This window comes from Mus musculus, chromosome 16 (assembly GCF_000001635.26).
Source record: "Mus musculus strain C57BL/6J chromosome 16, GRCm38.p6 C57BL/6J".
In the NCBI taxonomy this organism is placed as follows: domain Eukaryota; kingdom Metazoa; phylum Chordata; class Mammalia; order Rodentia; family Muridae; genus Mus; species Mus musculus.
Genome location: NC_000082.6, coordinates 20,330,560 through 20,474,738, shown reverse-complemented (window position 1 = coordinate 20,474,738; position 144,179 = coordinate 20,330,560). Strand labels below are relative to the sequence as shown.

Here is a 144,179-nt window from a genome sequence, read left to right as displayed (position 1 = left end):
TGTAGCCCAATCTTGCTATCAAATTTTTTTTCTTTTTTTTTAGATTTTTTTCGAGACAGGGTTTCTCTGTGTAGTCCTGGTTGTCCTGGAACTCACTCTATAGACCAGGCTGGCCTCGAACTCAGAAATCCACCTGCCTCTGCCTCCCGACTGCTGGGATTGAAGGCGTGCGCCACCACGCCCTGCTCTTGCTATCGACTTTATATTCTACTGCCTCAGCTGTTTGTGAGCTGGTGCCAGTTTTTCTAATCTGTGACTGTCATTGAATAGATAAAAGACCAAGGGAAAGAGAGACTGCCTTGGCCTTGCTAGGCATGGAATGACAAGGTTCCTGTCCCTGGAACAGGGCCAACTGGGCATGGGCCTCCCTCCATGAGTGTTGATGGCTGCGCTTGGTGTAAGGTTTGTTTGTATAATAATGTACATATTTTTATGTTCCTCCTTCAAGAAATGACCTCCCTGTTAACATTAACGACTCTGAGATGATCAGGGACAGCACGAGTCTGGGAGGCCAATGTGTGGCTAAAGTCTCAGCAAAATGGTAAATGCGGGGACCTTCAGGACAGCCCTTAAGGCAGTGGAAAAGAACTATAAAAACATGAGCTTGAAAAGATAAAATTTCTTTTTTCTTTTTTTTTTAGCTATGCAAAATATGAAAATGCAATATGAATTATATGGGGGGGCTTCACAGATCTAAAGGAACAGAGGCAACTATACTATGAGCCAGCTTGTCCGAAAGCTACTGTCAATCAAGGGGCTAAGGTCATGGAATGCTGATTCTTGAGATGGGCATTCATGGAATAAATAACTCAATTGATATGTAAATAAAAGTCTGGGCTGTGGTCTGCTTGAGGTGAGTTAGCACAGAGTGATAGTAGTTCTTCTTTTTTTTTCTTAAGATCTGTTATTTTATTTATTTAATGAATATGACAACAGTGTTGTTGTCTCCAGACACATCAGTTCTCATTACAGATGGTTGTGAGCCACCATGTGGTTGCTGGGAATTGAACTCAGGACCTCTGGAAGAGCAGTCAGTGCTCTTAACCATTGAGCCATCTCTCCAGCCCCAACAGTTCTTTTTTAGAATTTCTTTTTCTATCTAGAGCCAAGCTAGCTGGAGAATGCTGCAGAGATCTTCAAGCATTTTTTTCTAACAAGATTTCTGACTTTGGTCAGAATATCCATGGAGAGTGACATAGGTTTATTGAATTTTTTATAGCTCTTATTCTTTCTTTCTTTTTTTTTTTTTTTTTTTTTTTGAGACAGGGTTTCTCTGTGTAGTCTTGACTGTCCTGGAATTCACTCTGTAGACCAGGCTGTCCTGGAACTCAGAAATCTGCCTGCCTCTGTGAATTTTTTTTTAATAGGATTTCTGACCATGGTTGAAAATCTCAAGAATTACTTAGAGAGCTTACACAGCTCTTTTAGAATGTTTTCTTTTCTTTCTTTCCTTTTTAAAAAAGATTTATTTATTATTATTTGTTAGTACACTGTAGCTGTCATCAGACTCATCAGAAAAGGGTGTCAGATCTCATTATGGGTGGTTGTGAGCCACCATGTGGTTGCTGGGATTTGAACTCAGGACTTCTTCTTCTTCCTCCTCCTCCTCCTCTTCCTCCTCTTCCTCCTCTTCCTCCTCCTCCTCCTCCTCCTTCTTCTTTCTGATTTTGATCAGAAAATCCAAGAATTACTTGTAGAATTTTTTGTAATGGGAGTTCCATCTTGGTTAAAAAAAAAAATCCAAGAATTTTTTTATAGTAGCTTTTCTGAGCTATCCAGAGAGCTTTTAGAATTTTTACTAGCAGAGAGCATTGTATCAACCAGAGAGAGCTGTCTCTGTAAGGGTCAATGATTTGCAAAGAATGATACTCTAGACTCAAATAGTATGCAACAGCAAAGAGCTTTTTATTCTGCACGCAGGGGTCTACCATACATTGGGATAGAAGACAGAGGTGTGGACTTGCAGGATCAATTTAAAGCCTCTTAGGATAGGAGTGGGAGACTTTTACCTTTCCTTCCCTTGATTGGTTGGCTCTATGTACTGGCTGGTTTTGTGTGCCATCTTGACACAAACTGGAGTTATCACAGAGAAAGGAGCTTCCCTCGTGGAAATGCCTCCATGAGATCCAGCTGTAAGGCATTTTCTCAATTAGAGATCAAGGGTGGGAGGGTCCATTGTGCACTGGTAATCTTGGGTTCTATAAGAAAGCAAGCTGAAGCCAGGTGTGGTGGCGCACGCCTTTAATCCCAGCACTCGGGAGGCAGAGGCAGGCGGATTTCTGAGTTTGAGGCCATCCTGGTCTACAAAGTGAGCTCCAGGACAGCCAGGACTATACAGAGAAACCCTGTCTTGAAAAACAAAAAACAAACAACAACAACAACAAAAAAGAAAGCAAGCTGAGCAAGCCAGTAACATCCTTCCCAGACCTCTGCATCAGCTTCTGCTTCTTGACCTGCTTGAGTTCCAGTTCTGACTTCCTTTGGTGATAAACAGCAATGTGGAAGTGTAAGCTGAATAAACCCTTTCCTCCCCAACTTGCTTCTTGGTACTAATGTTTTGTGCAGGAATAGAAACTCTGACTAAGACACTCTATCTCCAGCAATATGGATGGATGCCTTTGTGATTGGTTAAGGCTCTGGGGCATTTCGGGGACATTTACTCATTAATTATATTTGACACAAGCCAGGTGGTGGGGCAGTTTCTACAGCTTCTGATTGGCTGCCTGTGAGGGGTGATGTGATGGTTTTTAGATGCTTGGCCCAGGGAGTGGCCCTGTTGGAGAAGATGTGTCACTGTGGGCATGGGCTTTAACACCCTCATCCTAGCTGCCTAGAAGCCAGAGCAGCCTTCAGGTGAAGATGTAGAACTCTCAGCTCCTCCTGCACCACGCCTGCCTGGATGCTGCCATGGTTCCATGAACAGGGAACACTGAACCTTCAACCCTGTGAGCCAGCCCCAGTTAACTGTTGTCCTTATAAGAGTTGCCTTGGTCATGGTGTCTGTTAACAGAAGTAAAACCCTAACTAAGACAAGTGCTTCCCACCTCCCACCCCACCCCTCGCCTGGAATTGACTTGTTTTATACTTTTCAGTACTAGGAAACAGAAACTTAGTCCTAGACTCCCAAACTGTCAGAACAGCCTGTCATGAGATCAGTCTGGCTCTTGCTGACTCTGCCCTCTCATTTGTAACTGAGTCAAAGAATTGATTCATCAGTTCTTTTCCCCAAGATCAGAATCATTAGCCAAGGGATCAATTGGGACCTAAGAATCATGAATTACTGCCAGAAATAGGGGCCTTTTGATTTAGCATCTCAGCTTGTAAAGTGGGGTACAATGGACATCATATTTTTCTTCTATGATAACTGCTTCCTGCTGAGGTTAGGATGTTGTCTTTTGGGAGCCCAAGAAGGCTGAAATGGTAGTCAAAGGCTGGACAGTGGGCATTTGTTAGAAGCATCTGGTTAGGTGATCCACCTGAAAGACGGAGAACCATCACATCAATTGGACTGGTTAATCATAGACTTTCAACAAGTCAGAAGTCAGGACTTTGCAGTCCTCGGGTGGGCCCTGGATGTCAGACAGGTGAAAATCTGCTGGGACAAATATAAACTAGGACCAAAAGTTAAAATTTGTCTTAGTAATTAGGGAAGGTAAGAGAACCCCAAGACCAAGGGAAAAAAAATCACATTTTCAACAACAGGCAAGCACACTCATCTGAAGTCCATTTGGTCTGTGGTAAGTAGATCCAAATCTTATGGCTTCTTGATTCCCTGAAGCTTATGTGATTTTTAGTTACAAGAGGATATACATTAGTATTTATCAATGCATTGACATTTGTATTTTAGAAAAAACAGTGGGTATCTGTAAGACAATGGAATAGACTCATGTCTTTGAGACCTAGTAAAAGCTATAGTTTTGAGTTAAAAGACATAGAACATTTTTCTTTTAGTGCAGAAATCTAGATACACAGATTGAACAGAGTTGTTTTTATTTTTGTTTTTTGTTTTTTCATGGTGAAAACAGTCTACCTTTAGAACACAACCAAACAGTATTTAAAACCTTGAGCTTGTGACTGAATTGTAAGCAGCCATGCTTCATTTGTTGATCAGAATCCCATTGATCAAATGGCTAAAAATTTGAACTTTTGAAATCTTAGTATAGTAATAGCACAGATGAAGGAAAGAAATCTGAAACATTTTTCATTTATCAGATACCTTAAATCAGACTATTTCATTCTTCCTTATTCTTGTGGAGATCTACAAGTACCAAGGTCAGCAAGGAAATGATCTGCATGAGATAAGAATAAACTTGGAAGCCGGGCATGGTGGCAAACACTTTTAATCCCAGCACTCGGGAGGCAGAGGCAGGCAGATTTCTGAGTTCGAGGCCAGCCTGATCTACAGAGTGAGTTCCAGGACAGCCAGGGCTACACAGAGAAACCCTGTCTCGAAAAAACAAAAAACAAAAACCAACCAAACAAACAAACAAAAAGAATGAACTTGGGTGCAGCATTACTTAGTTAGGCAGTGCTGATCCAAAACTTCTGGAGTCCGTTTTGTTTTTCACATAATTAAACGCAGTTAAACTTTGGGGAAAGTTTCCTCCTGACAGTTATCACAACCAATCTTTAAGCATGGCAACATCAAAACCCTCTTACAAAGTATACTTCTTTAGCAAAGCACCTGTAACCTTTTGTTGTTCTTCTTCTTTTTACAAGGATGGGTTCTATTGACTGAGAACAGTGCTTAGGAATCTGGACCCATGGAACAAGGGTTTGTAATAAGCATAATAACTAACTATTGACTGAGAAACAATATTCATGATTCTGAGGAATTTTCGAGGGCTGGCTTTACAGAATAGCAAAGGTTACCAGGTATTAACACATTCATTCAAGCCTTCTGGATGGAAAATAGGGGTGTCGATTTCTTTCACTGAAGAAAAAGTGTTTAAACATCCTGGTTTCTATAGTGCTTATCTGTAAACATGTCACCCTCCTGTCCCTCTGTCCTCCTCTTCTTCCTCCTCCTCCTTATTTCTGTGCATTTTGCCTTTTTTTGTTTTTGTTTTTGTTTTTGGAGACAGGGTTTCTCTGTGTAGCCCTGGCTGTTCTGGAACTCACTTTGTAGACCAGGCTGGCCTCGAACTCAGAAATCCACCTGCCTCTGCCTCCCAAGTTGTTGGATTAAAGGCGTGTGCCACCACACCCGCTTTACTTGTTTTTGATCTCTGGTTGCTGATTGAACTCAGCTATTCTGGCTTAAACTCTCCTCCAAGCTGATTGATTTGATCTGACTTCTTTCTTGGCTTCTGTCGGAATTGTTTTGCTTGGCCTCATACTACCTTTGGCAATATGTCCTTATCTTCTGGCTCCTTCTCATACTCTGGCTCATTCTGTCTTCATCTGTGTCTAGCGCGTTCTCTCTCTGCAGCTGTCTCTGTACAACTGTCCTGGTAAAACTGCCCCCTTCTTTTCTTTCTCAGCACTGCATCTCTTAAGTAGTCTCTCTTTTCTCTCTGTTCTTATGAGAGTTGGGCATATCTTATTCTGTAAAATATTTCTTTGATGCATCACTTTGTCTGCCACTTAATTAGACATCACTCCAAACATGGGTGTTTCCTTTTGCAAACTAAGTTTATCGGCATTGTTTAGGATTAAAAGTCTATACTAAGGGCATGTCTGTATTCCAGCCAGAGGGATTAAAAGTGTGTGCTAAGGCTGAGCCACACCACAACCAGAAACAGGTTTTTCCAGTAAACCACTCAATCTCTCGGTTTACAGTATACTCGAATGTCCTACATCAAAGAGGCACTAGGTAGTAGAATGGAGCTAAATTCCATGTTCAAGGAAATAAGGAGATTAGAGAAAAGCCTGGTGTTACATGGAATAAAGGGGGTGGTGACTTCAGGGAAAGATACAGTCCAGCTAAACTTCCAACTTATTAAAAGGAATTTTGAAAAAGCTTAGAGCAGATGTGGTGGCACACACCTTTAATCCCAACAGGCAGAGCCTGGCAGATCTCTGAGTTCAAGGCCAGCCTGGTCTACAGATCCAGTTTCAGGACAACCAAACTTAGGCAGTGAAGGAAACCATCAAAACCAGAAAGCCGGTGAAGATATACTTGAGCAAGGGAGCCACGTTCCAGCCCCAGCAAGCGGCTGAACTCGGCAATTTCAGACACGTGGTCCTGGCTTTAGAGTCAAGGTTATAAGAAAGGGTTATGGAATCTCCACCTGTGACTAAGGAAAGCTCCTGTGGTCAGGCATATGTCAGGGGTGTCCCTGCATGGAGGCCCAGAATGGCCATTGTGTGAAACTGTAAAGGTGAGGCCTGGATTGCCTTGGCAACCCCAAGAGGTTAGAGATGCCAGAGTCATAGGATATCTGCTAAGGAGAGCTGCTAACAGTGGTACTAGTCCAAGAGAAAGAAGTGTGTTGCAGTCAACAAAGCTGAAAGGAGTTGGAGATCTGAGGAGCGCTTTGACATCAGTCATGGAGATGCAGAGTTTGGAGTTTGCATAGCTGATTTTTGATATTGCTTTGGTCTAGTATTTCCTAACTCTCCCTGCTTCCCTCCCTTTTAGAATGTGTATATATGCTGTGCCATTATATGTTGAAAGTATGTGATCTGCTTTTTCATTTTGATTTTATAAGGGTTACAGTTGAGAGATTGCTGTGAGTCTTGGAATAGACTTTGGACTTTTAAACAACCTTGAGACTATTATACACTATGGGGACTTTTTAAAGTTGGACAAAATGTATTTTGCATTATGATACTGTGATAAGCCTTTGGGAGCCAGATATAAGAATGTGGTGGTTTGAATAAAAATGGTCTCCATAGGGAGTTAGGAGGTGGAGCCTTGTAGTGTGGTTTTTATTGGAAGAAGTATGTCAGGGGGAGTGGGCTTTGAAGTCTCAGAAGCTCAAGCCAGGCCTAGTGCTCACTTTCTCTTCCTGCTACCTACTGATCCAGATGTAGAACTCTCAGCTCCATCTCCAGCACCATGTCTGCCTGCCATGATGATAATGGACTAAACCTCTGAAGTATAAGTCAGCAGCCATGAAATGTTTTCTTTTATAAGAGTTACTGTGGGGGCTGGTGAGATGGCTCAGCGGTTAAGAGCACTGACCACTCTTCCAAAGGTCCCGAGTTCAAATCCCAGCAACCACATGGTGGCTCACAACCATCTGTAACGAGATCTTACACCCTATTCTGGTGTGTCTGAAGACAACTACAGTGTACTTACATATAATAAATAAATAAATCTTTACAAAAAAAAAGAGTTACTGTGGGGCTGGTGAGATGGCTCAGCAGGTAAGAGTACTGACTGCTCTTCCAAAGGTCATGCGTTCAAATCCTAGCAACCATATGGGGACTCACAACCATCCTTAATGAGATCTGACACCCTTTTCTGGAGAGTCTGAAGTCAGCTACAGTGTACTTACATATAAATAAATAAATAAATAAATAAATAAATAAATAAATAAATAAATAAATAAATAAAAGAGTTACTGTGATCATGGTGTCTCTTCACAGCAATAATAAGCCTAACTAAGACACGGTCAATATGTGATTTTAGCTGTAGTGGTGTTTGTCTTATGAACTTGGGTGCCCTTGTATTTGGAGCTTAAATGTTTAGAATTGCAATATTTAGTTGTAGATTTTTTTCTTCTGTGAATATTTAATATCCTTCCCTATCTCTTCTGATTAGTTTTGGTTTGAAGTCTGTTTTGTCAGATACTAAAATGGTTACACCTGCTTGCTTCTTACGTCCATTTACTTGGAGTACCATTTCTCTCTTTTTACCCCCAGGTGATTTCTCTCCTTGGCGGTTAGGTATGTTTCTTCAGTTCGACAGATAGATGGATCCTGCTTTTGAGTTCAGTCTGTTAGTCTGTTTCTTTTTATTGGGCGATTGAGATCACTGATATTGAGTTAAAAAATGAGCAGTGTTTGTTGATTCCCACTCGTTTCTTTTTATGGTGTGAACCTCCCTCCCCACATACCTTTGAATTACTGGCCTGGGATTATTTATTACTTGTGACTTCTTGAATGTGTTTAACCTCTTAGGACTGAAGTTTTTCATCTAGTATCTTCTTTAGAGGTGGACTGGTAGATACTGTTGGCTTACAGGTGATTCTGCTAGGCTCCTCCCAGGCACCGATTGTGCTTGATCTTCTGAGACTTCAAAGCCCATTCCCAGTCCTGCTGGATACAGTTATCTGGACTGGCATCTGTGGTCTTAGAGTTAGTAGAATACCTGTGTTCAGCCTTTCTTGCTTTTATAGTTTCCTTTGAGACTCAGGTATAATTCTGATAAGTCTGCCTTTATATGTACTTGGTCTTTTTTCTTTGCAACTTTTTTGTTTGTTTGTTTGTTTTTGTTTTTTGAGACAGGGTTTCTCTGTGTAGCCCTGGCTGTCCTGGAATTCACTCTGTAGACCAGGCTGGCCTCGAACTCAGAAATTAGCCTGCCTCTGCCTCCCAAGTGCTGGGATTAAAGGCGTGCGCCACCACGCATGGCTTGTTTCTGAATTTTCTTTCTTTCTTTCTTTTTTTTTTTGGTTTTTTTTTTGACTTAACATTTTCTTTGACTGAGATATATATTCCCTTTTTTTCTACCTTGTCTTCAATGCCTGACATTTTTTTCTTCTATGACTTTGATGAGTCTGTTGTAGGGAGCTCATGATAGTGTTCTGCTCTTTCTAGTGTGCCTTGCATGCTTTAGGTAGGTAAGGAGTTGGGCCGAGACCAGGGGAAAAGCATCCCATTGGGCATCTTTGTGCAAAATAAGCTCAGAGGATGTGGGCAAGATTTGTGAAGGCAGAATATCCAGTGATTTTTTTTTTGGGGGGGGGGGTTTCAAGACAGGGTTTCTCTGTATAGCCCTGGCTGTCCTGGAACTCACTTTGTAGACCAGGCTGGCCTCGAACTCAGAAATCCGCCTGCCTCTGCCTCCTGAGTGCTGGGATTAAAGGCGTGCGCCACCACTCTCGGCTCGCTTGTAGTTTTTGTAAGCCATTGAGATTTCCCCACACCATGTTATAAAGTTTCATACCCTTATTTACTATCTATCTCTTTCCAGAAACTTCTAAATAGATTTTCATTTTCCAGTCACTCCCTTCTAATTCATTCTCCTCCAATCAACATTTTCCATTAAGTTTTTATGCACAATAGAAGTCATGATAGCAAAGATACTTCTCACACTTTCTCTTGTCAGTAATGTTACATACTACCAGTAACTGGTGATGTCAGACCATATTGTGCTATTGGCATGTGTCACTATTGAACCTTATGCCATAAGTTAAATGGGTAAAATGAGTCATTTTTTTATTAATTCACTGTACTGGCTGGTTTTGTGTGTCAACTTGACACAGGCTGGAGTTATCACAGAGAAAGGAACTTCAGTTTGGGAAGTGCCTCCATGAGATCCAGCTGTGGGGCATTTTCTCAGTTGGTGATCAAGGGGGTAGGGTCCATTGTGGGTGGTGACATCCCTGGGCTGGTAGTCTTGGGTTCTGTAAGAGAGCAAGCCAGTAAGAAACATCCCTCCATGGCCTCTGTATCAGCTCCTGTATCTTGACTTGTTTGAGTTCCATTCTTGACTTCCTTTGGTGATGAACAGCAATGTACAAGTATAAGTTGAATAAACCCTTTACTCCCCAACTTGCATCTTGGTCATGATGTTTTGTGTGGGAATAGAAACCCTAAGACACTCACTTATACTTTCTAAATTTCATGCAGTTTTAATTGCTTTTTGCTTATAGAGGGAGAAGAGTCATACCTAGAATGTGAAAGGAACTTGCAGAGTGGAGGAACCATCTTAGAATGTGCTGAAGGGAGTGGGAAGAAATGACTCAGAGGCCCAAGGTAGGAAGCAGAGTAGAGAGAGCTACAGTGGTTCTCAGCCTCCAGGTTTTGACTCCACAGAGGTCACATATCAGATATCCTGCACATCAGATATTTACATTACAATTCATAAGAATAGCAAAATTACAGTTATGAAGTAGCAATGATCATTTTATGGTTGGGGGGGGGGATGTCACCACAACATGAGGAACCGTATTAAAGGGTCATAGCATTAGAAAGTTGAAAACTACTATTTTACAAGTTAATAGATTTGAGGGAAATATAAATTTTGGCATTAACCAAAAGAATTAAATAACACAATTGTTGATTATCTTTGTTGGGAATAAAAAAAGGGGGCTCTCATGGGGCTGGTGAGATGGCTCAGTGGGTAAGAGCACCCGACGGCTCTTCCGAAGGTCAGGAGTTCAAATCCCAGCAACCACATGGTGGCTCACAACCATCCATAATGAGATCTGACTCCCTCTTCTGGAGTGTCTGAGGACAGCTACAGTGTACTTAAATATAATAAATAAATAAATAAAAGGGGGGGCTCTGGGGAAGAGTGGGGAGGAAGAACCCATATCCCTCCAGAGTTTTACCTATTCTCTGGTCTGTCAGGCATGGGAGAGCTGACATACACTTTCCACTCAGACCTGGGTGGGCATTCAAGCCTCTGACCCACTCTTCAGGGGGTGGCCAAGGGGCATCCCTATCTGGGATTTCCAGAGCTACCTTGCTAAAGCCCCAGGGTTATAGGAGAGAGGGATGAGGGAAGAGGTTCCCAACACCTGTCAGAGTGCGTGCAGCAGATCTTGATGAGCAGAGACTCTCTATGGTTTTAGAGGTTTATTATAGAGAGGCAGGGAGAAAGAGAGAAGGGAGAGAAGGGAGAGAGAGAGAGAGAGAGCTAGAGAGAAAGAATAAGAGGAGAGAGGAGAGGAGAAGACAAAGAGAAAGGAAAGAGGAGAGAGGAGTGAGAGAAGTGAGAGGTAAGAGAACAAAGTAGTGAGAGCTAAGAGAGTGAGGTGGGGCTGAACAGCCCTTTTTATGGTCTTTACTGTTACTAGGTAACTGGGGAGGAGTTTACCCTGAAGGTCAGAAGCTTGAGCCATTGCCTAAGTGACTTCTAGCCATGCTTCTCTTGTGGGGGCTGTGGGGGGGGGGGCGGTAACTTAGGAAGCAGCCAGAGTTCCAGGAGCACGAGGGAAAACCATTTAGGTGAATTATGACTTCGGGGTTCAGACCTCAGCTCAACTGGAGACCAGCCTGTCTTTGTATAGCCCAATGCCCCACACATCTTGGCAAGAAAAACATCTGAGATGATGAATTAGAGACTATAAACATGGTAGTGTTTATAATAACTTGAGTTGTAGATATATAACACTTATGAGGGATCAGGATCTTTAGTTGTCAGAGGACACAGCAGAACACACAGGTCCATGGAGTGGAAGAAAATATGTCTGGCTATGAACCTCATAAGGGATGAGGATCAAAACTATCTGAGGAGTTCTTTTAATTCAATAGCAAAAAGTCCCAAGTAATCCAATTTGTGAAACAAGTTACAAATATGATATATAAATGAACAGGCATCTGAGAAATGTGCAGGCTCACTAATTGACCTGGTTTGCAGGTCAGTCAACAGGGTCTGCAAGAGAGAGAGTGGGGACTGAGGGGCAAGAGGAAACAACACAGACTATCAAGGATCAAGTCTCAAGTCTCGTTTATTGGAAGGTAGCTATGGGTATATAAGAACAAGCTGGGAAGTGCAGCTGGAGACATCTAACCACAAGTCCAGGATGTATAGGAGAAAAACAAGATGTTATCAGAGTGTGTTCAGCTGTGGTGGGCTTCTTGCAAGAACATCATGCTAGGAAAAGCAAGTCTCTCATCAGGGTGGAAAAGTACCGCCTGTATGTAAATAGCCCGAGATGGCTGCAGAGATGATAGCCACTTTCTGCTAGGAGTTGGCTTCCAACAGGTCCCCCTTTTTAATTTTTTCAAAAGGGAAGGCTGGTAAAACTTACGGAAACCATGCCTGTCTTAGGTTGGAACAGACCCTAGCTTCCCTTTTCCCATCTCTGGACACTCAACAGCCTTTTGTTGTTGTTGTTGTTGTTGTTGTTGTTGTTGTTGTTGAGCTCCTATCTTAGATTGGTGAGGGCCTCCCAATTAGGGGCAGGGGTCTTAAGGTGTTCTCTTACCCATCATTGGCTATCTGGTTTAGTGTGTAAGTTAGAGGCAGTCTCGATGACAGAGGTTTTATTAGAGTCCCCAACTTCCAGCTTATGATAATGGACCTGTATCGGTTTCATTTGAATATCATCTATCTACTGTCATACAAAAGCCATTAGTTTATTGAACAATATGGGCCTGAGAGAAAAGAGAATAAGTAGTCTGGGTATCTTGGTTGTCCCCCATTACAGGAGTAATATCCCTGAATGGCCACAGAGTTTTCCACACTGATTCTAATTTTGTCTGTGGGTATAGGTGGAGACCACCAAATGTGGCCTATGGATACACAGTGTCAGCCAGCACAGTATGGTTGGCCAGGGCCTCCACATTTTCTCTATACAGTCAAAGAGATGTACCCCACTAAATCATAAGTCAGGGAACCAAGAGTCCAGTGAAGCCACCTTGGAGGCGCTGGTGATGCTGTCTCCTTCAGCGGTGAGGACTTCCCAAGTCAGGTTATATGGTCTGTGCTGGTTGATCTTTTCCAGTTTGAAGAGAATCTTCATTTTTTTTCTGCAAAGAAGAAACAGTGTTCTCGGAGGTTACTGCTCTCTGGATCTGTTATTGTCTATTTGTTTAATCAATCTTTCTGGCAGCCATTGTGCGACATCTGCTGTTTGGGAATATATGCAGACAGAACCTCTTCCCTAGATAAGCACTGGGTCTGGCCCATTCCAGGTTCTGGTTAATGGGTCTTTCCAGAGGACTGTTGCAAAATTCTTTTTGGTATCATAATGCCAAAATCTATCTGCAGCAGATTTTATTTCTGGGGGAATCCCTTGGTACGGATTCCCCCTTTTTAATTTTTTCTTAAGCCTTTCACTGGGGAAAACGCAGAGTTTATTTATAATCCGAGCCATGATTACTTCATTGAGGCTGCACATAATCAATCCCAGCTGCGATAACAGATCTCGGCGATTTATTGGAAAGACTCGGGATGACATATGGTTGTATATTTCCTGTATTTTCATCTTTATCTTTCTACTTCAGTACCTTAGAGTTTTGTTGTGAATTTTGACTTTGGCCAATATCCCTTAGATTTGTCAAGGTTGGGGTCAGAGGCCAGGTGGCTGGCCAATCACTTTGTTTTATAATAGTCACATTAGCCCCTGTATCACCCAAGCCTTGGAATGCCTTTCCATCAAGCTATATGGTCATCATGGGTTTTTGTTTAACTATAGGTTACACCCAGTATGCATCAGAGGAACCAAAGCCTTGATCCCCTCTCTTAGGACTCTTATATTTGTGGTTAGTAGGAAGCAATGGAAGTAACAGTAGCTGAGCTATCCTTCCTGTAGGGATGGCGACTATATTATCTATTGCCTTGGCCATTACCTTGATCTCTCCTTAGTAATCATTGTCTATAACACCAGGAAAAATTTGCAGTCCCTGCATGGTAAACTGCTTCTTGCCACTATCAGACCAAACACATTTGGATATAGTGGTCCGAACACTCCTGTGGGTAGGGCCTGAGGTCCCATTTCTGGGTTTCTGTGTGGGTGGCAGAACTGAGGTCCAGTCCTGCGCTTCCTGGGGTTGCTCTACTAAGTTCTGGAAGGGATTGTTGTTGCTTGCTGGCATGAAGCTGACCACCCAAATGAGCTTGTTTTGGCTTGTGTTGGTTTGGGGCCTGGGGCTGGCCTCTGCTCCTGTTTCCCCAATTAGGGAAAAGAGTATTCCCCTATATATCTGTTTTGGATCTACAGTTCTTAGCCCAGTGTTTTCTGAGTTTGTAATGTGGGCATAGCCCAGGCTGTTTCCCAGGTGGTCTCTGAGTTGACTGCCCTGTAATCTTTTGCCCAGGCTTGCCACACTTAAAACAGGCCTTTTTGTCTCTACTTGCCAAAAAGTCTCTTACTGACTGTCCTTGCATGACAGCCACCATACCTAAGCCCTGTTGGTAGGAGGGCCCTATGTCAGAACAGAGTCTGATGTACCCAGTAAGGTCTGTCTTCTTCCTGTAGCGTCTAATAGCTGCCTGACAGGCAGGATTGGCATTTTCAAACGCAAGCTGTTTCACATAGTCTACACCTGCTTCTGCATTACCAAGAATCCTCTCTGCTGTTGTCATCAGTCGATGAACAAAATCAGAAAATCTTTCATGAGGCCCTTGTCTGACTGCTGTCAAAGATGTACCAGGGTCTCCTTTACTGGAAGTTTACACCAAGCCTTCATAGCTGCGTTGTGAATTTGAGTGAATAAGCCTGGGTCATATTGTATCTGGCCATTACTTGAAGCGAATTGCCCTTCTCCCACTAAGGCATCAAAGGACCAAGTATTGCCTGCCTGAGCATTCCTCCTAGCCATCTGTTTACAATTCTCATGATACTCTGATTTACAAATAAGATGGTCACCACTGCTAAGAACTGCTATCACTAGGGTATTCCAATCCCCAGAGTCAGCCACTCCTCTGCGGCAGATTCCAGGATTGCAAGAGTAAAAGGAGCAGTGGTGCCATACTGTGACACTGCAGTTTTTAATTCTTTTTTTTTTTTAGATTTATTTATTATTATACATAAGTACACTGTAGCTGACTCTGAAGAGTATCATTACAGATGGTTGTGAGCCACCATGTGGTTGCTGGGATTTGAACTCAGGACCTTCAGAAGAGCAGTCAGTGCTCTTACCCACTGAGCCATCTCGCCAGGCCCCACATTTTTTAATTCTTTAATGACTTGGAAATTGAACCCTGTGTGATGTCTCCAAGCAACCCCTTGTGCGTCTGTGGTCTCTGATACAGGGGAAGCCTCAGCCTCTCCCTCCTCTTGGTGATCTGCGGCTGAACTCACGCTAGCAGGCAGGGGCTGTCTTTGGACTCTGCATTGAGGAATGAGAAGACCTGGGGGGATTTTCTTGGGTAGCTTTGCCCTCTGGAGATGTCTTCCTAGTCTTTAATTCTTGTAGCTGACTAGTTAAGTTCTGATACTCTTCCTGTAATTCTATTTGTTGTTTTGGGGCTGAGATTTTATCCTGTAATTCCTTTCTAGGGTCCAAGACAGCCATCCTTAGGACACCATCAGGTGGGGGGTGCAGATGGAGGAGGTCTCTGAAAGGGCCATTCAGGATCGTGATATTTGATCACCTCTTCCTCCAGGTTATCCCTGTCTGACTCAGAGAATGTATAGTGATGGGCAATTGCCATGAAGAACATTTCAATGCAGAGTAGAAACTCTGCAGGCCTATGGCCACAGCTTCTGCACTTTGCCATTACCAGGTACATTTTTCTGAAATAACCAACAAAGCAATAAGTACTGCTTGCCAAAAGGAAACGAAAACCATGAGTTTCACACAGAGAAACTTGCTAACAGGTTGTACAGGGCTAAGCTTTTCTTTTAGGACTTTGTAAAACATCAGCTGGCAGTAGTACATGGCATACGATTATGACAAACTGTTTAATATAACCAGGTATGTCCAAGCATTGGAGAAACTAAAATTTCCCTCATCACTTATTTCTTGGCCCATTTTCGTTACTATGATTCATTGGTCTCAATGAGGCAGGTTCCTGCTTGGTCGATCCTTCTTCCAGTAATGTCCCTCATGGGGTCTCTCGTTCTCTCTGCCCCATGTTGGGTGCCAGGTGACTCGGTCTGCGGGTCAGTCAATGGGGTCTGCAAGAGAGAGAGTGGGGACTGAGGGGCAAGAGGAGACAACACAGGCTATCAAGGATCAAGTCTCAGGTCTCATTTATTGAAAGGCAACTATGAGTATATAAGCACAAGCTGGGGGAGTGCAGCTGGAGACACTTAACCACAAGCCCAGGATGTATAGGAGAAAAACAAGATGTTATCAGAGTGTGTTCAGCTGTGGTGGGCTTCTTGCAAGAACATCATGCTAGGAAAAGCAAGTCTCTCATCAGGGTGGAAAAGTGCCACCTGTAAGTAAATAGCCCGAGATGCCTGCAGAGATGATAGCCGCAGAGATGATAGCCGCTTTCTGCGCCCAACAACTAATCATTAGGAGACATACATGAAAGCCACATGGGATATTGAAAGAAAATGAGATTTTGTATCTTGTGATTCATGTAAAAGAGTTGTCTATGAGTCCGAGGCCTGGGGCTGAGGACAAAGCAGAACAGACAGGGCTGTTGTTAAGACATTACTAAGAACAGCTTGATTGTACAAGCAGGGCTATCTTGTCTGGGTCAACACCACCTGGCTGGAACTTCCCCTCTGTCTACTGCCCCTTGATGCCGGGTAAAGTCATACATCAACTGGTTGCTATGTGAACAAGATAAGCCCCCAGCCCACAGGAACAAAGTCCTGATGCCCGTTTGCTAACATGTAATCTTTCTGTTAATGTTTAAATAAGCCAATAGTGTGCCACTATGCTGAATTCCACACCCCTAAGCCCCTTACCCCATAAAAACCCCTAGCTTTCGAGCCTCGTGGCTCGTTATCTCCTGTGTGGGATGCATGTCAGTCCGGAGCTCCATCATTAAATGTCCTCATGTAATTACATCAAGAGATGGTCCTTCGTGATTTTTTGGGTGCACGCCGAATCGGGAGTTAAGTGGGGGTTTCCCCCCTAGGTTCTAACAATATCACCTTAGACACACTGGATGCTTATCATGAGAAAGAAGGAAAAACAGAAACCAGAACCAGAAAGACAAGTGTTTGTGAAGATGTGAAGCATCCATTCACAGTCTATGGAGAAAACAACAGTGACTCAGTAAAACAGTACAGCAATTCTTTAAAAATACAGCTGGATGATTCAGCAGTTCCTCTTCTAGGCAGACACTCTGGAAAAGAAGTCAAAAGTCTAGAAGATCCACATATTCACTGCAGTATTAATCACGATAGCCTATGGGAACAAAATCACCATCAAAAGATAGTGGATAAAGAAATGGCCATATGCATGCAACAGGTATGGGTAGTCCTTAATAAAGGAAATCTTTGAAAATGTGGGATTTTCTCCCCGCACCCCCCCAGGACAGGGTTTCCGGTTCAGTGTTGTGGAGGTACTTACAGAACTGTAGAGGAACTTGAACTTGTGCTCCGCCTGCTTCCTGAGCTCTGGGATTACAGGTGTGAATCACCAAGCATGAAGTCTGTGACTCTTTGGATTGACCAGGCCCAAAGCTATATTATATTACTGGTCTGGGTGCGGTTTTTTGTTTTTGTTTTTAAGACAGGTCTCCAGCACTCAGGAGGCAGAGGCAGGAGGATCTCTGTGAGTTTGAGGCCAGTCTGGTCTACAGAGAGAGTTTCAGGACAGCCAGGGCTACGTGGAGAAACCATGACTATAACCTCCCTCCCCCAATAAAAACCAAAACCCCCAAACAAACCAAACCAAACCAAACCAAAGAACACACACACACACACACACACACACACACACAAACACACATCTGTCTCACTGTATATTCCTGGCTGACTTGATACTCAAACGTAGACTGGGTAGACTTAAACGCAGAGACCCTCCTCCTGCCTCTGTCTCTGGAGTGGGATTAAAAGGCATACACCATCTTGCTGGCATGGAAGATCTTTTTGAGACACTTGTCTGCTCCATTTTCTTCAAGCATGGACTTTAAAAAATTCTCTTATTTTAATCTCAGACTCCTTGTTTGGAGGAAATTTGTGGATAGTAGAACCTTTGGGTCTGACAGTAGCTTTGGCAAGCAAACCAGGAGCCAGAAACCAAGGCCCTCTGGTGCCAAAGAGTCTCATCGTTTTCACGGGGGGGGGGGGGGGAATCGCAGCTTGCAGGAAGCTATCCTGGAGGTTTCTGATTAGCTCAGCACTGAAAATCAATGGGGGAAGCTGAAGAATGATGTGTGCAATTCATCAGTTTTCTCTCTTATTTTTTATGACTTAATTTCTGCTCTGGCATGTATGTCTCATGATGGTTTTGCTCTTGTCAGTACATAACTTGATTAGGTTTCAGGACTTTGTATGTTTCTCCACATGGTTTATCAGAAGGAATTTTGTTTAAAATTGAAAATAGATTTTTTTTCATACAATATATTCTGAGTAGGTTTTCCTCCCCCCAACTCACCACTCACCCAAATTCACACCCTTTCTTTCTGTCTCTCTTTAGAATACAAACAGGCACAATAAATAAATAAATAAATAAATAAATAAAATAAAATAAAATAAAATAAAAAGCAAATAAATGTTGAGCCAGCCGGGGCACTTGTTCTTTCTTCTTTCTTGTTTGGTTCTTCTTGAGTTAGCAGAGCAGATGGGAAAGACTTGATCTTATGAGATATTTAGGTTGCTGTATAATAATAAAATGCTTACTTGTCTTAAGTCTAAATTCCTATGCTGCAGTAGCCGACCTGTGTCTCTGAGTTCCTCTGAGGGAAGAAACTGTTTAGCACCCCATCATAGAACAGCAGGGGATAGGTGAAAAGATTTATTGCTGGTGCTTTTTTCTCTGGTGAGTCAGCCAAAACCTCTCTGGATAAACTGGTTAACTCTTTGTGAACCAGAGAGGAAGGAAAAGAAAAGAATTAAGATGCTTTGACAGGTGTAGTGGCTATTCCTGGTTGTCAACTTGGCTATATCTGGAATGAACTATAATCCAGAATTGGAAGGCTCACCAGTGATCCTAATCTGGAGGCTGGGAGATAGAAGTTTCTGACCTGGATCTTGGTATGGAGATCTTGAGGCATAGTAGCTCTGAATTCCAGAAGATTAAGACAGGAGTTCAAGGTCATCTGGGATTAAAGGTGTGGTGGCACACACCTTAATCTGGGCTACACCTTCTGCTGGAGACCTACATAAGGGCATTGGAAGAAGGAAGACTCTCTCTCTCCTTTGGCTGCTTGCTGTGTGGGACTGAGCAACTGCTAGATCCTTGGACTTTCATTCACAGCTGCTGCTGACCATTGTTGGGAGTTGGACTTCAGACTGTAAGTCATCAACAAATTCCTTTACTATATAGAGACTACCCTTAAGTTCTGTGACTCTAGAGAACCCTAATACAACAGGCAAATATGTATAGACACATATACATTCAAATATTCATATACCCACACTGTCCGGGCCTGACAGTCTGTCACAAGTATTCACGCATGCTTACATACACATATAACACTATATGTGTCCGGGCCTGCATGCTTACATACATACACATATGGTTACACACAAACATATAAACAAATATATACATTTGAATGGATGAATGAATGGGGCAAACCTCTCTAAGCCAAACCATTCAACCAACCACCAACCACTTTATTTTTTTTCAGTGGTCTTCTTATACTTTTTTTTTTTTTTAGTTTTTCAAGACAGGGTTTCTCTGTATCTCTGTATAGCCCTGGCTGTGCTGGAACTCAGAAGTCCATCTGCCTCTTCCTCCCGAGTGCAGGGATTAAAGGTGTGCGCCACCACGTCCGGCTTTTTTTTTAGATTTATTTTTATATGTATATATATATATACACACACACATATATATATATACATATATAAAATGTATAATACATATATATGTGTATGTATATGTATATACACACATATAAAATGTATTTATTTATATATATATACACACACACATATATACATATATAAAATTTATAATACATATATACACACATATATACATATGTATATACATATACATACATGTATATATGTGTATATACATATATATGTATAATTATAATACATATATACACATATAAAATTTATTTTTATATGTATATATAATAACAACTATATATAATTATATTATATAGTACTATTACATATATATATATTATTATATGTAAGCACACTGTAGCTGTCTTCAGACACTCCAGAAGAGGGCATCAGATCTCCTTATGGATAGTTGTGAACCACCATGTGGTTGCTGGGATTTAAACTCCTTCAGCACGCCTTTAATCCCAGCACTCGGGAGGCAGAGGCAGGTGGATCTCTTGAGTTCTGAGTTCGAGGCCAGCCTGGTCTACAAAGTGAGTTCCAGGACAGCCAGGGCAATACAGAGAAACCCTGTCTTGAAAAAAAACAAAAAAACAAAAAAACAAAACAAAAAAAAAAAAAAAAACTCCTTCAGAAGAGCAATTGGGTGCTCTTACCGGCTGAGCCATCTCACCAGCCCTTCTTAAATCTTCTTAGACAAATATTTCTTTAGATAATTAACTCAGAGATAAAATGTTGTGGGTGGGCCTGGTGCTGTTTGTATGCTAATTCCACTCTCCTGGGAGGGGTTTTGGACAAGGAGTGAGTCACATGTACACAGATGGCTTCTTGTGAACCAATCCCCTAATGAATAAAGGAGCCAATTACTGGGCGAGTAGGAGGGACTTCTGGGTTAGCAGGAGGAAGCAGGAGAAAGTTAGGCCTTTTTGGAATGGGGAAGGCATGAGACTAAGTTGTAGCTGCTAGAGTTTCCCAGAATCATGGCTGATCCACAAGGATTTGCCACTGGAGGAATCAGATTTTAATAAGATTTACAAGATTAGGATTTAGTTGTTGCGCCCAGAGATTGAGTTACCGTCGTTTCTGAACTAAGTTTGTGTTGCGTTTTCCTTCATGTGGTGGCTTGTTTGGGTTCAAAAGAGAAAGGTAGGATGGCAAAGCATGGGTTTGCCTAAGGTACACCACAAAGGCCATGGGGGAGGTGTGGTAGTGACCTGTCAGTGGGTACCTAGCAAGTTGAGTGGAGACCTTTCCGGAGCTCCGGGCCAGAGAGTCTCCATGAGATAAAAACAGGCTGGCCATTGCCTGCCAGTGCCTCTGGGGCAGAGGCACAAGTGTGGGTACGTGCCGGGTTGTTTTTTTTTAATATTTATGGCATCAATAAAATGTTACATAGAATGGGAGTTACAGAAGAACGTTGATATTAAGTTCAATGCTCATTATAAGTTCAAAGCAACTGTTTTTACATGGCCGTGCGTTATCATAGTGCACACTTGTGACCTTTATCCTTAGGTCTAAAAGTTTTTTCCTTGAACACAAAATTGTCCAAAGACTATTTCTCTTTTTAGTGTGATTATGAAAGTTCATTGTATTTCTTATTATGCAGCCTTTACTTACTATTCTGATGAGTGGGCACATTCTATTCTAGATTCTAACTTTATTATATCTTTCTAGCAACTAAGTCCATCTCTAAAAACTTCCTTCCTAAAATTATTTGAATCAAATCAGGAATTCTATAGAATTATTATCTATTTGTCTATATAGCACCACTACAAGATATCTTCATTGTTCTGTAAAGATCTGCTCAAAGGGGTGGGCTAATACTTAGTGATAGTTATATATTTAATAATAATAGGAGAAGCATATTAGTAGCAGGAGTCCTTCCTAAAATGAATTTCTCATGAGCCTTGCCTATCAGAGCAAATCTGTTGTGGATTCTAATCCAAGTTGGACTCATCTCAGGAAAATCACCTGTTAGTTATTAGCTTCTCCTATGATGGCTCTTGACAAACAAACCAGAATAGGGCAAAAACAAACAGAAGAAAAAGAGCCAAAGAAAAAACACAAGAAACACATTTAGACACAAAGACACACATGTTCACACTCACAGAACTCCTATAAAACACAACACTGGAAACCATCATATATATGAAAAAGACATGTAAGGAAGTCTAGACAAAGCATTATGAGACCAGGAACCTCCAAAAATACCAATAAGTTTGTTTTATGTTGGCCATCTGCTGCTGGGACTTCCCTTAAGTGCAGTTTGTGTACCTAATGGGACTCCATTAGAGAAAACTAATTTTTCCTTTGTGAACAGTTAGCTTCTGGGTTAGGAATGAGGTTTGTGTCCATTCTCTCGGCATTGGGGTCTCATCTGTGTCTGACCCATCAGGACCCTATACCACATCCTCTGTGAGTCAGAAGGTATCTTAAGTGTTCAGCCTCATTTTATCTTCTCCTTTCTTATTCATCTCTTCCTTTTTCTCAAATTCTTATCCCTTCTTCATTTAACTATAATATCCCATAGCTCTAATAATTTCTAACATCCGTGGATCCTAAAGTATCCAGACTTCTAGTTACTTTAACCACTTCAATCTTTTTCTTATAAACATTGATAGAGTACTTAGCCCTTATCCTTATCCACCCTATTGTTCTCCCAATCCTAACCTTATTCACTGAGAGCTGAGCACACTCTAACCTAAACAAAAATTCTTTGTTGTTTGTCCTCCAACAATTATTGAAGCTAAATTTACTAACTGGTATGATACTCGAATAGAGATAATACCAAGCACATGGGATGAAACCTTACTCAGAGAATAAATGTGTTTACACCAAGCACCCTAAGCTTTTGGACTGAGGATTCATTCTCTCTCTCTCTCTCTCTCTCTCTCTCTCTCTCTCTCTCTCTCTCTCTCTCATACTTAAAAATTATTTATGTGTATGTGTGTGTATATGCTTACATATTGGTTCATGTTGCAGGCCGACCAGCAGCTCCCGAGGAACGGTACAACTGAGATGGCAGCTCGAGGTGAAAGAGAGGAACTAGACAGACGGAAGAAAGAACGGAGCCAAGTCAAAGTGGACTCTGATCAAAGCTCAATTTTACTATTCCAACACGCAGTTATGAAGGAGGGGAAGGGGGGGCCGATTCCCGCCAAATAATCCTGGAGTCCAGTAGCAGGGTGACCACGTGTATGGCTCCAGAACAGCAAAGCAGCAGGTTCCAGCAGTGGGCGTGGCAGAACGATTGAGGGGCAAGCTCCATCCAGATGTAAACAGTGGAACCATTAAGGCTGGGGGAGGGAAGGCTACAGGTTCAGATACCATAAATGCATAGAGGCCATAAATTCTGATCCAGTAGTGCTGGAGTAAACAGACAGTTGTGAATCACCCAACATGGGTGCTGGGGATTTAACTCAAATGACCTGGAAGAGCAAACTCTTAACTGCTGAGAGCTCTCTCCAGGGCCAATAAGAATTAGTTTTGAACTACATATCCAACTCTACCACGTCCAGGTCTCATGTGAACATTGAAAATACTTAGCCAGGCGTGGTGGCGCACACCTTTAATCCCAGCACTTGGGAGGCAGAGGCAGGTGGATTTCTGAGTTCAAGGCCAGCCTGGTGTACAAAGTGAGTTTAGGATAGCCAGGGCTACACAGAGAAACCCTGTCTCAAAAAACCAAAAAACAAAAAAAACAAAAAAAAAGTATCTTTAAAGAAAATAAGATCGAAAACATGAATGGAAACAGCTGCATAAAATAAAGAAGATTATGCAAGATATAAAAAAACACTAAACAAAGATGGAAATTGAAAAAAATCAATCTGAGATGCTGAAATGAAAAGTTGAAAAGAAATCTCTGTGGAAAGGACAGAATAAATGATCTTGAAAAGGGAACAATCAAAGACAGATAGAAAAATAAGAAAGTCCCTGTATTGGTCAGGGTTCTCTAGAGGAATGGAACAGATTTTATGTATATAACCTATCATATCTATATACATATATAAGTCTATCTATCTATATTTATAATTTAAAATAGCTTTTAAGCTGTTGTCTGGCTCTTTCTACAATGGCTAGAAAGTCCAAGAATCTGATAGTTGTTCAGTCCATGAGGCTGAATATCTCAACTTGATTTCTGTCTATGTTAGAATCCTGAAGAAGGCTCTAACATCAGTGAAGGAACGTGTCAGCAGCAGTGTGGATGAGTTTGTCATCATGAGTGAGGCCAAGCAGGCAAAAAGCTTCAATCTTCCATGTCCCTTTATGTGGACTGCCACCTGAAAGTGTGACACAGACTTAGGGTGGGTCTTCTGAGCACAATTGATACAGATTTAGGGTGGGTTTTCCCACCTCCCATAATCCAATTAGGAAAATCCCCAAAGGTGTGCTCAGATGTTTGGATCTAGTTGGTTCCAGACAAGTTAACCAAGAATAGCATCATAAGTACACACCCTGCCAATTGGATGCACAATCACAACTTCTTCTTCTTTTTGTTTGTTTTTTTTCGAGACAGGGTTTCTCTGTATAGTCCTGGCTGTCCTAGAACTCATTTTTGTAGACCAGGCTGGCCTCAAACTCAGAAATCTGCCTGCCTTTGCCTCCGAGTGCTGGGACAATCACAACTTCTTATGTCAGGCTTAATTTCCAAAGTCAACTTCTCACCTCCACAGGCTCATGCACAGGCAAGTGTGTCTGCACATACACACTTACTGAGTCCACTGTAAGAGGACAGTAGACTAGGCAATGAAAGTATTGCCCTAAAGTAAAAGCCATTCTTACCTGCTCCCTCCCCTGAAAGACCACATCAGGAAAACCAGCCCTGTGAACTTATCAGACACATTAGACCGAGGAGAGAGAAAAAACCATATATACAACATGGAGTAATTTAGGACAGTGCACAACCTGATCTCACACCTTCAAGTGCCACTAGCATTTGCAAGTGTTGTGCAATGACTAGAAAGAACTGTAAAAGGAGAAAGGTGGCACCTACATTCCTGGAAAGAACAAATCACACATTCCAGAGCACACACTAGGATTCAACCCCATTAGCCTACTCCTTCCCCTCAGTTCTTTAACTGTATGTCTATAACCCAAAAGGGCTCAAAGTTGGTTTGCAAACTTATCCCCAATTTCTCCTCTTTTTCTCCCTCTCTTCCTCTTCTTTCCTTCCTTCCTTGCTTTTTTTGAGGCAAGGTCTCACTATGTTGCTCTGGCTAGCCTTGAATTTTCTATATAGATCAGGTGTTGAGACCAGGCTGTTTCCTGTTCTAAATTACTTGATAGAGTATAGCTTGTTTTTCAGACTACTTTGACTTAAGAAACTCCCTTCTACACGCAAATTTTGATTCTATTTGAGGATAGTACCATTTGCTTACCCTTATAACACAGACAAACTGTTTATTCCCAGGAGTAGAAAGGATAACAAACTATAAATTTACTGCTGTTCATTTGGGGCTGTAAGGACACATGGCCATATTTAAAATCATGTCAGGAAAAACAAGATCTGAGAACTTACTGGACACATCAGACCAAGGGCTCTAACTCCCTCACCTGAATCCTATAAAGAAGTAGATGATACCTAGTACCACAATGACAATGGCCCCCCAAACCTGTTATCAGAGCACCTAGTGTGTGCATTCAGAATCAACAGACAGAACACTCAACTGCCGCAGGAGGTTTCAGCTCAGGGTTGTTGATTCAAACTTCTTGGATTGCTGTGTCCGTGTCCTCCTGTCTGCCTGCCTAGGCCTGCATCCATCTGTATGCCTGTTCACTGATTTTGACCCAACCCTGCCTTTGGATCATCTCCAGGTTGCAGCCCTACTCTTGCCATGTAGCTTGACTATGCACCTCTAGCTGAGCCAGATCTGTTACCAATACAGAGACTGCTGCACTCTGAAAGGACCTGAGTCTGCACAACACGCTCCGAGATCAAGTTCTCAGCACAAAGGAGATGTATTTGCCCCATATGGACAAAGGGTAGGGAACAAGAGACAAAGACTGGATACAGAAAATGAGGGAGAAGGGAAAAGAAACAAGGGGGTGGGAGGAAGGGAGATTTGCCCCAAGGGATGAAGGATTGCCTCTGGATAGAGAGAAGACAGATGTGGCCCATAAGCAAAAGGAGGTTTATAAAGAAAAAAGAGGAAAAAAGGTGTTTAATTTTAATTGGGCAATGTTAATTAGGTGAGCCAATGGGAGCTTTTTACTGCTGGACTTCAAAAATTAAATAGTTGGACCTTAGTGGACAGCCTCAGGAGGAGGAAGTGGCTAAGTAAGGAGTTAGACTTTGGTGGCTAGATTTAGGAATGGTTTTCAGCAAGGTGGAAGGGGAAGGACAAGGCCTGCTATAATCGCCTTGCTGGGGCCTGCTAGAGCCTTTTGCTTTGATTTCTCAGGCTTCTTTGAAAGTCTTTTCACCAAGCCAGCTCAGTTAGTCAACTGGTTCTCCAGGGAGAGAGCAAGGATTAGAAAGAAAAAACAAACAAACAAACAAACAAAACCAATTAGACACCACTGTAGCATGACACCAGCCAGTTTTGAGGATGAAGCAGGTTTTTGTTTTGTTTTGTTTTTAATTATTTTTGTTTTTTGTTTTGTTTTTCAAGACAGGGTTTCTCTGTATAGCCCTGGCTGTCCTGGAACTCTGTAGACCAGGCTGGCCTCGAACTCAGAGATCTGCCTGTCTCTGCTTTCCAAGTGCTTAAAGGCATGTGCCACCACATCCCAGCTGAAGCAGGTGTATTTTTTCCCAGTCTGCTTTTATACCATTTTAATTACATGCAAATAATAAGGTCTGTTTTAGGTTAAGGAACAAACTAGGCAATAAAGTCCTGTGATCACAGTTTCTTGGGGCTTATTTGGAAGTCCAAGATAAAAGAAATGTGGTATTCCTTGTCCCTCCAGGTACTTTGAGCTTCGAATTAGCCCAAATGTAAACATTCTTATCTGAGCCTCCCTCCCTGTCCTAGCCCCAAGTCACATTCCTGCCCGAGCTTACTTCCTTATCCTGGCCCAATGTCAAATTCCTGCCAAGTTTCTAGAAGCCCCCTGTCTGTGTTAGGGTTTTACTGCTGTGAACAGACACCATGACCAAGGCAAGTCTTAATAAAACAACATTTAATTGGGGCTGGCTTACAGATTCAGAGGTTCAGTCCATTATCAAGGTGGGAGCATGGCAGTATCCAGGCAGGCATGGCACAGGTAGAGCTGAGAGTTCTATGTCTTCATCCAAAGGCGGCTAGTGGAAGACTGACTTCCAGGCAACTAGGGTAAGGGTCTTATGCCCACACCCACAGTGACACACCCATTCTGACCAGGTCACACCTATTCCAACAAGGCCACACCTCCAGATGGTGCTACTCCCTGGTCCAAGGATATACAAACCATCACACCCCCAAAGCTCTCCATAGTCTTTGATACTGTTACCACCTTAATGAATGAGCCATATCTGTAGTCTGTCTGTCTGTCTGTTCAGCCATCATCCTTCCACCCATCCATCTACACATCTAATAATATATAATGAACAATTCATGACCTGAGTTAATATTAGTAATTATGATTAGAATAAAAAATTGTGTTTGAGTTGGTTAGGGCTATCAAGGAGTGGAAATTACTTGTAATTGCTGCCACTGAAATCACTATACCTTGTGAACTTGTTCTTTAATAAATTCTGACAATGCGGAAAGACACAAACATATTTATCCCTGTTTCTGACATAACACACTTAATGTTAGGCTGGGTTAAACCGTAGCTTAAGCCCTACTGCTCTGCCTCCCAAGTATCAGGTTTTACAGGTGGGTGCTATCAAGCCAGTTTGTTTAATTAATTAATTTAGTGCAGGCTGTCCTAGAACTCACTATGTAGACCAGACTGGCCTGAACTCACAGAGATTCACCTGTCTCTACCTCCCAAGTGCTGTGACTAAAAGTGTGAACCACTACACCCAGCTACTTGGTTTGTTTGTTTGTTTGTTTTTTAAAAGTGAGAATCTCAGGACAGGAGAGATGGCCCAGTGGTTGCCCCTCCAGAGGACATGGGTTCAATTCCCAGCGCGTGCACACACACACACACACACACACACACACACACACACACACACACACACGGCAGCTCACAACTGTCTGTAACTCAGTTCCAGGGAATCTGACCCCCCCCCCCACCAGACATACATGCAGAAAGAAAGAAAGAGAGAAAGAAAGAAAGAAAGAAAGAAAGAAAGAAAGAAAGAAAATTAAAAATCTTGTGAAATGGTCTACCCTGGAACTCACTATGAAGCCAAAGATGACCTTGAACTCCTGACTCTCCTGTCTATGTACCAGGTGCTGGGATAGAAGCATGATCTACCACCACTCCTGGATTCCCTTTTACTATTCTTGACCAAGAATAGAATCTGCTTCACTCTTTAACTGATGCTCAATCTAAGACTCTTAGCAATCAGTCACTTTCACTGGCCTGTCCTCATCGACCTAGCAGCCACTTATGTCATCACCTGCCACCCAGGTGTGCCAGGTTCAGCACATAAAAGGCTCCAGTCACCCACAGGTTTCTTTCTGTCCCTTTCTCTCTTCTCTGTCTGTCTGCCTGTCTATCTCCATCTCTTCCTCATATCCCCACTCCAAGTTGGCCTTTCATTCTTCCTCCTGGCCCAATAAGCCTAGATCTGTTGTGTGCTTTACTTTCTTAGCAGTACACCTTGACATGGCCTGCCAAGCTTACCTACCTCCTATCAAACATCTCAGTTCCAAGAGAGGGTGATGGACCCAGTTTGGGATCCAAAGCCAGTAACATCACTGTCCTTTCTGGTGGCCCAGTTTGTAAAAATCTGTGAGTTTAGGAACTGCCAATATAATAACACATGCAGTAATTTACTTAGTTGCATATTGGAATTCCCCATCTGAGTCCATGTTGTGTGTACAGTCAATTCTCAACATGTTCTGGACATGCCTGGAGAACTGGGGGTGGTGAGAAACTACTTAATAAAATTCTGGAGACTGAAGAGCCAAAGATAAAAATGGGGGGAGAGAAGAGAGTTAGTAGAGAATAATGATCCCAAAAAAAGAACAAAGGGACAGAAATGTAGTTTGAAGACCTGGGGCTAGAGGGAAATGGTTGATTTGGAATGCTGCAGGAATTTGTGACTAATATTCCAGATCCCTACAGACTGCTAAGCCCCAGCAGGAAGCTGCAAGGAAAGAACAGGTCCCCAGTATGTCTTGTTGACTCAGCATCCAGCCCTGCAGTGGCTTTGACTTGTTGGTCAGATCTTTGGCAGCAAACATGGTAGATTCTGGCAACCTCACTACCTCTTGGGCATCGACAGGGCTGGAGGAGTTTGTGGAAGGGCAATGGAGAGGAGAAGTCAGGAAATACTGTTTAAGGAACAATTCTGAGCTCTCTTCTGGATATGACAGCCTGGTTTCTTGAGAGCTTGTTTGGGATGTCTAGCAGGGGAACGTGGCTACTTATAAACACTTGACCGATTATCCTCTCTTCAGGGAAGGTTATCCTGCTCTTTGCAGCTTCAGGAGGGATGCACTTGGAGTGGCTAGGAAGGAAAGAGGCATCTGTCTAGTCAGCTGATCAGTCAAATCTACCCTGTTGATGAATGGGGTGGCAGAATGACCTGTTTTGTTTTGTTTTTTAAGGGAGTAGCAGAAGCTGGGTAAAGTGGTGGGCACCGTGGGCACCATCAGCTGCTGTCCAGAGACAGAGGTGGAAGGATTACTTAAGTCATAGTTTTGAGACCAGTAGGGACAAAACAGAAAATAGGATAAATGAAAAGGAAAATAAATCATTGCTAAAAATACAAGATCATGTTTGAGTTGTATGTGAGTTTCTTTTCTAAATGCCAACAAATCAGCGACCAGTGGAGCCTTGGCTTACCTAAGGCAGCTCATGGGAGACATGGTCCCGTAGAAAAAGATGTTCAAAGTAGTAAGGCCAGCCCCAGGAGGGGGCTCCCCTTCACATGGAGCGTTTGTGTTTCTCCACGCCAAGCAGATGCCATCTCAAATGTCCTTTCTCCGACTTTGTGCTCTTTTCTTAGCATGAATACGAAGCATAGATCAATCCGAATTGCAACACAGACACTGTTAACAATAACATAGGATTATGCTAACACTGTTAAGTGCTTAGTGATGAATGAGGCACATGCCAGGCTGTGACAAAAGGCACAAAGAGGCTTTGTTCTGGAATATTATTAATTTCTGAATCTTAAATTAGGGAATCTGGATTTTTGGACACTAATCTGTATCATAATTCTTTCTAATAGGCTTTGGTGCCTCCTCTCCCACCCCTCCCCCACTTTCACATGCCTAATAAATTAGATAAAAATGAGATTCTCAGGCCAAGATTTTTTTTTTCTTTTCTTTTTGCGAGTGCACTGAACTTTATTGATGACATTCAAAAAAGTGGGGCATCCTAAGGCCACCTCCTTCTTCTGGGGTCTGAGTTGGGACAGTGACTCCTCAGTAGCTGAGGGCCTCAGTTTTCTTCTGGTGTTCTTGAGTGTGGGGTTGGTTATTGGAGGGAACAATAGGCATTTCACCAGAGCTGAAGGCATCCATGGTGACTAGTCATCTCACACAGCCAAATCTGCTCACCTGTGCTGTGGGAGATGATGTAGCTGTCTTTGGAGTAGGAGGGGACAGAGACCCACCCTTAAACTTTTTTTTTTTTAGATTTATTTATGTTATATGTGGGTACAGTTGCTGTCTTCAGACACACCAGAAGAGGGCATCGGATCCCTATAATAGATGGTTGTGAGCCACCATGTGGTTGTTGGGAATTGAACTCAGGACCTCTGGAAGAGCAGTCAGTGCTCTTAACCACTGAGCCATTTCTCTAGCCCCACAATTGGTTTTTGATTAATCAATAAAGAGTCAATGGTCAATGACTGGGCAGGGTGAAGGAGGCATAAGAAGATTCTTGGGCAAGAAACGCAGGGGAAAGGAAGAAAGAATTAAAGAAAAAATAAAGAGGAAAAAAAAATTTTTTTTTTTAAAAAGGAAGAAGGAATTCGACCATGAGAGGGGCATAGAACTGACCATGCCATGAAAGAGAGGAGGGTGAGGTGACTGAAATATAGGTACAAGGGGAAAGCGGCCTCATGGGAGGCCTGCCTAGAAGGAAGGAGAACAGCAAAGATAAAATATAGATTTAGAAAGTGTTAACTCATGAATATCGGAGGGGAGTGTGTGCTAGCCACAGGCAGGTTCAGGCCCAACCATTGAGCTAGTAAGGCATATTAAAAATATCACTGCCTGCACGCTTGTGTGTGTGTGTGTGCGCGAGTGTCTTTCATTTGTGAATGCAGAGATCTTGGGTGGGTGCAGAGGGTCCATGACCCAGAAGCTCAGTGCAGATTAACAATTCATGGATACAGTCCATTATCAGCATGGTGGGAAGCATGGCAGGCGGCATGTAGATGTGGTGCTGGAGAAGCAGCTGAGAGTTCTACATCAGATCAGCAGGCGGTAGTGAGAGAGGGAGAGGGACTTACTTTGGGCTTTCAGAATCTCAATGTTTACCTCCAGGGACACTTCCTCCAACAAAGGCACACCTATTAGTGCCAAGCCTTGGTGTTCATTAAGCATTCAAATCTATGACCCCATGGGGGGGGGTATTTTTATTCAAACCACCACAGTATCTAAGACTTTTTTAAAAATCACTTTTATATCTTTATAAAATAAAACATAAAAATTCCTGCTCTTTAAAAGTTCCAGTAGTATTTAAGGAATGACAGGCTTTGGAGCTTCTGTTTGTCTCTCTAGAGAAGGTTTATCTGATGGGTATTTGCTGAGTACTAGGTACTGTTCTAGAATTGGAGGTCTGTCATTAAAGATTCAACTTCTGGAGCGTGCATCCAGCTCCGTGACCCTGCAGAGAAAATCATAACCGCGGCCTCCGAGTGCACAAAAGTGATTTGGTTCTTGTGGTTGGTGACTACAGTCATGTTCATTGCTGCTAGAGGAGTGCTGGAAACACTGGCTCTCTCTTGTTCCAGGAAGCTTCTATGGTGTATTTGAAGGATGACAAAACATTTCCTTCATGCCCAGTACCATGTTTTCTCCTTCCAAGGAGATCTCAATTCCCCAGCCTTCTCAGGTGCTCCTGAGTCTTCGCTGTCTGCTTGGGTGCCTCAGCACCAGATTCTGGGTCCTTAACCAAGGTTCACTCACTGTTGCCAACTTGCTGACTGACCTCTCACACAAAACTGTCTGCTGTTCTATTTTAAGGAGTATCCCGAGTAGGTGCAAGGGCCAGGGCAAGTGCACAGTTCCCACTCATCAAAGGGCAATGACAAGATCTGCAGGTGGCAGACACCACCAGAGTCAGCTTCCTATTCTTGATGCAGCTTTGACTGAAGACAGCTAGACCTGTTCATTCATTGTCAGGTCTGGTCTTTCTTAGACCATTCCAGCTTTGGTTTCTGTCTTTCTCACAGCATTCTCCCTTCTATTTTCCCCACCAATCTTCAAAACATTATAAGCTATCCAATATAAACTCTCTTTTAAAAACATTTTTATTGAATTTATTTCTTTATTATGTGTGTGTGTATGTGTGTGTACACACCCAAGTGGTATAGTGCTCATGTGTAGAAAAGAGAACAACTTACACATATGAGTTATCTCCTTCCTTCCAGCATGGAGGTCCTGGACATTAAACTCAAGTTGGATTTTAGGCTTGGTAGTGATTTTTGTCTATCTGTCTGTCTGTCTGTCTGTCTATCTATCTATCTTCTGTCCACCTATAATTTTACTATTATTATTGTTGCTGTTGTTTTGACACAGGGTTTCTCTGTGTAACCTTGGTTGTTCTGGAATTCACTCTGTAAACCAGGCTGGCCTTGAACTCAGAGATTTGCCTCTTTTTTTCCCCAAGTGCTGGGATTAAAGGTGTGTGTCACCATACCCATCTTTACCCTCTACATTAATTACTTTTCTACTGCTGTAGCAAAACACTATGGCCAAGGAAACTTATAAAAAAGTATTTGACTTGGGGCTTAAAGCTTTAGAGGATTAGAGCCTGTGAAGGCAGAGCAAAGGCACGGCAGCAAGACAGCTGAGAGCTCACATCTGATCAGCAAGCAGGAGGTAGAGATGGGCTCTGTGGAAGTCTTTTGAAACCCAAAAGCCCATCCCTAGTGACACATGTCCTAAACAGTTCCACCAACTGAGTATTCAAATGTATTAGCCTGTGGGAACCACTCATGTACACCACCACTCCCTCTAAGTCATCTCACCCAGCCTCTAAACTCTGCTCTTTTCTAAAAAAAAAAAAAAAAAAAATCAAATCTTAGACCCTAATAACTACATGGTGTTCTCTCTCTCTCTCTTTCTATCTTTCTTTCTTGATTTATTTATTTAATTTATTTATATGAGTACACTGTAGCTATCTTCAGACACACCAGAAGAGGGCATCAGATCCCATTACAAATAGTTGTGAGCCATTATGTGGTTGCTGGGAATTGAACTCAGGACCTCTAGAAAAGCAGTAAGTGCTCTTAACAGCAGAATTATCTCTCCAGCACATGATTTCTTTCTTGATTCTTTCAGTCCTAATATAGCTTCTTGATGAGGAGATCCTGAATTCATAGGTTCTTGGATGTCATACTGACGTAGCCACATTCATCTGGGCTCCACCTTACAAATGGATTGTATGAGATCTAGAGAAACCATGACATGAGAGAAACATGATGTTGGATCTCCTTTTCCTCATCCCTGCAGTTTTATACCCTGCCCTCCAACCCCCATCCCTCACCTCAGGCCATCACTTCATTATTGAAATGTCACTTACAAAACCTCTACTCTTCCCTGTGCTCTCAGGAGACCTTGAACTTGTGTTCTAGTTTGACATCTGCTGCTGTGACAAATACTATGACCAAAGCAACTTGGCTGTATTTGGCTTACACTTCCAGGTCATAACACATCACTGGGAGACCTCAGAGCTGGAACCTGCAGGCAGGAATCTGGGAGGAGCATTGCTTGCTGGCACTCTCACTGACTTCATCATATAGCTCAGGACCACTCTCCCAGGGATGGTGCCATCCACATTGAGTTGGACCCTGATACATTAATCAATAATCAAGACAGTCCCTCTCAGATGTGTCCAACAGACCAACCTGATAAAGACAATTACTCAATTAAGACCTTTTCCCCCTAGGTGATTTTAGGCTATGTCAAGGTGATAGAGCTAACTGGGCCACCTAGATACAACAATTTAAATATCCGTGTTCATGACCTTGATTTATGTCATATTTTCCTTGTGTTCCAGCTTTTTAATCCTCAACAGGTTGAATTATCAGAAAGTTTCTATTTCTTTTGTTGGTCTTACTGCCTGAATTTGTCTTAACTTAGGGATATGTCCTTCCTAGCTGTAGCTGTCAACAGACTAGAGTCATCTGAAAAGAAAAAAAGCCTCAGTTGAAATTATTACCTTGATCAGATTGACTTAAGGACATGTCTATGAGAGGTTTGTTGATTTTTAATTGATATAGGAGGGTCTAGCCTGATATTGGCAGTACCACCTCTGGACAGTATAAGAAAGCTAGAGAAACATGAGCCTGCATGTAAACATATCTTTTAGTTACCAGATATAAATGTCTTAGAGACTTACTGCTGAATAAACACTGCCTTTCTGTTGGGAACAAAAAAATAAAGGGGGGGGGGCTGGGGAAGAAGAGGGAAGAAATAGCCCATGTCTGGCCAGAGTTCCTGTGCTCTGGGCAGGCAGACATGGGGAGAGCTGCCAGACACTTTCCATTTGGCCCCGGGTGGGCATCTAAGCCTCTGACCCCACTCAGCACGGAGTGGACAAAGGGCAGTCCCTGACCGGGGACCCGAGGTGACACCCTGTCACCCCGGGGTTATAGGAGAGAGGGATGAGGGAAGAGATTCCCAACACTGACCAGAGTGTGCAGCGGATATTGATGGAGCAGAGACTCTTTATGGTTTAAGAGCTTTATTATAGAAAGGCAGGGAGAAAGAGAGAAGGTAGAAGGGAGAGAGAGAGAGAGAGAGAGCTAGAGAGAAAGTGTAAAAGGGAGAGAGGAGAGAAGACAGAGAAAGGAAGAAGGGAGAAGACAAAGAGAGGGGAGAGAGAGGGTGAGAGTGAGGAGTGAGAAGTAAGAGAGTTAGAAGTAAGAGGTAAGAGAGCAAGGTGGGGTCCTAACAGGCCCTTTTATGGTCTTTACTGTTGCTAGGTAACTGGGGAGGAGTTTAGCCTGAAGGTCAGAAGCCTGGGCCATTGTCTATGTGACTACTGATCATGCTTCTCTTTTGGGGGCTATGGGAGGTGGTAACTTAGGCAGAGGCCAGAGTTCCAGGAGCATGAGGGAACCCCTACCGTGTCACGTAGGTGAATTATGACCATCGGGGTTCAGCTGTACTGGAGACCAGCCTGCAATTCCCCACACCTTTCTAGCTCTTTCTGATCTCTGGCTGGCTGATTCAACTTAGCTGTTTTGGCTCAAACTCCTCTCCAAGCTACTGATTCAATCTGGCTTCTCTTGTCTTCTCACTGAATTGCTCTGCTTAGCTTCGAACTAACTCTGGCAATTTGTTCTAATCGTCTGGATCCTTCTTTTTTTTTTGTTGTTTTTGTTTTTTTGAGACAGGGTTTCTCTGTGTAGCCCTGGCTGTCCTGGAACTCACTCTGTAGACCAGGCTGGCCTCGAACTCAGAAATTCTCCTGCCTCTGCCTCCCGAGTGCTGGGATTAAAGCGTCTGGATCCTTCTTATTCTTTAGCTTCACTTGCCTCTGTTGACCTGCACTGCATGAACATCACAGACTGAACAGAACTCACAAAGGAACTCAATTGCTTCCCATGCTCTGACTGACTATCTCTCCCTGCACTGCTCTTTTTTTTTTTTTTTTTTCGAGACAGGGTTTCTCTGTATAGCTCTGGCTGTCCTGGAGCTCACTTTGTAGACCAGAAATCCGCCTGCCTCTGCCTTCCGAGTGCTGGGATTAAAGGCGTGCGCCACCCGGCCCTGCACTGCTCTTAAGTAGCCTCTCTTTAAGTAGCCTGTGCTGTGCTCATGACAGTTGGGCATAGCCGATCTCTGACTCATTCTGTCAAATCCTTCTTTGATTCATCACTTTGCCCTTCAATTAGCTGGCACTTTCAACTATGGCTGCTTCCTTCTAAAAACTTACCTTACCTTCATTATTAGGGATTAAAGTGTGTTCTAAGGGCATGCCTGTATTCCAGCCGGAGGAATTAAAGGTGTGTGGTGTGTCTGCATTCCTGCTGATCACACAGATCTAGACGATCTTGAATATGATCTCTTGCCAAAGCAGCCATTTGCTTTATTAATCTACAGCTGCAAATGAGCAGCAAACAGCTGCCTCCAAGGTTTCTGCTGTATGTACTTGGCTGAGAGTGTGTTCCTTAGCTGAAGATAACGCTGCATGTAGTAGCAGATAGTCTTGCTTTCAGTTCCTCCCTCAGTGATGGAGTGTACGACAGATAAACCTTTCCTCACCTGTTTTCTGTGCATGGTGTTTGTCATATCAACAGAAAGACAACTAGAAAAGGGTACCTTGGCTTAATTGGAAGTTGGGGCCAGGGGGGGAAAAGGGGAGGCAATAGAAAACAAGTGGGTGCATCCCCTCACAATTTATTTATCATGGAATGACAGCTCCTTCAGGGATATTAGGTCCAAGGACAGATTCCCCAAACTCACACTCAAGAATATTCCATGCCGGGCAGTGGTGGCTCACGCCTTTAATCCCAGCACTCTGGAGGCAGAGGCAGGCAGATTTCTGAGTTCGAGGCCAGCCTGGTCTACAGAGTGAGTTCCAGGGCAGCCAGGGCTACATACACAGAGAAACCCTGTCTTGAAAAACCATAAAAAAAAAAAAAGAATATTCCATGAAGGGCTGGAGAGATGGCTCAGCAGTTAAGAGTACTGACTGCTCTTCCAAAGGTCCTGAGTTCAAATGCCAGCAACCACATGGCGGCTCACAACCATGTGTAATGAGATCTGATGCCCTCTTCTGTTGTGTCTGAAGACAGCTACAGCAAGCAGGGGCCAGAGCAAGCAGAGCCAGCAGAGCCAGAGTGAGAGCTGGAGAGTTGGCTCAGTGGTTAAGAGCACTGACTACTCTTCTGGAGGTCCTGAGTTCAAATCCCAGCAACCACACAGATGGCTAACAACCATCTGCCCTCTTCTGGTGTGTCTGAAAAATAGCTACAGTGTAAGTAATAATAAGTCTTTTTTTTTTTTTTTTTAAGAAGATTCCATGAAGCCTTGACTTTTGGAATCATGAGTTCCTGAAAAACAGGTAAGACAATCTAGATGAATTGGAAGTAGCTGAAAACCTAGTTGGAAGACCTATTGGGAAAGTTTCTTACATAGAGTCTGGAAAGGAACAGGCTTTGCCTTCTCTGATGTCATGGCAATGTTCAGGCATGCCTCCTCTCCCTGGAAAATGAAGCTCCAACTGAAAGAAAAAAAAAAGCAAAAACAAAACAAAAACAAAAAACCCTTGAAAAATAATTTTCCAATATAAAACTTGACTTCCTACTCATTCTTGGTGTATGGTTCAGTAGCATTAATAACACCCATCTTGTTGTCCACTACTACTACCACCCATTGCCAGAATGCCACAGACTGCCAAAGTAAAACTCTAACCTATTAAATAATAATTCCCAATTCTTCCTCCCCCAGCCCCTAACTACCACCTTTCTATTTTTTTCCTCTGTGATTTTGACTACTTTTAGTATCCCACATGAATGGAATCATACATTTTCCATCTTTTTTTTTTTTTTTTTTTTTTTTTTTTTTTTGGTTTTTCGAGACAGGGTTTCTCTGTGTAGCCCTGGCTGTCCTGGAACTCACTTTGTAGACCAGGCTGGCCTCAAACTCAGAAATCTGCCTGCCTCTGCCTCCCAAGTATTTTCCATCTTTCTTGCTGGCCTATTTCACGCAGCATAATGTCCTTAAAGTATGCTCATATTGCAACATGTATCACAAGATACTTCCTTTTAAAGGCTGAATAATGTTCCATTGTGTGCATGTATATGTGTGTGTGTGTGTGTGTGTGTGTGTGTGTGTGTGTATACTGCATGGATACACACACACACACACACACACACATTTATATATGTTTGTATCCCCCAAAGAGGCAGATTCTGTAGATCAGGCTAGTCCCAAATTCAAGTTCTGGGATTACAGGTATTCACCTTCAAGCCTACTTGCTTGCATGTCTAGCTCTTGTGAATAATTCTGCTATGAATATCAATCTTTACTCTCTCTCTCTCTCTCATACTCTGCTTTTTGAGATAGGATCCCTATGTCGTCTTGATTGTCCTGGTATTTGCTATATAGACCAGGCTGGCCTTGAATTCACAGAGATTGTCTTGCCTTTGCCCCCTGAGTACACTGCCATTTTCAGCCTTAATTATTAATTAGTTTATTTTATGTGTAGGGTTGCTTTGGCTGTGTGTAGGTGGACTGCTTGTTGGCCTGTGCACCACATGAATGCAGTGTCAGAGGCCAGAAGAGGGTGTCTGATCCCCTGAGACTAGGGTTACAGATGATTGTGAGCCTCTATGTGGGTGCTGGGAATTGAACCCAGGTTCTCTGGAAAAATAGTGCCGTGAACCACAGAGCCATCACTCTAGCCCCTCAGTTCTTTTCAATGTACCACTAGAAGTAAAATTACTGAGATATATGGGAATCCTATTTTTATTTTTAAAAACAGTGTTTTGGTAGAGCAGGCTGGCCTTGAGTTTGCAGAAATCTTGCTCCATCTCTGGAGTGCTGAGATTTCAAGTAGACGCCACCACACCCAGCTTATTTTTGGCTTTCTGAAGAACTGCCAAATTGTTCTATACAGTGCCTGCCGTCTTTACATTTCTACCAACAGCACACAAGACTCTCGACTTCTCTGTGCTTTTCTTTTCTCTGAAGCAGGGTCACTGGTCTCCAGCACATGGTCTCCCTGCTTTGGCTGGGAGTTACAAGAATGAAGTGGGATCTCTCTCTCTTTACTGAGTAGTGTGCCTTACCATTGCAATATTGGTTCAGGATCTACCACTTTCAGAGTGAGAGAGATGTTGGTTGTGAATGGGGTTGGTGGATTTGCTACTTGGCGTGGCATGATTGTTTTGTCAAACACACCAGAATCCTCTCCATGCTGGCCTCGGTCTGAAAACCAATGATGGAAGCAGTACCCCTCCCAATGCAGAGCAGGGATCCTATAAAAGGGGTGCCTGATCTGGGGCCTGGGGCATGTTACCGCACACAGAGAGAGCCAAGAGGGGCTATAGAGGAAAAAGCGCATCAGCTCTACATTCCTGGGTTATGGAGAGGCATGGGGAGTGGGGGTGGAAGGGCAGGCGGTGAGGGAGCAGAGCTGAGGGTGAGCAGAGTTAGGGATTTGCCTTCAATTCTTAATCTGTCCCAGGCCAATTTCCCCCAAACTTTCCCAGGTGTGTCTGTGTTTGCAAACTCAGTCCACCTGCCCTGCTCCACAATACTCTTTCTTTCTTTCTTTCTTTCTTTCTTTCTTTCTTTCTTTCTTTCTTTCTTTCTTTCTTTCTTTCTTTCTTTCTTTCTCTTTCTCTCTCTCTCTCTCTCTCCTTCCTTCCTTCTCTTTCTTTCTTTCTTTCTTTCTTCCTTCCTTCCTTCCTTCCTTTCTTTCTTTCTTTCTCTCTCTCTCTCTCTCTCTCTCTCTCTTTCTTTCTTTCTTTCTTTCTTTCTTTCTTTCTTTCTTTCCTTTCTTAGATTTTATTTATTTTATGTGTATAAGTACACTGCAGTTGTCTTCAGACACACCAGAAGAGGGCATCAGATCCCATTACAGATGGTTGTGAGCCACCATGTGGTTGCTGGGAATTGAACTCAGGACCTCTGGAAGAGCAGCCAGGGCTCTTAACCGCTGAGTTATCTCTCCAGCCCTCCCACAGTATTTTCAGTCTTACCACAAACCTCTCCACTTGCACTGAATGTCCTTGAACAATCTGGTGATATCAGTGACAAATTTTGCAACCAAATTATATTTCTTCTCTTCGCTGTATTAATATTAAGGTACAGGTAGTGACAAGGTGTTGATAAGGGAAATAATGGGTAGGGCTATATGGAACCTTATGAAAATGACTTAATTTTAAAAATTTAACATGTACTTGCTATATTCTCCACTCTGATGCTGCTCTTTCCCCAAACTGGTGCATCCACAGGTTGCCTAAAGATCATTGGGGTACTTGTTCTGGCAGAGTGTACTTTTGTGTAGCTTGTAGTATTCATCATTGGTTTTTCTGTGATGTGAAAGAAAAACATTTTAAAGATTCCCACATCTGTGGCAGGATACTCCACCCACCAGCTCTTCTTTAGCATCTTGTGTGGTACATCTTGACATCACATAATGAAGAATTTCCTTTTCCCTTTTCCTTATGCTCAGAAAAACAGTGTGAATTATATTTTGGAAAGCAAGGAACCTGGGGAAGGGGAAGTCAGAGAGTCAGGGAGTGAGAAGTAGCTAAAGGGACCCTAAGCAATTTTGGAGTTGTAGGGAGAGAGTTGCCTTTCTTAGAGTTTCCATTTCTGTGAAGAGACACCATATCCACTGTATCTCTTATAAAGGACAACATGTAATTGGGGCTGGCTTACAGTTTCAGAGACTCAGTCCATTATCATTATGGCAAGAAGCATGAGAGTGAACAGGCAGATATGGTGCTGGAGGAGCTGAGAATTCTATATCTTGATCTTTTTTTTTTTTTTTTTTAAAGATTTATTTATTTACTTATTATATGTAAGTACACTGTAGCTGTCTTCAGAAACCCCAGAAGAGGGCATCAGATTTCATTACGGATGGTTGTGAGCCACCATGTGGTTGCTGGGATTTGAACTCGGGACCTTCGGAAGAGCAGTCGGCGCTCTTAACCACTGAGCCATCTCGCCAGCCCCCCTATATCTTGATCTTTAGGCAGCAGGAGACTGTGTGCCACACTGGACATAGCTTGAGCAATGAGACCTCAAAGCCCACCCCCATAGTGACACACTTCCTCCAACAAGGCCACAACTACTCCAACAAGGCCACACCTCCTAATAGTGCCACTTCCTATGGACCAAGCATTCAAACACATGAGTCTATGGGGGCCATACCTATTCAAACCACCACAAGGGCAAAGCTGTGTTGTTAAGACTTTCCACGTTTACAACAGGTCATCAAGACAAAAACTAAACAGAGAAATAATGAAACTAAGAGACATTATCATCAATGAAATGGACCTAATAGACATCTCTAGAATATTTCACCTAAACACAAAATAATATACTTTTTCCTCAGCACCTCATGGATCCTTCTTCAAATTGACCATATAGTTGGTCATAAAGCAAGCCTCAACAGATACAAGAAAATTGAAACAATGCCTTGTATTTAATCAGCCTTGTATTTAGTCAGACCACCATGGATTAGAAGTGGACTTCAATAACATCAGAAACACCAGAAAGCTGACACACTGATATGATCTCTGGGTCAGGGAAGAAATAAAGAAATTAAAGACTTTCTAGAATTCAATAAAAATGAAGGCACGGGGTGGGTGGGTATGGGGGACTTTTGGTATAGCATTGGAAATGTAAATGAGCTAAATAGCTAATAAAAAATGGAAAAAAAATGAAGGCACATCATACCCAAATGTATGGGACACAATGAAACATTGCTAAGTTCATAGCATTAAGTGCCTCCGTAAAGAAATTAGAAGGTTCTTATGCCAGCAATTTAAAAGTACACCAGAAAGTTCCAGAACAAAAAGAAGCAGGCATTCCAAAGAGGAGGAAAAGGGCAGGAAATGATCAAAATCAGGGCTGAAATCAATCAGTTATAAACAGAGAAAACAATACAAAGAATCAATGAATCCAAGAGATGGTTCTTTGAGAAAAATCAACAAGATAGACAAACCTTTAGCCAAATTAACCAAAAGACAGAGATTGTATCCAAATAAACATAATCAGAAATGAAATGGGAGACATAACAACAGACCCTGAAGAAATTAAAAGAATCATTAGGTCTTACTTCAAAAGCTTGTATTCCACAAAATTGGAAAATCTTAATGAAATGGACAATTTTCTAGACAGATACCACTTACCAAAGTTAGATCAAGATCAGGTAAACTATTTAAACAGCTCTATAACCCCCAAAGAAATAGAAGCAGTCATTAAACTTCTCCCATCTCACCTAAAGCCCAGGACAGATGATTTCAGTACAGAATTCTACCAGATTTTCAAAGAAGAACTAATACCAACACTCTTCAAACTATTCCACAAAAATAGAAATAGAAGGAACACTGCCAAACTCATTCTATGAAGCCACAGTCACCCTTATACCTAAACCACACAAAGACTCAAAAAAGAAAGAGAACTTCAGATAGATTTTATATGAATATTAATGCAAAAATACTCAATAAAATCTTGAAAACTGAACCCAGGAACACATCAAAGACAACATCCATCATGATCAAGTAGGCTTCATTCCAGGGATGTAGGTATGGTTCAATATATGAAAATCCATCAATTCATCAATGTAATCCACCATATAAATAAACTGGAAGAAAAAATTACATAATCATCTTATGTGATGCTGATAAAGCCTTTGACAAAATCCAACACCCCTTCATGTTAAAATGTTTTAAGAGAAATCAGGGATACAGGATTCATACCTAAACATAATCAAAGCAATATACAGTAAACCAACAGTCAATATCAAAATAAATGGAAAAAAACTTAAAGCATTTCCATCAAAATCAGGGACAAGACAAAGTTGTCCACTCTCTCCCCCTATCTGTTAAATATAGTACTTGAAATTCTAGCCAGAGCAGTAAGACAACTAAAGGAGATCAAGGGGATACAAATTGGGAAAACAATAGGTAAAGTATCACTATTTTGGGGTGATATAGTAGCATACATAAGCAATCCCAAAATATTTTACCATCGAACTCCTACATCTGATAAATAGCTTCAGCAAGGTGGCTAGATACAAAATTAACTCAAAGAAATCAGTAGCCCTCCTTTTTACAAATGATAAACTGGCCAAGAAAGAAATTAGGGAAACAACATCCTTTACACCCTTTATAGCCAAAAATAATATAAAATATTTTGGTATAACTCTAACCAAGCAAGTGAAAGCTCTTCATGACAAAAACTTCCAAGTCCCTGAAGAAAGAAGTTGAAGATATCATAGGATGGAACGATCTCCCATGCTCATGAATATGTAGTAAAAATGGCCATCTTACCAGAAGCAATCTAAAGATTCAATGCAATCCCCAGTAAAATTTCAATGCAATTTTTATCGTCCTTAAAAGAGCAATTCTCAACTTTATATGGAAAAATAATGAACCCATGATAGCCAAAACAATCCTGAACAATAAATTACGGGAGGAATCACCATGTCTGATCTCAAGCTGTACTACAAAGCAACAGTGATAAAAACTGCATGGTATTGGTACAGAAACAGACACAGTGACCAATGGAATTCAATCAAAGACTCAGAAATAAACCCATACACCTATGGACACTTGATTTTTGTTAAAGAGGCCAAAACTATACAATGGATAATGAAAGCATCTTCAACAAATGGTCCTGGACTAACTGGATGTCTACATGTAGAAGAAACTATATCCACACTTATCACCCTGCAAAAAACCGCCAGTCTAAGTGGATTAAGGACCTCAGCATAAAACTGAATACACGAAATCTTATAGAAGAGAAAGAGGGAAACATCTTTGAATGCATTGGCACAAGAGACAATTTTCTGAACAGAACTCCAATGGCTCAGGCTCTATGATCAATTGATAAATGGCACCTCAGGAAACTGCTATAAGGCAAAGGACAATGTCAATAAGACAAAATATCAACCTACTGATTGGGAAAGAATCTTCCCCTATCCTACATCTGAGAGAGGGCTAATATCCAAAATTTACAAAGCACTCAAGAAGTTAGACACCCATAACCCAAATAACCCAATGAAAAGATTGGGTTATTTGGGTTATGGGCACAGAGCTAAACAGACTTTTCAACAGAGGAATCTCAAATGGTGGCGAAACACTTAAGAAATGTTCTAAGTCCTTCACTATCCTGGAGATGCAAATCAAAACAATTCTGAGATAACATCTTATACCAACCAGAATGGCTAAAATAAAAAAAAATTCAAGGGATAGCCTATGCTGGTGAGAATATGGAGCAAGGGGTACACTCCTCCATTGCTGGTGGGAGTGCAAACTTGTACACCCATATTGGAAATAAATTTGGCTGTTTCTCAGAAAACTGGGAATAGATCTACCTGAAGACCTAGCTATACCACTCCTGGGCATATGTCCAAAAGATGTTCCACCATCCCACAAAGACACTTGCTCACCTATGTTCATAGCAGCTTTATTTGTAATAGCCAGAAACTGGGAACAACCTAGACATCCTTCAACTGAAGAATAGATACAGAAAATGTGGTACATCTACACAATGGAATGCTGTTCAGCTATGAAAGACAAAGGCATCATGACATGAATTTTGTAGGCAAATGAATGGGTTTTGAGAATATCATCCTGAGTTAGGCAGCTCAGTCCCAAAAGACATACATGGTATATATTTACTTGTACTTACAAGAAAATATTAGCCATAAAATACAGGATGCCCATGGTATATACTCCATAGACCTAAGGAGGCTGGACAGGAGAAAGGGCACAAGCAAGGATCCTTGAGCCTTACTTGGAAGGAGAAATGGAATGGTGTTGGAAGACGGAGGGAGGGAACAGGGTTGGAGAGAGAATTGGGAGGGGAGAGGGGAAGGATTTGCATTGGGTGTGTGGAGGGAGGATGACCAGATGTCCATGAGAATCCATGGAAATCTGTAACTGTCAGGGGCAGGCATCTTCAGGAAGAGACAGAGACCTGGGATAGAGGAGCCACCCAAGAACCAATGGGATTGTCTCTAGCTGTGACACACAGCATTGGGGGTATGGAGACTGGGGAGGCTGCCTCCTGCGGGCAGGCAGGAACCCCAGAGTGGTAGGGATACCAATCCACCCACAAAACTTTCAACCCAAAACTTACCTGCTGTGGATGGGCCTGGTCCTGTTTGTATGTTGATGCTAATTCTGCTCTCCTCAGAGGGGTTGTGGACAAGGAGTGAGTCATACTCATGTAACTTCTTGTGAACCAATCCCCTAATGAATAAAGGAGCCAGTCCCTGGGTGAATGGGTTGGAGGGACTTCCGGGTTGGACAGAGGAAGAGAGGAAGCAGGAGAGAGTTAGGTCCTTTTGGACAGGGATAGCATTAGGACAAGATGTAATTATGAGTGTCTCCTGGTTTAGTGGTGGATCCATCAGGATTTAGATTTAATAAGGCTTGCAAGTTAGGAATTTAGTTGTGCCCAGCAATTGAGTCACCATTGTTTCTTTTTTCTTTTTTAAAGATTGATTTGTTATTATACATAAGTACACTGTAGCTGTCTTCAGACACACCAAAAGAGAGAGTCTGATCTCATTATGGGTGGTTAAGAGCCACCATGTGGTTGCTAGGATTTGAACTCAGAACCTTTGGAAGAGCAGTCAGTGCTCTTACCCGCTGAGCCATCTCACCAACCCCCTACCATTGTTTCTGAACTAAGTTTGTGTTGTGTTTTACTTCACGCAGTGGCTTGTCTGGGTTCAAGAGAGAAAGGGACTGTGGCAAAGTGTGGGTTTGCCTGAGGTGTACCACAGAGGTTGTGGCATGAGGCTGGCATGGTAACGACCCACCACTGGGAACTTAGTGAGCTGGGTGGAGAGATTTTGGAGTTCTGAGTCAGAGAGTCTCCACAAGATAAAATCAGGCCAGTCATTGCCTGCCAGTGCATGGATGGCCAGGCAGCCGGGGCAGAGAGATGCTGGCACAAGAGCGGAGTGAGCTTGTTCATTTTTAATATTTCCAGCAACACTTACCCTACAAGAAAAACAGGGATTAGAGATGGAGAAGAGACTGAGGGAACAGCCCACCATTGACCAGCCCAACTTGAGACCCATCCCATGGACAAGCACCAATCCCTGACATTATTAATGATACTCTGTTATGCTTGCAGACAGGAGTCCAGTATGGCTGTCCTATGAGAGTCTCCACCCAGCAGCTGACTCAGACAGATATAGACACCCACAGCCAAACAGTGGATGGAGCTTAGGGACTCTTAGGGTAGAATAGGAGAAAGGACTGCAGCCCCTAATGGGATAGGAACTCCATAGGAAAAACCACCAGAATTAACTAACCCGGACCCTTGGGGTTCTCAGAGACCGAACCACCACCCAAAGAACATGTATAGGCTGGACCTAGGCCTCTCTGCACATATGTAGCAGATGTGCAGCTTGGTCTTTGTGTGGGCCCTGAAGAACTGAGCGGGGGCTATCCCAAAAGCTGTTGCCTATATGTGGGATATGTTCTTGTAGCTGGGCTGCCTTGTTTGGCCTCAGTGGGAGAGTAAACACCTATTCTTTCAGAGACTTGATGTACCAGGATTGGGAGACACCATAGGGGACCCCCACCTGCTCAGAGCAGAAGGGGAGGAGGGATGGGGAAGGTTTGTGGGAGGAGGTGACTGGGAAGGAGACAGTGATGGGGATGAAAACTGAATAAATAAATACGAACAAACAAGCAAACAAACAGACCAACACTTACAGAGATGTAATTCAGTTGCCAGAGAGCTTGCCTCTCATGCTGGGCTTAGTCACCAGCACTGTTTATCACCCGTAATTCCAGCACTATGGAGGTAGACAGGAGGACCAAAGGTGCTGGTCACCTTTGCCTACTTGGCAAGTTCAGCTTCTGAAATCCCAGAGATTCTACCTCAATTAAAGAAAGAAAAACCAGTTATAACTTGTGGCTCATCTTTTCAATTAATGACATCTCACATATGTCAAGGCCCGAGTAGCTGCTGCCGGTCCAGCCACTTTATGTTGTTATTACTGTTACAAGGAAACTTTCTCATGCACGAGTTGATTGCATACTCTGTTATGTTTTTTTTTTTTTTTCTTTCGAGACAGGGTTTCTCTGTATAGCCCTGGCTGTCCTGGAGCTCACTCTGTAGACCAGGCTGGCCTAGAACTCAGAAATCTGCCTGTCTCTGCCTCCCAAGTGCTGGGATTAAAGCGTGCGCCACCACGCCCGGCTCATACTCTATTATGTTATGTGCTTTGATGCTCTTGGAAACCAATCACAACAAAGGTCAGTAAGAACTGCTTTGTATAGTTAGCTACAGCAAGCACGTCCCGCACTGGTGAATGAGCCTTTATGGTTTTTGCTTTTATAAGCTTCTCCTGCACCAATGTAAGAAGTTATTTGGAATAAGACTTCCATTTTGAGTAGGGGTTTAATAGTTTTAAATTCCTAAGAACTCTTTGGGGTTTGACATCCTACATGGCAGAAAAAGATATGGACATGGGTAACTGATATCCTGGTTGGCAAGTTAAGGCATGGATGTTAGGCAATGCAAGTTGATCCCCCAACCAATGGGAACAGGATACGTGTACAACAAAGACCTGCTCCAGAGGAAGTCCTTATCCCTAAATCCTGATTGGTGGAAGAACTTGACACAGATGTTTGTGGATTTCAGACTTAAAAAGCTCTGTAGATTCTGGCTCGAGGTTGCAGTCAGCTCCTGAGTCTGGTCTTTGACCCTGATCAGTCAGTCCCAGGACATACGCTCCATAAACTATCCCTGTCTGCCTGAGATCAGTGTTTGGTGGTTTGTCTGGCGACTCCTTGACCCCAACAATATATATCTTAATTTTAAAATAGTGAAACATAATCAGCTTTTTGTTATTATGACAATATGACAAATACCGGAGAAAACATGAACTTAAAGGAGAAAATACTTATTTTGGCTCAGGTTTTTATCCATGGTGAACTGGTTTTGTTAGTGTGTGCTCGGCACAAGGCTGAACATCATGACAGGAAGGGGTAACACACATCTCTCAAAGGTATACTTCCAGGGACCAACTTCCTTTAACAAGCCTCCAAGTCCTCATATTCTACTAGCTTCTAATAGTGACATGGAACAATCAGTCAATATTAAACCGTTCATTAACTCAGAGTCTTCATGATCCAACTTCCTGAAAGCCCAGCTCTGAACACTGCCTATCTTCCTGAGCTTTCTGTGTGTCAAATATACATCCTGTCAATAAGTCCAGCTTTATGACATTAGTGTTCACAGTAGCTAACTAGGTAGTTGTATGATGGACAATCCAGTTTACTTTCTTTTTAAATCCCTTAAATGGGTAACCATAAACAAGCCCCGGGTAGTTTAAAGGTTGGGAGGCATGCAATAGAGTAGTCTTTATATTATGATACTAAAATAGATAAAATAGAAAAAATAAAACGACTAATGCCTCGGGAGCTTTACATTTATTTATAAAAATAGATTGATTAGTTAGTATATCATTTTGACATCCCTTGTCACTTTGGAAATTGCGATTCTGGCATTTCACTACTTAGAAGTCAAGAAGCTGAGATAGATGGGTAAGAGAAAAGATCCAAAGGTACCATTCATGCAGAACGTGGAGGACTCATGCACCCATTAAGTGACACCACAGCTAAGAGTTGGGGCTGGACAGAAGCAGGCTATGATGACCTTCACGATGTTTTCTGGCACGTGGAACCGCCGCATAGATTTGGAAGTTCCTGACTTTGAACCTCTGGCTGTCAGAGAATACAGCGCCACCGGCTACCCCGACCCGCCTGCCCAGCCCCCGTGACTAAGGCAGAGAAGGTTCCAGACTGGGCATCAGAAACCGGGGAAGGATGGGGCAGCACGAGATGCGCGCGGGTACTGTGAGCAGCCTGCACCCCATCCCGGGCACCAGCGGTGCTTCTGGGAAACGTAGTCTTTTGCGGTGTGCGGCGCTGGGGGCTGCCGGATGAGGGACTACGATTCCCTTCGGTCTTGCGCAAGCTTTGTGCATCGCGCTTGCGCGTTGTGGGGGACTATGCCGCTATAAAGGCTTGTTTTGCTCAGGGTCCGATGTTCGCGAGCGTGCCCGGGCTGTTTGCTCTCGTGTGGGGAGGCTGGGGTGCAGGTAGGTGACGGTTCACGCCTTTTTCATGCAGTGTCGGAGGCTGTCACGGGCTCACTTCTTTGGGCTCTCCAAGGCGGGGTGGGCGGTGGGAAGCCTCGGACGGGAGAAACGGGGCCTGTCTCGTTCCGATCTCGCGCGGTCCCCGGCTTGTTGGCGACCTCGCGGGCTGTGCGGAGGTCTAGATGTTAGAAGGCAGGAGGGGAGGTTTGATGGGTGGTCACGGCCGGCTCCACTCTCCGCGCGGCCACCAGGGGGAGCTGCGTTCGCTGTGGGTGGGTCGTGGAGCCTGTGCTCGCAGGCCCGGGGCTGGCATGGGAACGCCCTAGGGCCGGGTGGCGGAGCTGTCCAGAGAGAAGCCCCAACCTCCCTCCGGGACTGGAGGCTGTCAGCCACTTACTACGTAAGTCATTATCTATGTTTTGTTTTGTTTTTTGTTTGTTTGTTTTGCTACTGGTATGTGGAGGTACGTGGCATCAGCACACACAGCGAAGCCGAGGTAGAGATGGGAGCCTAGATCTTCTGTCACCAGTGTCCTTTTCGGTGCTGACACGCAAAGGAGCTAGTGGCTTTGTGTTTATAACACCTGGATTTGGTGTTTTCGTACAGATGTGGGAGTCTCGATGCAGGTGGGCACAGGAATGACCGGGGAAGTCTTGAGTTCCGAAGGGAGAAATGGATGGGTTTTACTGGGGTCTCTGGAGTAAGTGACAGGTGAGGGAGCTTGGAGGCACAGGTGGGCCCTGGGGGAGAGGTGGGGGGGGCGTGATAAGTGGTTCAGCTTCCTTGTAGCTTCCAGTAGCTTCCAGTAGCTGCAGGGCCTGAAGGAGCTTCCTGAGGCGCCTAAAACCTGAGAGATGTTGCGATAACAGAACTTGGAAACACCAACCTGGTTAGTTACAGTTCTCCAGGCCTACACAATGCCCCTCCCCCCTGCAGAATCGTCACATCCACCCCTCTTCACTGGAAAGAGAATTTTAGAGCAAAACCAGGTGGCCCCCAACCCTGTCAGTTTTGAGTCGGGGTACTAATGTGAGAGTCCCCACTTTGTTTATTCTTCTTTCTCCCTTTATAGTGCTGGCTTAAACCAAAATATGCCAGGTTTTCCTAGTCCTGATACACACACCCTTTCCTTTGGATTTGGCAGGGCTGGGGACTGGAAAGAACCTCTGGCCTACATGCTTTTATCACTGAGCCTAAGTTAGCATTAGTTTTATAAAAAGACTTTACATTAGCTGCAAGGGAGTTGTCTAGAAAATGGGAAGTATGAATTGCTCTTTGGGCTGGAGAGGGTCCTGGTGTAGTAATCCTTTCTTAGTTGATTGCTTCATATCCATATTCACCTTAGCCCTACTCTACCGGCTTCTGTGTGTTCTTCTTGTCATATCCCAGACACACAGAAGATGGTGGTCTCCTTGTGTTCAGTGTGAAGAAACAGTAACTTTATGGCTACTCAGGTGTTTGCATACTTTAAGGTGCTGCACCTTTATTTATTTATTTATTGAAAGTGAAGCTATGACATTGGTGAAGATCATGGGGACAACGATTCCCCATACCCCATTCTTATAGAAACTCGCTTTGTCTGGAAGGTTAGGGAAGTTAGAATAGGCCACTGAAGTCCTATCTTATCTCACCATTAGGAAAACAGTTGTTTCTGTCAAAACTGTCTTTGCTACCACAGTCTGTGTGTACACTTTACCGGTTCCGCTTCATAATATATGATTGAACACACACAACTGAGAAAAAACATTGCCTCGTACAGTTCTTCGATAACTTTCCCTGTTGTTCTTGATGTGTTTGGTGTTGTGAATGGGGTCCCTTGGGCTCCTCCCTTTTAAGCTTCCCCAGCCCCCTCTTGCCTATTTTTAAAGTAGCGAGTAATCTTCCTCTTCCAGATGACAATGGCAGATGCCAGATCTGTTTATAGCTTGGCTTTCGGAAGAGCCAGAGCCACAAGCGTTGTTTTTGCTTAGTAAGCTGGTTTTGGTTTTGTTTATAGTGTACACAGTCATTGGGCTAGGTGCTCTTTCTTTCTTCCTTTCTTTCTTTCTTTCTTTCTTTCTTTCTTTCTTTCTTACTTTCTTTCTTTCTTTCTGTCTTAAATAAACAACTTATCTGTATCAACTTCCAGTGCTTGAACCAGAATTCTGATAAGCAAAATGGCCAGTCCAGCCCTCATTGGAGATTTGAGGGTCTTAATTTTTTTTTTAAGATTTATTTATTATATCTAAGTACACTGTAGCTGTCTTAAGACACACCAGAGGAGGGCGTCAGAGCTCATTACGGATGGTTGTGAGCCACCATGTGGTTGCTGGGATTTGAACTCAGGATCTTCGGAAGAGCAGTTGGTGCTCTTAACCACTGAGCCATCTCTCCAGCCCTTTTTTGGTTTTCGAGACAGGGTTTCTCTGTATAGCCCTGGCTGTCCTGGAACTCACTTTGTAGACCAGGCTGGCCTTGAACTCAGAAATCCACCTGCCTCTGCCTCCTGAGTGCTGGGATTAAAGGCATGCGCTACCACTACCCGGCTTAATTTATTATTATTATTTTTTTTTTACTTCAAGGATTAATAAGTATTTTTCTTCTGATGATTTAAAAATGAGTAATAGGAGCTTGGGATGTACCTCTGCTGTCAGAGTGCTTGCCTGAAGTTTGCAAAGCCTTGGGTTCCATCCCCCGCACCAGATAAACTGGGCGTAGTAGTGCAGTTTTGAAATCCCAGCTGTTGTGATGTAGAGTCAGGAGGGTCAGAAGTTCAAGGCCATCCTTCGAAGACCAAGAGTAGGAAGCCAACCTGGGCTACTTACTTGAGATCCTGTGTCAAAAACAGCAATGCCTTACAGTTGTCAAAATTTTGTGCTGCAAGAGACACAGTCCTTACTAGTGTCATCATGGCTGGACTTATGGACTACAGTGTAGCATGGCCATATGTCAGATATCTGTGGTGTTTTCATTATCTGTTGTTCAGGAATTTGAGCTTCTGACAACGGGGGACCTTCTAGAGGGGCAAGTATGTGTTTAGTTTTTAAAAAGTGGCCTGTGCCAAACTGAGGACTGGAGTTCCATCCCCAGAAACCTGGATGGTAGAAAGAGAGAACTGACTCTTGCAAGTTGCAAGTGTACATGATTATCTTTGTTTTCTGTGTGTCCATCTGTCTGTCTCGTACCCACCCCACCCTATAAATAAGATAAATGCAAACTTTTGAAAAAAGTGACCAGAGTTGATACAGAATGTTGACTGGAATTAGCCAGACAGGCAGTGGTGTGGAAACACAGAACAGAGTTTTAGGAGTAGACCAGGTGATGCTTAAAAAGGTAGAACATAGACCCTTTTTCTTTATTCTTTCTTTCTTTCTTTCTTTCTTTCTTTCTTTCTTTCTTTCTTTCTTTCTTTCTTTCTTTCTTTTGAGTCAGGGGTTTCTCAGTGTAGTCCTGCTGTCCTGGAACTCGCTCTGTAGACCAGGCTCATCTTGAACTCAGAGATCTGCCTACCTCTGCCTTCTGAGTGCTGGGATTAAAGTTGTGCACCACTGTGTCTGGCTTGGTAAATTTTCTTGATGCTAGAACCCTTTGTTTGTTTGTTTGTTTGTTTGTTTGTTTGTTTGTTTAAAAAAAAGAAAGAAACTGAAGGGATATTTAAAATAATTTTGTAGCTATATTGGTAAAGAAGTGTCAATACTTTTGTTCCGTTCTGTTTTAAAGCACTTTGGCATATACTTTAAGCATGATTAGGAGGCATCTGCTTTTGTAAATTTTTAATTTCAGAATTTCTGAAGTGAAAGGAGGAGTCTGCACCCTGGTCCTCTGTGTGGTGAAGATGAAAGATATTGACATGGGAAAAGAATATATCATCCCCAGCCCTGGGTACAGAAGTGACAGGGACAGAAGCGCTGTACCAGGGCAACACAGAGACCCCGAGGAACCCAGGTTCCGGAGAACAAGATCGGTGAGTGATTGCCTCCCCAGACTTGGTTCCTACACCATATCTCCTTCTTTTCATATGATACAGATTTTATCATTTTATTTTTCTTTATTGGCTTGAAGTCCATGTTAAGATTCCTTAGGCTGGAGCGTAGCTCAATGGTACGCTTAGCTTTCATGAAGCCCTGGCTTCAGACCAGCTTCACAAGAAGGAGCTGGTTCACGAAGGGATTGAGAAGTTGTCTTGTGCTGCCTGTGTGTGTGTGTGTGTGTGTGTGTGTGTGTGAGAGAGAGAGAGAGAGAGAGAGACAGACAGACAGACAGACAGACAGAGAGACAGGGCCACACTATGTAGTATGTAGCCTGGTTTAGCTTGGAACTCTTAGTGTGGAACATCCGCCTGTTTCTGTCTCAGAGGCACTGAGAGGCTTGTAGCATATACCTGGCTTCTCTCTTTTTCACTGACTCTTATTTTCTTACCTGCTGAAAACCCCTTGATTAAAAAGACGGATGGGTATGTAGCTAAGTGGTAGAGCTCGTGCCTGGCATATATAAAGCCATGTGTGGCTGGGTTCAGTACCCATTACTGAGAAAGGAAAGAGACGGATAGGCTGGGGTGGGGTTGAGGGAGGGAGAACACCAGAGGACAGTGGTAATGCAGACCATTCGGCTTCTTTCATATACTTCAAATGGTTTTCACTTTTGCTTTTTTTCTCCTGTCTTTGCTTTCTGTGCTTAAAATAGGAATTATTTTGCCAGGCCTGACATTGCACACCTTCAGTACCAGCACTAAGAGGCAAAGCAGGAGGGTCTTATAAGTGTGAGGCCAGCCTGCTCTACATAGTAAGTTCCAGAATAGCCAGGGCTATACACAGAGACCCTGTGTCATAATTGGGTTACCATTGCTGAGATAAAACACTATGACCAAAGCAAGGTGGGAAGGAAAGGGTTTGTTTGCCTTATACTTCCATGTCATTCAACCAAGGAAGTCAGGGCAGGGACTCAAACAAGGCAGCTCCTGGAGGCAGGAGCTGATGGAAAGGCCATGGAGGGTGCTGCTGACTGGCTTGCTCTTCATAGCTTGCTCAGCCTGCTTTCTTATAGACCCCAGGATCACCAGACCAGGGACGGCACCACCCACCATGAGCTGTGCCCTTACCCATCACACCCACCATGAGCAGTGCCCTTACCCATCAATCACTAATTAAGACATACCCTAAAGGCTTGTCTGCAGCCTCTTCTTAAGAGTGGCATTTTCTCAATAGATGTTCCCTTTAACGTAGGTCAAGTTGACATAAAACCAGCTAGTATACCCTGCCAACAAAACAAAACAAGAAAAGGAATCATTTTAAGAGACTTTCTCAGATTTCAGAGAATGGGTGGAATAATTATTCTAGATAGTGGTAGGATAATCAGTAAATTTTGCTTGTGAATTTATGAATATAAAGCATTTTTGGTAACAATCTAAATTTCCTCCAATAGGAATACTAAGATACATTTTAATTTTTAAGTTAGTAGATGTGTTTTTTCCTGTTTTGTTTTGTTTTTTGTTTTTTTTAAAGCATTCTATCTTTTCTGGAATTGCAAAAGAAATAAGTAAGGTAGGAAGGCATCTAGGATTAGGAAGTTTCAGGTTTATGCAATGTGAACACTTGTGAAGTGTTTGCTGTGTGAGCAATTGTCTCTTCTTTGCCATGTGAACACTAGTCACGTCTATGCCATGTGAACACTAGTCACGTCTATGCCATGTGAACACTAGTCACGTCTAAGCCATGTGAACACTGTGAAGTCTTTGCATGTGAGCACCTGTCACCTTTGCCATATGAACACTAGTCACGTCTAAGCCATGTGAACACTAGTCACATCTTTGCCATGTGAATACTGTGGAGTCTTTGCCATGTGAGCACTTGAGGCTGTGGCCTTTGGAGCTGAAATTGGTGTCTCAGCCTGACATGGTTTTGCATCTTGGGTGGATGAAAGCCATTGCTTACTCGTCGTCAATCAATAGTTTTTTTTTGTTTGTTTGTTTTGTTTTGTTTTTGTTTTTTTGTTTTTGTTAATGGGCGTCTTTGTCCTCACTGAGAATGCCTCATTTTCAGTGTCCAGTGCTTCTTGGGACCAGTTTTGTAACTACGCGTCCCTATTAGCTAGATCTTGTGTTAACCAAACATTTCTTGAATGTATGTCTAATACTTGTCAGGAAATTGTCTGGTAGTTAGATCTGGGAAAGTTTTAAGGGTCCACTGGAGCAGGGCTTTGAAGGATGATGGGAATTTTCTTAGGCTACAGAGGTAAAGACCTAGATGTATAGAAAAGAACGTGGCGTGTTGGACCTTGACTAAGCAGCTTGTGCCATTGTGCCTTATACAGTAGTGAGATGATACACACACCATTCTAAGAGTGGTGGCTGCATGGGCAGTGCTCAGTAGAGAATTTGCTCTTAGATGAGAGTGGAATGTGTAAAGAGGGTGTGTCAGGGAAGTGTCTGCACGCCATGCTAAGAACTTTTGGGAGCGGAAGCATTGGAAATTAATGAGATTTAAAGATTAGTGATTTGAGATAACTAAATTAATGTGCTGTTATAAAAAATAATAATGAGAATCACTACAGGATTGACAGTGATCCAGGACACTGATTTATTAAAAGTCCAGGAGCTTGGGTTGAGGAGACAAGGCCTTCTTGCAATGCTGTACTATAGTTATGCGAGATGTTAGTTAGTACTGGGGAACCTAAAAATTGCATAAGGAAATTCTCACTGTTATTTTATGTCATCAGATGTAAGTAAATGAATAAATAGAGAATAGAGGACATTACCCAGAGTCCATCTCTACTTTGACCACTCAGGTGTAGGTGGGTTCACCTGCACACAGGTTCTTTCCCAAAGTGGCTGTATTATATTATATCCCCCTTTCATTTGTTTTTTCCTGTTCTTGCCCAGATTGGGGGTGGTTATCATTTTCATTTTAGGCAGTCTGATAGATGCTTTTGAAACCTCTTTGCAGTTTTCATTTGCATTTCCCCAGTGGCTACTGGTGTTGATATAAAAAGGCGATTTAAAATTTTCATTTTGTTTTGTCCCTAGCATTGAGGAATGGTCGTTGAGTTTTTTGCATGCTAGGCAAGCACTCTCTCAATGAGCTATTTTTTTGGCTAAGAACCTGCTCTATATTCCAGGCAGACCTTGAACTGTACCCAAGTACCTGTCGTGTGCCATTAGGCCTTGCTTTCTTACCTATCCATGTAGGAATGACAGTATCCTGTAGTTCTGACTGACATCCAGCTTTTGATCCTCCTGCAGTAGCCTCCTAAATAATGAGTTACAGGTGTGAGACACCACCCTTGCCTCTGAGAAAGAACTTTTGTTTTTGTTTTTAAAGAGGTTCTCATGAAGCCAAGGCCAGCCTTGAACTCCCTCTATAACTGGAGGCTGGCCTTGAGCTTCTGGTATTCTTAGTGCTAGGATGTCAGGCATATGGTCAGCATACCCAGCTGAGAAGAATTTTTTTTTTTTTTGAGACAGGTTCTCTTTGTAGCTCTGGCTGTCCTGGAACTCACTTCGTAGGCCAGACTGGACTTGAACTCACTGCCTGCTGCCTCCTGAATGCAGGTGTGTATCACTATGCCCAGCTGAGAAGAGATTTTTTTAAAAAAAGTATGTCTATATACATATATTTATACATATGCAAATTATTTATCTATCTATCTCTTGGATTTGTCTTGAAGTAATGGAGAAAAACCATAGACAGAGGAGAGACAGGAAATTAATACAAGGAGCATCAGGTGACTGCTATGCAGACCATGTGGGCAAATCTGGGGTCTGCTTTCAGACACAGGTGAGGAAGGAGATACAGGAGGAGATTGGGGTTTCTCTGAAAGCTGATGAGATGTCTGAGATTGGCTAGAATTTAAAATTGAGGAAACAGGAAATCTGGAAGAAAGAAGAGTGATTTTGATTACTTCTGCTCCCCTTGGCTAACATAAGGTGTGAAGAATGAGCGATTTTTACAGGAAATGTTGCAACCCATGATGCTCACATTGAGTCCTATCGAGTTTGTTGAGGTTATTGCCCTGGGTATGCAGGAGCTCTGCCAGGCCTTTCCTCTGTAGACAGAGAGGAACTGTAAATGAAGCCATGTTTACTAAGTCAACCTTGGGCAAGAAGGTTGCTAGTAAGCCTGTTAAATTTCAGGAATTCTTTCTTGTTTCCCAAGGTGTTATGTTTGCTCTTTTCTTCTTTTTCTTAACATTTTTGGCTTAAAATATTTAAGAAATACTTATTTTTAAGAAGTTATTCTTAGCCTTGAACTAAGCAATGAAACCATAGGTTTATTCAACTTATTTTTGTACATAAATTATTACGAATGTATAGCTATTCAGTATTTTGAGAAGTACACATACCTTCTGAAATCTTCAGTATTTCCTTTCAAAACTGTGATTTCTTAGATACACTCATTGCAAGCTTGTAGATGGTGTAAGCTTTATTGCTGAGGAATTAGAACGATTCCAGAAGTTTTCAGGCTTGAAATAATATTCATGTCAATTATTTCAGTTTTTAAGGAAGAGAAAACACACACTTTATTTATTTGTTTGTTTGTCTGTTTGTTTGTTTGTTTTTCGAGACAGGGTTCCTCTGTGTAGCCCTGGCTGTCCTGGAACTCTCTCTGGAGACCAGGCTGGCCTTGAAATCAGAAATTCTCCAGCCTTTGCCTCCCAAGTGCTGGGATTAAAGGCGTGCGCCACCACTGCCCAGCTGAGAATAATATATTTTAAAGAGAAACAAAACAAAACAAACAAACAAGACCCTGAACAGCTGATTGGGTAAAGAGTGATGTTTCTTGCCACACTTCCTGAGTATCTGCTCCATCCTTAGAGAATGGTTCTGCTAGGAGCACTCTCCCTGCTGCTCATTACAAAGGAACTGTATCTGCACCGTAGAAGGCTTTCTAGGCCACCTCTGATCTCCAGTTAACATATAAGCATACAACAGTTGCAAACATGTTAGAATCAAAAAGGACCAAGAAGCCAGTGTGTTAGAAAGGACCTGAAAACACGCTTTGGACAGTTCTTGGTATTGTATGATTTTTTTTTTTTTAATATTCTGGGGAAATTGTGTTAAACAGTTACATTAAGTATCTATAGTCTATTATAAATGCTTGGAGTTAATTAGTGTAAAAAGTAACATTTGTACTCTTTAGAACTGTAAAATTAGTGTGAATTGCCACATATAATCTGAGACTTAGCAGACATGGTTTACTCTCAAGTGCTGATTGCATTTTCTGTGTCTTTTCCTTGATCTAAGAATGAATATTGGTTGGCATTATTTGAGCTTAAGTGTAGACTTCTCTCTTTGGATCACTGCTGAACACTGTCATGTTTCTTGTGTGCATGGTTCTTGCTTGTACCAAAGCCTGCTTTTTGCATTGTGTTTATATGTGCACATGGAGACCGAGTGCATGGTGTGCACACAGAGAGTGTCCAAGTCCAGGAGCTCAGATGAGTTTTGGTTTTGGTGGTGTTGTTGAGCCTGTGGCATTACACACACTAGGCGTGCATGCTACTCCTTCCTAGTCCTTTTTTTTTTTTTTTAAATTGTGTGATGTTTTTATTTGTGTAGCAAATGTGTTGATTTGAATGTAATGACCCTCTTCTGCTCATGTGTTTGAATGCTTGGTCCCCAGTTGTTAGAACTGTTTTTTATTGGAGGAGGTATGTCACTGGGAGTGGGCATTGAAGTTTAAAAAGCCCACACCACTCTCCGTTAGCTCTCTCTGCCTTGTGGTTGTTGTCTCAGAGTGTAAGCTCTCAGCTGCTCTACTGCTCCAGCACCATAGCTGCCTCCTGCCACTCTCCCTACCATGATGGTCAAGGACTCACCCTCTGAAATGTTAAACAAGTCCCCTATTGAATGATTTCTTTTACAAGTTGACATGGTCATGTTATGTCCTCACAGCCAAAGAATGGTGACTAAGTCAGCAAGCGTGTAAGCACACTTTAGTATGTATGCATGTATGATGCTGCACACCACCTATCTGATACAGACACAGTTGAATTGAGGCAGAGCTTGCCTTTCTGTAGAATTTTAACTCAGATATGTACATACATACACACACACATATATACATATATATGTATATAATTTAACAAGGAAAAAGTCCTTCTCTTAGGGAAGACCTTAGGAAAAGATAACATTTAGCTGGAGAACAGAGAATCAGCATTTGGAGAAAGGAGAGACCGTGGAGGTAGAAGGTATAAGTCCTGGACCTATACAGCTAGGTCCTTGGACTTACTGCATGTTTGAGCTAAGTGAGATAAAGCTGTCAGGTGCTTTGTAAAGCTTGACTTATGTGGTCACGTTGGTGATCAGGCTAAAGTTCGGGGTGACTTGTTTTTCATGAGCTTGTTGAATGGAGGACAAGAGGAAGAATGGAAAATAACCAGAAATCAGCTAGAGTTCATGCACCGTTGTGATTGCATTATTTTTTCTCGTTGGTGGAATTTTCCTTCAAGTTAGAATATTTTGCGTCTAGGAAAGTAAGGAATCAGCATTCTGAAAATCCAGGGATCTTTATTAAAGCTTAGATGGACTCTTGGCATTGGTTAGAGTTTTCATAGTTAGCTACTCAAGATATCTTGATGAGTTTGAGTTGTATTTTAGGGATTTAGGATGTAAATCTTATCTCTTCCAGAAATTATTCTAAGACCTTATTAGGAAAGGAATAGGAGCCTATTGCAGAAATGTGTGAAGCACATACGATTATATCAGAAACAGAAATCACCTCTCCCCACCTCTGCAATCATTTCCTGCAATACTTTGTATGACATTACACTTTTAGAGGATTTGACCCTGAAAGCTTTTACAGCTAAAAGGCATGTGATTTTGTTTTAGCTCTTATGTTCTCAGAGTGGAGAACAGTGCCCGGTGAGTCAGCCTGGTTTAGGGAGGAGGGCAGGACAGCAGCTAGTATTTCATATCTCTGCATAAGTGTTTCTGCAGCAACTCAGTGCATCTTCTGGATGCCTCTGCCCCCAGTCCCTTTCCCCCATGTAAGCATCTATCAGCTCTGTGAGGCCCTGGAGTTTCTTAGGCTTGGTGGTATGAAAAGGTAGCTGGCCTCCAGTCAGATGCCAGTCTCAGTGCTGGCCACAGCCCCAGGAGAGATGGCCGTCGTGCTGTTGCTGGTGAGAGCTGCTTGTGTCTACAGCAACAGCTCACTGATTCCCACCTGAAAAGAAAATTGTTAGATGGGGCTTGGGGTAGTTCTTTCTTTTTGTGTGTGTGACGGTCTCATTATGTAGCCCTAGGCGGTGTGGAACTTACTGTGTAGACCAGGCTAGCCTCAAACTCAGATGTGTCTGCTGCCTCTGCCTCTGATGTGCTGGGAACGAAAGGTGTGCGAGCCATGACACTAGCATAGCTTACTGTTTTTAAGGTAGTTCTAAGCACTAGTGTCTATTAAAGTAGTTGGGAGATGACAAATGGCCAGTGAAACTCTTAGTAAAGCTTGGCTCTGTGGCATAGTAAAGACCTGCTGTCCTTCATGCCTTGTGTCTGATCACAAATTAAAGGGCCAGTGCTAAGGAGAGACATCCTCTCTACAAGTCCTTGCAATGACTGAACCTGTGTGTTTCAAACACGGTGACGTGAGGTTCTTCTGGTACACTGAAGCCCGATAGTAGAGTTAAACTTGTCTAGTTCTTCCTTCCTTCCCTTTTAAAGGAAGGAGTTAGCTGTTTAGGTGTTATGTATGCTTTTCCTTATTCAAGACTCTTCTTCTGGCTGGGCCTGGGCCTCTCTAATTCTCATGCTTGGGTGTGGTTGAGGTGGAAGGATAATCCCAAATTTAAGGCCAGCCTGGGCTGTATAGTAAAAACATGTTTCCAAATAGCAGATTATTTTCTTCTGCATCTGTCGTTCAAAGAACTTGTGGAAAAACACGATTGACAAAGTCCATTCATGAACGCCTGAAGCAAGACTGGTTTACAAATGAGTGTCCCTCACAGGGAACCAAGTGTAGGCCAGGCTGTCCTGTGGCCTCACCTCCCCGTGGGTGTGGCACAGTAGAACTTATCAGCAGATCTGATAGGGTACTGTGATCTGCTGATTGTCCCAGTGTGGTATTTCTGGAGTGAGGTGACTCAGAGCAGAGCTATTGGGTTCTCTGAAACATTAATTTCCCCTGCCTATTGTTTTAGCCTAGTGTGTGGGGCCATCAGAAGAACAGTGGGACAGCCAGCCAAAATCAACAGGATTGACTATGCATGGCACCTATCTTTAAGATGCCTTTGTTTCTGGAGCAAACATTGTGAAAACGATTTATGTGCTATGCTGTGTCACAGAAATACTTACATTTGGTTTTGAGAGGTAGGTACACATTCTAAGTACCTATAAAAGCTGAAGTCATGTGACTTTGAAGAAGTCCCTGAAGCAGGGCCTGGGTGTGTGTGGGAAGCTCCATTGGTAAAGTGCTTGATTTGTAGGTGTGAGGTCCTGAGTGTGAGTCCTAGAACCCACGTAAAAGCAGGTACAGCAGCAGTGAGGGAGACAGGCGGGAGAATCCTTGGGGCTGATTGTATAGCCTGGTCCCAGTGAGAGACCCTAGCTCAAAAACGAAAATCGATGGGTCCCGAGAACTGACACCCGGGCTGACCTTGGCATGAGGAAAGTTCTATTTTTGTGTTTTTGTTTTCCAAAGCTAAAAACTGAAAATCTTAAAGGCATTTTCACCAACATTTACAAGTTTTAGTATCTAAATCAGTAATTTAAAAGTCAGACTGTGTATTAAAGTCATATGTAGAGTATTAAAAAGAAATAGGGCCCTATTCTAGATACAAAAGTCTCTGCAATGGAATCAAGTTATTGGTGGAGGTTTAGTTTCCTGGTGTGGCTACACTGGGCCTCCTGAGATCTCATGGAATAAAGGCAGGTCTTACTCCTTAAGCAGGGCTTCTCAACCTGTGGGTCACGAGCCCCTTGGGGGTCATATGAGTCCTTTTCAGTCCTTTTCCCTCACCCAATATCAGATCAGGCTCCCCCCCTCCCCTGCCTGTCCACTTTCTCTCTCATATCCCTCCCTCCCTCTCACTTGAGATAGCTTTCTTCTCTCTCGAAAGTGGGACTGAGGCATCCTCGCTTGGGCTTCAGCTTGTTGACCTGTATGAGTTCTGTGGTATTCTGTGCTATGTTTTTTTTGTTTGTTTTAATTTTATTTTTTGGCTGATATCTACTTATTAGTGAGTACATACTATGCATGTCCTTTTGGGTCTGAGTTACTTCACTCCGGATGATATTTTCTAGTTCCATCCATTTGCCTACAAAACTCAGCACGTCCTTGTTCTTAATAGCTGAGTAGTGCTCCACTGTGTAAATGAACCACATCCTCTGTATCCACTCTTCTGTCGTGGGACATCTGTTTTGTTTTGTTTTTCCAGCTTCTGGCTATCGCAAATAAGGCTGTTATGAACATAGTGGAACACGTGCCCCTGTGGCATGGTGGAGGAACTATATTAAAGGGTTGCAGCATTAGGAAGGCTGAGAACCACTGCCTCAAGCATTGAGCTCCAAGTATTTCCTCATCCCGTGATTCGTTTTCAGCTTAATCATTTGAAACTTAATCATGGTATTGACAAATTTAATCTCAGACCTCCCCCACCGATTGTAATACAAACTTTGAATTAATTGCTTCAGATCAAGCTTATGCAACAACTTAAGTTCTTCCTCATTGTAAGTAATACCAGATTACCGCTGGTAGAAAATACCTATGTTACCATGCTGACACCATATTGTGTTCTTTGGCTTTACGCATTTGCCCTGATTTATGGCTTGTACTAACAGGTGGCATGGGAATGTGAGTTGACATGGGTCGGTTTTCCCAGGGTGGCATGCTTGTCAGGAGGGCTTTGGATTGCTCCCGGGGGAATGATTCCTGGTCCCTGACCATTGCAGGGCAAGCACATTGTGCCCTGTCAGCAGATTGGCAGTCTGGAGGGAGACGGGCAGCCCAGGCATTCAGTGGCTGTGCATGCAGTAGGTGTGTGAACTATGACAAATGCCAAGATGGCAAACGTAAGATGGTAAATGTAGTAAAACAAAGGGAAGAGCTCTGTGTGCTGTGGGTCAGCTGTCTCTTTATCTTTCCAGCTAGGCACGTGAGTGCAGGTCTTTGACCTCTAGCTGTGTTTAGGCAGAATCCGGACTTTTGTTCCTTTTTAGCTCTGCAGTGTCTCTATCCCCTCCTCCTCCTTGCCTCAGTAGTAAGGTGTTCAGTATGTGCGACTCACACAGCTGCAGAGCAGGCAAAACTGGTGGCAGCATCTTCTTATTGGTGTCTTGCCACCTCCCTGTCCCCTTTGGAAAAGCCACTGCTGCAGTACCTGTGCCTGTGGCTGGGCATCTGGCCACTGAGGACCTTTGATACCTGTGGGGAACCCTGGGTTCCTTTCTCAGCACTGCAGAAACCTAGTGTGGTGGTCATGCCTGTAGTCTGAGCACTGGAGGTGGACACAGGAGGATCAAGAGTTTAAGGTCATACGTGGCTGCATATTAGTCATGATCAGCTTTGGCTACTTGAGACCCCATTTAAAAAATTACTTCTGAAAAGGATTTAAAGAATTATAACATTAAAAAAAATGACCTCATAAATCCCTTCTTTCAGAGTAGTGTGTACTGTCTACTACTTACTGCCTCAGCTACCTCAGCTACCTCAGCTACCTCAGTGCTACTGACATTGTGGCATAAAGGATTTTTGTTGTGGGGTGGTCCTGTGCAGTGTAGAATGTCCACCAACTTTCCTGCCTCTGCCTAGAACAGCTAGCAGCACTCTGTACTGGTGACAGCTACGCATGTCTCTAAATATTCTCTGGAAAAACAAAACAAAACCACCCTCACTTGAGAACTGTGTGCATCGCCCAGTTATAGTAGCTGCCAGCCACACGTGGTTCTTAAACATTTGAAATATTTGGAAACTGAGCTTGCCCCAAGAACAAAATACTAAATTTTACCACAGAAAACAGTCCCTCATGAAGAAAATCCCAATAATGTTATAGTGATCGTATGTTAAAAAGGTGGTCCTTTTCATGATGTGTTAAGTAAAAGATGTGAAAATGTTCTCTCTACTCTAAAAGAATTTCAGCTTGCATGAACAGGCGTAGATTGAGGCTTGTGCTGTCTGTCTGTCTGTCTGACAGCACTGAGCTGCAGTGACAGCATGCTGTGATTTAACCGTGATTCTGCCATTCGAGCTCTGGAAGCTGTTGGGTGTGAATGGTTTCCCCTGCTTTGGAAATGTTCCTCTATACAATGAAATTGTGGAGCTGTATATCCAGAGGTATTATTCTTCCGGTGGCTGAGGCTCAGTTAGGCATCTCACAGTGTGCTCTTGTTTAAACCCCCCTGTTGGTATTGGGTTGCTCTCTGTTTTGATTAAGGTAGTTTTTATTACAGTAGTTGTATCTTGAGTTTCAGTTTATGTTTCTTGTTGGTGACAGTGTGTTTCTACTTTCTTATATCCTTATCCTTTACAATACTATTTATACATAGTAGACCCTTAATTAAGAACCTACTCAGTGGATAGACATTTTTTCAGAGAAAGTCTACCGATATAAACGCATTAGCTATCTATATCTCCATTTAACTTTATGCCCTTTAGTGTTAATTTTAATTTAATAACTTTTTTGTTTGTTTGTTTTTTGTTTTTTTGAGACAGGGTTTCTCTGTGTAGCCCTGGCTGTCCTGGAACTCACTCTGTAGACCAGGCTGACCTTGAACTCAGAAATCCACCTGCCTCTGACTCCCGAGCTCTGGGATTAAAGGCGTGTGCCACCACGCCTGGCTCCTGGTTTTTATTTTTATATGTAAACCCATCCATCCATCTTACCTTTGATACATTTTTGACTTTGGGGGGTAAGTGGAAGCTCTCTCCCATTCAGCTTAAGCTACTATTTAATTTTCTTCCATTTACTTAATCATTTTAATGTAACCTGTTAGGCTTAATTCCACATGTGTTACTGTTCTGTGACGAACAGGCCTCTCCCTGGTTCATTTCCATTTCAATCCATTCAACCGCAGACTGTAAAGAATTTACAGCTAATAGAGTCTTCTTCTGCAGTAGTAGTAGGTACGTGTTCTAAATAGTTAGTAATGAAGTTAACTGTGGCAGACTGAGTAGCTGTGCAATTGTTAGGGTTTTCATTCTTTAGTCTTGTCCTACTGATGGAGTGTAGTCTATATAATCAAGAAAGAGCAAAGTGAATAATTATTTATTACATTATTTTCTTAGGGCTCCTATTGCTGTGATAAAACAAAAGCAAAACAAAAGAAACAACAAACAAAAAACAAAATAAAAGCCTATTCTGACCAGAGTCAACTTGGGGAGAAAAAGGGAGAACACTTGTAGTTTGTCATCCAAGGAAGTCAGGGCAGGATCTCAAGGCAGGAGCTTAGAGGCCATGCCTGGTGCTCTGTCTGCTTCCTTATACTAGCCCAGGGGGCACCTCCTGCTGTGGGCTAAGTCCTCACACATACATCAGTCAAGAAAATGTTCCAAGGTTTACCCACAGGACAGTCTGGTGGGAGCATTATCTCAATTGAGGTTCCCCTGATAGAATGACTATATCCTGTGTCAGGTTGACTTAAAAGCTTGCCAGCACTACTGTTAATCGATCATAAGCAAAGTTTTAAGTGACAAGTACAAGTACAAGTGGAGTGGGTAGAAATCTCTCTAGTGATTTACTAGATAGCATTGGATGCTTGGTTGTGCTGCTGGTGAGGCGACCTTTGACTTTCCAATAACAGGTGCCAGGTTCTGTATGCAAACGCTCTGCAGGCATGCCTAGTGGCCGGACCCTGTGTCACACATGCAGTGGTGTAGATGTGCGGGATACTTAGTGGATGGATGACTGAGGGCCAGATAACCTAAGGAAGGAGGAAATAATCGAGGTGTTGCCCTTGATCGAAAGGTAATATATAGATCCTGTGTATTAAATGTCTGCTAAGCACTTACGTAACCTTATCTGCTTTCAGCATGGTGCAGTTCACACACAAGTAAATGTGAGCACTGAAGCTCACAGTGTGGCAGTAACAGGCTAAAGGCTGGTGGCAGGGTCAGCATTCAATCCACACCTGCCTTGCCTTCTAAAACCCATGTTCAAAACCTCTGCATGGTACAGTCGGACCCTTCAAGTCTGTAAGAGAAAATGGTTTTATTATAGTGCAGGAACTCTTTTCTCTGAGTGTTTTGTTCTCTGTCTGTCTGTCTTTCCCTCCCTTCCTTCCTTCCTTCCTTCCTTCCTTCCTTCCTTCCTTCCTTCCTTCCTTCCTTCCTTTTTTTAATGTTAGCATTCTAAAGCTCTTGCCAGAATCTAAGGCTCTGTTGCTCTGTGTTTGGACGAGGTCTGTCTCTGAAGCTCCCTGCTGCCTATGTGCAGCAGGACCCTGAGTCCTTCTATTCCATTCTCCTCCCGTGACATGGGCAGAACATGTAGCATACCAGGGCTGACCCTCTGGAAACTGTCTGTGAAAGAGAATCAGATGTGGAGCAACAGCAGCAAATTTTAAGTTTTTAGATAAAAAATGTGTTGTATAATTTAAGTTTAGGACTCCCTGTTTTCTTATTACATAAGATATTACATACTACTATTATTACATATTACATACCACTATTATTACATACTACTATTATTACATATTAATTATATACTACTATTACACAGGATAAGTCAGCTTATGATGGCTTGCCTTTGTCAGGGCAAGATTTTAGAGAGTCCACGTTCTAAAACCTTAGCCTTCGTGTCATGCATCGGATGCCACTGTGGCACTAGACAACCCTCAGCAAATGGTCTTGCTTGCCAGTTCTCGTTCAAAGTTTTTTTGAGTTTGGTAATCTGCCTGTACAGAAAATAACATAACACTGGAAGATATGGGACATATCATTAAATGTGATCACAGAAACAAAACCCATGCCATCAGGTTTATTTATTTATTTATTAAATTGTTTGGTTTTCTAGTAACAGCTTTTTAAAAAACAAAAAACAAAAAACAAAAATACCTGTCAGTAGGCATTTTACATTTAATTTTAGCCAAAGGCCAGGATGTGATTTATTACTATTTATTATTATGTTATTGTTATTGTTATTATTGTTATTATTTTTGATGAAGCAAATGAAATGAATGGGTTGTAAACATCAGCACTCTCATGCTCTCTTCCCATCATCCAGAACAGTCTTAAATATCAGAAGCGCTCAGGAACTAATTGTTACAAGATGGAGGTAAAAGAGGTGACGGTTCTAGTTTTCTCTTAGTGCTGATGCCTTATGGAAGTGTACTAGTGGATGGCACACTGCATTGCTAGTTTTATGTCAACAAGCTAGAGTCGTTAGGTAACAGGAGGCTCAACTGAGAAAATACCCTTCAACAGCTTGTATTATGGGTGAGCCTGATTAGTGATAGATGTAGAAAGGCCCGGTTCATTGTGGACAGTGTCATGTCTGGACTGGTGGGCCTGGTTGCTGTAAGAAAGTAGGCTGAGCAAGTCATAGGCAAGTTAACAAATTCAAATTACAGAGCGAGCCAATAAACAACACTCCTCTATGGCCTCTGTGTCAGTTTTTACTTCCAGGTTCCTGCTTTTAGTTCCTGTCCTGATTTCCCTGGATGACAGACTATAAGGTTTGTGGTGGTTTGAGTGACGTTGGCCCCATAGGCTCATATATTTGAATATTTGGCTCCCAGTTGGTGGAGTCTTTAGTAAGGACTAGAAAGTATGCTCTTATTAGAAGAGATGTGTGATTGTTTGAATGAAAGTGGCTCCAGTAGGCACATAGGGAGTGACATTACTATGAGGTGGTGTGGCTTTGTTGGAGTTAAGTGTGGTGTTGTTGGAGATGGTGTCTTACTTACTGTGCGTGAGCTTTGAGGGTTCAAACGGTCAAACCAGGCAGAGGGGCTTTCGCCTCAAGCTCTTTCTGTCAGCCTGCAGGCTACCACGATTCCTGCCCTGACAATAATGGACTAAACATCTAAACCAGTAAGGCAGTCCCAATTAAAATGTCTTCCTTTATAGGAGTAGCCATGGTAATAATGTGTCTTCTCAACAATAGAAACCCTAACAAAGGTGCCCTAACTAGGAGTAGACTTTGAGGTTTCAAAAGACTGTCCCAGGCCCAGCTCCCCACGGTCTCTGTTTCCTATTTGTGGATCAGGATGTGAGCTCTCAGTTATTCCCCAGTGCCATGTATACCTGCCATGATGCTCATGGACTCACCCTCTGGAACTCTCAGCAAACTCCTGATTAAATGCTTTTTTATAAGTTGCCTTGGTCATGATGTCTCTTCTCAGCAATAGAACAGTAACTACAATAAGCTGTAAGCTGAAGTAAACACAGCGCTTCTCAAGATGAACCATCTCAGGGACTATATATTTTGGACTGAGAATGTTGGGGTAGTTGGGTGGGCAACCTGCTGAACACCCATGCTGTACTCTTCTTTTGCTGATGAGAGAGGGAGACAGGACATCCCGGCTCTCATGGTTAGTTGGGACTGACTTTGAAATTTTGTAATAGAAAACTAGCAATATAATTTTCAGTTATTGGTGAAAGGATTAACTTTCAGTATATGACTCTCAGGAAAAAGAAGATCAAATATTTGATTTTAAAAATCATTTATCTTTGTGTGTGGCTCCAGGGAATTATTCAGGGCTTTCTGTGCTCTTTCCTCCCTTCTGCTAAAGATCAAACCTAGGGTCTCATGTATTCTAGGGAAGTACTCTACCATTGGACTATATCCCTAGCCCATGATAAAAGATTTGAGTTATAAAAAATTTATGTTTTGAATGTATAACACAAAGAATGAACCTAGTGTAATGTGGATTCCAGTTACTGTGTCAGCACTGGCCTGTCGATGTAACACTTGTACCATCTTATGGGAGATCTAACATAGGAGAAGGAGGTGGAGGTGATGGCACAGATATGAGAACTATACTTTGCACTTCATTCTACAAACCTAAAAAAACCTCGTATGTATGTGTTTGGTTGAATGTTCTTTTTTTTTTAATTTTTATTTATTTATTATAGCTCTCTTCGGCCCCATTCTCTCCAAAGATTGATTGATTGATTATATGTAAGTACACTGTAGCTGTCTTCAGACACACCACAAGAGAGCATCAGATCTCATTATAGATGGTTGTGAGCCACCATGTGGTTGCTGGGATTTGAACTCAGGACCTTCAGAAGAGCAGTCAGTGCTCTTAACCTCTGAGCCATCTCTCAGCACACCCCCCATTTGAATATTCTTTAATGGGTTCTTAGCATGCAGGTTTAGTGTCTAGCCCTGTGTCCTAGGGTTTTCCAGTGCTGATGGAGTGGTTTGCTCCTGGTGTATTTTGAGTTGTAGTCAGCTAGATTTAGCTCTCTTCTCTCTATATTAATTCTCCTTAACTGTTCTCCCCATCACAGTTGGAATGCCAAGATGCTCTCGAAACAGCAGCCCGAGTTGAGGGGCTTTCCCTGGATATCTCTGTGCATTCTCATCTCCAAATTCTGGACGAGGAGCATTCTAAGGGAAAATACCACCATGGTTTAAGTGTCCTGAAGCCCTTCCGGACCACTACCAAGTAAGGCTTTGTTGGCTGATGTTTCATATGCAAAGCACTAAGAGCAGTTTTGAAATCTCAGGCTAAAGCGAGAACAGCTAGTGGGGACCAACATTTGTCAAGAACTGTTTACTAAGGGTGTTTCTCACTTATGCTCAAATCTCTGTGTGTGTTGACACCTCGTGGTTGGACTTCTCCTCTAGGCACCAGCACCCAGTGGACAATGCTGGACTTTTCTCCTACATGACCTTTTCATGGCTCTCTCCTCTGGCCCGAGTGGTTCACAAGAAGGGGGAGCTGTTAATGGAGGATGTGTGGCCTTTGTCCAAGTATGAGTCTTCTGATGTGAACAGCAGAAGGTAGGCGTCTCTGGTCCACCCTATATATACTGGGTGCTAGGCCTGAGCTAGTGGGTGGGCCAGCAGTGTGGAATCTAAAGCTCCACACCCATTAAGAACTTCAGCTGAGGGTGGGCTACCTGTGGACTCTCTTCCCTTTGCCTTATCTCTGTTTCCCTCTAATTGTGTTTTAACCAAGGGCTTTCACTCTCTCAGTCTCTTTCTCAATCTCTCTCTCTCTCTCTCTCTCTCTCTCTCAGCCCCACTTCTAGAACTTTCTGTGCCTCCAGGGAGATATTGTTGCTGCCTTGTGACACAATACATTTTTGGTGGTAGCTGATTGTCTGATTAAAGTCTAGTTTGTAGCTTTGCATTTTATTACAGGATCCTTCAGAAAGGGTTGGTGCCCTTGCCAAAGGAAGTTTTCATCCACAAACTTTATTCAGGGAGAGACCTTTGAGGAGCGGAAGTAAAGGCTCCTGCTCTTCTTGTGTTTTGTATTTCAGATATCCCCTTTTGGGAGTCAATACACATAGGCCAGGAAGGGAGTTTTTCTGTACAAGATGTAGGCTATGTGCATAATTTTGAAGGAGAGATTTGTGTATGCAACAATAGAACCTGCGATGGCAGGAAGGGGGCTAGGATGTGTCCTTTCCCTGGGGAGATGTGTAACACAGGACATGTGCCCTTGTTAAGACTAGAGAGACTGTGGCAAGAAGAGCTGAATGAAGTTGGGCCAGACGCTGCCTCCCTGCGAAGGGTTGTGTGGATCTTTTGCCGCACCAGGCTCATCCTGTCCATCGTGTGCCTGATGATCACGCAGTTGGCTGGCTTCAGTGGACCAGTAAGTTCTGACTATCCTTTCTGAACATCTCCAGACCCGGCCATGGCCAGCTCTAACCTTGTTTTTCGGTTGTAGAGGTAATGATAATTTTTGAGCTAGTTAGCAGCCTTAAATATACTTCTAGGGCTATTGAATAGGGTGAGTGGATTTGGGAGTGAACGGTGGCTTGTCAGCTAGACTGTTAAGAACAAAGAGCTGCAGAAGAAGAAACTGCTGGCTTGTTGTCCTGGGGCTGCACAAATCTGAATGGATCCTGGTTCCACACAGCTCCTGCTTGTTGATTAAGTGCTGCCATGAACAGCCACGTCTTGGCAGTACTGCGAGCGAGTAAGCTGAGCGTTGTGTGGCTCGGGCTAGCAAGCCTATGTTGGTGACGTACCAGATGCCTGGAGGCATAGTTGCTATGTTGACTGACTCTGTAACCAATGATCCCTCAAGAAGCTAGAAGTCTACCAGGGGTTTTGAGAGTCTGTTTCAAGTTTTACATATAGCGTTAACTGTGGCAGATTTGGGGCGACCGCTGTGGTTTCTACCAAGCCTGTGTGGATTCAGTGTAGTAGCTAAGGGAGCTTTGGGCAGGAGGAGTTTTCGGGGCATCCTTTCTTGCATTTCTCTGTGCTGCCTGACACTTGAGATTGTGATTGAATTTATTCTCTACATATTTGCCTTGAGGCATCGGAGCAGTAGTACTGTTTAACTGTGCGTTTTCCGTGTGTGGGTAAGCTGGAGGTTCATGGTGGGTAAGTATGTGTCTAAGATGCATGGTGACTAGGTGACACTAATTTACACTTTGGAGGTTTTTTGTTTTTTATTTTGTTTTTCTTCTTTTTAATGTATGATCTTTAAAGAAAAAAAAGTTTTGGTATTAGGTTTCTTAATTGACCAACTAACACTTTTATATAAGTTTTAAATAAAAGAGACCATGTAACTGAAATGTTATTAGCCAAAATGGCACGTGTTTCATAGAGCCAGCATTCCCCCAAGAAGAGCTTCTGTCATTGTATCACTACAGAGCTGGTGGCTGCTCTGACACTTCGCACAGTTCCTTCATCTGGGTAGTACAGAATTTCTCAATAATATAATGGGCTTTCTTAATTCTTTATTTCCCCATTTCTTTAAAAAAAATCCTGGATTGCAGGGATAAAGTTTTTACTCCACAAAAAGTAATTGCAAAATGCATGCTCACTTTGATGCCTTGAAGGTCATTCCTTTGAGCATCTGTTAAGTTGTTAATCTTTCAATTCTGATGCAGCAACCGGGATGCTAACTTCTAGAGACTGCTTCTAGATGCCCGTGGAGAGCTGGGTGCCTTCCCATAACAGGAACTCAGGCACATCTCCCTCTGCTGCCGTTTTGGGAAGAACCCTGGGGAGTCAATAGGCCTAGAGAGCTGTGGGCTTGTCTGTTGTCTTTTTGTGAAACAGATATGCAAGTATAAACAATGTAGACATCTTTTTTTGGAACCCTAATCCCAATAAATTCTTTTGACTGGAAATTGGAGAATCAGGCTGGTTTTGACAAAAGAAATGAAATTAACATTAGCAGTGAGCAAACCTGTGAGTCCTTCTGAGGAAATCCAATGTTAGATTTTGCACACTTTCTAAATTGGGCATGATTTTCAGATTGGCTCATTCTGTTCTTACCAATATCTTAGCCTAAATTGTACACTCCATACATGGGACATCCCATTAGGTCTTGTTGAGCCTTGGTGGTCATACATAGAACAAATGAAACACAGTCAGGCTGTATTTATGTGCATTATTTTTTAAAAATTTGGTCAGTTGATACTGACCCCAGAACAGTGTGGCAACCAACACTCCTGCTTTATGTCAGGTGCCTCAGGTTCAGGAAAGTTCTAGCACAGTGCCACCATTTATAAGGGTACTGGCCATACTCAAAATGCAGAACCAAATCACTGCAATTATATAGATGCTTTGGGGCCCTTCTTAGACTAAGTTAGTTTTAGAAGTCCAGGCCTGACCCAGGACTTGTGTCTGGAGAGTTAGCACCCACCCTAGACTTGCTAGAGAAGGCTGCTGTCTGCAGTGCCATCTCTTAGTGAGCGCTAACTCTGCTCCAGGCCTTGTGGGGAAAGGGCACTGGGAAGCCTTGAGAGAGGTAAGTTCCCACCCTCCAGCCTGTCTCCAGCCACAGCTTGCTCCATGCTGTCAGGATCTGGACTTGGGGGGAGTGTCTCTGTAGTGGGACCAGTGACAGAAGCTGTTCTTTAGAATTTTCAGGATGGCTGTATTCTGCGGTCAGAATGAGAGAGTCAAGCTGGGCAGAATCTCTCGCCAAGAGCTCAGGTAAGGTAATGTTTATTCACTGGGAATGCCTTCCCCAGCAAGACAGCTATGCTGACAGTCTTCAGTTTCCTCCCAGTTAGCTTAGACATAAATGATAAACTTACGACTTTAAAAAAAAAACTGAATTTGTTTGAATTTTTCATGTAAAACTGCTTTTCTTTCCCCCATACGAGCTCATTTGAAATGCCGTTGCTTTTTAAAGCCCTGTGTTGGATATGTGTTACCTCTGTCATCTTTTCCCCTTGGAAAGTTTCGCATAGTGCAAACACACCCATGTCTTTCACCTTCCCTTCTCCTCTCTGGGAGGGCCTGATTGCTTATCCAGTGCTGCCAAGGGGGCACCCTAAGGTATAGGAAAGGAAGGAGCCCAAACAGCACCCGCTGCCCTGGGAGACTGCTCCACACTGCTGCCCTGTGTGGGGAAATGCTTCACTGCAGGCCTTCCTACTGAGTTGCATCACTACAGGAGGCGAGGCTTTGGCCTCGTGACCCAGTTCCACAGTTTGGATGCATACTGGAAAAGAAACCAATCTTCTTGCTAGTTAATCTATGCAGTGAGGACCAAACATGGGTTCTAAAAATTCTGCAGGAGGGTAAAGGTGGATTGCAGTAGTTCTCAGAATCTGAAATCCCCCATTTGATCAGGTTATTTACTGGGGCTTGACATGACCCAAGAGACCTCCTAGGACATTAGTAAACAATTTGGTATTAAGTTACTTTCATAAAAACTGAAAGAGACTATTTACCCCAGAAACCTGGCTTCCGGAATTCAGCGTTAGGCACTACAGGCTGGCCCATCTGTCTCTGTTGTATGCCATTTAGTATCTTACAGCTGCAGACAGAATTCCTTACTGAAGGAACCAGGGTAGATGGGTGCATGAGTTTAATTTCTTTTTTCCTTTAAGGTGGGTACTGGTTTGGCTTTCTTTTGTTATGGTTTGGTTTGATTTTTGCCAACCTCAATTTTAGCTACCAGGACTCGAAAAGACTCCGAAGGATGCCAGCATCCTTGCCCAGCAGGCCTAGAATCTCGCAGTCTGTCGGGAGCAGAGTGTTTCCTCGCAGCTTAGCGTGCCAACAGCACTTGCAGTTTTAAGCAGAGTACCTCTTTAGGGAAATTTTAGTTGTTGTTGTTTTTTTTTTTTTTTTTTTTTTTTTTTCTTCTCCTTAATCTTCTTTCTTCAGCAGCAAGGTCTTTATTGCTAGAGACTCTACTTCATTGCAGCTTTGGGATTCCCTCCTCGGTGAAAGCTGCCATCCTGATGCATTGTACTCCAGACTCTGGAAGCAGATATGGCTCTGCCATGCATTTCCTCTACTGTGTATAGTTGCAAGTGGGAGGCCAGCCCATCTGTGTGATGGCTATCCCCGTTCGGCTCTGTATGTTCCCACCAAATGTTCCTGATGCCCCTGCTAATGTACAGTGTTTGTGAGATGCTCTTTGAACATGGTATCTTTAAATATATATTTCATTTTCAATAAAAGTACACTGCTTCCCACTTCCTGGTATTTACTGCTGTTGCTGAATGTGCCTGTGTGAGTGTGTGCTCCGGCGTTGCAGGACCTCAGAGCTGGAGGTGACACTCGTGGTTTCTGGGGGCTGGCTGTCTTCCCTCCCTGCAGGTGGTGTTAGACATAAGCTACCTGAGGTAACATGTTTTTGTTTTTGAGAGGGAGTGGGCGTGGGGAGGGCCAGAGGGAGGGTCTCTGGAGTTTGGTAGCTTGTATTGTTTGCTCTCTTCTGTCCTATTAAACTGCCCCTGTTTGTTTGCAGGGATGTTTTGCACTTCCCACTCTTCCGTACAACTGTAGGTACACTGTTCCTTTTTATCGAATAAGCACGTGTGAAAGGGTACAGAGAAAGGTCTCGGTTTCATGTAAAGAGAGGTAGCCATGTGTGAAGATGCTGGAGTAAGGTCAATATATACCTTTGGATGACCATGCGTTTAGAATGCATTGCAGCTCATGGGCAGGTTTATGTTACATTAGAAAGAGTAGTGGTCACGATGGCGCCCTTCAGAAGAAAAGCAAGTGACCCCGCTGTCCTTCACCTGGGGGCAGATTGCCGGGAATATTTGGTCCAACAACACAGTTTCTCTTTGCTTACACACTGATCACTGTCCGTGGAGCAGCCTGCTCTTTCTAACCTAACATAACACTGTGGCTTTGTGTGGGGTTACCGTGGGCGATGTTGACTGTGGTGTGTGTTTCTCCCTGTAGGCCTTCGTGGTGAAGCACCTCTTGGAGTACACCCAGGCAACAGAGTCTAACCTGCAGTACAGCTTGCTGTTAGTGTTAGGCCTACTCCTGACAGAAGTTGTACGCTCCTGGTCACTTGCACTGACTTGGGCATTGAATTATCGAACTGGTGTCCGGTTGCGGGGGGCTATCCTGACTATGGCATTCAAGAAGATCCTGAAGTTAAAGAACATTAAAGAAAAGTCCCTAGGGGAGGTGAGTTCAGAGCCTGTGCTTTGTTCTCAGAGCAACCCAGAGCAGACTCTCAGCCTGAGTTCCTCCTTTCCTTGGTCCCTGCTCTGACCTTGACCTTTCTCCTGAATATAGTGGCCTATGTCCTACACGCTCCCTCACTATTTGTCATTTCTTACAGCTCATCAATATCTGCTCCAATGATGGGCAAAGGATGTTTGAGGCAGCCGCTGTGGGCAGCTTGCTGGCTGGAGGACCTGTTGTTGCCATCTTGGGCATGATTTATAATGTAATCATCCTAGGACCCACGGGCTTCCTGGGATCAGCGGTTTTTATCCTCTTTTATCCAGCAATGGTGAGTGAGCCTCTTGGCTGTATCATGGTAGCATCTTCATATGGGATACATAAAGTACTTGTACTGGGTTGAAGAAAGAGGATAGACGACTTCTCAAAGAAGGTAGTTGGTAAAGTCTGATGCTAGATAGTGCTCAGTTCACCTGAGCATAATTTTAACTTGGGAGGAAGTAAGGAGTCATTTGCATAAAAGACCATAGCCAACTGAAGGCAGAGGGAGTGTGGGTGGAGCAGAAGGCTCTAGGTGAACCCACCCCGAGACAAAACTGGAGCTACTGGGGCTGACATGGTGGCACCAGTGTCTGTGAGATCTGACCAGTAATTGTCTTCATCGCCCTACAAGGAGATGAGGATTAAATATTTTCTAACTCTAAAGACCCCTTTAGTTAAACAACAGCACAACCATGTGAAATCATGTTTGTCCCAGGAACAGGCTCTGTGCCCGTTTGGCTGAGACCATTGTGAGGCAGGTCCTGAGGTGCTTCAGTCTGATAGGGCGCTGCTTTCCCTTCCAGATGTTCGTGTCACGGCTAACTGCATATTTCAGGAGAAAGTGTGTAGCTGCCACAGATGACCGTGTCCAGAAGATGAATGAAGTTCTTACCTACATTAAATTCATTAAAATGTATGCCTGGGTCAAAGCGTTTTCTCAGTGTGTGCAAAGTGAGTTTAAAGACTTTCCTTGTGTACGTGGTGAAGGGATTTTGGATTCTTTGGGTCTATTCAGTCATGTACGTCGCTTCCTAAGCACATTAGAAACTAGACTTCCAATGTCTACAATCTTCATATAGAATCGTTTCTAAGCACATTAGAAACTAGACTTCTGATGTCTAAAATCTTCATATAGAATCGTTTCTAAGCACATTAGAAACTAGACTTCTGATGTCTACAATCTTCATATAGAATCGTTTCTAAGCACATTAGAAACTAGACTTCCGATGTCTACAATCTTCATATAGAATCGTTTCTAAGCACATTAGAAACTAGACTTCCGATGTCTACAATCTTCATATAGAATCGTTTCTAAGCACATTAGAAACTAGACTTCCGATGTCTACAATCTTCATATAGAATCGTTTCTATTTAAAAGAGCTCAGGGATTTGAGCTCGGGAACTGATTTTGCCCCAGGTGTTATTGCTAGCTAGAACGGTATGGACAAATCTAGCTATTAGAATATATGCAAATCCTCCTCTTACCCAGGGCATGGTTTTTGGCAGAAGGCGCTCAGATGATTGCCAAGAGCCCATCTATTCTGTGATTGTATAGGTACCAGAGGTGGTTGTGTGACCCCCGAGGGATGACCTGGGCTTCACGATGCCTCGACTAAGCACCTCCCTCTGTTACTTGCTAGGGGCTCCTTTTGTCATCTTTTAAAACGATTGATATAATTACAGTGTTCTCAGTGCTGGCGCTATTCACATTTTAAGTTCAGAGCAGGCATAAGCATGTGAAGTATTCTCGCAGCACAAGCCTGTCAGGGTAACTAACATGACACTGGCATTTAAACACTTCTACACAAGAATAGGAAGGCTGGGCCTTAAAAACAGTGGCATTTAAGAAGAGAAGCTAAAAAAAAAAGGATAACCTTAATTTCAGTAAAAAGTATATATGGGCTGTTAATGGACTTAATGACATAGTAACTACCATAAATGTTGTAAACATTAAGACAATTTTAAATAGAATAAAGAGTTGTTTGTTAGTATCAGGGCAACTGGTTTGCTTTCTCTGATTAAACTTTCCGGAACTTATCTGGACTCTGCTCTTATAAGGTGGTTGAACACCCCAGAGTAAATAATAAGCACTAACCATATACACAAAGAAAGCTGCCAGGTGTAGATGCAAATAAAGTGTTCTTTTTATTGAAACCCAGGAGACAGATGGCAGGGAACCAGAGTACTTGTGTTGTAGCTGCTTTCTTTCAGATTTCTTCTTGTGACTTGTTCCATTCACATCTGAATTGTAGTGATGGAATCGATAGTCCTAGGGTGGGGGCTGGACAGTGCTTACCCAGCACATGTGAGTGACGCCTTAGGTCCAGCCTACAGAACTGACAAAACCAGAGTTGATAGTCCATTAAACGGCTTTCTTTTTCATCATTGGTACTGAAGGATCATTTAAAAACCTGCCTGTATCCTAACATCATGGCTCTTGGGAGGCTGAAGAAGGAAAGTCTACACTGCACGATAAGCATAGGCTACATAGCAAGAACCTGTCTTAAACAATCAAACAAAACCCAAAATACAAAAGATAAATTTGTAGTTGGAACCTGGTTCTTGTTTGGTGGTGGAGTAACAGTTTCCCAAAGTGTGTTTTGACTTGCTTTGAGGATGGGTTGCTTTTCATTAGAAATCCGAGAGGAGGAACGTCGGATATTGGAGAAAGCCGGGTACTTTCAGAGCATCACTGTTGGAGTGGCTCCTATTGTGGTAGTGATCGCCAGTGTGGTGACGTTCTCCGTTCACATGACCCTGGGCTTCCATCTGACTGCGGCACAGGTGAGGACAGTCAGACACGTTCTCTGCAGAGCTGTGTGCTCCTCTTGTTACTTCACTTGGGACTGCTTCCAAGAATTAGGTGTCTCCTTCACTCATATCACTAAGTTGAGAAGTGGAAGAATACGGCATTATCCCTTATACAGGAATAATGTGGCTTATTTTCAGTCAGCCTGGGTTTGGGTTTAATTTTGTAAATACAGATGAACCTTTGTTTCATGTTTATGAAGAATGTTAGGTGAAAGTCTCATTCAATACAAACCCTGCCTTTAAAATACAAATGTGAGCTGAAGCCCAGAGTGAAACCCAGAGGTTAAGATATTTATTACTCTTGCAGAGGACTATGTAGTTCAATTTCCAGCACCCATAGTGGGCTGCTTGGAACCCATGGGTAACCCCAGTTCCAGGAGATCTGACACCTCTGGGCTGGGCTCTGAGGATACCACATTCATTTGCACGTACTGTCAGACACACACACACACACACACATTCTCTCTCTCTCTCTCTCTCTCTCTCTCTCTCTCTCTCTCTCATAATTTAAAAACGAAACTTTAAACTGTGATTGAGGCTGACAAGGTGGACAGAGGCACTTGCCACCATGCCTAATGCCCTGAGCCCAGTTATTGGAACACACACGGGGAAGGAGAGAGCCAGCTCCTTTAAGTTGTCCTCAGACCTCCACACATGCACTGCCATGCACACAAATGTACTCGCCCACAAGACAAATTACTTTAGTATGACTGCGTGCACTAACGTTTGATAGTTACAGCCTTCCTTCCACCCGAAAGGAGAGTGGTGCCGCCTTGTCTACTGTGTGACCTCTCGAGAGGCTTGCTCTCACCTCTTTTTTGTATTTTAAGGCCTTCACAGTGGTGACTGTCTTCAATTCCATGACTTTTGCTTTAAAAGTAACACCATTCTCAGTGAAGTCCCTCTCTGAAGCATCAGTGGCTGTTGACAGATTTAAGGTAAGTGGTCCCTTGCCCGTATCCGGAGCTATCCTTGGTACAGCTTGCTTGCTGCCTGTATTCCGAGAGTCCACATAGGCCAGCTGCACTTGCCTTTGGTTTGCCTTTAGGAGATGGAGGAGACAACTGAATTAAGGGATGAGAGTAATGCCTTTTAAAATTAATGTGCATCTTTCTCTCTCCCGATTGGCTCTGGGTTGTGCTCCCTTTCCACACTGAGTACTCTGCCAGGCCCAGCATGGATGTGCATTGTCATTTCCTGAGCTTTTAAAGGGCTTACGTTAGACCAGCACGGCCAGGTGTCTGCCGGGTTCTCCCCACCCCCTCTCGTGCCTGCTGCCACTTTGATTGGTTGCTATGCTGAGTCCTTTTGATATTTCTTTTTCCTACCCAGTGATTGCCACTACATGAGGCAGGGAATGCAGTGACATGGAAATAGTCATAAAACTAGATCATGTTGAGAAGTACAGTTAAGTAAGTATCGGCCCCTTTCCTTGCGTGGTTAGTTGATCAGACCCTTTTGTGTTCTTTGTACCTTCAGAATAACACAACCGTGTGACACAAGAGGGAGTGACGTGGGTGGGTGGAGGGGAGTAGATACTTACTTGGAAGTGGTTAATGCTTAATTCCTACAAAGGAGAGGCACTGTGTGTGCTGGAGTTCATCAACAAGACCTCACCTCACTCCTCGTGGCCTTCCTTGGCCAGCGAGGTGAACAAGGGAACAGTTCTGGTGGCCTGAAGAGTTGAAGCCCCAGGACTAGAAGGATGACTCTCACTACCTTAGAGGCTCAGGGGCCACAGTGGGCTGCCCTGTAAAGGAGAGATTAGTTGCTGGGATTTACCTCAGCCTTTGCCTTTTACAGTTAGTCAGGTGACTTGCATTGGGCCAAGAGAAGTAGTCTTCCAGAACATCCCCCTTTCTCGTGCTTTCCTCCTTCTCCTGGCTGCTAAAGGACCAGAGCCAGGGTCACATGAGACTGATGTCTGAGAGACAGTCAGAGCTTTGTCTCTCAGAAGCCACCGAACCCAGTCATGGAAGAAAGTGAAAGTTCTGACCAAAGCGCTCCCTGTTTTGTTGAGTTTTAGATGAAGAACTAAGGGAGAAAAAGTTCTGTGACCTTGCTTTTGAATTGTCTCCTTTTAAGTGAGTACAGTGTTAGCTGGTAGTATAGGCATATTTATACTGGAAAAAAGATCTATAATTTTTTTAATTGGAATCCTAGTGTAACTGCGTTGTGTTATATCTGGCAGCCCTCTGAGCACTCCCTCTTCTAATGAGTGAAAGCAAGCTGTTTTTCCTCTTTGGATTGTTGGAGGTGTTTGTTTTTGAGACAGACTGGCTGCTAACACACAGTTATCCTGCCTTGGCCTCCTTGGTGCTGAGGTTACTGCTATACACCTCACCGAGGGGCTAGGAAGCGCTGTCAGCGGGCAGCCTCCTAGAGGAAGGTGAGGTTTGTGCGTCCTGGCAGGTGCACATCTCAGTCGGTGCACATTCAGGTGTTGTCCGTCAAAGCGTGTCAGGGCTGTGGGAAGCAGAAAGGAAGAGCAGGGAGACTGCGTTCTCCGATAGGCACCACTGTTTCTCTGAATAGTCTATAGGGGCCTACACAGTCTCTTTTTAACAGATCTTTGGGGAAGGAAATGATCAGAATCATTGACGATATTATAGCCTAGTCTCTCAGAAGGCTCTGGATATACAAATCCCATAGCTGCTCATAGACAGGAGCTTTACTTAAGCCTTACGACCCCCGGGGTGTACAGGAATAGCAACTGTGATCCCAGCTCTTGTAGGTGGCAACAGGAGGGTCAGGGCTCGCGGTCATTCTTGGGTGCCCAGGGCTACATGAGATCCTTTATTTTATCTTTTAGGATTGATTTATTTATTTTAATTTTTCTTTTACTTTTGAAATTATAATTACATAATTTCCTCCATCCCTTCCCTTTCTTTAAATTCTCACACATACCCTTCCTTGCTCTCTTTCAAACTTACGGCCTCTTTTTCTCACTAATTGTTTTTCTATACATATATGTATATCTGTATGTATGTGTATGCATATATATGTTCCTAAATACATAAATACAACCTGCTCAGTCTGTATAATGTTACTCATGTGTATGTTTCAGAGCTGATCATTTGACATAGATAACCAGTGGAGGAGGGGAGGGCTCTTTCCTGGGGAAGACGATGGCTCTTGCTCTTAGCATTCCTTAGTTGCTGTAGGGTCATGAGGGCCTCGCGGGCTCCCCCAGCCTGACCCATGCTAGCATGTCTGTTGTTGTCCTTGTTCAGTTCAGTAAGATGCTTTCTTAATCTTCTTAAAAGCACGCTGGGATCCAGGAGAAGGGGGAGATTACCTGTTCCATTCATTAGTACTTGGGAACTTTAAGCCATTTGGGGTATTTCGTAATTGAGTAGAGTCCTCATCCTGCAAGCCATCTTTTCTCTAAAGATTTTCTAATGTTTTAAATTAATTTTTAAAAAGCATTTTGAAAATCACCTTGCAATAGTGCTCTGTAAAAATTTCCTGGCTTGTGAGGGGTTCGAGTATAACTAGAAAATCAGAATTTTAGAAGTAACTTTGGAGACTCTTCCCCATTTCACATTACATTTTCCTGCTCTTTGAAACAACTCTGTAGGACTCTGTAAATAAGTGGAGAGAAAACTAACTCTTTTCCCCTGGAGCGATTCTTGGGGAGGTACCTCTTGTCCACACGGGCCCTTAGCTCAGATGTTTTCCAAATCCTGCAATTAAGAGGTGCCAGGCCATGGGTGAGGGCAGTGTGCAGGCATTAGCTCTACAGAAGTGTCCTGGAAGGTCCCTGGCATCGTGATGCCTGTGTAAAGGGTCAGTATCCCTCCTGGGATTTCTAACCATTACTCTGGAACCTATGAATTTCTGTACGTGGGGCACCATATCCCTATGAGTTCTTAAATGTCCTTCTGTCCATATTAGACTGGCAGGAAAAGCAGGGTGCCTTAGTGTGTAAGCTAGCATAGAGGGTTGGGTCAGTGGACGAGCGAGGCCCTGAGACCCCTTGCCAGTCCTGAGGTGAGGCTACACTAATGAGCTACCTTTTGCTCTTCAGCTTCCTTCCACTGTATAGCCTGATGTGTTTTGCTACGTGAGTGTACGCCATAAGCTTGTCTCCCTGGTCTTGATCCAGTGTCTCATCTTTGCACCTCTCTCACAACTCCTATCAGAGTTTGTTTCTAATGGAAGAGGTTCACATGATAAAGAACAAACCGGCCAGTCCTCACATCAAGATAGAGATGAAAAATGCCACCTTGGCATGGGACTCCTCCCACTCCAGTATACAGAACTCGCCCAAGCTGACCCCCAAAATGAAAAAAGACAAGAGGGCTACCAGGGGCAAGAAAGAGAAGTCGAGGCAGCTGCAACACACTGAGCACCAGGCGGTGCTGGCAGAACAGAAAGGACACCTCCTCCTGGACAGTGACGAGCGGCCCAGCCCGGAAGAGGAAGAAGGCAAGCAGATCCACACAGGGAGCCTGCGCCTGCAGAGGACACTGTACAACATTGACTTAGAAATTGAAGAGGTAAGCTACCTACCCGTACCCTCTCTGCCACTTCAGCCCTGACTCCTGTGTCACCCCAGCTTGACCCTGGCAAGACCCGCCCTTTAAGCAGAGTATTTTGACTATGAGCAGTTTTGAATCAAGAGCAGATTGGACTCTGATTCCAAAGCGAGCAACAGAACTAATTACTTATGAGATGCTTGCTTTACTGATAAGGAGGTGAAGCACTCAGGTGGACCTTCCAAGACCCTGCTCTGGGTTGGCTTCTGGCTGTGATGGCTGTTGTAATTAAATTCACTGCTGTAACTGTGTGGGCTCCTGGTCAACATCACGTTGTGCAGCATAGAGAACTTGGCATATAAAAGGTATTCTCAATGCTGCCTTTTCTTTTTCCTTTTAAATTTATTTGACATATCTGTTTGTAGGTGTGTGCACGTGAGTGCAGGAGCCAGTGGAGGGCAGAAGACAGTGTCAGATTCTCTGGAGCTGGAGTTACAAGTGGTTCTGAGCTGCCTGGTTGACGTAGGGTCCTTTGAAAAAGCATCAAGTGCTCTTAAGCCACTAAGCCATCTCTCCAGCCTCTCAGGGCTGCTCTTAGCAACTGTATTGTAATAATTTTTAAAAATATAAGTGAAGGGTGATTTGGGTATAGAATATCATAGCTCAGCTAGCATAGACATGGGCTCTCAGAGAGTCCCTTAAAACACAGATTTTAGGTCGAAGATTTAAGATTCAAACTATGACTGAGAAGTAGCCCCATTCACACTTTCCTTCAGTAGCCTTTGGTTTTTTTTTTAAGTACCAGCTTTACACCAAGTCCTGTTGAAGGACTGAGAACAAACAACAGCAGAACCTACACAGTCAAAGCCTCTTTCTGGAGTTTACGTCCCTAGTGGACAGACACAAAGCAAGTGTCAGGTTGTGGTAAGGGACGATGCAAAGGATGGTAACGGAGCTGGGACAGCAGCTGTTGTGCTTGCATTTTTAACACATTTTCTAAGGAGAAGACCCCATTCAAAGGATGTTTTAGTCAGGCTTGGCAGGACATGTCCGTAGTTTGGGGCAGGCTGTGGTAGATCACTATGAATTTGAAGCCAACCTGGATACATAGTGATACCCTAGCTAAGAAGGTGGTGGGGATGGGCATGGCAGGTAAACCCAGTAAGTACCAGTGAGAGAGGGGAGGAGAGAGAGGAGAGAGAGGGTAGTGTTTGAGCGGAGAACTGAGAGAGTGAGTCGTGAGACTGTCTAGGGGAGAGGGTCATAGCTAAAGAGCAGAAGCAGAGAGCAAGGCTCTCCGTCTGGAGTGTGCTGGTTCCTGGACCAGGATGAGTGTGGGAGATGATGGCCGATGGCAGATTTGCAGAAGTGCCTGTGGATACATAATGTCCTGCTAGGCTCAGAAGGGTGTGTGGAGAAACAAGGAAGGAAAGAAGGAGAGGTCTAAGGGGCTGCTCCTCCTGCTGCAGTGCAGGAGGAAGACGGGAGAGTGATGGAGACAGGGCTGGGTAGAAATGCTGCAGAGCTAGAAGGAGGCACTGCTGCAGCAAGTGGCCATACTGACCGCTGCCTGGGGCACCGTGGGCAGATCCAGAGGTAGACCCAGGAGACAGCATCCAGATTTCTGCTCTTAGCAGGCGGTCGGGGGTGGTCACCGGAAACTGTCATGTAGTTTATCCCACATAGGCCAATCTTAGCAGCAGTTTGCTTACTTGATGACGATTACTGATTTCTGAGGTGGTCCCACCGTGTCACTAATCAGCTCTTTTAGATACTGGCTTTGCATACTCAACGGAAAGTTACTCTTCCATTTGGTAATGTGATACTTGATTCAGTGAGGAACTCACCCTTCCTCCTGAGCTCAGAGCCCAGTGAGGGAAACAGACACAGGGTTGGCTTGGGATATCTATCGGGACACATGATTAGCAGATGTGGTAGAGCTGAAACTCTGGTGCGAACTGCCTGCCTGCAGTCTGGGATCACTTCTGCACCACTGCTCTAGCCTCCCTCCTTCTCTTGGGGACTTGATTACCATCACACAGAACTGCCACACACGTGGCTCTCCTTAAAGTTAACTGTTGGCCAGAACAATGGCTCAGTAGTAAAGAGCACTGGCTGCTCTTCCAGAGGACCTGGATTCAGAGCATCCGCACCCACAGGCGGCTCACAGCCAAGCTCCAGTTCCAGCGGTTCTGACACCTTCTCCTGGCCTTTGCAGGCACCAGGCACACAAGTGATATGCAGGCATACATGAAGGCAAAACACCCACACTTATATTAGGCAGGTGGATCTCTGAGTTCGAGGCCAGCCTGTTCTACACGGTGAGTTCTAGGACAGCCTAGGCTACACAGAGAAACCCTGTTTTGAAAAACCAAACAAGCCGGGCGGTTGTAGCGCATGCCTTTAATTCCAGCACTTGGGAGGTAGAGGCAGGCGGATTTCTGAGTTTGAGGCCAGCCTGGTCTACAAAGTGAGTTCCAGGACAGCCAGGGATATACGGAGAAACCCTGTCTCCAAAAAAACAAAAAAGAAAAACCAACCAAACAAAATAATAATAAATAAAACAATAAATAAAGCCAGGTGTGGTGGCGCACGCCTTTAATCCCAGCACTCGGGAGGCAGAGGCAGGTGGATTTCTGAGTTCAAGGCCAGCCTGGTCTACAGAGTGAGTTCTAGGACAGCCAGGACTACACAGAGAAACCCTGTCTCGAAAAACCAAAATAAATAAATAAATAAATAAATAAAAATGATATTTTAATGTATATAATACTACATGTAGTTCCTACTAAAAGAAAATAAAAATTACAATTAAGTAATTTTAAAGAGTTCTGCCTTGCAAAAATACAATTAAAAAATAAAAGCTTATACTGCTTGCAGAGTTGGTAAGAGGCTAAGACTTCCTAAAAGTGATTGTGTGTGACAGTCTTTCCAGAGGGCTTCCGTGTCCCTGTACTGATGGACCAACTGCAGGTTCTTAGGATGAGTGGCTGGTAGTCTCTTGATGTCGTTCCTCTCTCTGTGCTTCGTCTAGGGCAAACTGGTTGGAATCTGCGGCAGTGTGGGAAGTGGAAAAACCTCTCTCGTTTCAGCCATTTTAGGCCAGGTAAGACGTTTGTTATGCCCTTGGTATTTTCTGGTCCTTTATTAGGCTTGGCTTAGCAAACATTTCAGGAACGATAAGCTCAGTTGCTGAAGAGTCAGTAGAGGCGTGTTGGTCCTCGTCCACCCCGCTGCTGGCCACAGTCTCTTGGGCCACCACCAGGCCAGTGCCGGGCTGTAGGGAAGCTCCAAGACACCTCTTCAGGGGTGGGAAATGCAGTCTGAGATGTGGGAAAGTCAGAGCTGGTTCAGGGCTCCCTGGGCCTGTGACGAGGCTGGGATCATGGGGTTCTCAGACTCTGGGACATTTAGGCACCACTGGGAGTCAAGGAAGAGCCAAGAATGGGGTTGGGGGATGGGGGTGTTGGGCTAGGAACAGCATCTAGCCTGGGGCTGGGGGCAAGGGGAGCTCTGGCTTGTCCCAGCGGTGATTGTCCTTAGCTTGGCAGAGGCAGGCTTGGTGGCAGTTGTGGCTGGGAGCACAGAGAGGCCTTCTACAGGAGAATTAAGCTGTGGTTCCATAGGCAAACGCCTTCTCCATGCTCCCCACAGCGGATCTTGATGAAAGAGACAGTCTGTGGTTCTAAACAGTTTATTGGCTGTTCATGGTGGAAAATGGATGCATACTGTATCATACTCACTTCTCAGGGTGGGCCTGAGATCAAATACCTTTTACAGAGAGGAATGTCTGGGAAGGGAAGCTTATGGGCAAAGCCCTCTGGGCCTCTAGGTACCTCATTAGCATGGAGAACTCTGTTTTGGGCCTATGTCACCACAGGACATACTTCTTTTATGTAAGGAGCATGGCACATGTTCTAGGCAGGGAGTGGGGAGTTGCCTCAATCTCAGGTGTGTACCTACCGAGTCTCTGGGCCTCTGCACGCTCTATCTTACCAACAAAGGTGGAAACAAAGGGACTGTGATCAGCGCTTCATTTCTCCATCTTAACAGCCTTCTGTCTGGAATGGTGCAGTGAATGCCTGGTGACTGGCTAATAGACGCACACCGCCACCATTTGTTCCCTGTGCCTCTTCTCATTCAGGAAGTAGGGAAGTAGTTACTGGATGTGTGTGGCAGGTGTGCTAAGAAAGGAAGCAGCAGGGATGAGAGGGATGATCCAACACCCCACACTGTAGATTCTGACGCGTACTCTCGCTTGATCTTCAGCCTAAACCCTGAGACTGTTACTTCTTCAGGGAGTTCATGTCCAGAAGAGACTCAGTGATCTAGATACACAAGTGTATCATGAAACAGCAAGAGAAAAGTGTAGCACTGTGAGAGAGTGAGGGGAAAGAGTAAGCACAGATTCCTTGAGTGTGTAGAACCCAGTCATCAGAAAAGAGTAGGTGCCAGCATACAAGATTTCAAACACCTTGACTTTGATGCAGATGAAGATGGGCATGCAGTTGGCGCCACTTCTTGCCAGGTGCCGCCTTCTGAACTGTTGGGGACAGTGGGACCTGTGTTTTGAAGACAGTTTCCTTGTCCTGTTTGGTACCAGCCATTGTAGTGTACTGTAGTCCTCCTAGAGCACAGGACTGCGTTCTGCTTTATGCTATGCTATGGTCCGTGGGCCCAGCTCTGGGTCTGTAAAAAGCAAGAGCCTAACAGGTGGTTTCTCATAATCAGCCAGATTTGAGGGCCAGTTATGAAGCTGGGGCTCTTGGGAGTATGAAGGTCATCTTTCACAGCACTTCTGAACATTTGCCAGGTGCTGCTTTTCAGGGGGTGTCTAGGCTGTGGCTAAGCTTAAACCAAGTGGGTTTTGGCTTTCGTGGATCCAATCCTGGCAGCCAGACAGGGAGGCTGGTAGTGCAGGTCAGTTGTCCTTTCTTTAGAGTTTAACTCTCCGCTGACAGTGTTGCTGTGAGCAGCTAGGAATGTAGCTTTCTGATTTGCACAGCAAATTGATTGCCAGTTTGTAGGAAAATGTCCCTGCACACACAGTGTGTGATGGTGTTCGTAAGGGCGGGCTTATTTGTCACGCATTCCATGCGTTCATTAATGAAACTTTGCTTCATAGCGTGATCATCCTTAACTCAAACAGGGTCTACTGTTGGTCTCAATAAGAATCATGATACAAGTGGTGCATCAGTTGGTATCAAGCCTGATAGAAGACACATCAGGGGGCTGCAGAGATGGCTTAGCTCAGCACTGACTGCTCTTTCAGGGGAACCACATTGAATTCCCAGCACCCACATGACAGCTCACAACTATCTGTACCTCCAAGATTTGACAGTCTCACAGACATACATTGATGCAAAAACACCAAGGCATATAAATTAAAAATAAGTAAATGATTTTTAAAAAAAAGAAAAAACAAACAAAAAAGCTTTTGGCCTGAAGAGATGGCTCAGCAGTTAAGAGCACTAACTGCTCTCTTCCAGAAGTCCTGAGTTCAGTTCCCAGCAACCACATGGTGGTTCACAGCCATCTGTAATAGGACCTGATGCCCTCTTCTGGTGTGTCTGAAGACAGTAACCATATGCTTTCATACATAAAATAATTTTAAAAACAGAAAAAGAAAAGAAAACACATCAAAGCTATGGCTCTGCATGCAGCCTCTTGATGTTGGTGGGAAGCTCTCTAGGCTTATTATTATTATTATTATTATTATTATTATTATTATTATTATTATTATTATTTGGATGCTCTTCACATCAGTTGATATAACCTGAAGTTCTGTTTCCTCTCTGCTCCTCACTTCACAGAAGCAGCTGATCTAGTCAATATCCTGGATGAATCCTATAGATAACTTGGCCACCCTCGCCTTGAGGCAGGTTCTGGCTACAAATTTTTATGGCACCCTCTCCAGGGAACTTTGAAAAGAGGCCTTCTTGCTTGTTGTATTGTTAGTTAGGGTTCTCTAGAGGAACAGAACTGATAGAATGAATGCTTATATATATTTATTCACAATATATGAATTACATAACAAACATAATATATGAATATATGTACACATGTGTTTATGTTACATGATGTATATACATACAAACAAACAAACAAATAATAAAATATGTATAAAGGGATTTTTGTTTGTTTGTTTGTTTGTTTGTTTTGTTTTGTTTTTTTTGAGACAGGATTTCTCTGTATAGCCCTGGCTGTCCTGGAACTCACTTTGTAGACCAGGCTGGCCTCGAACTCAGAAATCTGCCTGCCTCTGCCTCCCCAGTGCTGGGATTAAAGGTGTTCACCACCACCACCTGGCTGTATAAAGGGATTTTTGAATGGCTTACAGACTCTGTTCATTTTGGCTAGTCCAACAATGTCTGTGTCCTAATAGGATTGTCAAGAGTCCAGCAGTTATCCAGTCCACCAGGCTGGATGTCTCAGTGATTAGCAAAATAATGCTTCAGCAGGAGGATAAATTAACTTGCCAACTAACGTGAGGGTAAGCATGGAAAAAGTAAGACTGTCCTTCTGCCATGTCCTTTTACTTGGGCTAGCACCAGAAAGTCTGCCCAGATCTCAGTGATCCAGATGTAGAGTGGGTCTCCTGCCCTCCAATGGTCTAGGTTTAGAGTAAGTCTTTCCACCTCAAATGATCCAGTCAAGAAAACCCCCAGCAAGTGTGCCAGGTGCTTGGGTTTCAGTTAATTCCAGATGTAGCAAGCTGACAACCAAGATCACCCATTGCAAGCTCACTTCTTCTCACCTTGGCACATACTTACATCTTACGTCATGCTTACTTTCCACAGAAAAACAATAACTAGGTTGTAATTTTTCATAACATGATATAACTATCCCATGTACAACCTCAAACTACATATTTTATAGTAGGTGATATCTTTGAGGAATCTTGGTCTTTTACTGTCTTATAACAAATGTGGTAACTCTTCATACTAACTCAATGTTACATTACATGATGAAGAAATAAAGAACACAAATATCATTTAATATAGATATATACTGCACAAATACATTCTTTTTTTAATAAAGATTTATTTATTTATTTATTTATTATATGTATATTATATGAGTACACTGTCATCTTCAGGCACATCAGAAAAGGGCATTGGATCCCATTACAGATGGTTGTGAGCCACCGTGTGGTTGCTGGAAATTGAACTCAGTACCTCTGGAAGAGCAGCCAGTGCTCTTAACTGCTGAGCCATCTCTCCAGCCCACACAAATATGTTCTTTGTGTGTGTGTATATAATATTATATATATATCATATATTATATATATCATATAATATAGATTATATCATATTATATATATATCATATAATAAAGATCATATCATATATATCTTCCATTTAATAATGAATGGCTGCTCTGCACATCCTACTCATGACTTGTTGGGTCAGATACTACCCAGTTCCTGATTGACAGCTCAGTTGCATGATAATGTCATGGTCCATTGTCAAATGTTCATTTTCTACTAAGGTTCCATAGCAGGCCAATAGCAGTCTCTCCAAGGGAGAACAGTTGTCTATGAATAATGGTAGAGCTTTGCTCCAAAATACCAAGAGGCTCTTTTGTGATTCTTTTACAATGGCAGAGCATCTCTGTCTGCCACTGACACCTCAAGTACTATCAGGTCTGCTGGCTCATATGGCCCCAGTAGTAGAGCAACCTGCATGGCAGCCTGGACCTGCTGAAGAACCTTCTCCTGTCCCAGGCCCCACTCAGGTAACAGCTTCCTGGGTCACTTGTTATATGGGCCTGAGTAACACACCCAAGTGAGGAATGTGCTGCCTCCAGAGTCCAAATAGGCCCACTGTTGCTTTTCTGTTGCTATGAAGAGACACCATGACCAAGGTAGCTTATAGAGGAAACAGTTTACTGGGCCTTACAGTTTCCATGACCATCATGGCAGGAGCACAGCCCAGGTAAGCAGGCATGGTGGTAGAGCAGAAGCTGAGAGCTCTATGTCCTGATCCACAAACTAAAGACAGAGAGAGTTAATTGGGAATCTTGTAGGCTTTTGAAACCCCAGAACCTGCCTCCAGTAACATACCACCTCCAACAAGTCCACACTTTCTAATTCTTCCCATGTAGTTCCATTGACTGGGGACCAAGTATTCAAACATGTGACCCTGGGGTGGGAGGCATTCTCATTCAGAACACCACACCCACTGAGGATTGTCCTTCTTTCATGGTGGTGGGAGGAGCCAAGTGCAATAACTTATCCATCACCTAGGGAAGAATATCTCTGCATTTGTGTTACCAACAAGTTCAAGGTGTTTTCTCCTCCTGCTCACTTGGTACAATCAGCATAATGTCATCAGTATAGTGGGCCAATGTGATATTTGTAGAAGAGACAGATAATCAATATCCCTTCAAACTAAGTTATGAAACTAGGCTGGAGAGTTAATATATCCTTAAGGTAAAACTGAAGGTATGTTGTTGGCTTTGCCAACTAAAAGCAAATTGCTCTGGTAGTCCTTATGGACAGTACAGAGAAAAGGGCATTTGCTGGATCAGTAGTTGCATACCAAGTAGCAGGAGATGTCTGGTCAAGCAAAGACACAGCTGGTACAGCAGCAGCAGAGTCACAGTCACTCTCCGTAATCCAGCTGTCTTTTGCATAGACCAGGTCAGAGCATTGAAAGGAGACTGGGAACCTGCGCCGTTCATGTTCTACAGTGGCACTCGTTTCTGTCATTTCTTCAGGGATACAGTATTGGTTTTAGTTCTCTGTTATCCCTGGTAGAGGTGACTCCAATACATTCCATTTGGCCTTTCCAACCAAAATAGCTCTCACTCCACAGGTCTTGGAAAAATGGGATTCTGCCAGCTTTTAATTGTATCTATCCCAATTATGCATTCTGACACTGAGAAATAACTACAGATGAGTTTAGGGATCCACAAGCTCTACGGGGACTCCATCAGTCCCTGACCTCCAAAGACCCACGTTAACTAGATGTTCACAATGCTTCTTGTGGTCTTTCAGGATCAGTTTCACTCAGAACAGGTATCGAATACCTGGAAAGTCTATGATTATTTCCTTTAACCCCTGTGTATTGTTTGCTTTGTAAAAAGCCATAGATCTTCTGAGGAAGGTGGGAGAAAGACTAACAGTAAAACGTTTAGATATTTTCTTCAGGTCATTCTTCCAGGGGATCTAGCAGTTCTTCATTCACAGGGTTCTGGGCCTGCAAACTGACTCAAGTCTGGAGATTAGTTCCTGGACCGAGATTTCCTATTCTCCCATCCAATGGAGGCTTTCTTTGTTTGAAAATTTTCCTGCTTATACAGATGAAACAAAAACATAGATTTATTATCTACCGTGGGACTTTCTGGACCCGCCAGCACCATTAATTTTTATTATTGCTTAGGCCTTAGCTTAGGCCACCTCTCAGCTGGCTCCTCTAATTTAACCTTATCCTAGCTCACTACCCACCATATGGTTCTTTACTTCTCTCGGTCTTGGTAAGTCAGAACACCTCTGTGTCTCACTGGCAAATTCTTCCTGCCTCTGCTTCTTTTCCCAGAGACCTTGGAAGCTTGGAAGTCCTGCCTAGCTACTGGCCATTGTGTCCATTAACTCTTTATTAAGCGAGTCATCCGTGAGGTAGCTTTGTGTTTACAAAATACTGACACAGGTGATGAGCCATAAGAATAACAATATCAGTGTCTGGCCAGCACTCAGCTCTCTGCTGGCACAGCAATCAACAATTGAATAATACAAAGGCAACCTTCACACGGTGTACAAAAAGCTTACCCCAACATTTATCAATTATCATGGTAACTTAAGGTCCCTGTGAATTATCGCACACTAAACGTCCCCTTTCCCTGTGCTGCCCGTCACAGGTTAGGCTATGATGCACGTCATTTTCCTTTTGGTGAGTCTATGTTGCCAGGTGGCCTCTGTTACTCCTGGCCCAATAAGCCCGTTGTATTAACGTCATCCAATTGAACTGTAGCATCTCCATTCTGTCACAAAGAAATCAGTGTTGACAAAGGCCTTCAGATGTGCGGGTGTCTCCTCACCCCTCAAATTGGGGTGCAGAGAGCCCACTGAAGTGGATGCCTCCATGGGTGGAAAGAAAGGCTTTGGGGAGATCAAACTGCCAAGGCTATCTTGGGTGAGGAGGAGAGGGCAGAAAGAAGAGCAAAAATGTCAGAAAAGCAGATTTTATATGATGGTCAGCAGAGTGGGAGGCTTTGAGCTGATATAGGCTGTTCAGAATGACCTGACTGGTAACCAGATGCCCTTCCCTGAGGTAGTTGACCTTTGAGAACAGATTAAGGAAGTTTCCTCAGAGTTTAAGAGAAGTTGCTCTGTTTATCCAATAACAGTCCTGTTTTGGACGTTGTCACCAGCACTGCCTTTTGAGGGGCACTTTGAAGGGTGTGGGGGATTGGGTTTTACACGGCCTATCCAGTCTAGTGTTGCAATTTCCCAAGCCGTCAAATCCCTTCATCAACACTAAATGAAGGGATATCAGATATTTCTAGCTCTTCTTCAGCAGGCCATCTTTTTAATTAATTATTTTATTTATTTACATTCCATTCATTGCTCCCATCCCAGCTCTCCCCCACAGTTTCTCATCCCATCCCCCCTCCCCCTTGCCTCAGAGAGGGTGCTCCCCCTTCCCCTCCCCTTCCCTGGGCCTCAAGTCTCAAGGATTGGGTGTATCCCTGCTGAGGCCAGACCAAGCAGTCCTCTGTTATATATATGTGGAAGGTGGGAGGGGTGGGCTTGGATCAGCCCATGTATGCTCCCTGGTTGGTGGCTCAGTCTCTGGGAGCTCCCAGGGGTCCAGGTTAGCTGAGACATAGGTCTTCCTATGGGGTTGCCCTCCGCTTCAGCTCCTTCAGTTCTTCCCCTAATTTTTTTAGGGGCCCCTGACTTCATTCCAATGGTTGGGTTTAAGTATCTTTAGCAGGCTATCTTAAGACAAATCCTTCACCTAACCAATTGAAGGAATTTTTGGCTGTTTGGGTTCAGGAATCACCCCACAAACTAATCAGACACTGATCTCAGTCAAACAGGGATAGTTTATTTTCAGACCCCTTCCCACCCCTCACCTCCACACTGGTCCATCAAGGACATAGGCCAGACTTGGGAGCTGAGACTGCAAGCCTGACTGTTTCCCAGAGGCAACTTATAAAGCAAACCCCACGACCATAAAGAGTCGTACACAGATGCTGGAAGTGCTGCTGGACAGTTGCAGACGTTGGCTCAGGTCCAGGCTTATTGTAGCAAAGTCTACAAAGCAGTTCTAAGTGACCTTTATTGTGACTGGCTCTAAAGGAAGGCGAGAGCCTGGTCTACAAAGTGAGCTCCAAGACAGCCAGGGCTACACAGAGAAACCCTGTCTGGAAAAAACAAAAAACAAAAAACAACAACAACAACAACAAAAAAGCCAGGTGGTGGGGCGCATGCCTTTAATCCCAGCACTTGGGAGGCAGAGGCAGGTGGATTTCTGAGATCAAGGCCAGCCTGGTCTACAAAGTGAGTTCTAGGAAGGTGAGGATCTGGGGAATTTCCAAGAACACCAAAGCAAAGAACTTAACAAAATATGCAGTTAATGTTTAACTGGGCACGAGAAAGGTCCTCTGTAACAATGTAAGATGGCTGGCTGCAAACATAAAACAAAATGGCTACAGTAATGTTGGAAAGGCAGTGGCTACCTAGGTCTTAACATGGCACCCTTTAAAAACTTTCATATTAAACCTAGAGTTTCAGTCAGTCAGTCCACATTGAAAAACTCAACCTGATCCAATTTTATGTTCCCCATTATCCCATTCGTATAAAAATCTATTTCCACACATATTTCCCAGACTTCTACTTGAATGAATTGGTTAAATCATTAAGCTCTTCAGTAGTGTAGGGCACCTCCTCATGGACTACACTTTCTCTCCTTTACACCTCCTGGCATCTTCTTCAGGGAATGTCACTGGGCATCCTACAGACACTGTAGGATCAATTCCCTCTGCAAAGGTGAAAGGACAGTATTGCTGCTGGTAGAGATGGGGATGCATCCTCTGCTAAGGCTGGGGAGATAGATCCTGCAGAATCTGAGGGTTCGAAGTCCTCAGCCACAGTAGGGTCCCTCCACACCTCCATCAAAGTTACAGGGTCCTCTCCTTACCTTTAACCATGGACAGCCAGCCACCACAACTGAGGCTTGGAGTTTTGGTTCAATGCAGCAAAATTATAATAAGGGTTGCAATTTAATTTTCTATCATCCTATGGAACAGATTCTCCTTGCATACTTAGAAACCTGTAGACCAGTGCCTCTCAGCCTTCCTAATGCTGTGACCCTATAATTTAGTTCCTCATGTTGTGGTGACCCCAACTGTAAAATTATTTTGTTGCTACTTCATAACTGTAATTTTGCTACTGTTATGAATTGTAATGTAAATATCTGGTATGCAGGATTTCTGATACTCAGCCTTCAATGGGGTCCCAACTCACAGGCTGAAAGCTGCTGCTTTAGACTGTTTATTTGATCTCCAGCTGATCCTTTGTATTCATTTTTTTTCTTTGCCCTGGATCCCAAGATGCTACAACGAGGTTAATTCTTCTCACTGGGCTCATTCTTTTCCTTTGTTGTCAGTTTACCCAGATATGCTAGAAGCAACCAGCCAGCATCATTCTTTTTCTAATTTTTCCACAAATTATCAAAAGTTTTATATATTGAGTCACTAAATTCCTTGCTTCTTATAGTAGGTGAATCAGGATAATCGAGTGTATCTATCTTGATAAATTCTTCTAAGAGTTCACACCATAGATCTGTGGGGATTTCTATGCTTCTTGGAGAGGCTTCAGTAACTGTAGATATTAGCAAACTGGAAAGCCGACTCCAGGTACTTAAAATTTCATCCTTATAAGTCTGTTTCTCTTGAACCATTCATGGTACCACAATCTGTTTTAGTTTTGGTTCCCTAGGTGTCATTTGACTGTTGATGTATTCATTTGTTCACATAGTGACATTTATCAGGTGTGTGTGCTGGTGACATGTTTACACCGGCTTACAGTCACGGGATTTGCTAGGGAAGCTTGCAGTCCGTGGGATCTCACTAGATTGTTCCCCCAACAGGAAGGCCTTGGATCTGGTGGTTATTCAGTCGCAGATACTGAGTGTCCCAGCTTCTTTCTGTCTGTTCTGAGTCCCAGAGAAATAGTGCTAATCACTGAAAGAAAGCCTCAGCACCAGGATGATCAACTTGGTGACAAGAGTGAGGGCGAGCAGGCGAGAAGGGAAAACATCTTTTCTCCATTCCTTGCATGTGGGCTGGCACCAGAGTGTGGCCCACTTTGGGGTGGATCCTTCCATAGCAAATGATCTGATGAAGAAAATGTCAAACAGATGTGCTCAGGTGCTTGGGTGGTAGTTATTCCAGATATATAGTCAACTTGATAGTCAGGACCAGCCATCAGAGTTATACTTTTATAGTGACATTAATTTACAGTTAGAGAGTATGCAACAGCTGTGGGTTGCTGATTGCAGGGTGTGTGAGCAGTCAATAAGTAAGTATAACATCCGTGTTCTCTGTTGCTGTAGCTGTCTTAAGAACAAAAAACGTGTGATCTGGAGTTAAGTCCTAGCAACAGCCAATACTCAGTCTCCATTGACAGTGTGGGTGCTGTGTGTTTGTTTACGGTGATATTTTGATTTACACCGCTGGATGATGTCTGTCTCCCTAGATGACGCTTTTGGAGGGCAGCATTGCCGTCAGTGGGACCTTTGCTTATGTGGCCCAACAGGCCTGGATTCTCAATGCCACTCTGAGAGACAACATTCTCTTTGGGAAGGAATTTGATGAAGAGAGGTAAGCTATATTTTGTTTCTGTCATTGATCCTTTGGCTATGTGTGAGAGAAGGCAGCCCATCAGTAGGCTTTTTTTTCTTTGTAATCAAGTACCTAACTTTCTGTGACTTTGTGTCCTTCAGATACAACTCAGTGCTGAATAGCTGCTGCCTGCGGCCTGACTTGGCCATTCTCCCCAACAGCGACCTGACTGAGGTACAAGCTTTCCGCCCTTGATAGCCACTGTAGCACAGGTAGCAGGAAAGGCTTTGGAAGGCTTTGGAAAGCTTTGCAAAGACACGCCAGAATCCCTTCGTAGGACGACCTCCTCGGACAGAAGCACACAGGGAGGGAGCACTGTTTTCACTGAGCCATTACCAGTAAAACTTTTGTTGATCAGCGCAAGGATGTCAGCCTTGCTTGTTTTAGTTTTTTTGTTTGTTTGTTTGTTTTTCGAGACAGGGTTTCTCTGTGTAGCTCTGGCTGTCCTGGAACTCACTTTGTAGACCAGGCTGGCCTCGAACTCAGAAATCCGCCTGCCTCTGCCTCCTGAGTGCTGGGATTAAAGGCATGCACCACCATGCCCGGCTTTGTTTTAGGTATTTATATACCTAAGTACTAATGTATTTCATATGCCATGCAAATCTTAAGCATATCTCATTTGGATTCCAAATTGTTTTGTTTTGTTTTTGCTACGCTTAATTATGTTTTTTAGCAGAGCATAGTGATGCATGCATTCGTCTCAGAACTTGTGAAGTAGAGGCAGGCAGAAGCATCCTGGTCTACATATCGGTGCTAGGGCTATATTGTGAGACGCCCTGAGAGGTGGGGTGGTGGAAAGAAAGAATTGTGTAGATATTTTTTAAACTGCGAGTCAAACAAGTGCGTGCTGAGCTGCTTTCCCAGGTTCCACGGCCTTCGCTAGACAGAAAGAGCCTTAGGATGCTCTCTCCCCTCTGTCCTGAGCCTGCTCTGGAGCACTGTCTCAGGACCTGCTGTGTGCTTCCTTGCTGGTGTTTCTCTCCTGCAACCTGTCCTGTGGCCTCTGGTCTGGCACTTTTGTTTAGCTGACTTCAGTTAAACCCTCAAATCAGATTTGGTTATGGTTCCTACGTTCTCAACTCTTGGTCCCCAGATCAGTGGTATCAGTGCCACTTGGGAACTTGTTAGCAATGCCTTGTTAGGGTATACCTCTGAGCAGTCTCTCATAATAACCTCTGCAGGTAATTCAGAAACATACAGAATGTGAGAACCTCTGATCATCAGCATTTTTTGTCTTTTGTTTTTATTCTAAAGATAACACTTTAAAAAGCAACAGAAAACCAGGTAGCGTTTGGCAATTGATTAATTTGTTCAGATAGTGGCATTTGTCAGGTGTGCATGCTAGTGACACATTCCCCAGTTGCCCAGTATTTAGATATAAAGGAGTAGGACAGTAGTTTGTATGCATAAGAAGCTTTTAGTTAAGGGAGCCAGAGACCCAGATAAATTGGCACAGAATAAGAAGGGCCCTCATTTGTGGGTAGAATTAGAAGAGGGTGGAGGAGTGTCCCAGAAGAGATGATGCAGGCTTCATGTCGACAAAGCATGATGCCATGTGGGTTCATATTTTACATGTTATTTTAAGTCTCAGGATACCCATGGTTGTTAGTGTTTAGATTCTTTCAAGGTTCTTAAAGAGTTTTAGGCAAGGGTGCCTTTTGTTTTGAGGCATTCTTTCTGGAGAAGAGGGTGACCTGGGGCGGTGTCAAAGGGTGACCTGGGGCAGTGTCAAAGCCACATGGATATCTGATTGGCACATTGATAGTTGTAGGGTGACTTCCTCAGCCCCTAGAAGTTTCACACAGGCAGTTTGTGAAGGCTTTGGAAATGGAGATGAAAGATGACTGGGGTGCCTGTTAAGCGCTCTTCTAGATTTAAGATAGAGGCTTTCCTTTTGGGTTCATAGATTGGAGAGCGAGGAGCCAACCTGAGTGGTGGACAGCGCCAGAGAATCAGCCTTGCTAGAGCCTTGTACAGTGATAGAAGCATCTACATCCTGGATGACCCCCTCAGTGCCTTAGATGCCCATGTGGGCAACCACATCTTCAACAGTGCTATCCGGAAGCGCCTCAAGTCTAAGACGGTTCTGTTTGTTACACACCAGTTACAGGTATGGTACATTGTCTCCTAGGCTGCTCATGTGGGCTCAGTAATGAAGAGGGCTTGGGCCAGAGGTTCCTAGAGTTAACTGTTTTCATTTCCTCACCAAATAGCCAACGTAGCAGTCCTTTGTGTGGCCGTCTGAATCGGGGGTCCTTGGAACACACTGGTTCTGCAGCAGACCTACAAATTAAAGGGCTGAGAAGAGCAGATAGAAGTGGACTTTGGAAGGGAGTTAGTGGTAGGAAGCACTGAGGTGGCATCTGTCGATGAGAACAACAAGCGCAGTTTGTACTTTCTCCCCATCAGTCATGGCAGGCATTAGAAACCCACTTGGGATTATCGCTGTCTGAGCTGACAGCCTAAGTTTGGGGCCTAGTTTCTCTTTTTTGTAAGTTCTATATACTTCTGCACACAGTGAAAGGATTTGAGTTAATTTATTTGAGACACTGATTGTCTCTTGCTTTGTAGACTAGGTTGGCTCACCCACCTCTTCCTCCTGAGTATGGGATCAAACGCCTATGCTATACCACACTCAGCCAGGATATAAAATGTCCTGGGAAGCTTTTGTAGCTCCACCACCCAATGTTGTAGAGATTATCTAGTCCTGTCCTGGGGTTTCCACCCTGCCTTTGGCTATTTAGTTCCTGGATAAAAGACACACTCAACCCTTATATTTACAATAAGCCTTAATCAGCACAAGAACTGGGCACGTATACCCTCTATGCCACTAGAGTCTAATCCGTATTGGTGTTGATAACCCCGAGTTATTACTTACTATGTTTCATCTCCAATTGGCCAGCCCTCAGGATGGCATTTTCATGACTCGCCTGCCCCATGGTGGCTTCTCTCTCTTCTTCTACCTTCTCTTCCTCCTATTGTTCTCCCCCACCCTAAAGCCCGGGAACCCTAAACCCCTCCTGTGTCTCATCTGCTCAGCTATTGGCTGTCCACATCTTTATTCACCAATCAGAAATAACTTGAGGGTAAGGTCTGTGTGTGGACTCTCTTGTTTCTGGGACAACCAGGTCTTGGGAACCCTCACTTAGCATTATAATAGATGGCAAAAGACGAAACCTTAACACCAGAAGACATAAGAAATTCTATCTGACCTGTGTCATAGGGCGCAGTAAGGTAAAGCAAAGGCTCTCAGTCTTGAGACTGTAGACTGCTGATTCGTTGTTTGGCGGGGGTAGTCTGCTGTATGCATTCAGGTCTTGGTCCACTGTACCCCAGTGGTATCTTATTTTGACAACCTGAAATAGTCTCATGTTGTCAAATGGGCAGCCAAAGCATCTCTGGTTGAGACATACCGAGTTAAGATTGGAGGTTTGAATGTATTTGCGGGAATATCAGCAATTTGTGTTTCCTCGCCATTGTCTCCAGTATCTGGTCGATTGTGATGAGGTGATCTTCATGAAGGAAGGCTGTATCACAGAGAGAGGTACCCATGAGGAGCTGATGAACTTAAATGGGGATTACGCTACGATTTTTAATAACCTGTTGCTGGGAGAGACACCCCCAGTTGAGGTAAGGCTTACTGCGTTTATATGTCTCATTTCTACACAGGCAGGCATGATGGCATGGAAGCCAGAAGAGCCCAGTTTAACTCTGTTTGCCTATGGGTTCCCACAACCACACTTTTGTGCTGTGTTCACCTGCTCCTTCTCCTGTGGAAGAGCAGGATGAGGAGCGGGTGAGGGCTGGAGAGGTTCGCTCCTTAAACCGACTAAAGCAGTGTGAGGCTCTCTGTGGACATACAAGTAAACAAGGGGTCAGTCAGGGAGGGGAGTTACATACTGTGTGTGTTTGGAAATAATTCATGGTGTCTTGGATCCTGATTTGGCGCTGAGGTTATTGGGTTAAATACTTTAGATACCATATTATTAGACATTTTATTAGAGTTATATGGCCAAATACGATCCTTTCCCACTCTCAGAGAGGAGAAAATGGGCTCAAGTGAGCTAAGCAGCTTGCTGACAGGACAGTTCAGTTCTCCAGTTTGTTGTGTTTGCGTCCACCTCCCCTGCAGCACCCAGAGGTGTCGGCTTTCAGCCCATCACAGGAACTCCAAGCTAGACAGACTCAGCGTGGAGCAGTCCCAGAGGACATGCTTCCTTCCTGTCAGTGCCCCTCTCGCCTAGGGTCCCGGAGTGAAGTAGGCTGGGCTTGGAGGTTGCTGCAGGATGTTCCCCGGCCTCCCTCTCCTGTCACCTCAGTGGTTTGTTTTTGCAGTATCCCATGCAGTGCAGCTCACTGTTGCTTAACTGGCTGGTTAGACCTTGTGGTAGACTTCCTGCCTTGCTGGGATTACCAGTGACATCCCAAGAGACACTGCGGTACAGATTTAAGTTTTCCTCCTCCTCCTCCTCCTCCTCCTCTTCTTCTTCTTCTTTTTTTTTTTTTTTTTTGGTTTTTCGAGACAGGGTTTCTCTGTGTAGCCCTGGCTGTCCTGGAACTCACTCTGTAGACCAGGCTGGCCTCAAACTCAGAAATCCGCCTGCCTCTGCCTCCCAAGTGCTGGGATTAAAGGCGTGTGCCACCACGCCCAGCTTCAGATTTAAGTTTTATGGTCTGCTATGACTTCTGGAAAGCTTTGCACTCTTCAGATTGTTGCCTTGTCTTTGTAAACTTGGAGAGGAAAATCAGAGGGAGAGAAACTAAAATACTGAATTGTCCAAGGAGCAAAAAATAGATACTGAACCGCTGGACTGTTTGGCTGGAGAGAATGCTTTCTGGATGTCACTTGTGGGGCTAGTAGGATGGTTCAGCGGATGGTGACACTGGCTCTGCAAGCCTGGCCACCTGAGTTCAATTCCCAGAACCCACAGAGTTGTCCTGACCTTCACACGTCTGAACCCCGACACACGCATCACAGTGGTTGCTTACAGTTGCTGCCTTTAGTAATACGTAATACATTTATCCCAGAAAGTAGTCCACAGAAGGTAATATCATTTCAGACAGTGCATTTACTCATGGACTATATGAAATATATTTAGAGCCTTATCTTCTGTCCCAGATTTAGCTCTATATAGATTTCATATTTTTAAATTTTCACTGTGTGTTTAGAAAGTCTAGTTGGCAAGCCTGCTGGGGGTATGCTATATCATGTAAAATGGAATTCAGTGACCTATATGGAGGAAATTTTCTAAAAATATAACAGGGCCTTGGCAAATGTAACAGGAAAGCATTTAATGGTTTTATGGGGGTCATTTGTTTGTTTGATGAATGGTCACTGATTCCCTCTGGGCCTTGTTCTGGGTGGTACTGAGTAGGGGACCTTCAGTGAGAACACCTCTGCCTTTGGTGGATGTTAGGTGTTGTAGGGCAGACCGGTGCTTTTCTGCTCTCACAGGTAACTAATCAGATACTGCAGTGTGCTGACAGAGTACTGAGGGCACATGTGAGCTTTTTGCAGGGGATGTAGGTCACCTTACACAAACTGAACACATCCGGGTAGGGACAGCTTTGACTAAGATTGAAAGGAGGAGGGGAAGAGGGCACAGCAGCGGGAAGTTGAACTGTGGCTAAGGAATGATGTGAAGTCCCGTGGCTGCTGAGTAGAGCCATGGGAAGCCACGAAACGGGAAAGGACCCGACAGCCCACCAGTGCAGAGTGCAAAAGCAAGCAGACAAGTTTGGGGTTCTGTGGTTGCAGAGGGAGAAAGTGGCAGGTCAGAGATGCAGGAATGGATGACTGCAATGTGACTTTATCACCTGGACAAATTAGAGGACAATGTAATAAACTCTTTGTTTTGAGAGGTTAGGTCTCGACCAGCTTAGTGGACAATAAACAGGATAGGAATGTGGATTGCAAAAAATTTAAGAGATTGTTAGTACAGGAAATTAGTGTAGATTATTGTAGGACGTTGTCTTAAGAAAGCAGGTGTGTGCCGGGCGTGGTGGCACACGCCTTTAATCCCAGCATTTGGGAGGCAGAGGCAGGCGGATTTCTGAGTTCGAGGCCAGCCTGGTCTACAAAGTGAGTTCCAGGACAGCCAGGGCTACACAGAGAAACCCTGTCTCGAAAAACCAAAAAAAAAAAAAAAAAAAAAAAAAAAAAAAACCAAGAAAGCAGGTGTGTGGGCACAGTGTCTGCCTGTGATCCCACCACTCAGGAGACTGAGATAGATCAGGGTCAGTGTAGGCCTGACACAGATGCTTAGTATCAAAAAATAAATAAGAACTTGGATGTGTCACAGTTTTGTTATTACTCAATAAATGCTTCTCTAGTGTGGGTCCTGTAGACATTCATCTGAATGAACATCTTATGACTGGAATTTTTTTTCTTATGTTATTAGATTAATTCGAAAAAGGAAGCTACTGGTTCACAAAAATCACAAGACAAGGGCCCTAAGCCAGGGTCAGTGAAGAAGGAGAAGGCGGTGAAGTCGGAGGAAGGTAAGGACATTTTTGACAGGTTTATCAGGAAAAATGCCACATGGAGATAATGCTTCCTGTCACTGTGTTACATTTCTAGAATAACAAAGTTCCGAGATAATTTAGGTGTGGGACCTTGGGTGTGCTCAAACAAGGGAAGTTAGCTGACCTCTGATCCTTTGCCTTTTCTTCATGCAAGGAATGGAGTCCGCTGTGGGTAATTAGTGCTGAATCATCCTGAGTCAGCCTGCTGACCCTCCCTCCCTTCCTCCCTCCCTTCTGGTCACCTCTGTACTTACTTTGGTGTCCTGAGCAAGAACTGATTGTCTTAGCTGAAGGACAGGTCCAGTGTCTAGCAGAAGTCTCTGGATTGAGGGTCAGGATCCTAGGGGAGTCTCTCCCGCCACAGAGCAGATCAAGGTGGTATTTCTTGAGATGTGCAGAGCATTGTTCTTGGTTTCTGTTTAAATGCTGTGCATTGGGCATCCTGGGGTTCTAGGACTGTATCTGGTTATCAAATGCAGCCTTTGGTGTAGTGGGGAATTTTTATATGTCTGAAGCTATTTTTCCATGTCTAAAAGGCATTTTTTTTACTATGTTTATTACAGTTGGAGTCACAGTTAAAGCTCGAGTTAATAAAGCCGAGTTCTTTGTTTTCAGAGTCTGTGCTAGACCAGTAGGCTTATTGCCTGGTCCTGGCAGTGTTTGCAGAGAATTCTACACAAGTTCCAGGCGGCAGTTTTCTTTCTTGGACTTCTTACCAGATTGGGGTCTGAGAGACTGTTTGTATGATATAGGCATTTTCATGGCTGTGAGTCTGAAGCATACATCACCTTTGAAATCAGAAGAAAATGCAGTTTGTTTAATGATCTCTTTACTGAATCACCTCCTTACCTTATAACTGGAATTTTTAGGATTAAAGCCTGGGTTCTATAGCACCAATAAATGGTTCAGCCAACAGTCCTGAGTTTACCAGGTAATGATGAAAATCAAGAGAGAACATTTATTCAATGTGACTGCCTTTGGAAGGGGTACGGATAACGGGGTCCAGTGACCCCAAGTTCACTTGTAGTGGCCTGACATGAGCTTTAGGATTAAATAGAGGAATACCTGGGCACATGGTTTGCACAATAAAGCAATTCTAGTCAGAGTGCTTCTTGCCCGTCCTGGTTCTCAGGTGATCTGCCTGTTTTTACAAGATGGTCCAGGGTACAACCCTGCTTGTTGGATAATTACTGTCCTGGGTGGGAACTACCTGCCTCCTTGTGAGGTTTGTGACTTATGTTATGTATGGGTCTGGGGTTGTTCAGAGATTCACCAGTCTGACCAAGAATAATTTTAACAAAGAGGCTTTTTATTTAGATACTAGCCTGCTGGGACTATAGCATCCAGCGCTGGGATTCCCAGGGTGCAGCATCAAGTCACAAGAAATCAGAGGGCTGGAGAGATGGCTCAGTGGTTAAGAGCACTGACTGCTCTTCCAGAGATCCAGAGTTCAATTCCCCGCAACCACATGGTGGCTCACAACCATTTGTAATGGGACCCAATGCCCTCTTCTGGTGTGTCTGAAGACAGCTACAGTGTACTCATTTACATAAACAAAGAAATAAATAATTTAAAGAAAAAAGAAAAGAAAGTTAGTTATACAGGCAAAGAAAGTTACATTGCATTTATGTGCAGGCACACATCCTGCAAGTGAAAGGCCACATTCTGTTTAAGTTTAAGCACACACTTTTGCAGAAGCCAGGTTAACCTTCTGCATAACAATTTTGTTAGAAAGATAAGAATAGCCCTTAACATTCTAGGAAGCTTCCTCCCTTTGGCCCAGTGTAGCTTTTAGGTTAGAGCTGAGTGATAAAGAGAAAAGGCAAGGAAAGGACCTGACTGCTTCTGGGTGTGCTGTAGGAGCAAGTTTATTATAGATAAAAAAGAGACCGCCAGAGGCAGACATGTCTGAGAGAGTCCAGAGTGGTCGTGACTCTGAACCAAGTGAGAGGGAATGAGGAGAGGGACAGGAGAGGGAAGAGAGGGGAGCCAGGAGCACCCAGGAGGCCGAAGCTACAAAAGGGGTGAATAACAAAAATGCCTGGATTAGACTGGGAAGAACCTCTGGGGGATGGGCAGCCTCACTCCTGGGCTTGAGAGTTCAGGGTCGAGAGTGGGGTGTGCCATCTGTACCCTGTAACAGGTAAGGGACTGAGGGGTACAGAACTTGGAGGCCAGGTCTGCTTTGATGTATTAAATAGGCACCTCAGCCACTTCCCTGGGTTTGAAAACTTACCAAGAGGTAATTTTGTTTTATAGACTTCTTAAGCACAGTGATTGAAACGTAAAACATCATATTAGCTATTGCATGAAGGTTTAGGAAAGTGGCCTACTGTTTCGCTGGCCTGGCCTGCAAACTATGACACTGTCCTCAGTGAGGTCCCTGTGAGACCTCATCTTGTAGATGGTGCTGAAAAAATGTTCAGTGAATGAATGTTTTTGATGGAGAGGAGGCAGTTCTAATCTAGTGTCCTTTGAGGCTAAAGGTTGTTATTCTGCTGCTGTATACATACATGCCTTAGCGTGAGAGGAACAGTCCTATAAAGAGGAAATTCCCTAGACAGGTCAAAGCAATAGAGTTCATCTGGGAAAAACAGATTCACCGTTGGACAGTACCAGACCCAGGTTCTGAAACTTGTGCCAACAATGTGCAGTTGTTCAGAGTAGAGTACAGTGTATGTAACTGGCTCTAACTTACCCAGTTCCTCACTGTCTGGCTTATGCATGTCTTCCCACTGCCCACCAAAGCTGGAGTCTGTGACTAAACTCAGTGTTAAATGGGTCTTTGGGCAGAGTGTAGTGCTTCAGTCACATCCACAGCTTCCCGCAAAGTTTTCTGGCATATTATTCCCGTCTAAGGTCATGTATCTTTTCCTCTTTCCCAGGGCAGCTTGTGCAGGTGGAGGAGAAAGGGCAAGGTTCTGTGCCTTGGTCAGTCTACTGGGTCTACATCCAGGCTGCAGGGGGCCCCTTGGCTTTCCTGGTCATCATGGTCCTCTTCATGCTGAATGTGGGCAGCACTGCCTTCAGCACCTGGTGGCTTAGCTACTGGATCAAGCAAGGAAGCGGGGTGAGATTACACATTGCTGAGAGTTATGTGTCTGATAATGTGGCCTTGCCTCCCTAGTCCCTGACTGTTTTAGAGAAACTCCTAAAAAGAACCCTTAGAAACATCATGGGATACCCTAGTAATGTGCGTAACTTTGTTCTGTGTATCAGTTAAAAGATAATTTAAGGAGAAAAAGCAGTGGACAAAGATGTTCTCAGGTTGGGGAATGGATAAATAATATAGTCTCACAGAACAGAAAAAAAGTCCCCGGGCAACTCTGGGGCTATAGAGCTAGTCAGTAATTAGTGCAGTAGCCAGCTCCTTGTGTCCACCCACTAGAGAAAGAAGTGCCCAGCAAGACTGCCTTGCGTTTGCCATGAGCAGTCCCCTGGTCATTCTCTGTGTCTCTCTCCTTGAGCTGAAAGTGACCTAGTTGTCTCAGGAATCTTACTCCATGGTAACTTACATCCAAACAGAACAGCACAGTGTATCAAGGGAACAGAAGCTTCGTGAGTGACAGCATGAAGGACAACCCCTTCATGCAGTACTACGCCAGCATCTACGCCCTCTCCATGGCAGTCATGCTGATCTTGAAAGCCATTCGAGGAGTTGTCTTCGTCAAGGTATCACCGTGGGTGGGCTGTGGTGCACGCCCTTCCCCAGGTCACAGGAGAGGCTTGGTGTGGCAGATGTGTACAGTAGGGTGGCCCCACTGAAGAATGTGGACCCTGTTAGTCACCGTGACTTCTGACTACTTGTACTTTCCCAGCGTTGGGAATGGATGTCCTGCACAGTGGTCACCTACAGGAGTAGGAAGCAAGCCTTCCTTGGGTACCCGGGTCTCTGGGCCTGATTATTGTGTCTCTGTTCCCCAGGGCACACTGAGAGCCTCCTCCCGGCTCCATGATGAGCTATTCCGAAGGATCCTTAGGAGCCCCATGAAGTTTTTTGATACTACCCCAACAGGAAGGATTCTCAACAGGTTTTCCAAAGACATGGATGAAGGTATCTCTCACTGGTCCTGTCTTACACTCTGGAGTACAACCAGTGCTCGCTGCCTCTGGCCTTTCTGGGTGCCAAACCCCTCAACCCCTCTCTTATCCCCCTAACTGCCCAGTACAAAGAGAGTATGCAGCTTTGTCTCTCCTAAGACAGAGAACAGAGTCTGGCCTTTGCAGCAGTGTTGTGGATATATTTAATCTTAATCAGAGGCTTCTACCTGCCTTTGATCATTCAGTTCCCAGATAAAAGACACACAACTTTATTATTATTTAAGCCTTTATAGCACTCATGCTGGGCAGGCATCTACCCACCTATACTATTAGAATCATTCCTATTGATAACCCCAAGTTATTACTTACTATGTTCCGTCTGGGCTCCTCTTAACTCCAATAGGCAGCCCTCATGGCCATGACGTTAAGACTTTTACCCCATGGTGTCTTCTCTCTCCTCTCTTTCCTTGCAGTCTCATCTGACCCCAAGCCCAGGATCCCCAAACCTGGCTTATGTTTCTTCTGTTCAATTATTGGCTGTTGGCATCTTTAACCAGTAATTTTAAATCAAGGAGCAAGGTCACATTGTATGTGTGATTCTCTCATTCCTCAAGGGTCCCAAGCAACCAGGCTTTGGGGGCCAGTACTTATCATTACAATATGTATCAAAACACATCAGCAGTATTTTGCCTGAGTTCTCTTTCTGCCAATCTAACTTGAACACAAGGACAGAGAGTTGAGCGAGCAGAGGGGCTTTGGAAGGGATATCTGCAGTCCCAGAGCACAGCTTCTGGTGGGCTTCTTGTGTGCAGCACTGTCTGTGCCAGCACCAGAACTCATTGCATCTGGCAGTGAACAGCACTGGGTGCTTTATGTACCTGCCCTAATTCACACAACAGCTCTGTGAGGCATCTGTTGTTTCACCCATCCAGTACAGAAGAAGGTTATATCCAGAAAGATTAAGTAGTTTGCCCAAGATCATACAGCTATTGGGTGACCAGGTTGGGAATTGGGCTCAGATTTGTTCCCTCAAAGTTAGTTTTATCTATTTCCTGCACAGTGGTCAACCTCAGGAGGAGCTTGTTTGAGGGGTCAGTAAGCCAGTGGAAGGCTATGGCCCGAGGTAAAAGGAACCAGGAGCAGGCTCGGTACCAGAACTGGTGCATAACATGTTCCAACTTCTGGACACATGTTAGGCTCATTGTGCACATTTGCACAGACACATGCATCTCAGACATGCAAACACACATATGCACATATACACACATGTACATGCATGCACATACAGAGACACAAGACACATACTCTCAAACATGCATACCTGTACACACAGAGGCACAGAACACACATGCATGTACATACAGATACACACACAAACACACACACACACACACACACACACACACACACACACACACACAAAGATAAAAGAGCTAGACCTGTTGGTTCAGTCCTTGCACTGGAGTCTGAGGTGGAAGGATTGTGGTTTTCATGAAGATACCTTCGCCCAAAGAAGGGGGTGGAGGGAAAGAGCTAAAAAGAGGAGATGCTACTGTTGAAGGTTCTGTAGTCTTTAATGATTACGTATTTTTCAGTTTTTCCTGTGGTGGTAAGAAGATAGATTATCTTTGTTTTCCCCAAGTATGTTATTATGTTGACATATAATACTTTATAGTGGAGAACTGTTTAGCAAGAGTAGGAGAAACTGACCCAAAAAGAGAAGGTGGAAGAGGAAGACCACTCACAGGAAAGTGAGAGCAATTGGGTTTGTTTTTCCTTCATAAAATGTTGACGTTAATATACAGACCTCAGGAGTTTCATAAAGTTTTCAAAAAACAAAAACAGAGCCGGGCATGGTGGCACACACCTTTAATCCCAGCACTCAGGAGGCAGAGGCAGGCAGATTTCTAAGTTCGAGGCCAGCCTGGTCTACAAAGTGAGTTCCAGGACAGCCAGAGCTATACAGAGAAACCCTGCCTCGAGAAAAACAACAACAAAAAAAACAAAAACCCAAAAGCCTATTAAGCTCCATTTTTCTTGTTTGTGGGATCCAAGAGTCTGAAACTTGTTCTCTTGTGGTCTGTGCAGTGGATGTGCGGCTGCCGTTCCAGGCTGAGATGTTTATTCAGAATGTAATCCTGGTGTTCTTCTGTGTTGGAATGATTGCTGGAGTCTTCCCATGGTTCCTCGTGGCGGTGGGGCCTCTCCTCATCCTCTTCTCACTTCTCCACATTGTCTCCAGGTAAGTAGGGTGTGTTCAGGGAGAGAGGGGGCCATGGCTGCTGTCTTCCTGCTGTGACTCAGAACCCATTCTCTCCCAGGGTCCTGATTCGTGAGCTAAAGCGGTTGGACAATATCACGCAGTCTCCTTTCCTCTCCCACATCACGTCTAGCATTCAGGGCCTGGCCACCATCCATGCCTACAACAAAAGGCAGGAGTTTTTACACAGGTCAGTGCTGCTGGGGGCCAAAGGTTTCGGAGGGTAACTGGCGTCTCTAAGTTAGAATGACCTCAAGGGGCCATTCAGGGCCAAAGCTTGGGATGGAAAAGCTCATCCCCAAAAGTATTACTGATGCAGTGGAACTGTCTCTGACTGAAACTCAGCCACTTGCTAAGACCTTTTCTGAGAAAACTAGAAGATAGAATCACAGCCCAGGAGACAAACGTGGATATATGACATGCTTCCTTTGAGAATGTATGTGTGTATGTTTAGATATCTCCGAAAGGATGTGTAAGAAAAAGTAGCTGTCTGTGGAAAGAGGAACTGGGTACCCAGAAATTGGTAAGAAAAGACTGACTTTTTGTAGTGAGCTTTCTAAAACGTCAAGGGCTGTGTAGTTTGTATAGCACTTGCTCTACGAGCATGAGGACTGGGGGCCTTCGAACCCATGCAATTGCCAGATGGGCATGGCAGCTCACCTGTGATTTCAGCCTTGAAAGGCTAAGACACAAGATCCCAACAGTGAGCTGGTGAGGTAGACTAGCCGTGTGGGCCAGCTCTAAGTTTGGTTGAGAGACCTTGCCTTAGTAAATAAGGTGGAAGTTTCCTCATGCCTTCACAAGCACACGTGTACACACATGCCACTCTGCACGCGGACACACGAAAAAACTCTTTAAATTCTCCCTCCCCCTCCCCCTCCCCCTCTGTGTGTGTGTGTGTGTGTGTGTGTGTGTAATAAATTTAATGAATGTATGTACCCTGCATGTGTGCAGAAACCCTGGGAGGCCAGGAGAGGGCATTAAGTACTCTGGAACTGTATATAGCTACATGTGGTTGTGAGCTGCCTTGTGTGGAGTCCCTTTGCAAGGACAGTACTCTGAGCTATCTCTCCAGCCCCTAGGCTTTTTGCTTTTTTAAAAGACATGGTCTCGGTGAGTATGTCTTTAATCCCAGTTCTTGGAAGGCAGAGGCAGGAGGATCATTGTGAATTTGAGGCTAGCCTGGTTCACAAATCAAGTCCAACAACAGCCAAGGCTACACAGAGAAACCATAGCTGGGGTGTGGGGGTATGGAGAGGAAGACGTGGTCTCACTATGTTGCCCTGGCTGGTTTGAAACTCTGTATTTAGTCCAGGCTGGCCTCAAACTCACAGAGGCCCACCTGCCTCTGCTTCCTAAATACCGAGATAGAAGGTGTGCACCTCCACATCTTGTCCTCCCTAACATTTCTAGTGTGGGTTTTAGTGTTTTCCAAAGGGTAACTAACACTCGATCACCCTGTGTGTGTCCTCCTGTGTGTGCAGCCCATGTTTCTGAAGCTGCCAGGTAATTCTGTGGTTGAAGATCTGAAAGTACTTGCCCTGGACTCTGATCCACTGGCGGGTTGACAGCAGCCCATGCGGGGGGGGTGTGTGGCTCTGTTTATCCTTTTGCCATTTCCTCTTCCTCACAGGTATCAGGAGCTCCTGGATGACAACCAGGCTCCCTTTTTCCTGTTCACCTGTGCAATGAGGTGGCTGGCAGTGCGGCTGGACCTCATCAGCATTGCCCTGATTACCACCACTGGCCTGATGATTGTTCTCATGCATGGACAGATCCCTTCAGCCTATGCGGGGCTTGCCATCTCCTACGCTGTGCAGGTCAGTTGTGGGCACTTGACGAGGGAAGAGGGTTGGGGAGGAGAATTAGAATTAAAATAATCTGCTATGTGTATTAAATACATGTGTTTGTTCGTTTTAAGAGTCTCACTTTTTAACCTTGGCTCTCCTAGAACTCACTAATGTAGACCAACCTAGCCTTGAACTCAGAAATAAATCTGCCTGCCTCAGCCTTCTGAGTGTTGGGATTAAAGCTGTATGCCACCATGCCTAGCACAGAAATATTCAATACCAGTAGTTGGGAGGCAGAGACAATGGGATCCCGATGATTTGAGACCAGACTTGCATACATAGCAAGTTCCAGGACAGCCAAGTAGGACCCTGTCTCAGAAAAAGGAAAGAAAAGAAATACACATTATCCTCTAAGGAAACACATGAAAGTGTGCCTGTAGGTGTGCTCACCGCCGTTTCATCGCTGGGACCTTCATACTTTCCTGAGTAGTGTACCAGCTTCCATTTGCTGCTCACTGTGCTTTCTGTTTAGAATCCTTTTTCTCCCAATGTGATAAATAAGCAGAAGCCGCTCATCCCGAGGGATGATTGAAGGACCTCAAATAGCTCCAAACGAGTCTGTGAATTTGACCACTGACTATTTAAAGGTGTTTGACATCAGTCCACACAAGTAATTTCTATCAATTTTTTGGGAGTGAGGGGGGTTGGAGACAGGGTTTCTCTGTGTAGCCCTGGCTGTCCTGGAACTCACTTTGCAGACCAGGCTGGCCTCGAACTCAGAAATCCGCCTGCCTCTGCCTCCCGAGTGCTGGGATTAAAGGCGTGCGGCACCACGCCCGGCTTCTATCAAATTTTAAAAGTGTTATTGGAGCTGTATTATATTTTAGAGAGGCATGAGCTGAAATACTTAACTATATCATGGTAGTGTTAGGGTTCTGCTCCACAGAATGGAGTGGAACCGTTGGGAATGTACGTGAAGCAGCATTGACTATAAATGGATTATGTATTCAGGGAACATTCTGGCTCCCAGGAGTTATTATACTATCATACTGTTGTGTGATATTTTTTTTCTTTGAGACAGGGTTTCTCTGTGTAGCTCTAGCTGTCCTGGAATTCACTCTGTAGACCAGGCTAGCCTCAAACTTAGAAGTCCACCTGCCTCTGCCTCCCAAGTGCTGGGATTAAAGGCGTAAGCCACCACCACCCGGCCTGTTATGTGATTTTTGGCTGTTTTGTTTGTTTTTAAACATATTGCAAAGATAAAAATAAGGCAAATGAACTCCAAAGAGGGTGTCTTTGTGCATGCCCAGGCTTCTGTCTAGACTCACCAGCTGGCTGTGTGCCACACAGTCTTCTAAGGTGCACAGGGCTGTGCTGTCTCTTACAGCACTTCCTGGAAGTGTTTTCCCTACTTGCTTACAGGTTGGACTGTCCGTGTGTTCTGGTTGCCAGTAACAGGCTGAGGGTGGTTCAGCGGTTACACAGCTTAAGACATGTGTTACTGGAAACCAAGAGCACAAAAGCATGGTGCACCAGTGTGACTCGGTGCTGTGTTCTATGAGGGTATTGGGTGTGGTGTTAAGTGCAAGACAACCACTGAGGCTGGAGACTTCATGCTGCATGTGTGGGCGCTGGTTGGATCTGTGTGGCGGCTGCAGGTTTAGGAAGCGCCCTCTGCCTGCTCGCCCTGTACTGACACGGCTTCTCTCTTCGCTCCTGTCTCTTACTTTCAGTTAACTGGACTATTCCAGTTCACCGTCAGACTGGCATCGGAGACAGAAGCACGGTTCACTTCCGTGGAGAGGATCAACCACTATATCAAGGTCAGGATGCTGCAGGCCTTTCTGGCTCCTTTTGGAGTTCTTTTGTTCTTTCTGTCCTGAATGTGGGTGAGGAGCCTCACTTTCTCTACCTGTCTCATCCCCACTTCTGAGGCTCAGCAGTCTCAACCTTAAGAGTTCCTGAAGAACTGGCTGCTTTCTAGAGTTAAACGTGTCACACTCAGAAACCTTGTTTTTCAGTTAAGCTAATGTAACATTGTTGGGGCGGGCCAGAGGCTCACATGTCCGGTTTCGAGCCTGGAAGGCATCTTGGAATCTGGAAGAGAAGAGGGAACCTAGGCTGGTTGAGAAATAATGAAACCAAGACATGCTAGTCTGCTCAAGGTTCAAATTTTTAATGGCGGACATGCTTTATAAAAGAGGGGGGAAAGTCCATTCCCGCCAATTCATCCTTGGAGCGGGTGTAATCTCTAGAATAGCTCTGGGGGGCCTCTCATCAGGTAGCAGTATCTTGAAGAAGAACAGTGGCAGTGGCAGAACAATAGGGTGATCTAGGCAGGAAGGCTCCACCCTACATAATCTCCTTAGTGGCAGCAAGGTCAGGTTCTAGATAGCCTGCTTCAGGCTTATGGGAGACTACATAACATTTTCCTTATACTCATTAAAACCATACACCATTTTCTATACTTAATTTTTTTTTTTTACTTTTATTTGAGATTGTGTTTTAGTTACAGTATTTCTGCCTCCCTCTCTTCCGTCCACCCCCCCTACTCCCTTTATGCCCCTCCCCACTCTCTCTCAAGTTCACGGTCCCTTTCTCCATCAATTGTAATTGCATGCGTATATATTTTTTCCCCAAATACAGCTTTGCGTTATGTATGTAGCTGTATTGTCAGGGAAGAGGCACCCAGGTAAGTTCCAGCTCAGGGCTCTCTCTTGGGCCCTGTCTCTGAAGTATAAACCATACGTCATTTTCATTCTTAATCTGGTCTAGTTGAGTTCATACAGTGTCGCTTGTATGTATGTATGTATGTATGTATGTATGTATGTATGTATGTTTTCAGGGCTGCCTGACTGGCTGGCAGTACGGGAAGAGTACCAGCTGCGTGCTCTTCCCTGGGAGGGCCTCCTCCCCCACTTCCAGCTTTTTCAGCTGCCGTAGTGCTTCGTGCAGGCCTGAGGCTTTCAGTGCCTTTCCTGTGGAGTTTGGCCTGTGCACTGGTGTCCTCCTTGTTCAGCTCATGTTTGGGGAGCCATGTTACTGAGACCTTATGGGGGTTGCTTCTGAAATTACTAGGAGACACAATCTCACAGCCAAGTTTCTGGTCCTCTGGCTGCTACAGCCTCCCTGCCCCTCTTCTACAATGTTCCCCAGCCTTAGGTTTGGAAGGAAGTATTTTGTAGCTGCATCCTCAGGGAACGGGCATTCGGGTCAGTTTCAGCTCAGGGGGCTCTGGGCCCTGCTTCTGAAGTAAATTAAAGAATAAAGTAAAATATGTTATTTGAATATATAGTCTGGACTAATTCCTTGACTAAGGATGGCCGCCAGGATCCCTTGCTGAACCTTTGATGGAGATTAGTATAGGATGAAATTTAAAGTGGAAATTCTTCCTAACCTGGAGAAAATAATCGATAACCCAAATGATCTCCACTGAGACCTGTTAAGTTTACTCAACAACCTTTAAATACAATAACTGAGCAGCTATTCCTAACACTGTGCTATCTAACCACTTCCCAGCCACACACCTGAGTTATTGCAGTGTGAGTTGCCCTGACTTGCTCTGCTACATATGTGTTCTCATGGCGGATTCTCTGGCTGACTCTTCCTCACACCTGATCTCATGATCTCCTTTCTCCCCCTGCCTCCTGGCCCTTCTCCTGGATCCTTACAAGCTTCTCTCTAGCTCTTCTCCCTGGGTCCCCGACTGGGATTGGGAGTTTAGCCTTTCTCTCTCCTCTGCCTAGTTATTGGCTCTTCAGCCTTTTATTAACCAGTCAGAGATAATTAGGGAGTGTTCTTTAATCCTACAACGAACAGGAGATTCTTCAAATATTCATTACCTTGCCTGTGTCTTGACTGTAACGAAATCAAGGGCACAGAAATCTGCATCTGAATACACAGAGCAGGAGACCAACTGACTAGTGTGGGTCTCCTCTCCTAGACTAAAGTGCTGAGGCCAGAGCCGGCTCGGTGTTAAAGCTGCGTGGTTAACTCTAGTCTGTTCTACCCACAGAAATGAATAGGCTTGGCTGTTACTGAGACTATTGGTTCTTCCCACCCTCCCCCTGCAGCCTCTCAGTCTTGCCTTGAGGTTTGTCTTGCTCAAGTCCTCCCTGCAACTCTTCAAGCAGTTTTATGTAGAAAGAAGTATTGCAGGGCTAGTGGAGACTGCATGTTTCTCAAGATCACCTCTTCTGTAAGCCACCCTGAGGATCACTGCATTTGCACCATTACTCACAGGGAAGCAAACACCGCTCGTGGTCTACAAGGCTGATGGTCAGGTGGATTTGCAGAACTCTTCCCATTGAGAACTGTACGTTCTAGCAGATGTAGCTTCACTAATGTGAGAACGAACATCATTGATTATCAGAAGACATCATTTACGTATTTACATTGATACAGGCTCTTTCTGTGTAGCTCAGGCTAGCCAGGAAGTCATGATCTCCTGCCTTAGCCTCCCAAGTGTGGGTTTAGAGGTTCACATATGTGAAGCCATATGTGGTTTACTTAGAAGATTTTTAAAAAATATGCATTTTATGTATTTATTTGGTTAGTTAGTTAGTATTTGTATATGTGTGTGTGTGGTACATATGTCCACATGTAGAGGTCAGAGTATAACCTGTGGGGATTGAGTCCCTCTTTCTAATCTGTCGGTTCCAGGGATTCACTTCAGGCTGTGGAGCATGGCCGCAAGCACCTTCCCCTGCTAAACCGTCTTGCTAGCCTCCGTCAGATATGTTTTCTTTCTTTCTTTTCTTCCTTTTTTTTTTTTTTTTTGAGATAAGGTTTTTTCTTTGTGTAGCCCTGCTGTCCAAAAACTCTGGAACTCACTCTGTAGTCCAGGCAGTCCTTGAACTCAGAGATCTGCCTGCCTCTGCCTCCAGAGTGCTGGGATTAAAGGTTGTATGCACTACCACCACCTGACTTTATCAGGTTTTTCTTTCTTTCTTTCTTTTTTAAGATTTATTTATTTATTTATTTATTTTTATGTGAGTGCACTGTAGCTGTACAGCTGGTTGTGGGCCTTCATGTGGTTGTTGGGAATTGAATTTTTAGGACCTCTGCTTGCTCCAGTTGGCCCCACTTGCTCCAGTCATCTCTGTTCTCTCAGTCTCTGCTTGCTCCCGCCCAAAAAGATTTATTTATTATTGTAAATAAGTAAACTGTAGCTGTCTTCTGACATACCAGAAGAGGGTATCAGATCTCATTATGGATGGTTGTGAGCCACCATGTGGTTGCTGGGATTTGAACTCAGGACCTTCGGAAGAGCAGTCAGTGCTTTTACGCACTGAGCCATCTCTCCAGTCCCAGCTGTTTCTGAAACTTAACAAATGATTATTCTCATAAAAAGTTCAGGTAGCTTTGTGATGTACCTGATAACAGCTGTTCTGCATGTTCAGCTGGTGCGACTTTGTGCAGTGTTGTGGTCTGTGCTGAGCACACGTGTATAATGTAACACTGAGGAACATTGCTCTTGATGAGTCTTTTGCTGGAAGAGAGCAGGATACTAGCTAGACAGTGGAGGGAGAGTGGACGCTGCTCAAACAGTGATTGTTTTGAAGATTGCTTTCCTGATGCCAGTCTGCAACCCAGATTCCTATCCCAGCACAGTCATTCCATTCCTCTACACACACACAAACTCAGTACACACACTCACACGTACACATTCATGCACACTCACACATACACATTCAGGACACACACAGACTCAGACATACACACTCACACACAAACACACACACTCACATGCATACTCCCTTGTGCTTTTCACCTTAGTGGTATGAAGTCAATGACTATTTGCCAGAGAAGTTTTAAAACACTGAGGGATGACTGCTAAAACCAATCACACAGGACGTTCTAACAGCCTTTTAATGTAGGCATGCGTTCCCAGGGCCAGTCCTGCACAGTTTGGAAATGAGGAACTAAAAAGCAGAAATGGCTTGAGTGGGTTGCAATGCCATGCGTAGCGGGTACAGCAGGTCATAATGCTATGGGTGGTACGTGTGGGTCACATGGCCATGGGTGGCAAAGCTAGAATTGCAGTCTGTAGTTCTTAGATTGGCCAACATATTTAGATGTTCAATAAATGTTAAATACCTTACTTCAGTTTTAATTCAGGCCAGTGATGTAGTTCTGTTTCAAGTGGAATATTTTCAGAAGATTCCAGTGAAACTTGTTGAGGGATGGGAAGGCCTCATGTTCCACCCGAAGGTCTTCCTTCTGTCCATGGCAGCAGTGTTGTGCAAGCACGCAGTTGCAGACCGTGGTAGTAGCCATGTTCGTGTCTCAGTCTGATTGGTGGGCTGTGAACATTTACTGTCAAAATATCCTTTTATAGCAGGGTTCAGTGGTGGCAGCCTGGCACCTTGGCTGCCACGCTTGCCCTCTCTGAGAAGCTTTGCTACAACACAGGAATCTGAAGCACTCGCTCGCTCTCTCCTCAGACTCTCTCTTTGGAAGCACCTGCCAGAATCAAGAACAAGGCTCCTCCCCATGACTGGCCCCAGGAGGGAGAAGTAACCTTTGAGAATGCAGAAATGAGATACCGGGAAAATCTCCCTCTGGTCCTTAAGAAAGTGTCCTTCACCATCAAGCCCAAGGAAAAGATAGGCATTGTGGGACGAACAGGGTCAGGTAAGGACTGCTCCGGTCTCTGGAGAAATGTTGGAAGTGATCCAGACTTAATCTTTGGTCATGGCAGCTTGTCAAAGATCACTTTCATCTTTACAAACCAAATTCCTGATACACAAGTCATTATTGTCTCAGGCCCCTTGAAACCAGTTTTCTAAGCTTGCCTTCAGCCTTGCTCTTGGGACAGGCAGAGCTTTCAGTGTGACTTGCTCTCAGTCACAGTCTCAGAACAGAATACTTGAGCATGTGGCAAAGTACAGGAGAAGAAAGCACCGGAACATAGTAAGTACCACAGATAAGCAAGGTCCCCGCAGGCCTACCTAGCTGCTGCATTGTTTGTTGATTCCAGATATGGCAAAGTTAACCAAGATTAGTCATCATAGATCACCCCGTCCACTCGAGACAGTCACATCTCCTTATGTCATGTCTCATTTCTAAAGAAAACAGCCACCATATCATAATATGGCATAACTTAACTATCCCACATACAACTGCAAGCTAGGTATATATTTTAGAATAGGTGGCAGTGTCTCTCGAATGCTTTATCTCTCAGTGTCTTTTAACTTAAATATACTAATAGCCACTAATATTATCTCAGTCTATTATGTTATATTATATGTAAAGAAAATACAAAGATCTGCTTATTGTATGTGTATATGCACAAACAGTCTTAACAAAATAGATTAGAAACACTCATGTCAGATACAGTTTTGTTTTAGCATCTGGTCATGTGTCCTTAGCTGGTATGACTACCTTTCTCTACTAACCAGTCTGTATTCCCTGCTCCCCCAGACAGCAACTCAGCAGGTTTTGGTTCTTTTAGTTGATGAGTGACATATACCTTCATCTCTGAAGGGTCTGAGCCCTTTGTCATCCTACTTAGATTGGGTTATAGTTTTCCATTGACTTTAGTCAGGGCATGGGAACACCCCAAAGGATCTCCTGCCTCCAGACATAATTGTCCTTCCCTCCATTGTGAAGAATTAACCAAATATCCCTCTATAGTCTGGGTCAGTCACCGTTCCTTAACACTGTTGCCCCAGTGGCCAGGGGAAAGCCCAAGCTTCCAGGTTAATAGAAAGCTTGTTGTGTCTCCAGGAACACTCTCCTATCTAAAGCTAAAAATTCTACTCTAGCAGAACTTTTGGAAACAGGGTCACTAGGGGTGTTAATGAGTAGAAACATTCTTTTTCCTACCCCCCTGATTCCTGGACCTGTGAAACAAAACAAAACAAAACAAAACTGTAACACACACACACACACACACTCACACACACACACACACACACACACACACACACACACACGTCTATGATGATGAATCAAAGCATATATCGCCTTCTGGAGAACCCTGTTACCTCTCTTCCAGGCAACTGCCACCTGATGACACTGTATCTACAAAAGGCCATTCCCTTAAGTCTGGACAGATGGGTCAGTAGTTAAGAATACAGTTGCATTTTCAGAACACCAGGGTTCGATCAGGGTTCAATTCTTATCACCCACAGCTCACAACTGTCGATAATTCCAGCTCCAGGGGATCTGGTGCCTTTTTCTGACCTCTGTGGGCACCAGGCACATACATGGTACACATATACATGCTAGTAAAACATTCATAAACATAAGATACATAAAATTATTATTTTTAAAGATTTATTTATTATATGAAAGTACACTGTAGCTGTCTTCAGGCACCCCAGAAGAGGGCATCAGATCTCATTATGGATGGTTGTGAGCCACCATGTGGTTGCTGGGAGTTGGACTCAGGACCTTTGGAAGAGCAGTCAGTGCTCTTAACCACTGAGCCATCTCACCAGCCCCTATTATTATTATTATTATTATTATTATTATTATTTATTATAGTATAGAGTAGAGTTTATTCAGAGCATGGGGAAGGGAGTTAAGAGAGTAGTAGAGGCAGAGAGACTAAAGTCAATGGAAAAGGAGAGAGTAGAGACATAGAAGCTGGCCATGACCATGTGGAGAGAGTGGGGGAGGGTAATGGGGAGAGGGGGTGAGCAGTATTATTTTTAAGAGGCCATTCTCTACTGTTCTTTCAAGCCAGCTTCTTATTAATGGCAGGGAACGTGGAAAGATGGATTTCATGACCATGGACCCACTGTCACACTTCTCAGGTTGTACAGTGAGTTCCTTGGTCAGAAGCAATGCTGTGTAAAATACTGTACCAGTGGATAAGGCGGTCTGTAGTTCATGAATGGTTGTTTTGGAAGAGCATTATGTGCAGAGAAAGAAAACCAATGTGCAGAAACTATCTGTTTCAGTAAAACTAGATCATTGCCCTTTCCAGGAGAAAGTGCTCCAGTGTAGTCAGGTGGTCAACTTTTGACATTAAGTGACTGACTCATAAATCCCCTAGACAGTGGTGTCATGTCAGTGGCTCAGTGTTGGTCTCAGATGCTGGCCAATCTGCCACTCAGCAACAGCTGCAGCCAGGTCATCCTTAGCACGTGAAAGTCCATGTTGTCCAACTCATGCGTAACCTTTATCTCTGCCACCATGGTCACTTTATTAATGGGCCCACTGGGAAAAGACAAGGATGGCCAGGGAGATAAACTGACTGTCTATAGAGTGGTATAGAGTGGTCATCCTGTTTGCTTCATTATTGAACTCCTCTGCTGATGTCACTTTTTTTTTTTTTGCTACAAATCAAGAGTTTTTATTTTTATTTAAAGTTGGTAACTAATATTGGCCACAGAATTGTGACTTAGAACATCCTTAACCTCTCCCAATTTTCTTTTTTTATTAGCTATTTTCCTTATATACATTTCAAATGCTATCCTGAAAGTCCCCTATACCCCCCCCCCACCCTGCTTCCCTTCCCACCCACTCCCATTTCTTGGCCCTGGTGTTCCCCTGTACTGGGGCATATAAAGTTTGCAAGACCAAGGGGCCTCTCTTCCCAATGATGGCCGACTAGGCCATCTTCTGCTACATTTGCAGCTAGAGACAGGAGCCCTTGGGGTTAGTTCATATTGTTGTTCCACCTATAGGGTCGCAGACCCCTTCAGCTCTGATGTCACCTTTTGATGAGCATCTACATGGGACATAAGTATCTTCATATCCTTTGCCCATTTGGAGAAATCCCCAGATGTTTTTCCTCACCAAATTTTCCAATCAGGTTCTTTCCAGGTCCCTGATGACTCAGCCATTCCATTGGCTGCAGCCTATGATTCAGTAATTAATCACACTCCCTCCATTTCTCCTTCCAAGCAAAATCCATGACTATGTATATTAACCAAAGTTCTGCCCACTGTAAAAATGTCCCTTCATTGGTGTCTATCTTAGTAACAGCTCTATTGCTGTGATAAGATGCATAACCAAAGAACCTTACAAAAGAAAACATTTAACTGGTGGTTTGCTTATAGTTTCAGATCATGATCATGATGGCAGGGAACAGGGTGGGAAGCAGGCAGGATGAAGCTGGAGCAATAGCTGAGGGCCAGTCTCATTAAAACTGCCATAGTGTCTCAGCATTGTCCTGGAACGGGATTATAATGCTGTGGCTGATCACTCCTGGTAGTTCTTGTATGATGTACAGAACCATCAGTAAACCAGGCCCTAGTCTTGTCTTCCTTAGTCAGTCCATCATAGGGCACACCCCACAAAGTTATAGGTGTCGGCTTGAGAGCAGAAGGTATTGTAATGGGAGTGGAAGCCATAGGCTTTTGGGCAATTCTTTTCGAGACTGGGTGTCTCTGTGTAACAGCCCTGGCTTTCCTGGAACTTGGTTTGTAGACCAGACTTGGTTTGGAGCCTGCCCAGCCTGGAATGGGCTGAAGTGGGATCCAGAGTTGGACGTAGATTATCAACAGCTGATAATCTCTGGCCTTTAAACTCTCTGTCTGTGCTATATGCTGAAGCTGATTGTTTATAAAAAAAAAATCCTAAAAACTTTCTTGATTATTCTGTGGTTAAAAACCACTGGCTTGGGCGATTAACACTTGTTGCATAGCAGCGAGGAATTAAGTAAAAAAATTATTGCTATTGCTCCCTTCCCTGTCTATCCAGGAAGCCAGAAGCCTCTCTGGCTACCCTGGTTAACTCTTTGTGAACCGAGAGGAAGGAAAGGAAAAGAAATAAAATGCTTTATATAGGCAAATATGCACAGACACATACATTCATGCACCCACACTCTGGCCAGGCTCGACTGTCTGTCTCAATCAACTCCACAACTGTCCATGTATGCTTACATACACACACACACAGGCATCTACACAGGTATGAGAAGACAGACTTACACGTTTGGGTGGATGGATGGGTGGGGCAGCGCTCCCCAAGCCAAACCATCTGTATTAGTCAGGGTTCTCTAGAGTCACAGAATTTATGGATAGTCTCTAGATAGTAAAGGAATTTATTGATGACTTACAGTCGGCAGCCCAATTCCCAACAATGGTTCAGTCGCAGCTGTGAATGGAAGTCCAAGGATCTAGCAGTTACTCAGTCTCACGCAGCAAGCAGGCGAAGGAGCAAGAGCAAGAGCTAGACTCCCTTCTTCCAATGTCCTTATATTGTCTCCAGCAGAAGGTGGAGCCCAGATTAAAGGTGTGTTCCACCACACCTTTAATCCCAGATGAAAGGCGTAGCCCAGATTAAAGGTGTGTTCCTTAAACTCGGAGATTAAATCTTCTGGAATCCATAGCCACTATGGCTCAAGATCTTCAAACCAAGATCCAGATAAGGATCTCCAAGCCTCCAGATAAGGGTCACTGGTGAGCCTTCCAATTCTGGATTGTAGTTCATTCCAAATATTGTCAAGTTGACAACCAGGAATAGCCACTACACCATCCATCCAAAAACTTTCTTTTCTCTGGCCTTTTTATACTTTCTTAGACAAAAAGTTTCTTAGAAAATTACCTCAGAGCCGGGCGTGGTGGCGCACGCCTTTAGTCACATCTCTCTAGCAAAGCAACTAAGGCCATCATTTAAAGCTTTCTTTCTAAAATTATTTGAATCAAATCAGGAGTTCTTTTTTTTTTTTTTTTTTTTAAAGATTTATTTATTCATCATATGTAAGTACACTGTAGCTGTCCTCAGATACTCCAGAAGAGGGCATCAGATTTCGTTACAGATGGTTGTGAGCCACCATGTGGTTGCTGGGATTTGAACTCGGGACCTTCGGAAGAGCAGTCGGCGCTCTTAACCACTGAGCCATCTCGCCAGCCCAAATCAGGAGTTCTAAAGAGTCATTAATTCATCTAAATAGCTTGAATTCATGAAAGTTTATCTTTATGTTGATTTGTAGAAAATCTGATTAATAGGGTGGGCTAATGTCCAGGGATTATTAGATTAATAATGACAGGAAAGGCATATCAGCTGCAAAAAGCAATCCTGAGCTGAAGTCTCTTTGGGACCTTGCCATTAATTGACCCATCACAGACATGAAAAAAACAATGGGCCACCTTTCAGGAAGGCTACTTGCTAGCCTTAGTCCATCTTAGATGGTTCCTGACAGTTAATTTTCTACTCAGGCCCCATAGATGGCCAAGGACTGTTTCCAAGAGAGAACAATTGTCTATAGATGATGGTAGAGCCTTGCTCCAACATACCAAGAGGCTCCTTTGTGATTCATGTACAATGGCAGAACATCTCTGTCTGCCACTGACACCTCAAGTACTATCAGGTCTGCTGGCTCATATGGTCCCAGTAGTAGAGCAACCTGCATGGCAGCCTGTACCTGCTGAAGAGCCTTCTCCTGTCCCAAGCCCCACTCAGGTAACAGCTTCCTGGGTCACTTGTTATATGGGCCTGAGTAACACACCCAAGTGAGGAATGTGCTGCCTCCAGAGTCCAAATAGGCCCACTGTTGCTTTTCTGTTGCTATGAAGAGACACCATGACCAAGGCAGCTTATGGAAGAAGCAGTTTACTGGGGTTTACATTTTCAGAGGCTGTCATGACTATCATAACTATCAGGGCAGGAGCACGGCCCAGGTGGGCAGGCATGGTGGTAAAGTAGGAACTGAGAGCTCTATATTCTGATCCACAAACACAAGGCAGAGAGCTGTAGTAAGCTTATCCCTGACTAGCTTACAAATAAATGACTCAGAGTATGGCAATATTATTTGGCTTTGACAATTACTGGGATGAACCCTTCTAACCTTCTAACTTCTTCTAACTGCTGGCCTGGCTGCCTCCCCAGCATGGAGTGTACCTCAGATATGTGCTGTTTCTCCTGGCCATGTGCTCATCATCCATCTCCCCTCTTGGCGGCTTCCTCTCTCTCCTCCTTCCTTTTCCTCTCTTCTCTCTCTCCCATCCAGGCCATTCCAAACCCACCTACCTCTAATCCCTCCAGAAATTGGCTGTAACCAATTTTATTTAACCAATAGTTTTAAATCTAGGAACAAGGTTTGCATAACAAAAGTTTGTAAACACAAGAAATGCAAGAAGTGGCTTATAAGCTTAGACCTTCAGATATAGAATTTAGCATTACAATAGGTAGCAACAGAACAAACCTCAACAAAGAGCTAACTGGGAAACCCCAAAGCCTGCCTCCAGTGACATACCACCTCCAACAAGTCCACACTTTCTAATTCTTCCCATATAGTTCCATTGACTGGGGACCAAGTATTCAAACATGTGACCCTGGGGTGGGAGGCATTCTCATTCAGAACACCACACCCACTGAGGATTGTCCTTCTTTCATGGTGGTGGGAGGAGCCAAGTGTAATAACTTATCCTTCACCTAGGGAAGAATATCTCTGCATTTGTGTTACCAACAAGTTCAAGGTGTTTTCTCCTCCTGCTCACTTGGTACAATCAGCATAATGTCATCAGTATAGTGGGCCAATGTGATATTTGTAGAAGAGACAGATAATCAATATCCCTTCAAACTAAGTTATGAAACTGGGCTGGAGAGTTAATATATCCTTAAGGTAAAACTGAAGGTATATTGTTGGCTTTGCCAACTAAAAGCAAATGATTCTGTTAGTCTTTATGGACAGGTACTGAGTAAAGGCATTTGCTGGATCAGTAGTTGCCTACCAAGTAGCAGGAGATGCTAGTGTAGTCAAGTTAGGACACAGCATCTGGTGCAGCATCTGCAGTTGGGATCACTCTTGATTAAAATTGTCAGTGTTCATCCTCTGGAATCTGTCTTCTGCTCAGGCTGATCAGAACACTAGAGGGAGATACGTGGTGGCCACCACCACTGGATCTTTCCAACTGCTCTCATTCTTCCAGTGAGTGGATATTGGCTTTGGTGTACTGTTTTCCCTAGTAAAGGTAATTCCAGTGGCTTCCACTTAGCCTATATAAGCATAATAGTCCTCAATTTACATGGAACCAATGTGGGGCTTTTCCAAACTTCTAAGTGTATTTATTTAAATTAGACTTTCTGAGACTGGGAAATCGCTACAAGATAGCTTTATGGACTCCCTGGACATACTACTACAAATCAGTCCTGAGCCAGAATTCTGCTAATCACTTCACTACCTGGCTTAGGAAGTTAGGATTCCTGCACAAAACATCATGACCAAGAAGCAAGGGGGAGGAAAGGGTTTATTCAGCTTACACTTCCATACTGCTGGTCACCACTAAAGGAAGTCAGGACAGGAACTCACATAGGGTAGGAGGCAGGAGTGGATGCAGAAGCCATGGAGGATGCTGCTTACTGGCTTCCTTCCCCTGGCTTGCTCAGCTTGCTTTCTTATAGAACCCAGAATTACCAGCCCAGGGATGGCACCACCTACAATGAGCCCTCCCACCCTTGATCACTAATTGAGAAAATGCCTTACAGCTGGATCTCATGGAGGCATTTCCTCAAGGGAGGCTCCTTTCTCTGTGATAACTCCGCCTGTGTCAAGTTGACACACAAAACCAGCCAGTGCACTGCCATAAACTCCTACTTTAACTAGAGGGACAAAATGTTTCTTGGTGCCTTCCAGATGCTAGTTTGAACCAGTATCCAATTGACCCCAGAAAGTTTGATAGTTTATTTTGCCACAATGTACAGTTATCCTTGTAAAGGTCATAGGTCCCTCTGGGAAAGGATGGGGGAAGGTAACGGTAAACTTCAAGATCTCTCCTCAGAGGACCTGTCCATCTCTTATTCGAGGGGTTTTGGGTCTGCAAAGTGGCTCAAATCTAGATATTGGTTCACAGGCCACAATTCCTTATTGCTATGATCCAGTGTAGTCTTTCTTCCATTTGTTTAAGAGTTTTTCTGCTTATACAGACCAAAGAAAAACGCAGCAGGCTTCTTATCTATATCATACTTGGGAATACCATGATTGATTAGCTAGTACCATAGGTCCATATGGCTCATGCTACCATAAAAATCACTTTGCCTGATCTGCCAACAGGTCAGGCCATTGTGGACGTGGCTTTGCTTGGCTGCCTTTCATGACAACTATACTCACTGTGTCTCTGACAGTCAGTGGTGTTACCTGGCCCCTGCCACTCAGGGGCTCAATTAAACCCATGGAATTTAATTCATCCAGTTCAGTAGCCGCATTCCAACCCTAAAGTCTGCCACAAGGAAAGGAAATGATGAAGGCCTTTGGCTGTCCAGGTGGTTAGAGTGATTGATTGATTGATTGATTGATTGAGGAGACCAGGAAATAAAAGAGAGAGACTGACCTTTACAGAAGCATGTTGTTATTTGGTCTGAACAATGAAGGATGGTGGTCTCTTGTGTCTTGTCAGGAGTGGAGATCACAGAGTAGATGCAGAGGACTTGGTGCTCCATAGTCTGTAAAGGGGAGTTTGGGGGTAGAAGATACCATCTGCAGGTTTGTTTCCCTGCAGTCTCAGTGCTTTAAATACCAATGGAGGTATTTGATCTTCTCACTGGAAACTTCCTGTATCCTGAACTGCCTGTAGATGTTATTTCTACTCTGAGGTTTCTGGGTTATTAGCCAGGCCCATAGGGCATCAAAAGAAAGAGGAATACCGTGTTCATCTGGCTGTTTCCTGCCAGGCAGAGACAAAGTTGGGTTGTTGGGATCAGTGTTCAGGATATCGGGATGAGAGAAGGTTGTGTTGACTTCATGTAGCATGTAGTAAGAGAGTTTCAACTTGTTGGCTGTGGTGGCTTAGTGGTTGTCCTCATGTCTTCCTGGAGAAACTTTTGAAAACAGTCTATTAGACAAAGGGCTAAAAGAGTAATATAAGACCAGACTTTAGGCTACCCTGCCGGGGACTTAGGGTAGCCATTGTCCTAATGTGGAACTGATAAGGACGGTCATTTGATCCAGGAGGAACTTAAGGTTTAAAAAACAGGGTAGAATGTTCTGCGAAGCCTCGTTGTGTCTGGATAAGGGCGTGGGATCCCATCCTGAGCAGTCCTCAGATCTACTTCTCTTTACCTTTGGAGTACCACAACACCCAAAGAATCACGTTGATCCCGAAGGATGTTAAGTGGATCTGAAATTTCTCTACTTTGTTTTTAAAGAGCTAATGAGACAGAAAGTTCATTAATGCAAAGGAGCTCTTACTTCAGCAGTTTTAGTTCTGAGTTCCAGAACTAGTCAGGGTTCTCTAGAATATCAAGACTTAAAGAATAAATTCATAATAAAGAGTCTGTGTAGAAAGGAGATTTATTAAAATGACTTGCAAGCTTCAGTCCAGCTAGTCCAACAATGGCTGGTTGTGAACAGAAAGTGCAAAATTCAGTAGTTGTTCTGTCCGTGAGGTTGGATGTCTCAGCTGGTCTTCAGTGTATGCTGGAATCCTGAAGAAGTAGGCTCTCATGCTAGTGAAGGAATGGACTTGCTAACGGGGCAATGGCAAGCAAGCAAAGAGAGCACTTCCTTCTTCCATGTCCTTATATACTATATACTATATACTATATACTATATACTATATACTATATACTATATACTATATACTATATACTACATAGGCTTCCAGCACAAGGAATGGCTAGATTAGATCTGTTTTGAAGGTGTGTTTTCCCACCTCAAGATCTGGATTAAAGATCTTGTGGTTCCTACCTCAAAGTTTTGGATTAGAAATGGATCTTCCTCCTTTAAGCAAAAATCGCTCACAGGTGAGCCCTCCATTTTGCAGTTTTATCTCCAATTTATCTCCATCACAGCCCCAGAGTTGGATGGTCCATCAGTCTCCTCTCAGAAGTCACCCAAACTGCTGTTAAGGGTTTGGAGGCAGAGACCATTCTTAACTATTTTGTGGTTGGCAGAAGGGTCAATGTAGAAGGAACAACAGTGAGTGTGCCTCAGAGGAAGGTTGATCCAAGGAGCCATGATAAAGCTAATAAATGAACCACACAATGACAGTATTCATCCTTGAAATGTGTTATGCCAGTGAGGTGGCTAAATTTGGCTTTGGTTTGTTCTTATTTTTCTCACTTTTTGAGTTGCATCATGAAGCCATTTGTGTAATTTCTAATTTTTTTAAATGTAGGCATTTTGAAGTAAAAATTTCCCTTGTAGGACTATTCAGTGTCCCAGAGGTTGCTATGTTACATTTTATTTTCATTTAATTTCAGTGAGTTTGTTTCTTCCATTACTTCTTTTTAAGTGCTGAAATCACCAACTATTAATGGATTGATGTTTATCTGTGTCTTTAGCTCCAGTAGTGGGTTTTTTTTTTTAATGAAATTAGGTGTCAGGTGTTTGGTGTGCATGTTTAGGATAGTGATGTCATCTTGGTTAGCTGTTCCCTTGATTAGGATGAAGTGTCCTCCCCTCCCCCCTCCCTCCATTTCTGGTTAGTTTTAGTTTGAAGTCTATTTGGTCAGAATTAAAATCGTGATGTCCTATTGCTCCTCGTCCTGTTTACTTAATGTTCTTCTGTCATCTTTTTACTCTGAGGCAGTGATGTTTAAAGCTTAAGTTGTGTTTCTTTTTTTTTTAAAGGATTTATTTATTATTATACGTAAGTACACTGTAGCTGACTTCAGACGCACCAGAAGAGGGCGTCAGATCTCATTACGGGTGGTTGTGAGCTACCATGTGGTTGCTGGGATTTGAACTCAGGACCTTTGGAAGAGCAGTCAGTGCTCTTACCTGCTGAGCCATCTCGCCAGCCCCCTGAGTTGTGTTTCTCGTAGGCGGCAGATAGATGGATTTTGTTTCTTCAGGAGAACAGACCCTTTGATCTAGATGCAGTTTTATCCGGAGACCTGATTCTCTGTCTTCTGTCTCACTTGTTCTACTTGTAAGGCTTTCTGTTGCATTCCCTAGTTTGGCTTTGGGGTTTTCCAGTTCCATCTTCATTTCAGCCTGAGTCCTCTTCACCATTTCTGTCTCCAGATTGAATTCCATTCTCAAGTTCTGGATCGTCTCCATCATCTCCATCAGCCTTCTGTGTTTTTTTCTGGCTTTACTGGGGCGTTTGTTCTCCTTGATTTCATTCTTTGACGGGGGGGGGGGGGGGGGGTGTTGATTGCTCCTTAAGTTCTGTGTCCCTCAGGTCATCTGGGTAATTCTCACTGGCAAGCATTGCTACAGGGCTGGTAGGTTTTGTGGAGAAGATACTGACTCGATCGCTCCTGTTGTTGGTATTCATATAGTGATGAGATCTGGCCTTGTAGACCCTTTGTTATTTTGTTCTGAGTTTGTTACAGATGGACAGGGTCAGGGAGAAGAGGAGATATTGGGGTGAGTTCAGTCTAGAGGTTGGAAATTGCTTGAATGGAATGAAATGGGGTGGGCAGAGGAGACTGGCCTGGTTCGAAGGCTGGGTTTCCTGTTCCCAGCCAGGAGTGTGGGGGTGGAGAGGTCTGTGCTGAATATGATTTGGGAGAATCCTGTAGTGTGGGGGATCCTGACTCCAGACTAGGCCACTGCTCTGGTTGTAGGACCCAGGCTAGATTGGCTGGGCTACAGAAAAGATGTGGCTGAGGTGGTCCTGGAAGAGGCTATAGGATGCCTGGGTATGGAGGGGGGAGGTAGAGGTGGCACAAAAGCAATAGGTTATTTAAACAGTTCACACTGTGGATTTCTGGCATGCTGCATGCTTCTACGAGAGCCGTCAGCAGCTCAGATTGTAAAGCCTATTCCAGCAGGTACTTTAAATTTTTATCCTTATAATTCTATTTCTCTGGAACCATTCCTCGTACCAAATCTGTAGTAGTTAGGGTTCTCTAGTGGAACAGAGATGATAGAATAGATATCTGTGTGTACTAAGAGTGGCATAAGCCATGGTCTAGCTAATCCATCGATGGCCGAGATGACAGAAAGGCCAAGAATCTGGTAGTTGTTCAGTCCACAAGGCTGTATGTCTCAAATGGCCGTCAGTCTACATGGAATTCCCCAGGAAGTAGGTTCTAATACAGGAAAGGACAGTGTACTCCCATAAATACATCTTTAAAAAATAGCAGGATAGGTGAACTTGCCATGGAGAGGGAAGGCAAGCAGGCAAAAAGCAAAGCTTCCTTCTTCCATTTTTTCATGTGGGCTGCCACCAAGAGGTGTGGCCCAGATTTAAGTGGGTCTTTGCACCTCCAAGGATCCAATCGAGAAAACCCCTCTCCTAGGTGCTTAACTGCCTAGTTGATTCACATGTAGTCACATCGACGTTAGCCATCACAATAAGCCAGTTTCTCCTTCCAGAAGTTACTCAGAGCTGCTCTTCCGCCTCTTCTTGCTCCCCAGGGAAGTCCTCTTTGGGGATGGCCCTCTTCCGTCTGGTGGAGCTATCTGGAGGCTGCATCAAGATTGATGGAATAAGAATCAGTGACATCGGCCTGGCCGACCTCCGAAGCAAACTGGCCATCATTCCTCAGGAGCCAGTGCTGTTCAGTGGCACTGTCAGGTGAGGCCTGGCTAGGACTGGATGATGGCAGAGCCACCACCTGGGGTGGAAATCCCATGGCCTTGGGGCCTGTGTTTCCCATGAGTCTGTGATTCCTATCGCAGTGACGAGGCAGCTTCTGCTATATATGCTGTGTAATTAACCAAGTATCTCAGCAAGGCTCTGCCACAGCAGTCCAGAGATCAGAGAAATTTTGGCTCAGATTTCTGTCCCATGACCTCTTAACAGGTTACCACTCTTTTTTTTTTTTTTTTTTTTTCCCCCGAGACAGGGTTTCTCTGTGTAGCCCTGGCTGTCCTGGAACTCACTCTGTAGACCAGGCTGGCCTCAAACCCAGAAATCAGCCTGTCTCTGCCTCCCGAGTACTGGGATTAAAGGAGTGCACCACCATGCCCGGCTAATGCTTTCTAACTATATATTCTATTTCCCTTCTTTCAGAGAGCCAACCCTACCTGCTCAACCCTTATTCTCTATCTAACCTCAGTGGTTCTACAAATAGTAGTATTCCTATTGAAGGTTAAATAGCTATCATCCACTTATACAAGAATACATACTATATTTATCTTTTTGGGTCTGAGATACCTCACTCAGGATGATTTTTTTATAGTTCTATCCATTTACCAGCAAATCATAGTTTCATTTTTCAAACAGCAGAATAATAGTCTACTGTGTAAATTATCATATTTTTATTATCTCTTCCTCTATTTATGGACATATAGGCTGTTTCCAATTATTGGCTATTATAAATAGAGGAACAATGAACGTGGTTGAGAAAATATCTCTGTAGTAGAACGCAGAGTCCTTTTGGTGTATGCCTAACAGTATAACTAGATCTTGAATTAAATCTATTCTCAGCTTCCTGGGAATTGCTACACTGATTTCTGTAGTGGTTGTACAAATTTACACTCCCACCAGCAATGGATTAATGTTCCCCTTTTTTCATATCCTGCTGGCTTGAACTGTCATTTGTTTTATTGATCTTAGCCATTCTGATTGATGGAAGATGAAATCTCAAAGTAGTTGTGATTTGCATTTTCCTGGTGACTAAGGACGTTGAGCATTTCTTTAAGTGGTCCTCTACCACTTGTGTTTCCTCTTTTGAGAACTTTAGATCTGTGTCCCATTTTTTTTAAATTGGGTTATTTTCTTGTTGTTGGGATTTTTGTTAATATATTTTAGATATTAATCCTCTCTCAAATGTGTAATTGGCAAAATCCTTTCCCCATTCTGTAGCCTGCAGGTTTGTTTGGATGATGCTCTGCTTTCCCATGCGCGAAGCTTTTCAGTTTTATGAGGTCCTGTTATTCACTGTTGATCCTAGTGCCTGTGCTACCAGTGCCTTCTTCAGAGTCTTTCCCTGTGTTACTGAGTTCAAGCCTGTTTCACACTCTCTCTGTCTTGTTTGAGGTTACTGTTGCAGTGATAAAACACCATGACCAAAAAAGCAAGTTAGGGAGGAAAGGCTTTATTGAGTTTATGGTTCCACAGCACTGCTCATCATTGAAGGAGGTCAGGGCAGGAACTCAGAACAGGGCAGAAGCTAAGGAGAGGCCATGGAGGAGTGGTGCTTACTGTTTTGATCCATATGGCTTGCCCAGCCTACTTTCTGATTCTAGTCAGAACCATGTGCCCGGGGGTGACTTCATCCTCAATGGGCTGAGCCCTCCCACATCACTAACTAAGAAAATGCCCACAAGCTTGCCTACAGCCCTGGTATATGGAAGCATTTTCTCAATTTAGGTTCCCCCTTCTCTGATACTCTAGCTTGTGTCAAGTTGACATAAAACTAACTAGGACATTCTTAATACTATCTGGTCTTATGTTGAAGTTCTTGATCCCCTATAGAGTTGAATTTTGTATAGGGTGATAAATGTGGATCTATTTACATTCTTCTATATGGAGCCATCCAGTTTAATCAGCACTGTCTTTTCTCCACTGTGTATTTTTGGCTTTGTTGTTAAAAACCAGGTGTTCACATACATGTGGACTTATGTCTGGGTCTTCAATTAGATTCCATTTATCACTATGTCTGTCTTAATGCCAATACCTTGTTGTTTTTATTATTACAGCTCTGTAGTACAACTTGACTTTGGGGATGGTGATACTGCCTGGGGTTCTTTTATTATTCAGAATTGTTTTTTAGCCATCCTGGGGTTTTTGTGTTCCATATGAAGGTGAAAATTTTTTTTCAGTTTCTGAGAAGAATTATGTTGGAATTTTGATGGAGATTGCATTGAATCGGTAGATTGCGTTTGGTGAGATGGCCATTTTTACTATGTTAATCCTATTGATCCATGAGCATGGGAGATTGTTACATCTCATAGCCCCTCAGTTACTTTCTTCAGTATCTTAAAAGTTTTTATTATATAAGTCTGTCACTTGCATGGTTAGAATTATCTCAAACACACATGCACACATTCACACGCACAAACACATATATATTTTGAGGCTATCGGGAAGGTAGTGTTTCTTTGATTTCTTTGTCATTTGTATATAGGAAAGCACTGGTTTTATGTGGTAATTTTGTATTCTGATACTTTGCTGAAAGTATTTATCAGCTATAGAAACTTACTGGTTAAATCTTAGGGTTATTTATGTATAAAATCATATCACCTACAAATAGAGATACTTTGACTTCTTCCTTTCCTGCTTGTTTCCCCTTGATCTTCTCCAGTTGTCTTATTGGTCTAAGACTTCACATGTTATATTGAATAGATATCTAGAATATACAAAGAACTAAAACAAAAAACAGAACAAAAACCCAAACCCAACACCAAGAAAACAAACAACTCATTTCAAAACAATGGGACTTGAAGCTGGTCATGACGGCTCACCCCTTCAATCCCAGTACTTAAGAGGCAGAGGTAGGTGGATCTCTGGGTTCCAGGCCTGTCTCAAAACAAAACATAATAAAAATGGGGCAAGGAACTAAAGAGTTCTCTGAAGTCAAAATTGAAATAGCTGAGAAACTTACTCATCCATGTTCACTGCTGCAAACAGCCTTCATATCCATCAGGTGATAAATGGAGGTGATACATTTGCACAACAGAATATTATTCAGCTGTTCAGAAAAAATGAAATTGCCGGGCGTGGTGGCTCACACCTTTAATCCCAGCACTTTGGAGGCAGAGGCAGGCGGATTTCTGAGTTCGAGGCCAGCCTGGTCTACAGAGTGAGTTCCAGGACAGCCAAGACTATACAGAGAAACCCTGTCTTGAAAAAAAACAAAAACAAAAAAAAAAAAAAAAAAAGAAAAAGTGAAATTGAGCTAGAAAGAGATAGTTCAGTGGTTAGGAATACTGACTGCTCTTCCAGAGGACCTGGGTCTGATTCCAAGCACCCACATGGTGGCATATAACTGTGTTCAACTTCAAGGGATTCAATGCCCTCTTCTGGCCTTCATCGGCACCAGCATGTACACAGTTCACTAACATGCAACACCCATCAAGTAAAATAACTTAAAAAAATTTATATAGTGGGTATGGGGGACTTTTGGGATAGCATTGAAGATGTAAATGAGGAAAATACCTAATTAAAAAAAAAACGAAAAAAAAATTATATGAAATTTTATAGGTAAATGGATAGAGCTGAAATTAGTCATTCTGGGTGAGGTGACCTAGACTTAGGAAGGCAGATGCCATAGACATTTTTCTCATTTGAGTCTTCAAATGGGTGTGTTCCACTGGAAGCAGCCACAGAGATCAGGAGCTTCAGTGGGCGTGTAGAGGGAGGGGAGAAGAAGTGAGTGCAGTAGGGTAGCAAGTGACAGGGGAGTCATGAAACAGGGAAGGGTAACTAGGAGGGAGATGACCACTAGTTAACAAATACGAAGCCACTGTAGAACCCTCTTAAAATATATGCATACACATATGCAAAATGTCTACATGGAATTACCCTGTAACAGGGCAAAATGCCCCTGCTGGACTCCAGAGGCTAACAAATAAGAAGCCAATTCCAGGAATGGAGTATGTCTTTTGGAGATGTTGGCACACTCCCCCAAAAGAAGCACTACAGACTTGCCAACGCTCATGAGTTCCCTCAGAACTTGACTGTATGACACTACTGCCGAGGACACCACACACTTGAGTCACAGAACATGCTACTGGAGAAGCCAAGGAATCACCAGTCTCACCCATTCGTGAACTCTGTGAGCTACAACAATGACTTACCTGGTTAGACACGCCCAAGGTGCAGTAGACCCTCATAGCATGGAGTAACCAGCAAGTTTCTTTTTTTTTTTTTTTTTTTTTTTTTTAAAGATTTATTTATTTTTATTATATGTAAGTACACTGTAGTTGTCTTCAGACACTCCAGAAGAGGGAGTCAGATCTCATTACGGATGGTTGTGAGCCACCATGTAGTTGCTGGGATTTGAACTTCGGACCTTCAGAAGAGCAGTTGGGTGCTCTTACCCACTGAGCCATCTCACCAGCCCCCAACCAGCAAGTTTCTGATTGCTGCTCTTCAGGGAGAAACCTACACATGGCATCTTTATTGGTTCCAAGAACCTGTGGCTAAACATGTCAAAGGTCCCAGAGGAGCATCTAGGACTATTACTGTCCTAAATGGACATAATATTAAACTGACTTGTAATGACTTATCATTAGACCTGGAGATTAACCCAGCTCCTATCCCTCATCAAAGAAGATTGTGGTTAATGCAGACACCATGCAGAGACCCACAAATGGTCAAAGTGCAGAGAATAAAAGACTATAGAGTGCTCAGCCCTAAATGGGAAACATCTCTATCACTGCCCCTCTTCCAGGGCTCAGGGATCATTGCAGACTTAGAAGGGGAAGAAAGACTGTAACAGCCACGGGATGAGTACAGGAAACGATGTTTTCTGGGCATAGCAGGGTAGTTACACATACGAATTCACAGCAATTGAAACAGCATACACAAGACCTGGGTAAGCTCAAGCCAGATAAAGTTCCAGTGTGGAGAGGGGAGGTGGGCACTGCTGGGAGACCATTTTCCAGTGGAAGCTATACATTCAAGAGTATATGGGCGACACAATAGTACTTGATGCTTTTTTTAAGTATATAGTTGGCTGGGCTATTGAAGGGGTTGGATCTGGGAGGAGTCAGGGTAAACAGCATGAATATAATCAAAATACTTCCATGAGATTCTCAGATTTCATGAACAAGTGAGGAAAAGAAAGAAGGCATTTTCTACATTCGTACATAGAGAGGGATATAGCTGAAGGAAACCACATTTGCAGGTGTCAGAGGTGATTAAAATACACTGGTGTTTCTTTGTGTTTTCATATCTGTAGTTACAAATTTTTTAAAGCTAACTTATGGTGAGTAATAAAAATAATAAACTTTATGTTTTAGAAAACAGGGATCCCCAATCTCAGGTGTCCTGTGACTCTTTGGGGGGCGGAGGGGAGCTGTGACCTTCAGACTTCACATTCAGTTTTCTGTGTGTGTGCTGTTTAACCACAGCCAGCCATTGAAATGTGGTTTGTTGTCGGGCGGCTGAGGTGCGCACCTTTCTTTAATCTGAGAACTTGGGAGGCAGAGGCAGGCGAGTTTCTGAGTTTCAGACCAGCCTGGTCAGGCCAGCAAAGTGAGTTCTACTACAGCAGGGATACATAGAGAAACCCTGTCTCAAAAAAAAAAAAATGTGGTTTGATAAACATTGGCCTCTGAGCAGTTTCTATTATACTTCTCCCTAGATCAAACCTGGACCCTTTCAACCAGTACACGGAAGACCAGATCTGGGATGCTCTAGAGAGAACGCACATGAAGGAATGTGTAAGTGGAATGGAGAGAGACTGTGCTGGCATCACAGGCTGGGAATGTGGGTGTGCTACATTCTGTTCTGGCTCCCTCCCACTCCAGGGTGTCTGTGGAAGAATACAGAGACATCCTAAGCAGGAGCTCACAGGCATTTCACATGCATCCCAAAGTCAGTGTCTCATATCGTGATGTGCTCAACTGATAAAGGGGCTTGCCACCAAGTCTCTAACCACCTGAATTCAGTTTCAGTATCACATGGACAAAAGAGAAAACCAACTCCCACAGTTGTGTCTGACTGCCATACTTACAGTATCTCACACACACACACACACGCACACACAAACACACACACACACACACACACGACTATACATACTCATATGCATAACGCACATATACACACAGTAACACATATGCATATGTACAGGTACACATACTTTCACATACACAAACATACACACAAATAAATGTAATAAACAAAAATTTAAAGTTGATCTCTCAGCCCCACCTCCTACACTGCTTATGGCCAAATTGGCCCCATACTCTCCATTGACTAAGAATATATTAAGGGTAGCTAGTCAGAACTTAATAAATTCTATATACACAAAAGATCTACAATTTATTGCTGATTCTATAATGTTCAGTGTACCATAGATCATAGATGTCATGGAGCAACCCAGTAGACCCTTGCCAGTAGCCAGTCTGCAGATGGGCACTGCTGGTCTTGAGTGAAAGACTATAGTCTGAACACTATAACCAGTACCCCTGTCAGTTAGATGAGCCTTGCTTCCATTTTACATAGAGTAGCCTCAGTCTCATATGAAGAAGAGATTCCATGATGTTTAGCAAAAGAAAAGATTGCCAGTGTGGTCCAGGCTTTGGATTTTGGGAGTGGGACTCTGTCTTAGTCTTAGTCTGTCTTAGTCCGGGTTTCTATTCCTGCACAAACATCATGAAGAAGCAAGTTGAAGCCGGGCGTGGTGGCGCACGCCTTTAATCCCAGCACTCGGGAGGCAGAGGCAGGCGGATTTCTGAGTTCGAGGCTAGCCTGGTCTACAGAGTGAGTTCCAGGACAGCCAGAGCTACACAGAGAAACTCTGTCTTGAAAAAACAACAACAAAAAAAAGAAGCAAGTTGGGGAGGAAAGGGTTTATTCAGCTTACACTTCCACATTACTATTCATTACAGCAAAGGAAGGCAGGACAGGAGCTCACACAGGGTAGGAACTTGGAGGCAGGAGCTGATACAAAGTCCATGGAGGGGTGCTGCTTACTGGCTTGCCTCCCCTGGCTTGCTCAGCTTGCTTTCTTATAGAATCCAAGACTACCAGCCCAGGGATGGTACCACCAACAATGGGCTAGGCCCTCCCTGCTTGATCACTAATTGAGAAAATGCCTTACAGCTGGATCTCATGGAGGCATTTCCTTAATGAGATCCTTTCTCTGTGATAACTCCAGCTGGGTCAAGTTGACACAAACTTGCTAGTACAACTGACTCCTGGTCAACTTGACACACAAACACATCACTAGTAAGCCTCAACCCTTACTTTCTTATTCATCCCTAAGATCTAAATAACTTTAAAAGTCCCACAGTCTTTACAAATTCTTACATTAAAATTTCAACCCCTTTAAAATATCCAATCTCTTTTGAAATTCAAAGTCTTCTTTTTAATAGTCTAAAGTCTCTTAACTGTGAGCCCCACTAAAATACATTCTTCCTTCAAGAGGGGAAATATCAGGACACAGTCAGAATCAAAAGCAGACTCCAACTGTTCAATGTCTGGGATCTATTCACGATCTTCTGGGCTCCTCCAAGGGCCTGGATGGAGGCCTGGCTTGTGAAATTTCAGAGGGAATATTAAAGACTCCATTGCTGTTTTGATTGTGATGATTCTGTGGTTCTGGTTAGCTGGGGCTGAAGAATCAGCTGTGATTAACAAGATACCAGAACTACTAAAGCGAAACCTGTGCACCAGTGGGACTATTGATGCCGGTTCTCCAGCCTGTTCTTCTCCAGCTCTGTACTTTGTAGCACACACCTTGTCTTTGAAGCTCCAGCTGCCTGTACTCCGCTGCTGCTGTGCTTGGTGGTCATCTCATGGCACTGGCATTGCTAAAACACTGCTGTCTTCTGCTGCAACTAGGCTTCACCAATAGCCTCTCATTGGCTCTCTTAATGGTGCCAAGCCTCAACTCTTTTGCATGACCCCTTCAATTCTGGGCCATCAATTTCAGCTGAGGCTGCACCTTCACTATTGGCCTTCCATGGCCTCACGGTGCCCAGTGCTGAACCTCGGCTGCTCTTTATTATGCCTTCAAAACCAGTATCACCTGGGTGACTCTTACACATTACCAAGTCCAGCTGCAGCACATGGTACAACCTTGGCTATCTCTGGAACACAGCTGCTTTGAGCTCTCAGAAAACACTTCCCAGAAGATTTCACTTCAGTGATACTGGTCTCTTCTTAATCATTGCAATTTCTTAGCTTCAGATAACAGACATCAATAGTCCCAGTAATCCAAAGGTTTCACTTTAGTAGTACTGGTATCTTGTTAATCATAGCAGATTGATTCTTCAGTCCTAGCTAACCAAAACCACAGAATCTTCACAATCAAACAGCAATGATCCTGATAAGAGTCTTTAATCTTCCCTCTGAAATTTCACAAGCCAGCCCTCCATCTTCAGCACTGTTCTCAACATTTTCTAAGCTCCTACAGAATGGCCCATAGAGCTCTTAACACCCAAAGTTCCAAAGTCCTTCCACATCCTCCCCAAAATATGGTCAGGTTGTCACTGGAGTACCCCACTATGCTGGTACCAATTTGTCTTTGTTAGGGTTTCTATTCCTGCACAAAACATCATGACCAAGAAGCAAGTTGGGGAGGAAAGGATTTATTCAGCTTACTCTTCCACATTGCTGTTCATCACTAAAGGAAGTCAGGATAAGGACTCCACAAGGTGGAGGACCTTGAAGGCAGAGTGGATACAGAAGCCATGGAGGAATGAATGCTGCCTACTGGCTTGCTCAGCTTGCTTTCTTATAGAACCCAAGACTACCAGCCAGGGGCTGGCACCACCCAGTGGGCTAGGCCCTCCCTTCTTGATCACTAATTGAGAAACTGCCTTACAGCTGGATCTCATTTCCTCAAGGGAGACTCTTTTCTCTGTGATAACTCCAGGTTGTGTCAAGTTGACACACAAAACCAGCCAGTACAACCTCCATCTCTTGTAAAATTATATTTTTAGAGCCAAACCTAAGGACCCACTATCCAATAGGATCTTACCTTTCTGAGATATTTTCATGGGATGGAAACTAACAGAATTACATATTGCAAATATGAACTGCCCTAGATAATATAGGTCCTTATACATGTGTGACCAGAGTAATTCTTTTTCATCTGTTTCAGAATAATTTCTTTCTTTTCTTGCATGGGGGAGGAGGGAGGTGGAGGAGTATTTGTGTGTGTGTGTGTGTTTGTGTGTGTGTGTGTGTTAAGATAGTGTCTCATTTATAGCCCATGCTGATGTGAATTTCCAGTATTTGTGCCTTAGCCTCCTAAGTATTAGATTATTGTGTGAGCCACCACGCCCGGCGAGAATGATTTTTTTAACGTGGATTCTGAAAGGTTTGGTTTGTATCTTTATACTTCTAACTTCTGGTCTCTTTCTAGATTGCCCAGCTACCTCTGAAACTTGAGTCTGAAGTAATGGAGAACGGGGACAACTTCTCTGTTGGGGAACGGCAGCTGTTGTGCATAGCAAGAGCCCTGCTGCGTCACTGTAAGGTGAGCTGCATAGTGGGTGCTGTGACCTATGTGGTCAGTGGTGAGGAGCTGGAGCCCTGGGGTGCAGCTCTGCCTAGACACCAGACTCTGAGGTTCTTTGTCTCTGAGCCTGGTGACACTTTTTAACCAGCAGTTCTACATTCAGTCTTAGCACCACTTGGCATACTGTTTCGAGGGATCTTTGTTTCAACTTTTTTTTTTCTTCAAGCTTTTGCATATGTATAAATTATATTTTGAATACATTCCTCATTATGCCCCCTTAATTTGTTTGTTGGTTGGCTGGTTGGTTTTTTTCTGATTTTTAGAAACAGAGTTTCTTTGTGTAGCCCTGGCTGCCTTGGAACTCACTCTGTAGATCAGGCTAGCCTGGAATTTATAGAAATCTGCCTGCCTCTGCCTCCCAAGTGCTGGGGCTAAAGGTGTACACCACCATGGCAGGGCTTTGCGTTGTTTCTTAACTTCCCCCAAGCCTTTGGAATTCAAGGACAACTGTGTTTCTGGCTAAGGATAGAATTGCAGAGACATCAGATTAAAGACTGCTGGAGACTGTCATCAGATGGAACCCTCTGGCAAACAGGAAAGGAGAAGTCCAGAAAAACTAATCTACACATGAAGGTCATGGAGAAAGTGGGCATGTTTGAGTAGATCGCTATTCCTGCACAAAACATCATGACCAAGAAGCAAGTTGGGGAGGAAAGGATTTATTCAGCTTACTCTTCCACATTGCTGTTCATCACTAAAGGAAGTCAGGATAAGGACTCCACAAGGTGGAGGACCTTGAAGGCAGAGTGGATACAGAAGCCATGGAGGAATGAATGCTGCCTACTGGCTTGCTCAGCTTGCTTTCTTGTAGAACCCAAGACTACCAGCCAGGGGCTGGCACCACCCAGTGGGCTAGGCCCTCCCTTCTTGATCACTAATTGAGAAACTGCCTTACAGCTGGATCTCATTTCCTCAAGGGAGACTCTTTTCTCTGTGATAACTCCAGGTTGTGTCAAGTTGACACACAAAACCAGCCAGTACAAAAAATTATATTTTTAGAACCAAACCTAAGGACCCACTATCCAATAGGATCTTACCTTTCTGAGATATTTTCATGGGATGGAAACTAACAGAATTACATATTGCAAACAGGCCGAGAGCACATGCACTGCAGTGACTCACACACAAGTATAGAGTAGCTATACACTTGGTATGTAGTAGGTTATATGAATTCTAAGCAAAGGGCATTTTCACGTCCATGTGAAACAGTACATCGTACAGGATTTAAATACTGAAATGCTTCTTAGGAAACTGAGGAGGACAAGAATGCTTGGGGAAGTAACTGGATCTGTCTGTCCTCTGCTCCCTGGCAGATTCTGATTTTAGATGAAGCTACAGCCGCTATGGACACAGAGACAGACTTACTGATCCAGGAGACCATCCGGGAAGCATTTGCGGACTGCACCATGCTGACCATTGCCCATCGCCTGCACACAGTTCTGGGCTCTGACAGGATCATGGTGCTGGCCCAGGGACAGGTATTACGTTCCTCAGGAGCTCTCACTCGGCATGGGGCATGGTGTGGGAGGAAAGGAAGCTGGGGAGGGGCTACCTGTCATCTTCATGTTCCCGGGCATTCACCAAGCAGCCATAGCAACTTAGTTCTGGTATGTGATGATCTATATATCCCTATGCCCCAGGGATGCTCTTACTCTCCTGTGGCACATGAGCAGTGACACAGGCCGAGAGCACATGCACTGCAGTGACTCACACACAAGAGTTGCCCAGAGGCCGGGCGTGGTGGCACATGCCTTTAATTCCAGCTGAGGCAGGTGGATTTCTGAGTTCAAGGCCAGCCTGGTCTACAGAGTGAGTTCCAGGTCAGCCAGGGCTATACAGAGAAACCCTGTCTCGAAAAACAAAAACAAAACAAAACAAAAAAAAAAAGAGTACACAAATATAAAGGCAAAACTAAAATTAAAGGTCATACACATACTATTGCCACCCAGACCAGCAGCACCCTGACATGAGGCCAGCCTGTAACACAGTGTCACCCCTGCAGCACTCTGACATGATGCTTGTCATGTTGATCCCGTGCTTCCTTTTTCTCTCTGCCAGTTAGGCATCCTGGTTTCTTCCTCTTCTGACTGGAGTCAGTCAACTTGCCCTCACCTTGAGCTGTAGTCTATAATATAGAACCATACTGATGGATTTCTTTATTCCACAGATGGGAGAGAGAACTAGGATGTTTGTGAAGGAAGCATCCATGCATTCTCTCCAACCTCTCCCTTGCTCCCTGGATCCTGGGGGCAGTTCAGTCCTCTGTTCTGTCCCCGGGGCACTATTGCTCAGCAGTGGATCCTCTAAGTCCATGAGACCATCCCACAATCACACCCTGACACGTCTCCTCCTTTGCAGGTGGTGGAGTTTGACACCCCATCGGTCCTTCTGTCTAATGACAGTTCAAGATTCTATGCCATGTTTGCTGCTGCAGAGAACAAGGTGGCTGTCAAGGGCTGAGTCCTCCCGTCCTCGAAGTCTCTTCCTCAGAGCATTGCCATTCTCTTCCTGGTTTGGGCCCCTCATCCTGTCCTGCTGAAACTTCGCCTTTCCCAGTTTTATCTCTCACACAACCATTCAGGATTAGCTGTGTGTTTCACTTTTAAGGAAAGTCATATTTTGATTATTGTATTTATTCCCTATTCACTTAAATGAAATTTAGTTTTTGTTCTTAATTGCACTCTTAAGAGGTTCAGGGAACCATTACTATAAATGTTATCAGTGGCCTATAATGAAGCTTTATATGTGTAGCTATGTCTATATATAATTCTGTACATAGCCTATATTTACAGTAAAATGTAAGCGGTTTATTTTCTATTAAAGTGAGCACTGTGCTAACAGCAGTGCACACTCATTTCTATCGTTTTTGTACAGCTGACTGCACTACAGGTCATTTTGCTCTTAGCTGTAGCAAAGGCAGATTCCGTCTCTAGCTGGTCGTTTCACGGTGCTGGGCTCTCTAGGCGTCCAGGGGAGACACGCGGCAGCAGTGGGCCCTCCATGGCCTGCCCCTTGGGCTCCCCAGTGGGAACCCAGTATAGTGGGCTGCAGGAGGCCTTGCAGAGCACCGTGAATTCTCAGGGCTCCTGCTTTCCTGTCTTGGTGTCAGCTGCTGTTTATGTTAGAGCAGTGGGCAAAGCCAGCCCCCACCCCACCCCCATTCCCTCTCAGGAATGAGAACCTCTGCATTCCTCAGAGGGAGAGCTTCTTTCTGCCTTCCTTCTTCTGCTGCCATTTCTAAGCAAGATCCAGTCTGCTCCCAGTGTTCCATGCTTCAGGTTCCTGAGGCTGGTCGCCACAGAGTTGTCGAGTTCCCTGGCCAGCTGGTTCCCAGCCCCAGGGTCCACTGCTGCTGTTGTAGGTGGCATTTTCATTTGCCTGACCCCAAGGCTCCAGAGCTCAGCAACAGGGCTCAGGATGGTGGGGTCCGTTCTTCCTCACTTTAGTCTCCTCTGCAAAGTCTGCACCCACCCCTCAGCAGCTCTTGCTAATCAGTGTCTCACACTGGTGTAGAAGTTTTTTGTACTGTAAAGAGACCTACCTCAGGTTGCTGATTGCTGTGTGGTTTGGTGCGCTCTTGCAGACCCCCTTGTGCTCTGGGGCTCGTAGCTTGGGTGGGTGTGGTTGCCACTGTCACCAGTCGAGTGGTCAGCGTCGCATGTCGTGACCAACTAGACATTCTGTCGCCTTAGCATGTTTGCTAAATACCTTATAAAAGCAAAAATATGAAAAAGTGAATAAAATTATTTTGGATTTGTAAAGCTCTTGTTGTATAAAACAGTTGTCTGGGGAGGGTGTGAGGTACTTCTGAATGTCTTTGTAGTACTGGAGCCCTGGATCCTAATATCTGATGATGAAATCTCATCTGCAAAAGGGTTGTTTGCAAAGGCCAAGGGGCCCCGGATACCCAATTCTGTGTGATGGGTCTTAGTTCCCACAGCCTGCACTCCTCCACTTACCTACCAGATGAGGTACCCACGCTGCTGTAAGAGGTTAGAGAGCATGAAGAGTGAGTGAGCCAAGGTGGGGAGTGGTGTGTATACTTAAATCAAGTTACTATTGAAGGCTTGCAGAGACTATCACTGTCTTTTCATCTGCTTCACTCAGGTTAACCCAACAAGTGTTAGTGTCTTTTCAGAAGGGTATTTACTCATCCTAAATCTTTTATATTGTATTGAATTCAGTCAAAAATGGGTTTGAATTGCTAGTTTAATATTGATTCTGCTACCAGCTAATAGAAATTATCTCTCAGACCTAGCCATATTACTTTTTAAAATAAATTACCATTGGCAGGGGGTAGAGGCATACACCTTTAATCCCAGCACTTGGGAGGCAGAGGCAGGCAGATCTCTGAGTTCAAGCCCAGCCTGGTCTACAAAGTGAGTTCCAGGACAGCCAAGGCTACACAGAGAAACCCTGTCTCGAAAAACCAAAAAAAAAAAAAAAAAAAAAAACATAAAAAGATTTCATGGGGACTCTGCTGCACCTCTCAGCCCATCCAACT

General features: G+C 43.8%; 1 protein-coding gene and 1 long non-coding RNA gene across 24 annotated transcripts; one reads left to right on the top strand and one right to left on the bottom strand.

Annotated features, from left to right (window-relative positions):
• Window positions 1-15,454: 15,454 nt before the first annotated feature.
• Window positions 15,455-17,201, bottom strand: Gm41432. Its single transcript, XR_875949.1, has 2 exons — window positions 17,047-17,201; window positions 15,455-15,689 (listed from the first exon to the last, which is right to left on the bottom strand). It is a non-coding gene; the product is annotated as a predicted gene, 41432 (long non-coding RNA).
• A 31,109-nt stretch (window positions 17,202-48,310) lies between these two features.
• On the top strand, window positions 48,311-143,436 carry Abcc5 (ATP-binding cassette, sub-family C (CFTR/MRP), member 5). Of its 23 annotated transcripts, XM_030249146.1 has the most exons (32): window positions 48,381-48,491; window positions 52,254-52,434; window positions 55,930-56,016; window positions 68,855-69,012; window positions 69,195-69,350; window positions 70,026-70,173; window positions 72,405-72,479; window positions 73,705-74,933; window positions 75,091-75,264; window positions 75,779-75,926; window positions 77,611-77,759; window positions 78,617-78,724; window positions 81,932-82,288; window positions 85,299-85,370; window positions 95,973-96,097; window positions 96,220-96,292; window positions 98,025-98,228; window positions 99,605-99,748; window positions 102,520-102,619; window positions 105,529-105,713; window positions 106,169-106,315; window positions 106,568-106,697; window positions 108,773-108,926; window positions 109,006-109,134; window positions 110,578-110,764; window positions 112,468-112,557; window positions 117,181-117,370; window positions 129,945-130,104; window positions 135,785-135,863; window positions 139,520-139,633; window positions 140,989-141,153; window positions 142,034-143,436. In XM_030249146.1, exons 8-32 carry the CDS (start codon window positions 74,877-74,879, stop codon window positions 142,133-142,135), a joined length of 3,543 nt encoding a protein of 1,180 aa, XP_030105006.1. In that variant the 5' UTR covers window positions 48,381-48,491; window positions 52,254-52,434; window positions 55,930-56,016; window positions 68,855-69,012; window positions 69,195-69,350; window positions 70,026-70,173; window positions 72,405-72,479; window positions 73,705-74,876; the 3' UTR covers window positions 142,136-143,436. The 23 variants fall into 23 exon arrangements, 14 of the variants coding, with proteins under 14 accessions (XP_006522278.1, NP_038818.2, NP_789809.1 ...); XM_030249145.1 differs by having other exon boundaries at window positions 48,379-48,491; window positions 70,026-72,479; XM_006522213.4 differs by adding an exon at window positions 79,119-79,198 and having other exon boundaries at window positions 48,379-48,491; window positions 70,026-74,933.
• The last annotated feature ends 743 nt before the right edge of the window (window positions 143,437-144,179 follow it).

Coding starts and splice junctions, on each gene's coding strand:
- Abcc5 (NM_013790.2), top strand. CDS start 52,306: ATGAAAGATATTGACATGGGAAAAGAATATATCATCCCCAGCCCTGGG. Junction 99,749..102,519: donor GAGAGACACCCCCAGTTGAG/GTAAGGCTTACT, acceptor TTATGTTATTAG/ATTAATTCGAAAAAGGAAGC. Junction 106,698..108,772: donor TTCCAAAGACATGGATGAAG/GTATCTCTCACT, acceptor TGGTCTGTGCAG/TGGATGTGCGGCTGCCGTTC.